Source organism: Calliphora vicina, chromosome 4 (assembly GCF_958450345.1).
Source record: "Calliphora vicina chromosome 4, idCalVici1.1, whole genome shotgun sequence".
Classification (NCBI taxonomy): Eukaryota; Metazoa; Arthropoda; class Insecta; order Diptera; family Calliphoridae; genus Calliphora; species Calliphora vicina.
The window spans coordinates 24,524,124-24,668,302 of record NC_088783.1 but is presented as its reverse complement, the minus strand read 5'-3'; positions in this window follow the sequence as shown (position 1 = coordinate 24,668,302).

Below are 144,179 nucleotides of genomic sequence, written 5' to 3'. Positions count from 1 at the left end.
TAATGATTTGTAAACAAATATCTCATTGAAATGAGAATAAACCAAAACAAATAAATGGGAAAAAAATCACAAACAGTTATTTTGAAAATCACTTTAACGTTAATGGTTACAGTAACTGGAGTCCGTCTGTCCGTATGTAAAGTAGATTGCGATTAATAAATATGTACTTATTTTAATTTATCTTCCAATATGCCCCACTGTATGCCATCACAATAGATTCCGTAAGCTGTTCTTTTTGATAATTTATATACTTGCTTTAGAAGCATTATAATTAAAAATAAACTTTATGAATATTGCAAAAGGTCTTATGAAATTGTAAATTAAATTTTATATACAATTCCCTTTACATCTTTAAGCTGAATACGTTTAATATTTGATCACGAATTTATTTTAATTTATGTTTGTGCTTTAATTTGTTTTAAATTAAAATTTGCACTTGTTACCGGTGTTTTCTCACCTTTAATGAGGACAAGCTTCTTACGCTGTTCTTATGCTCAGCACAAATGCCTTCATTTCTTAACGAACTAAACAGCATTACACCTTGGCAAATGTTTGTACAAATGTATGTATGGTTGTATGTTCGTTCTATAATGCAGCATTGGCAACTGAGCTGCTAGAGCAACACTATGAGTACAATGAATGAATGCAACTCTTAAGTACTTGTCTTACTTTCTGAAGTACCAGTGTTGCTACTGTGTGCTGACTGCTTTTGCCTGCCAATGACATGCATGTTCTGTAAATGTACGTGTATTGTTATGTTTGCTTTAGTTACGTTCTTTTTTCGTTTAATTTTATTTTGTCGTTTTCATTTTAATTTTAAATTTTTTGTTTATTCAAAGAAAAGATGGAGGAATCGAGAGCATTTAATTAGCACTTTTCAGTTTAAAACATGCACAATCACACATACTGCATGGTAGTATGTGGATACGTGCATGCTTTACCGACAACACTACGATATAAGATTTTAAGCTGCAACAACACGATGTTATTGCTGGCTGCTTAGTTACTCATTGGTAATGACACTTCCTTAAAGCTTTTGTAATGCGTACTTGAACTTAAAACCTGCATACTTGTACTTACATATTTCTAAGGTGTTTGTTACTTTTACCAATTTACACACATTTTTACATGTATGGATACTGCTGTATGTGTGATATGCATGCTCTTGTATGATGAGCTCCAACTTAGTCGAAGTTTTTGTGCATGTGTGTGTTCTCATTGTGTTAACGTTACATCGTCACTAGCTGCTTAGAGAATTAATTGCATGTCGCCCAGCCACCAATGCAAACTTAACAAAATACATGCACTTCGACTTTGTGTAACAGCGCACTATGGGATTGAATTTCTACAAAAAAAAAAAAAATAAGAGAAGTAACATTATATTTTTAAAATTATGTTATACTACATAATCAGACTTGTTTTGAAATACTAATTGAATTAGTAACAATTTCTTATTCTATCTAACGATCGCGATAACATGAAAGAAATCTTAATTTATTAAAGAAAACAAAATAGAAATAAGTAATTCAAGATTCTAAAGCAGTGGTTGGCAATAATAATGGTGATTTTTGTTAATTTTTCTGAACTTTGCTGACATTTGTATTGTCTACAGTTAAATCACCGATCAACTTTTCTGAATGCCGACCAGTGTTTCTTGATTGGGTCATTGATTTTTGTTAATTTTTCTGAACTTCGCTGACATTTGTATTGTCTACAGGAAAATCACCGATCAATTTTTCTGAATGCCGACCAGTGTTTCTTGATTGGGTCATTGTGTAATAAACAAATTATTGTTTATGATTTAAGCACGATGTTTCCTTATTTTTCATATTAGCAGTCGATCGAAGCATAGCTTACTTTGGTTCTACATGGATCACTTTGTGATACCGGACAGTGACAGAGGAAATTTTCAGTAATCTGATCTTCTTCCTTGTCAATTACTGTTTTTGCAGAAATCATTATAAACTATTTTGCGCTACAAAGCATATATATATTATACTATATATAAACTACAATTCAAGTAGATATATCTACTTGAATTGTAGTTCATATATAGTTGAATGTCAAAGCTATTATATTGCAGTCAGCCATATTAACTAGATATATCTACTTGAATTGTAGTTTATATATAGTTGAATGTCAAAGCTATTATATTGCAGTCAGCCATATTAACTCATTGAATTGGTAACTTATCCCTAGTAGCCGAGGCATTTATTTTGCCGGATTTTATTCATTACACCCAGTCTCTCGGCAGCATAAGGGAAGTTTATTTCGAACCTTAAATAAATAGTCATATTCGTAGGGGGTCTAGAGACAAATGTTGCTCGATTTTCGCCATACTTTGCAGTATCACTTCAGAACTAGTTTCTGTAAAATTGTATCAGGATTTCCGCATAATCAACATATTTATGACTGCTCAAACAGTATTCCGGCAGGACATTTGTATGGGGGCTAGGTGAAATCATTGACCGATATTTCAATACCAAACAAACCTTATCAACAGAGAGTATTTCTCCTTTTGTTCGCACGCTATCGTGTATTCAACAGAGGAACGGACATAGCTAAATCGTCTTAGAATCTTATGGGGACCCAGAAGATATATACTTTTTGGATCTACGACCAATATTTGAATAGGTTACAAACGGAATGACAAAATCAATATACCTACCCCCTGTCTTTTTGGGTATAAAAAAGAAAATTTAACAGTTTATGTTGAACATTATTTCATTTGTTGCGAATTATTTCTATTTCTAATCTGCAAATAAATGTTTCGGCGGTACACAAGTGAACATATGTATATTGTTGGCAATAGAAATTGACAGTTGAGTACATAATTATTAACAGAAAAATTCCAGATTGGAGCCTTTCATATTGAGGTCTTCTTAATTTAATTTTGTTGAAGTGACAATTATCAAAGCAAAGTGGTCAACGACAGGGCTGATGCACAGCTAAAAGCGTTAAAATTATTGTTCTTCAATAGTACGCTATTAATACGCTATTCCGTCTATAGTGTCCTCATTTAGGTCTGGTTGTGACTAGTTAACATATTGTTACCTTTTAAAAACCGGGGGTTTTATTTCCTTTAAATAAACTGGATACTTCTGATTGCAAATAATAGTGGTTTAGCAGTTTAAAATTTGTAACAACTATTTATTTATTTAAATGTACAACAACAATAGAATTACATAGCCACTCAGTGTTTTTATACACGTTTATGAATTCGCAGAAATATACACACTTTATAATATACAAGAATACACTGGCAATGCAGTCGATGTCTTTACTTAACGAGGCTTCAATTTAGACTCATTCACTACTGCAACTGCACTCACTATTAATACACACTGCCATCTGCACCTGAATAGCCTAGTTCTTAACGGTCAAAACTAGTATATTCGAATTCTATAGCTTTCGATGTTAATGTAAGCAACATAAACATTTAGTGTTGCCATACATATAAACATAAACTAATTAACCGCATGCTATCAACATTGCTGATATGTATAACCTTCTACTGATGGAAATGTTTATAAACATGATGAATGTTGCAGGCAGTCGTTTCAGACTGTTAAATTCAAATCGCTATTGCAAATTCGTAACAATATATTCAAAACTTCAAAACTATAAGTCTTAACCAAATAACTGTAATTTTCCAATTTAGAACTGAAGAATTCCTATCGCCGAATTGTCTCTAGTCGCTTATAGTTTAAGTTCAAGAGACGAATAAATGTATTCAAAACACTTCTCACATTTCAAATAAAACGTGCAGAACTAATGCCCAAGCATCTATAAATAAAGCATCGATGTAATTTAACAAAACATGTTTGGATTGGTGTTATATCTCCGAAAGTCGATGCAAAAAAAGACACACTACTGCTGATGAAAACTTTATGTTTCTGGTGTCAGATTTGTTGTAGATATGTCAGTATTGTATTCGTGGCTTCTTTTTTAACTTTATCAGGCTTTAAACTACATTTTAGTTCATATTTCTAACATTCTTCCCCATAGTGCCCTCAGAATATTCATGCAGCTCCGTGATAAAACAGTTTTTTGTTTTATTTTTTCGGAGTTTGAGATGTTCTTCTTTTGTATGTTGCACTTATAATTATTGTTTGGATAAATTTGTTGTTAAAGCTAAAATCACACTTTTTCCATTGCTTTCGTTCTCGTTCTACCTGTTAACATTGCATGCATGCAAAGAAGGACTTAAATGATTTTAATGATTTGTAAACAAAAATCTCATTGAAACGAGAATACATGGAAAAAAATTAACAAACTGTTATTTTGCTCTGGTCTCCTAGACCGTGGCATGTGCTCCTAGACCTGGCTATTGCTACTTGCTAACTCTGATTCTACAGACTGCTTTCACATCCACACATACAATACTTTCAGCTAGTGTGTAATAATCATAAATAACTTATATTCATTACAAACTATTTCTTTTTCATTTAAAGTTTATTTTATTTGTTAACATTGTTTTGCTAAAGTCATAGTCGTTTTTTATTGTAAATTAACAACCCAAAGGATCTATAAATTTATGCAACTTTTTCTCCAAATGCATTTTCTATAACAATTTCATATCCAAACACATACCAAGTGTTACGGGTGTTAAATAAGTATTTATGTATTGCTCTGCGTCTACCAGCCAGAAGTAATATTTTAATGTAAAGTTAAAAATTTAATTGTGCCCATAATTATTTCTGTTTCCTTTTCTCTATCCCCTGTATTAATGTTGGTTGGCAATTTTGAAAATAGTTAAACGTTAACGAAAACGTTATTGAAAGCGAATGCCAGCAATAAATAGTAATATAGTTAGTAGTTTGTATTTTATTAAAAGTAAATTTATGCCTCTAAGGATTTTTTAACATAAAATAGCTATTTTAGTGAACGGCTTGACTGCAAAATCCATCCCAGTTGGAATTTTGTTATAGAAGACATGTATCCGGAAATAATCCTGATAAAATCAATTGACTTATACTGTTTAACATTGTCGTTTATTTAATACGATTTTGGTATCTCTAACTTCGTTTGAAGTAACTTTAGATCCTGATCAACGTTTTAAAATCAAATTTTGTATGGAAATTTTGCTTTAAAATATTCTTTAAATTTAAAATTTGTTTATGAATATGGGGATAAATCTATAATGTATCAATAATAGCCCTTCAATAATACTTCGCTTTACTAATAGATACCATTTATAAGCCTATCTCATTACTCTTAACTGGTTAACGTTTTTTTAGAATAAAAATAAATCGTTGCCGTAATCGTTTCAGCAATAACGTTCTAAACCACTTACTAACAATAAATGCATTACAATAATTTCATTTCGGATGACAGTTTTTTTCCACTGCCTTACAAATATGTATAATAATGGTATAATTCAAACAACTTTTATGCACTAAAAGCAAAAACTTTTGCATTAATTAAGACCATAAATACTCATAGTTTTCTTTTTACTTTTTCCTCATTCTAGCACGCTCTCTCATGGTGCTGGCTGGCTGGTTGTGTCCTTTTAATGTCCTTTCATTCTACTAACCAAACATATAATGCATGAATATAAACTATAAGTAATACTAATACTAGCGTTAGACATACATTTATACGTTGTACAAATGCTTGCTACCATTCAGTTTTGTTCTAAATCATGTCATTTGAAAATTATTGGCAAAATATTATTTTATACTCTTTGAATTTTTGTTGCAATGTAATATTACTTGCACATTCATTTACTTCTATGTATGTCTGTTCTATATATAGGAATAGATTCCCTTTTTACTCTATAATAATTGAATGGCTTTTATAATACATATTTTATTAATACTCTCTAGCTGGTAAACAACAAAAACAAAAAAACAACTACAAATATTTCATTTGGCTTTTTGATAAACTTTTGGCAAATGACTTAAAAATTTCTTTTGTGCAAAAGCAGCATGATTTCAAAAATTTCATTTGTAAAATCGACAAGTGGGACAAATTATTTCTATACGGCATGAACGAATTTGTTATACTCTAATATAATTTTTTTTAAAAATGACAAAAAGTCATGTGCAATCGGAAGTTCTAATCATTCAACCCTTATGGTCATTAAATTGTTGAAAATTTTAGAAATAAGCTTTTAAACTTAAAAGAGTAATTTATTATTTTGATATATTCATATAACAGTTTATAACTTATATATTAAATCCAAAATACATATATTTGAGTCACTAGATTTTGATAATTTTTATAATTACTAGCTGTCCCGCCAAACGTTGTTTTGTGAAGCTAAACCATCCAGAGACCCACTCAAAAACACAAAACAAATTTCATCGAAATCGGCCCAGTCGTTAAGGAGGAGTTTAGTTACAACACACGTACAGAAGAATTATACATATAAAGAATAATTACACTCAATTACAAAATGACACTTTTTGTCAGAACTTGAAAAGCGACCTAATGGGGGTTGTAGGCCTAGGTGTGGACATACTAAAACCGTTTTCAAAGATTTTGAAACACCCTCAAAATTTTGAGATATTTTGAAAAAACTGTTTTAGGGTAGGTTGTAGTACTTTAGTACCTCTAACTCACAAATTTTTAGACCGACTTCGAAATTTTAAACAATTATGTATAGTCAAAGAATTAAGCTTTCAGAAAATGTATGCACAAAATGTACTATATCAAAAAAAATTGCGTAAGTTTTAATAGACTTTATTTTTTATTTTTTTCGAAATTTTTCAAATTCAGCAATAGTTAATTTAATTTTTTTCTATGAAAACCTATTATTTTTTGCACAATGTTTAAAAAACAACTTTATATGGGAAAAAAGGAGATATTACTTGTTAAAATCGGTTTATATTTGCAAAAGTTATTAAACTTTTTTGAAAAAAGTTCGAAAAAAATGACCTTGTAAATTAAAAATTTTACAATTTTTTTTTTTTTCTACAGTTTTTTTTTATTTATATGTGCTGGGGGGAAAATACTAAAAATTAAAAGTTTTTACAATTTTCATCCGATTTGAAAAATTAAAACCATATTTTGTTAAGAACTAAATTTCCTATATATGTTGGTATAAAGTTTTACAAGCTTTCATATCAAAATAAGCGTAATCAGTTTTCTTTCCAAACCCGTTAAAAAATTTTAAGTCGGACAAAAACTAACTAAGGTACAGGTCGATAAGTCGACGAACATCACTGAAAACGGTTTTTTAGAATAACATCTGAATTTGAGAGCGTTTCTGAAATTTTTAGAGACAATTTGTAGTGTACTCAGCAGTTGCATTTATATTACATATAGGTTAATCCATAATAATCGGTACTATTCATTTTACAAATTTGGAAATAAATCTGAAGGGATCTGATGCCTTAATTTATCCAATTTGTATTTATCACACATATAAGTTAAGTTTTTTATTAGAAATATATATAAAATGTTTAAGAGAAATACCTTCTTATTGTTTCTCTTATATAAACAAAATTTATTCCAGCTTTTCGGGAACAAAAATTCTACATGTTCCTATAAATTTGTAAATTTTTATATGGACCAGGAAACTGTATTAAACATCTCTCCATTTTATTTAATATATTACCAGAAATATAAAAGAGAATTTAAAAAAAAAATCGGACCCTAGTTCCGTCACATCAAAAAAGCTATTTTAAATAACATGTCATGTCATTTTAAACCTCCGTTAGTCGTAACTGATCTGGTTGATACAAGCAAACATTTTTTTATTGTAAATTTTTTTTATATATTTTTACTGCAATTTTATTTGTATTACTCTTTTAAAAACTTTAAATTCAATATTGTTTTCATGTTTACGAAATAAAAAGTGAAGAAATTATTTTCAAACGCGGCTTTATCTTTTTGATATCAATTTGCGACTAGTCTCAATTGAAAATGATTGCGACTAACGGAGGGTTAAAGGGTAGCTATCTGTCATTTAGTGTAAACAACAAAGTTATTTTTGTAAACAACAAAGAGTCACAAGTGGGAAGTTTTTCTTTACTTATTAAATTTAAAAAAGTACCGCTAAAGCACACCGATTGCTCACCGAAGCTTTCCATCGGTTTCAATATGCTAGAGATGTTGTTTTCGGCTCATAAGTGATGATTTTGGGAGCTACTCAATTAGCAATTTCAAAACGTTTGCAAGCGGTAGGATTTATCCAAAAGCAGAGAAATTGGGTACCACACGAATTGAAGCTGAGAGATCTTGAAACATGACTTTTGCATGTCAGAAATGCTGCTTGAACGCAATAAAAGAAAATAATTTTTGCAACGAATCATTACATGCAATCACTGCAACCATTACTATAACCCGAAGCGTAAGAGATCGTATGTGAAGCCCGGCCAACCAAAGCAAATGATTCGTTTGACGCGCGTATTGGCCGAAAAACTTCCAAAATATGCGGCCAGACATGAAACCATAATATTCCGTTATGACAACTCTCGGCCACAGGTTGCAATACCTAAACTGGTTGGGAAGTTTTGCATCGACTAAATATATGAAAATATCCCGCACTTTTAAGTCATACTCCCAATATATTAATGTAAATTTCATGACATTGGGATAATTAGTTTTTGGAAATTTTTATAAAATTAAATAGACACGAGGAGACCATTTTTGTGGGAAAATATTTTTTTTTATTGTAATATTGTTGTTGTCATAAAGTGCAGAATACGGGAGTTAAAATAAGTTCTAAAGTTTAGAATCTAAACTAATACGAATTTTTGAACTACATACATATGTTTATTGTTTTGTCATAAAATAACACTTTTTTGTTGAAAGCACAACAACAATTTTTTTAAACTATAATAGTATAAGGAGTGAGATCGAAAAATTCTTAACATACATATATGTTTATAAAAAAGAAACCACTAAACTTACAGCTTTAATTTTTTTTATTTGATTGAAATTATTATTACAATTTACAAAAAAAATTATTTTTATAGTTTTAATCACTAGTGATGAAATTTTGAACCTTTTTCGGAAACCCTTCCATTAACGTTTTTATAGTGCTTTCTGTCACTTTGCTCGAACATGTAGTCCATCTCCGTTTAAAATCTACCACACTTTTGGACACCTTTTTTGTACTCTTCAATTCTCTTTTAACAAGAGCCCAATATCTCTCCACTGGCCTTAGCTCCGGGCAGTTTGGAGGATTTGCCTCTCTTGGTACAAATACCACATTATTGTTCTTGTACCACTCAAGGGCTTGTTTGCCATAGTGACAGGATGCCAAGTCAGGCCAAAAATAAGTGGACACATTATGAAGTCTTATGAATGGAAGCAGCCTTTTTTGTAAACATTCCTTGATGTAAATTTCGGTATTTATAGAGCCCGTTGTAACAAATGAGTGGCTTCTTTTGCCGCAACTGCATATTGCTTGCCATACCAAGAACTTTCTGGGAAATTTTGTCTGCTTTTGGGTCCTAAACTTTTCTTCAACATTCCCTCGAGCATCAGCAACATAAAATTTTTGACCTGGAAGTTGCGAAAAATCTGCCAGAACATACGTTTCGTCATCCATTATGCAGCAAGAATATTTTTTTATAAAACTTGACTTCAATTTCCGTGCTCTGTTTTTGGCCTCTAAATTTTTAGTAGCGTTCCTGTCAGGAACTTTTTGAGCCTTGTATGTTTTTAAACCTGCATTAGCTTTAACTTTTCGTACCAAATAGTCCGAGCACTGAGCTAACCGGGCTGCTTTCCTACCGGATGTGTTGGGAGCTCTTTTGAAAATGCGTTCTATTTTTTTGGCTTTAGAAACATCATGTGGACCATTCCTTCTACCTGAACCAGGTTTTCTATCAACTGACAAGTTCTCCCGGTACTGTTTAATAACATTGGAAACAGTTTGACGGCAGACCTTTGTATGCTTGGCCAACTTTTTGTAAGACCAAGTTGGGTTTTGTTGAAAATATTTAATAATTTCAGTACGCACTTTTTTCTGGTCACTCATTTTAATCATATTAACAAAAAAATTAATATAATTGACATTACACATAATAACTGACATGTTTTTCAAAGGTAACTTGATCAAAAAAAAATTCAAATAATACTTGGGTTAAAAAATGTAATGAAAAACGTGTGTTAAGAATTTTTCGATCTCACTCCTTATTAGGATATTATGACGATATGACTTAATAGAAGAGCGTTTGAATCCCCCAATTATATATTTTATGCACATAAGTATTTTTTAATGTAATTGAGCTGACAAAAAACATCGTTTAAATTTATAAATAAACTAGTGTATAAGCCTGTTAATGCCAGCGAGACCTGCAGCTCCATGATTGAAATTTAGAGATTGTTAGAAATGTGAAGCACGATTAGTATTATAATTACTCCTAATATTAGCTATCTATGTATTTAAAGCTCCCTAAATATCTCTAATTCCGGAATTACAAGGGATTCATACAAATCCCTAACTGAAAAAGTTCGATAAAAGTTGAAAAATGTTTGTTAATCAGTTTTCTTAAATCGAAATTTGTAACATACATTTTTTCGGCCCAATGGAAACTGGCTGAATCGGTCCATTATTTCAGCTAGTCCCCATACAAATTTCTTCCCGAAATTGGACGTTATCGGTCGTAAATGTTTAATAACCTATTTTTATGATGATCGGTCCATAATTGGTTATAGCTCCCATATAAGGCCTTCTTCCGAAAATCACTTTAACAAGCATAAATCTTAATAATAAATTTTAAGTAGAAATTTATAACCAGGTATGGTCAGTAGCCTAGGTTGTTGAAAATAAATAAAAAAATCTCTTAAAAATGTTGGTATACACATACAAGTCAAGAGATATAATTTTAATATACACATAAATCGCACGACCTAATTTCGCCCATTCCGAAAATTACTCACGAATTTAAATTATTGAAATTTTAAAAGAAAAATGTTTTGCTCATTTAAGTACTCTGTTCATATTTGCGAAAAATTATGGTTGTTTCATACGAAACATTTTATATACAGAAACATGATCAGCTGTTGGTTTTAATTTCCTGCGAAAGAAGTGCTGCTTATGTTATTTCGTATGAAAAAATAAGGTTGCAGATGTATTTCACATGTTTTTAACAAAAAGAACAGAGTACTGCTTTTGCGAAATTATTTCGCATATATTTCATTCCAGCATTTCGCACGAAATTTTGAACAGAGTGCCTAGCCTTACTTAGTGTAGGGCATTATATGGCCGGGATTGACCGATCATACTTTCTTACTTGTTTTTTAATTGCATAATTCAAAAGAAACCTAAATGACCTGCATTTTACATGTTTACACAAAATTATTTCAAATTTCGTAACACCACACTCTTTAAAATCTGATTACTTAAAATTTTTATTTAGGACACAAAATTACAATATGTTACACATCACACGACAAAATCGGTACAGTCCTTTCATTTTTAAAGTAAAAGTTTAAAAATAAAAAAATACCATCATATGAATATATGCAAATTTAATTGAAGTGATTTTCCTTTCATTTCTTTTGTCTCTTCTCAGAAAATTGCGAATAAAAAAAAAAGAAAAATTAAAAAATCATATATTTCAGTTACAAATATTTAAAGCATTAGGAGACGCAAAAATATAGATGCAGGCATTTGTTTGTCAACTTGATTTTTGTTTAAGTAAGACAAACAAATGCTTTATTTTTGGTTTTGGTTTTAAGAGTATGTTTATGTGTATGCCATAAGTATTCATACAAACACATGCAAACAATAAATATATTTTACCTGTAAGTATATGTCAAATACACTCACTAACTGAACTGTAAGTGAATATCTTACTAACGCCCACTAATAACATCATACCGATGGAGAGATGCTGAGATGCTACTGATACGATACTAACACACTAACAATTGCGTACTTTAACGTAATGTGTGTGTGTGTAATGTTTGCCCTTAATGCTTTTTTGGGGAGTTTACAATGATCTGTTCCTATTTAGGAGGAAATCTTTTATGCGAAATTTACGTTTGTACTTTAAGTTAAATTTCGTACTTGTGGAATACTTACATACATCTTCTACATAGTATGTACGAGTGTAATAGATTTGTGCTCCTTAATGTTTGTGTGAGTGTGTTTGTGCAAAAGTGTTCCAAAAGTAATCGTATGCATACAGACAACAAAAAAATGTTGTGAATGTTTATGTATTTGTTTGTATTAAATGGAAATAAGTAAAGGTACTTATGTTTAGGTGAACAGTAGCGTTGTCAGTTATACTAGGGGGGATTTGTTTTTAAATTATGAAAATAAAGTAGATATTGTATCCTTTAAATACTTAATTTCAACCAAAAGCTTTACAAATGTTGTAGACTGAATTATGCTCGTGGGTGCAACAAATGCATTTTTTATTTTTATTGTTTTATATAGAATCAAATCATTAGAAGGGTCGCAAAGCTTGTTTACGTATTCCACGGTGGCCCTTATTATGCCATTTTGTCCGTCATCTGAAAACCAAGTGTTGAAACTTTTAACAAAATCAGATAACGGTTAGATGTTGCACATTTTAGTTGAATTTGAAGTTTTGGGTCAATTAAGTGCCGCTAAAGCACACGATTGCTCACCGAAGCTTATGGTAAATCTGTTCCATCAGTTTCAACGTGCAAGGAAAAGTTTGAAGACCAAGAATTGGAGGCAATACTCCATGAAGATTGTTGTATAACTCAACAAGAGCTAGCAAAATCATTGGGAGCTACTCAAGCAGCAATTTCAAAACGTATGAAGTGAAGCCGAGAGACCTTGAACGACGATTCAGCATATCCGAAATGATGTTTGAACGCTATAAAATAAATTATTTTAGTATCATTACTTGCGATGAAAAATTGATCTATTACGATAACTCGAAGTATAAGAGATCGTATGTGAAGCCCAGCCAACCAGCCGAATAAACACCAAACCCAAATATCCATGGCTCTTAGGTAATGTTCAATGGTTGAACCAAAAGGGTCATACTTATCTAAGGCCATCAAAGGTAAACAGTGATTCAGAGTGTTCGTATTTATATTCACCGGAAATAAATTATATCGATAGAAGTGATATTAATCAAATAAACCTAAATTTATCAAACGATTCAGATGCAATACCAGTGAACACTCAGATGGCAGAGACAGCAATATTGAAGGAAGTGAAAGAGAAGGAGAAAAGCAAGAATAGAAAAATGGAAGAATCAGCAGTAGAAGATGTTAAGAAGATAATGAAATTAGATGTGGATCAGAAAATGAAGAAGACGAGTATAATGAAAGAAGAAATGACTTACATGTCTCTAGTCTTGTTAATTTGGACGAAGGATTTTCTCCTTCATATCAATACGACTTTAGAGACTTTGATTTGACTCTCTCTTTGAAGCGAACAGATTTTTACACATATTGATTTCCCGTTAGAAAGAGTTAGGAAAGTGTTAATTGAAAGTTTTAGTGACGTTTCTCTCAAAATAGTCCCTTATATATTTGGAACAGGAGATGACTATAGAGACATCAACGTGGATCAACTGGAACAACTATGCAGAGAATTTTACGGAGCCCTCCTCATCATCGTTTAACACGGCAATCACATCCACGTTGTCCACGATTGTACCTATTCAAACAATTCCTGTAGATGTGCCTTCATGCAACATCTCCCAAAACAAATCAATAGAATTTATTCTAGAAGAGTCTTTCCAAGTTGAAAATTCACGATCCAGCACTGGATCAATCTCAAAGTCTATTTACAGGAGGATTGCAGGAAGTATATATACTTTAGATGTTAGGTTAGGTTACGTGGGTTGCTCGCAATTTAGCGAGTTCACTCGGAGGCCGTGTGGCCCATTGTGGTACCCTTAGAAATACTATACCCTTATGCTGAAATTTTGTACATAAAGTGAGAATAGTTTCCCTCCCTAATTTCGTTGACTATGTGATTCCTGTAGTCCCCGTGGGAACCAACCGGTACTTCTAATAAATCTGATCATATTTACTAGTGACACATCTCTGAGACAGTCCAGATCATAAAAAAGAGATCTACCAAGATGTAGTAGTCTATGCTCTTGTAAGGCTGGGCATTCACATAGAAGGTGATGTACCGATTCCTCCTACTCTTCATCTAAACAACTTCTACAATAGCTATAACGTGGATAGCCCATACGTTCCGACATATGTCCAGTCATACAGTGCCCAGTAATTATACCCGTAAGAAGCCTAATCGAATTCCTGCTAAGAGACAAAAGAGTCCTAGTTCTATCCTCTGTCAGATTGGGCCAGAGCATTCTGGATATTCTACAAGTGATGATATTTGACCACCTCACTCAAAGCCCATTCATCTATCAATTTCGATACTGTCACCTGGGGAGTGTGAATATCCCTTTACGCTAGAGATACGTCCAGGGACGAACCGTTGGTTGCGCACTCATCAGATACTTCATTTCCCCGGATGCCCTCGTGTCCTGGAACCCAAATCAACTCGACGTGATGTTGTGTCAGTTATGCCAGTGATTTGTTACAATTGAGAAGACATTTCGACCTGATCATGTTGGAGTTAAGAGCCTTGATTGATGCAAGGCTGTCCAAGTAGAATTTTCGAGATTGAGTTTCCGGATTCTTCTCGCGGCTGTATCGATGGCATAAATCTCTGCCTGGAAAACCGTGCAGGTATCGGGTAATCGAATAGACATCAAAAGATCCAGCTCATCTGAGAAGATTCCCGAGCCCGTGCCTCTTTCTGTCTTTGAACCATCAGTATATACTTTAGATGTTAGATGTTTACGATTTTTTAAGGATATCGAAGAAACCGAAAACGGAATGGTGGAAGGAAGGAATTATTGCTCAACTTTTATAACCCAATCACCTTTGAATCCCAATCAACATCACTGCTTTCAGCAACGATCAGATTAAAAAAATGGCGGGAATAAGAAGATATTAAAGGAAGACAAAACAATTGCTTTCTTCAAATAACATCCAACAGCTCCAACACTTTATTTATTAAATATGTGGTTTATTGGATTTCCAAATTCAGAGCCTTTGCAAATATTCGAGTGTTAAAAAGCAATTATCGATAAGTATTTACATATTAACGAATATAGAACATCTAATAACGAGGGGCCATATTGTTCGTAATACATTTTCTGTAAATCATTTTTAAAAAATCCCATCAATTGGCAAAATGTCAATACCTGTTGATTCGATACAATAGCATATAGCTATGTGTATATTAAGTTCAAGATCCCATTCAATATGTTTGGGGAATTCATAAATTATTTTCATTGTAAGAACAATCTTAGACATTTTAAGATCAAATATTGAATTCACAAAGAATTATTTAATTTAAATTGCTTGTATCAATTGATATGAATTCGAAAGTATAAAGTTTATGTTTCTGAAACAAATGCTTATCAAAGTCTTTACAATTTAGGATTCAGTTTCTAAACCAATTGGTTAACGGAAACTGCCCCTACATTTAAATTTCCTTTTTATGAATTCTATCTAAAAACGCCTCTATTTTGTATTCTACACCCAAAATTGTACAAATAAGTTCTATTAATTTTAAGCAATATTTACCAAACACATACAAACTTACATACACACTCGTACATCCAGAAACAAATAAACAGCATCATCGTCAGCAGCAGTAGCACTTACGCCCCCTACTTACGGCAACACATTCCCAACACTCGCAAACACAAATACAAACACAAACACATAAATATAAAAACACACATAAACCCATACACCGACATAACGATATAACGATAATGTAGGTGAAGGCATTTCCATTATAACAAATATGCTTTTACAAAACATTAAATTGAGATTAAAAGCCAGGATAAGCTCAAGCACCTTAGACATTTCAATTCCATTCCATTTATGCGAAGGGTGAGATTTCTGAGGCAGAAGGTGAAATCAACCTCGCATAAACTTTCATTTGTTTTGAAAACGAATGGAATGTACGGCTGAAGTGCGAGACAGAGAGAGAAAGACCTCCCCATTAAAAAAAGGATCCCTTTTACATGGCCTGGTAGAAGATGTTGTTTTCTTTTCTTTTTTTTACGAGCGAGCAAATGAATGAGGCACAAAAAAAAGGGAAAATTTGAAAATGAAAACGTATTGTAGTCAAACATCAACAGAGGCTGTAGGTTAGTAATACATTTTCCTACTGACTTTCTTTTCTTATTTTTTTTAAATTTCTTTTTCATTTTCTATTTTAAAATATAAGAAATGCTGAGACGAATAGCTAAAAAAGCTGGGTTTTTCTCATTTTTAAAGAAAAGCAAAAAATATAATTTTTATGGGGTTACCGTCTTAAATACTTGTCAAGCCAAACAAGATACTTCCTTGCCGATAAGCAATTCATTTCATTTCACTTGTTATTTTGTTTTTTCATCTTTTTGTCTCTTATCTGCATCTACTTTCTTATTGCCTTGCTTTTATTTTTTGTTCTTGTAAGAGAAATTTAAGCAAAAGGCTTTTTCTTCTTCGTTAGTTCTGGGGTTGAATAATGGAATTGTGTCTTCAAACGCTAACCAAAACACTTTAAATTAAAAATTAAGGCTAGAAGGAAAAATGTGGAACAACGCACTTAAACTGAGTTTAAGAGAATACATTTAAAATAGTTCAAAAAGGAATATAACATTTAAAATGACAAGTGAAAAACTGTTGTAAATACCCTACAATGCAGTTTAGTTGATTAGTTGTATATAATTTTCGACTGTCAGGATTTATTGAAAGTTTAAACTTTGCTGTATTTTACATCTTTTTCTCATTGCGAATTAATTTCGAAATAAATCTACCATTTCTAACTGTCCGGTTAACATAACATTTCACATAGAAGTAGAGGAGGAGTATTCGAGGTTATTTTTTGAAGATATATCCTAACGATTCTTGTTAGAACTCAAAGTAGGACACCTCAGACATATAAATTTTGTAAACGCTTCCACCAATCGCAATACTTTTTTCGTAATATCGGATTGTTTAAATTTTAAATAAACAATAAATCATATGAAAAAGATTCAAAGGTACCGTGAAATAGCTCCCAAATGAAATAAATCCCAATGAAATAACTCCCAATGAAATAATTCCCAGCAAAAACGAAATAATTCCCAAACTTGAAAAATGAAATAACTGCCAAAGGGTGAAATGAAATTACTCCCAATAATCGGCGGTTTCATAATTTTAAAAATATTAGTCTCAACAAAGCGAAATAACTCCCAATGAAATAAATCCCAATAGAAATGAAATAATTCCCAATACGAAGCAATTTATTAGTGTAATCTAACTTCCAATGAAATAAAGAACTACAAAAGTGAAATAATTCTTCAAAGTTTTCCTCCTCTGGTGTGTATCAAAAACTGGCTTCGCATAGAAATATTTTTGGCATTTCTCCTCTAGGGTGTATCAAAAACTGGCTTCGCTCAGAAAAGATTTCTTTCATTGCAGAAAGGTTTTAAAATATTTCAGAAAGCCGAGTTTCTTTTCGCACCAGATTAAGATATCGTTACGACCTGACAAAGGCCGACAATGTAAAAAGAATCTTTTCTGAGCGAAGCCGGTTTTTGATACACCTCAGAGGAGAAAACCTTTGCGCCCGGCCGAAGGCCGGCAATGCAAAAAACTTTTTTGAGCGAAGCCAGTTTTTGATACACCCCAGAGGAGAAAACATTTGCTTCCAGCCAAAAGCCGGCAATGCAAAACAAATTTTCTGAGCAAAGCCAGTTTTTAATATTTTACTTTTGCAAAGTAGAACCTAAAAAAATGAAACTCCCTATACAGTTATAAACTCCTAATTATCATAATAAAATGAAATAAAACCCAACAAAAATTTCATTGGGAGTTGTTTCATTGGCAGTTATTGCATTATGAAATAACTCCCAGATAAAAATTATGAAATAACTCCCTATGCGTTAGGAGTTATTTCATAATGAAATAATTCCCAAGTTGTATGAAAAATCTGTTGGGTGTTATTTCATTTTTTCGTGGGGAGTTATTTCATTTGGGAGTTATTTCACGGTACCAGATTCAAAGCCAAGGTAAAATCGATTTAAAATTTAGAAAATCTTGAATTTTCATATTTTTTGGCCTAGAAACTATTATTACTCTTCTAGGTTCTATATTTTTTGACAATTTATCTAAAATTTGCTAAAGGCCGTTTCTAATCAAAATTTTAAATTTATTCAATTCATGATGTATTTCAAATCATTCAAAGTATTATTTTACCAGTATTATTTTACAACATTTGGGAATTGCGTTTGGCTTTCCTGAATTGTATATTTGTTTCCACCTTTATATTTGCTATCAAATGGAGTATCGATTTCATTGCGGTACGGTAATGAAGAGGGCAAGGATTTCTATGCAAATGCATGTTTGTAGTTAATAACTTAAAATCACTTTTGACAATTTATCTTTCCGAATCAAAGAATTTGCAACAAAATGGCATCGATTTATCGTTGCATATTTTGCATATTTTTCTTTTAAATGCATATATTTAGCATATTTTTCCATTTTATTGCATATTTAATTTTCTTTTGATATAGTTTTGTAGCAGCACTTAGTCTAAATGTATTTTATTCAAAACTTATTCATGTAACATGTTTAGCACATGGTTTACATCGAGTAGCCGAAGAAATTAGGTCTCAATTTCAATATATAGATTTATTAATTTCGAATGGAAAATGTGTTTTAAAGGGTTAATTTAAAGAAAAGTAACTTGTATAATTACGTACACATTTTGATTCTTTTGAATTCAATTGCAAAAGTATTTAGTTAGTAGCAAAAATTTTACAAAAACCGAAAAATTTGCATTTTTTCCGAATTTTAGCGATAATACAGTTTTTGGGTTATTTTGACCCAAAGGAGATACAGGATTAATCTCCAACAAATTTATTTTAATGTTATTTTCATTAATATATATCTACATATTTCTGGAAAACAATTTAACAAGTTTCATCTATTTATTTCATATAAATAGTAAAATTTAGCATAAATGTATCTGAACTTTGACCTAGATGCGTGTCTCGATGCGTCTCTTAGGCCTAGAGTCACAATATTCCACCCGGCACTCTTTGAAATCTAAAAAAAATCGGCTGTCACCGTAATGTATTTATATATATTGAAACTGTGACCAGAAATTTATATTTTTCTTGTATTAATAAATATTTTTCAAATAAAAAACTTGTTTTTATTGCATAATTTTGTCATTTTTAGTGCATAATTTCTCTCTTTATAGTGCAAATTATAAGCGCATATTTTTAATTGTTTAGTGCATGAAATCATTGCCTTGGTAATGAACAAACGCTTTCCTAAATATTTTTTTTTTGAGAATTCTACAAATTTTCATCTCGTCTTGTTGAAAACACATGTCATACACATTACTATTATCCAATTTAGGCAAAAGGAACTCTGTTATAGAGCAACAGTTACACTCACTGCTTTACCATCATAATTTTCAAAGAATTATGGTGCAACGATGCCTCTTGCATAAAATCTTTGGTACGCATTGGATTCATTTGAATTTCGATAATTTCATGCAGGTTCTATTAAACCTAAACCAGCAATTTTGATGATTAATATAATCATCTAGGTGAAAATGTGCTCATCGCCTGATTTTGCTCGAAAAACTTTTGTTATTGGGTGTATGATTTAAAAATGCGTAATTTTTTTAAAATTTTTAGCTTTTATTTTTAAGCATTTGTACAATATAAATTTATTTGCATATTCTGGTCGTTTTTCGGCCAATGTTCGCTTCAAACGAATCAGTTACGTTCGATACAGGCTTCCTGTGCTGGTCTGGCCAGATTTCAACAGCTCATAATCGATAGGACCCTTTTGCTCTCACCAAATACAGAGAAATGCCTTAGAGTAATGTATGTTTGGCTTTGGTGGTTTCGGCTGGTTGGCCGAGCTTCACAAACGATCTTTTAAGCTTCGGGTTTTCGTAATGAAACCATTCTTCATCGCAAGTAATGATTCGGTGCCAAAGTGAGTTTCTTTTAAAGCGTTCAAGCAGAATTTCAGACATACGAAATCGTTTTTCAGGGTCTCTCGGCTTCAATTCGTATTGTACCCAATTTTGGATGAATCATGCATGCTGCTCTCAAAAGTTTTGAAATTGCTGCTTGAATAGCGATTTTGCAATTTCTTGTTGAGTTTGGCAACAATCTTCATGGAATAATACCTCCAATTCTTGGTCTTCAAAATTGTTTGGCGGGCCTGTTCGATCTATATCTTCCGTGTCAAAATTGCTACTTCTGAACCGCATAAACCATCTCTCGCACGTTGAAAATTCAAAATTTTTGAAGCAAACTAATTCTTTGTGGTTTACATAGAAGCCATTAAAAACAAAAACGCTTTCAAAAGATACTCCATATATTATAAATCACGCATTTTGGACAATATTGTTTACTCGTGTAATGCACAATTTTTTTTAACGCTGAACTATGAGCTGTCACACTGTTGGCAACACTAATTGGAAAACAGTCCGCAAATTCAAAATTGCGTGTAGAGAAGAACAGGTGGGTTCAGCATAAAGATCTATAGGATCCTAAAAGAAACATAGACCTTTTTTAGACATTTTAACTGAACTCATAAAATTTTAATTATAGTTCACTCTATGTTCAATCACACCGACATGATTGAGCATGATTTAAAAATAACATTACTGGGTGATCGGAAGTGATCATGAAATGCCGGAAGCAATGTATACTGTTACTGTTATGACATCTACCTCATTCATATTTTCATTACAATATCTTTTAAAATTTATTCAACAAATTTGTCAGAAATCCATAAAAATGTTGACTTTTATATCGCACTCATACATCTAAGAAAAATGTTACTTTTCCATACCGCTGATCTTCGCTCACCTTTGACGTACACAACGTGACTATGTAGCGTAACATTTAGTCACTTCACTCACTCAAAGCGACTAATAGAAAAACTTTGTTTTTCTTTTTGTTGTCTGCCTTTATTTTGTGTAACAAATTTAACGTACATACATGACTCGAACAAAACGAACGATATCTGTACATATGACATCGTCATCTTGAGATTTTAAACAATTCCATTTCTTTCGCTTTTATTTATTTATTTCTAACTGCACACATTACCACAGTAGCTAAGATGGGTGACGCGTTTTTTAAAGGAAAGTTTGTCTTATTTTTCTATGTATATTTTATATATGAAAATGATACAGAAGAAACCTTTTAAGGTATGCACTCTACTTACAAAATTACAGTATGAGGTCGGATAATTAGAAAGGTGTTGCTAAGAACAGTTTAAATGAAAATCATCAATTATTTTGTGAACCTATTTAGTTTTAGTTTCTGAAACTTGTGGCCTTTATATTTAATTGGTTCAATATAGCTCAGGGATACTATTAACATGTATACGGATCAATGTTTGACATTATAAATTGATGAATTATAACTAAATTTTTCTTAGAACTGATCCTTTACTGTATGAACTCAACGACATTGTACAACAAGTACATGTACGGTTACATAGAAAATACCAACTTGTAGCAAGTATCAGAAGCAGAAGAAAGATGAAGTAGCATAGTAGCAGTAGTAGGCAAGCAACATCAGTGGCAGCAGAGCAAGAAAGTGTTCTGAATGTGAACCTCTTCTTCTTTTGTATAAAATTTTCATACAGAGCATGTGAAAATAGATCTCATTATAGATAACAAGACACTCATTCTGTACAAAATAGCAAACAGGCAACATCTTGTCAACATTAAGGATGTAAAACTTTTAATTTTGTTTATATGTAGAAAATTTAACTTTTTTGTCGAAAGAAAAAAATAAAAAAAATAAAGATGGAAAGAATATAACTGAACTGAACTAAAAGCAGAAAGAAAATATATATAAAGATGTTTCATCATCATTGCAATACATTGTACTGAGTACTCATACCACATTTGATTTTTTGTTTTGCTTTTTTCCATACCCAAGTATGTATTCAGTATAATGTTTAAATGTTTAAGCTTTGCAAACAGCATAAAGAGTTTTCTTTCTTTTTTTTTAAGTAAAAAACTTTTTAATTTAAATAATTCTTCCTTCTACGCGCTCATTTTCGTATTATATACTACAACATACTGTCATTTTCCAGTCTTTTTTTTCTGTTTGCCTCTGCATTTGACCTCAATTATTGTGGTCTTTTAATGCGAGAGAAAAATATACTTTTATTTAAAAATTATTTTCTATTTGGCCGTTTTTATTTCGTTGGTTCAAGTTTATCTCTCAATCATTGTTAAAAAACATTAATTTTCCGCTTATTGAACTGATAAGTGAAAATATTTTGTACAAAAAAAAATATGTGTCTCTACGGTTTATTTTGTGCAGGCGAATACAAAATGCACAGTGTGTAGGAAAAAGTTGGATTAAGTTTTTGATTTAAAGAAAAGTTTTTAAAAATGTCCCCTTTGGCAGAAGAGTTTTCAATCTAAATGATGTTAAATATTATTCTCGAGCCTAACGACAAGTCTAATTTATGAACATATTTATATAACTTTAATATTTAAAAAGAAAACAAAAAAATTTAATAATAAATACCTTCATCGCTTAAACATTTTCGATAAAACGTACTGAATACCAAAGTACTTTGCAAACTTAAATCCATACTGAATATTCATACATCTGTAAATAAGGTTTGAGAACAATTTGAGAATTAAGATATTTCTCAAATTGAGAATAAATATACTTTTTTTGAGAATTCTATTCTCAACCTTTCGACATTATGTTGGTAGCTTACTATACAGAAGCTATCAGGTAGAATCTTTATGATTCCGTTTTTATAAGACTTTTCGTATTCCATATCAAAATTTAGAAATATTGTATTAGAAAATCTATGGCAGGTAGCTGTAAACTTTCGAAATAATCCAATTTGTCAACTTTAATTTAATTTTCTGTAGTTAACCTTTTGTGCAATAATAAAAATAAAAAAATAATTAATCTAAACCGAACTTTCGAATTTAAGTTTTATTTTTATATCTAAATAACAAACTTTTGTATTTGTTATGTGATTAACCCCCAGTAACACGAAGACTGGTTATGTTTTAACTAATAGTTATAATGACAGTTTTCATACAAATTTAATTTTAGCCGACTGTATAATAGTTAAGGCATAACCAGACTTTGAGTTAATGGGGGTGTTGAACTCGTAAATAGACGGGTTTTGCGTTGAACAAAATGCTTTATAAAAGTATTAATGTTTATTTCTAAAAAAAGGTTAAAGTTAATTTAATATTATGTTATAGAGACAAACGGCTTACCGCAGTTTTGCAACCGTCTTTGGCAAAGTTCAATTCTATTTAAATCCGATGTTCTTACTTATGAAATACGAAACATAGAATATGAGCGAAAGAAGAATGCAAAATGCGGCACAAATAAATTGACAAATGACATTCATTATGAATTGCTAACTGCAATATACAAAAGTCAGACTATGAAATACATTCGGGGTCATTATGGAACAGGGGTAAGCTAAATTAATTAAGTCCTAAGGACTTAAAATCTTAAATAAACTAAATAAAAACTAGATGCTACTGAAAGGAGTACTTGATCCAACCGGTCGCGTTCAGGCATCCCATTAAATCAGACAGTCTGGTATCAGATGTCTTGAATATAGCATTCAGTACATAATGGGTATATCACATAAAAATGCTTGATTTACAATAGATAGCGATATTTTGAACGCGGTTTTTATTTTTAATAACTTGTATGTAATTTTGAATGGTAATACGTGTCATTTATTCTAACTTAGTTATTGAACAATATAGTGAAAACAACAACGCTTTTTATTGCTTCTATAATGTCGAATATTGTGCCAACAAAGCGTCATTATTTGAATAAAAGTGCCGCTGAAGCACACCGAATACTCACCAAAATTTATGGTAAATGTGTTTCATCGATTTCAATTTGCGAGATAAGAACGCCAAGACCAGCCAAAAAAACTTCGAAGACCATTAATTGCAAGATTGTTTTCAAAGTTTGCGAAAAGCAGTATTCATCCAAAAGCAGGAAAATTTTGTCCCATACGAATTGAAGCCGAGAGACCTAATACCTTTTATAACCTATTTAGAATGAAGTGGTTGGGTATTTTTGCCTGACCCACCTTATAGTCCAGACCTTGCCCTGTCCGACTACTATTTGTTTCGATCGATGAAGAACGCTATCTTTAGGATAGGCTTCTTTGCAGAACAGAGTATCCTACTCGATTCGTTCTTGGCTTCAAGAGCTTCAAGAGGAAAATAGCTGAGTTATGGCATTTAAAATTCAGAATACTCTCAAAATAAAGCTAAATTCTATAATTTGTATGAAAAAACAAATGATAGAATTTTATTATTACAAAAATTATTGATTTTTTTAATTGATTTTTATTTGTTTAAGTGTTTTAGAAAGATACTCTAACATGTTTTTCACTAAAATATCAAAAACGATCATCTGAAAGCGTGAAGATGAAATTTTTTAAAAAAGTGCGTTTTTATCTTAAAGTACCGTAACGCCACTATTTTCCATCCGATTTTCAAAACGTCTCCTTCGTTTGATAGGCAAAATGTATTTATTTTAAATAAAAGAAACAATTTTAAAATAAATTTCAACGCAACATATTTATGATTTTTTGAAGTGGTAACTTTAAGAATATTTACTAATAAGAAAGTACTAAACGAAGTGATCTAGAAAACTATAAGAAAAATCCAAATTCGGAAAATGATGAAAAAAATACAGATTTCTCAAGGTTACTTAAATATGATAGATTTCTCAAGGTTAATTAATAGGATATAAGTGTATAAAGTTACGAAAACTCAAGATTTGGAGGTGTTTGGCAAATTTCAAAAACAGATTCTTGTTATACTCAATAACACCTACCAGATAAATGGTATCACTTCCCAGATATTTTTTGTCGCATATTTTTGTCTTTATTAATTTCAAAACAGAAAGTATTTTATTTAAAAACCTAACATTTGAACTTTAAATTGTTTTCGTTTTATTAATACAACTAATTATAACCTAAAATTAATATTTAATTACCTACTATTTAAAAAAATATTAAAGCAAAACAAAAAACAAATCACAACGTTATACTGTGTCGTCATAGTCAATGCCATAGAAATTTCTGTTGAAAACTATTCGCGCGTAAGCAATTAAAATCGTTGAATTGTGCAAATAATGTGTACAATACTTTTTTTTTGCTGGTTGAATTTTTAGTATGAGAAGTTTGTTCAAAGGATGAGAAAACCGTTAAACTACTGCCACTGCTGCTAGTGGTGGCCAAGCACATCAAACTTTAAATGTCACACAGAGGAATATTCAATATGAAACAAATAGTGCAGAAACAGACAGCAAGGGAATAAAAAAACAGGCAGGCAGGAGTAAACGGTTGTTGGTCTTTTCAACCATTGAAATTAACGGCAGAAACGCATTGAAAACAAAACAACACAAAACTTTCAACTGGAAAAAAGAACCTCTGAATTGTAAAGGATTGCGGAAATAATTTCCTCTTCTTACACATTTGTGTTTTTTTTTTCTCTCTCGCTTTTTTGCCATTGCAATCCATAGCAAATTGTTAGTTTGACCAACCACACTCACAATCCATAAACTATTCTTTTGAAAAAAAAGAGCAAACTAAAATAAAGAGTTGAATGCAAAATACAAAACTGGATAAAAGGTTCAATAAAATACATACAAACACATTCTACATAAATGTACATTTAAATAATGAGTTTGCATTTTATCGTTTATTTTTATGTTTTTGATTTTTTTCCTTTTTTGTATTGTAGTTTCTGTTGTTAAACACAAAAGTGCGTTAAATTATTTAAATCTCTTTAAATATAAAAATTTACTGCTTGATATTTATTCATCTTTATCTTTTCAACAATTACATAACGAAGAGTTGGAAAAAAAATATTTTTCCTTCTCGCTTACAGCGGCTTCAAGTGTAGAAATCTTTTCAAGTGTTTTCTTTAAGATTTTTTTTTTTGGAAATTTTTCATTTCAGATTTGTTGTTTATTTTTAACATGTGTCGAAAATTGTTTATTTAATGTTACCTAATATTTAAATTGCACTTCAGTAATACGAGTACAAGTATATTTATTGTAGATTTGCTGGTCTGAAATTGGTTAAGGTTTTTTTTTATCCAACGGCACTCCACTCAGTCTAACACGCTCTACGAGTAGAAGCATAGTTTATTTGAGTTGAATACTGCAAGATTTACGAATAAGATCGCGATCAATGAGAATTTGCATTGGGTGGTATTGGATGTCCAGGCTGGTTCTTGAGATTTTTTTCACTGTCGCCAAAAATATCCAATTTTTAATTTTTGAAATTGTTGCTGTAAAAATCGACCAAACAGGGTTTGACTTCTCTAAATACCTCAACGTAAAGACTTTTCCAACTACATATTGACTTTAAAATTTATTTTTGCATATTCAAATCATATTATTTATTTAGGAATCATTTTATTTATTATAAAAATAAATCATTTGAATTTTCCGTTTGTATTTATACCCTACACCACCATAGTGGGGAGGGTATTATGCGTTTGTGCAGTTGTTTGTAACGCCCACCTTAAAGTATATCGATCGACTTAGAATAACTTTCTGAGTCGATTAAACGATGTCCGTCCGTCCGTCTGGTTGGCTGGCTGTTCATGTAACCTTGTGCGCAGAGTACAGGTCGCAATTTTGAAGATATTTCGATCAAATTTGGTACATGGCCCAAGGACCCAGCCTATTGAAAATGTCTGAAATCGGTCCATTATTTTACCTAGCCCCAATACAAATGTCCTCCCGAAATTGGACTTTATCGGTCATAAATGTTTAATTTATAAATGTATCTCCACAAATTGCACTCGAAATAAGTTTTATATACACAAAATGCATGTCACCAAATTTTGTTACGATGGGTCCATAACCCATATAGACCCGCTTCCGAAAATCACTTTAACGTGCATAAATCTCTTAAAAATGTTTGTATACTCACAAAATTCAACATAGTAAACTTTCATAGAGACATAAGCACACGAACTAATTCCATGGTGATCGGTCCATAATTGGTCATAGCCCCCATATAAGGCCCATTTCCGAAAATCACTCAAAAATATAAATTATTGAAATTTTAAAAGAAAAATGTTTTTGCTCTTTTACTTAGTGTAGGGTATTATATGGTCGGGCTTGATCGACCATAATTTCTTACTTGTTTTATTTTCTTCTTCTGCGGCCCCATAAATTTCATTGATTGTTATACATAAATAGCGAAATTAATCTTCCGAAACACTCAGATATCATCGAAATTTATTTTTTTGAAAGGTCTTTGAATTACATTATGTATGGAATATAATATCGTGCAAATGTCCGCCGCGGCGCAGCTAAGGTGATTGGCGCGCATCCGAAATGTCAAATTTTCCATGACTCTGACTGAATTTGATTGATGGCATGGATTATGTTGGCTTTGAGGGCCGTTGTGGTTTGTGGCTCATTCACATATATCTTCGGCTTAAGATAATGTCGAACGGGGTCAAATTGCGCGATGTCGGTTGTCAGTCCACAACACCTACTATCGCTCTTGAAAAACAGAATCATCCCTATCGTGAAAAACATGTGAAATTTATGTTCCCATGAAATATCCATTTCCCTCGAAGGGAAAATTGCTATCGTGATATTCTCCTGAACTTTTCATTTACAATAGTTACTTTTGTTCGTAACAGCTGAATATTGTTTACAAAATTCCATCCAAAATTTTCACAACATGGGGAATTTTTTCACGCGAACAAAGTTTATGAACGAAAAATGGGAAAAGGGAACATATTTCATGTGAAATATTGTATTCCATACGATAGCGAATAGGGAGACGTGTTCCCGAAGGCTCTCCAGCAATTTCATTCTTGTACCATATGTCGGATTTGACGCCACGTTAGTCCTCGTTGTTGATGCTCTTCTTATAAAGATCTTCTCAATGTTGTTCGTTGATGTGGATTTCATTGTAAACTGGTCTCTTTGTTAAGTTGAGGATGTCTTTACGCAGCTTGTGGCCAATCCAAGACCATTTACGGTAGGGGCTTTGGTTTGCGATGGGAGTTTGGTTGCTATTTGACAGCAATCGGAGCTTGTGTTCCGGTTTTACCAAAATATTTTGTTTATTTTACAAACACTTTTGTTGTTAAGGACTCAGTAACTTTCCACGTTTTGCACCCATAGAGAAGGACCGACTTTACTCTAGAGTTGAAGATCTTGATTTCGTGCCGCTTTGAAGTTTGGGAAGAATTCCAAACTTAACTCAGAGATGTATATGCACAACGCTTGATTTATTCTGTTTGCTGCATCTTTAGCAGCTTCTCCATCTCTACTTATGACGCTGCCAAAATAGGTAAATTTATTTACGTTTCCCATCTGTCGAGTTTTTGTTGAATGCCGTCCTATGTATTTGACATAAGGCATATGTCGTCTGCATAGTCAAGGTCATGTATTTAGGCATTGGTTCAGGTGCCATTCGATTCCATGTGGTGGCTCAATGTTTATCTAACGGAGAACTGTGACTGAACTGGTGACAGCGTACATCCATGTCTCATATCAATAGCCTTGCTTTTTTGGCCTTTGAAACGCTCTTTACATGGAGCGTTTTGGTCTAGCATCTTTAGATGTCTCTTCTTGAATTTCTTCTAAAGGTTTGTTGCCAAAGGTGGAGACTCTAAGAATTCTTTCCATCGTCCCAGCTGATCTTCGATGTTTGTGAGGATGTTGCCATATCTGGCCCTTATATTCAGTGTGGTCGCCAGTTTGCATGTGCTTAACTGCTAAAAAGAGTTGGTAATAATCGACCTATTATTATTACAATACTATTATTAACAATGGAAATAAATTTTTCGGCATGCATTGGACGCTCTTGAATCTCATTTGGATTGGTATCGTCCAAAATACAATAATTTTGCTTGTTGACGTACAGATTCATCCAAAAATGTTAACACCCATTAAATATAATATTAAAAAAAATTAAATAAAAATTTATAATTTAAAGCATTTTAGAAATCATTTTCCATGCGTATAGTTTTTTAACCAAATTGACTTCAAAAATATATTTTTATTATCAAAACAATATTGCCCATAAGGTGATGTAAGGCCTTTAGAAGCACAACAAATTTATTTTCCTACTGGGCGGTGTATGAGAAATATATTGACATTTTAAATCGGGAAAGAACCTCAAATTTTTCAAGTGCTGTAACAAATGTAACAATGATTTGATTCGCTGTAGTGGGTTGGGAACTGCCACGAAGTAATTTCGCAATTGGTTCTTCCAGTGTAAGGACCATTTCTAGTTCGAACAACTTATAGGATAAGGACCTGTCTTTTTAAAATGGCGATGTCCTAGTAGGGTATAAATTAACTGCTTTTAGACGCAACGTCATAATATACTAATTTCAATTAAAATTTAAGATTTCAACATTCGAAAAAGATGTTGGTTGCCACATAACTTGGAGATTAGGTTCAAAATCATATTCGAAAAATGCGGAGTGTTATGCTTATGTGTGTGTTCCCATTGTATCCATCACTACAAAGTATTGCTTTGTACAAATCCACACTATTTACTTTTATACAATTTGTAGTTTTTTTCTATCTTTCTTTTTGGGTGCAGAAGTGTTGTCTTTTAATGGCACTTGACTTTACATTTATTATGAATAGTTACACTATTTTCAAGAGCCACTTGGTGGTTCTCTTTTCATTATAAATTGTTGTCACTTGGAAATGTCAAAATATTTTAAATACTTAGCATTGAAAGAAGATTTAAGAAGGGGAGATTAAAAGATTTACAACTAAAATTAAAACTATTTTAGAGAATGGCAAAAGTCAAATAAAAATAAGTTTATAAGTATTTTTATAATTAAAATAAGTTTAGCCTGTGCTGTTAAGAACATTTTTAAATAAAATATCAGCTTTTGTTTTAATTTGACAATAAAAATTAATACATACTTTACAGTTTTGTAAATAATTGGTGCAAAATTTTAATAATCATCATCATTTAAAATTTCTGATATGTTTTTATACTATATTCGCTTCAGCCATCAGCTTTGTGACCTGTAAACTACCAATTGCTCTTGTTTAATCCTGTTAACATTTTTTATGGGAAAAAATTTAAATAATTTCACTGAAACATGATCGATCAATTAAAACATACACATGCAAACATACATTAATACATATGTATGTACGTGTTTACAAACACATACATTGTACATAGGCAATGACAACAACAAAAAATTTACAATGTTTACCAAAAGAATAACAACACAGCTTAAACGATTAATAATAAATTCAAATAAATTTAATTAGCTGTAAAATGTAATTTAATTAAAACATTTACACAATTGTGTATAAAATAAATTGCATAAAAATGAAGATTAAACGGCAACAAAAAAAAATACAACGCAATGAAAAAAACTTTTTTTTTTTTTTGAAACTACAAACAAACCCCAAACCAACAAACTTATTTTATTCGCATACACACTGCAAAAACAAAGAGAGAAAAAATATATTAATAAAATACTAGTAACATTATGAAAAATTTACAATTTAAAATTGTTTTTTATGTACTTAAGCCTGTAACTATTTAACAAACAATTCAACGCTCCCACATATACAAAAAAAACGTAAACACACACTTCCACATAAAAAGGATATTAAACCCAAAAAACGCACAAACATATTGCTCACTCACAAAACGTACACATGTACAAACAAACAAGTGAATAGGGGAATTTACAACGAAGTTAAAATTTACTATAGTAAATAATTTATCTTGTAAAAAAAAATTACGAAAAAATAAATTTGCTGATAATATTTTGCGTTGCCTTTTCGAATTTCAAAACGATCAATTTGATAAGCTGTGATGAATTTCAATCGATTTGAAGAATATTGGTTTAACCCTTTCAGCCACGAATTTTTACTTTAATTAAGATTATTTTATTATAAAAATAATAAAAAATTTAAAAATCTGCTAATGGTTTTTATGGAATGCGGTGGTTAGTTTATTAACCACCATGGCGGTTGGCATTAAAAATAATTGTGATACTAATTTTCGTAGCGTATAAATTTGTTTGAATGCTAATCATTATATCATTTGGTATACCCTTACCTTCTGTGTAATAACCCGGCTCTTCCAATCGAAAATTTTTTCACCATTTTGGTTCCACCACTGTAATTTGGGTATGTCATCATTAAAATCACCATCAAAATTTGATGGAGCCCCTAAGGTATGTCAGCGAGCACCATCAGATCAGTTTGCTCCCAATTCTCATAATTCTCTTCTTCGTGGGATTCAAGAATGCAGACACTTTCACCATCCGAAGGTATATGTTCCAACAAAATATATTCCATATCACGTTCATCGAGTACACGAGTCATCCTTACAAAGTAACATAAAATTATGTAGATAAACACATTATTAATCTAACTACTATTACTTATGATTTTTATCAAAGATCATAGTATAAAATATTACTTTGTTAGCACACACAGAAAAAACTATATCTTAAACCGTTTCAATTCAAACATTTATCACATATTGAACTGGTTTCAATTATTTCATAATTGAATCAAGTATTCATGTGCTCAAAAACAAAAATTTCTAATATTTTCTATTGAATTTTGAGTTTTGAATTTGATAATTTTGATATTTGAATATAAAACGTTCGTTATTGGTTGAACTTTAAATACAAAAATTATTGAATAGATAATTTTCGTAATTGAAAACACATTTTTGTTATTTTTTGTTTTTTCAATTACGAAAATTATCTATTCAATAATTTTTGTATTTAAAGTTCAACCAATAACGAAAATTGTATATTCAAATATCAAAATTATCAAATTCAAAACTCAAAATTCAATAGAAAATATTAGAAAATTTTGTTTTTGAGCACATGTTTAGTTGATTCCATAGTAGAAAAATAGAAGGTAGTTTCATTCTCTCTTTATTTTTGAAAATTCTACGTCTGACATGCTTAAGGATTTTGACGTTTTCGTTAGAATAGTAATACCATATTAATTAAAAATTTTCCCATATATTCTTTGAAGTTTGTGAAAAAATTAATACATAATTTTCATTAATTTGAAAAATGTTTACCCCAATTAATCAAATACCAATAGATGATGAAGAACAAATTGAGGCAAATAACTTTTGATCGTATTTTATACTTATGTATGTATATTTATATGATTATTTTTATAGATTACAGAATATCAATAAACTGACCAGTTTTTGGACAGTATTTATAAATTAAATGATATAGAATTTGACGGTTTGGAAAATTTTGCCGGTTACATTATTTCAAAAATGGGTCTTACCGAATTTGGATTCAGAACATCGGAAGGAAAAGATGAAAATTATACATATACAAATTTATTGTCAGAGGGTGGATTATACAAACCAAACACTAGTTGTTTAAGCCTTTTGGAACGTTTAAATTCAATTTTTTTTTAAATTTACCGAAAATTCTTTGTCAGGTAGCCCAAATTATATGTTAAATTTTTTTAATTCAACTAATGTAAATTTGGATAAAAAAATTTTTAAAAGGTTTTATCTTGGGAGAACATATTTTCGAATTCGGTTTTTAAACCGCCATTTAAAAGATACAAAATATGTTCATAGTAATAAAAAAATGAAAAAAATTCTTACTTAATATACCTATAAAAATAGTCAACGGGTTTTAATTATAAGTAAGCGAATGTTAGGAATTGAATCATTAACTTCCAACACAACATACTTAATACATTTTTATTTAAATACTAAATTATAAATTACACATTTTTCTAAAATAAAAATAATTTTTAGGAATGTGGCAACGCTTTTTATAATGCTCACAAAATAAGGAAACTTCAAAAAACCTTATTTGAAAAAAAAAAATTTTGATTGAAACTACCTTCTATATTTTTATCATGGTTGATTCAATTATGAAATAATTGAAACCAGTTCACTATGTGATAAATGTTTGAATTGAAATATAGTTTTTTCTGTACAAGAAAACCAAACAATAAAAGACTAAATAACAAAGTAGCATTGAATTCGATGAATAATAAACACTCTGAACTGCGTTTTCAAATATTTTCAAATCAATATATAAGTTTGATGAAAAATTTCGCAAAAATACAATGACGTTCACTTCAAAAAATTCAATTGAAAGTATGATCGGTCATACACTAAGTAAATGTGCAAACAAAATTTTCTTTTAAAATATCAATAATTATAGTTAATTATATGGGAGTTATGACCAATTATGGACCGGTCACCATGAAATTATGTCGTGATTTATGTCTATATGGAAGTTATTTGTGTTGAATTTTGTGTGTATACCAAAATTTTTAAGAGATTTATGCACGTTTAAGTGATTTTCGGAAGAGGGTCTATATGAGAGCTATGACTAATTATGGACCGATCGTAACAAAATTTGGTGACATGAATTTCGTATATACAAAACTTATTTGGAGCCAAATTTGTGGAGATACATATATAAATTAATCATTTATGACCGATAAAGTCCAATTTCCGGAGGACATTTGTGTGGGTTCTATGTGAAATAATGGACCGTTTCAATAGCTTGTACTTTGCGCACAAGGTTTACATGGACAGACAACCAGCCAGCCAGATGGATGGACATCGTTTAATCGACTCAGAAAGTGATTATAAGCCGATCGGAATACTTTAAGGTGGGTGTTAGACTAATATTTTTGGGCTTTAGAAACATCTGCAAACGCATTATACACTCCCCACTATGCACATAGGTCTGGCGACCCACTTTTTTTGGCCAAAACATAAATATTCACTTATATACATAAATTCATACAAATGATACAATTAATAACAAAAAACATAATTTTTTTTAAGTTTTTAATAATTTAATTTTTTTTTTGTTTATTACTTCCACTCTGCCAAATTCTGAGTAAATCACAATTTTTGAAGTAAAAGTATCCTGAAACAAAAATTGATTTCTTAAAAATAAGCAAAAACTAGCAGAAAGTTATGGATGATTCCTAAGCACAAAATATCACTGTAATTTTGTGCGTTTTTGGTTCGTTGAAATCGGTTGAAATTATGTATGTTATATACATTATATAATTATGAGTAAATCACAATTTTTGAAGTAAAAGTATCCTGAAACAAAAATTGATTTCTTCAGAATAAGCAAAAACTAGCAGAAAGTTATTGATGATTCGTAAGCACAAAATATCACTGTAATTTTGTGCGTTTTTGGTTGGTTGAAATCGGTTGAAATTATATAAGTTATATACTATTTTTTTTTATAAAAAGTTAAAATCACTGATTTTTAGGTTATGAAAGTTTTTTATGTAATTTCTTATTACCATAATTTTTATTGAATATTTCACTATTAAAAATTTAACTACTTTCCATCGTCATTAACATCCATAACTAACTGACTTAAAAAGTTTATTTATTTTCGTGTAATATGTGACTCAAAGAAAACAAAAAATTACACCACGTGTTTCAGTTTACCATTGCACTTAAAACATTGAACTTTCTCCCTTCATAGAATAACGGTTAATTGAAGTTTGTAAAAACAAAACATTTTTTTTGTTTATCTGAAGTGTTTGCTACTACATCCTAACAACAAATATAGGAAAAAGAGTTTTGAGTTTTGGCCAAAAAATGTGGTTCGCCAGACCTATGTGCTATGGTGGTGTAAGGTGTAAAAATGGATGTTTGTATGAATGTGGGTATGTATGTTCCGAATGAACTCAAAAACAGCTGGACCGATTTTGATAAAATTTTCAGTGTATCTTCAGAATAGCCTGCGGGTAACACTGTCTAGTTATATTTTTGATATTCGCTCTCGATTTTCAGTCTGTGGGCGGAGGGGTGTGGCAAAATCAAATTTTTACATTATGTAGCTAAATGATATAAAAAACGGCTGGACGGATTTTGATTAAATTTTCAGGGAATCTTCACAATAGCCCAGCGGGTAACACTGTGTAGTTATATTTTTGATATTCGCTCTGTGGGCGGAGGGGTGTGTAAAAATTAAATTTCTACATTATACCGCTAATGCAGTATATTTCATAAAAATGGATGTGTGTATGTACAGTTCCGTATGGATTCAAAAATGGCTCGGTCCAGCCATGATGAAGTTTTCAAAGAATCTTCAGAAAGGCCTTTTGGGTAACATTGTAAAGTCAGATTTTTGATTTCGGTCTGTGATAAACAATTTTGTTTACTCTTGCATATTAGGAAATTTCCATACTGAATTTTTGAATTCATTGGAACCAGCCGAAATGCCACTACATGTAAAATGAAAAAAACAAAAACTGTAAATTCATTACATAGAACCTTTTCGTTTTCAAATCGTTATATTATATCCCACGCCTCTTTAGTGGGTGGTAAAGAGTATCAATTGGCTCATAACCTGTTTCTGAATTGATTTATCGATATCCGGCTGTTCCTTCATTTAAATATCCATGTAAATATCCATGTAAACACGTGCTCTTTAGAGTCAATTGAACATTTTTAATTTTTTTAAGTTTCGAAAAACTCGCGATTTTATTCTACATTTTAATTTTTGGAACAATTTAAATGATAATAATATTCGCTCGGCTACATTAAACTGCATTCATGATGCAAATGCAATATTTAGAATTACTTTCGAACTAAAAATAAAATTTCCATTGAAAATATAATTATATTCTTTCGACTACATAAAAATGCACTTTCGAAAATGTTCTCCACGTAAAATTTTTAACATAATCTTAATAGCTGTTAAATTAATTAAACAACTAAATTAAAATTTTTGTGACGAAAAGTCCTACTTTTTTAATATTTCTTTATATTCCAAACTAAAATTGTTCTCAAAAACCAAATTACACTGTCCAACAAATTGAGACTTTTTGATTGGAACAGAACAGCGACCCTATAATTCTGAAAGGGCATGTTGAGTATATCATTTATGTAGAATAAACTTATAGTCTAGCAGGTTTTTCTAAAGTGGGTCAAAATTTTAATTTTTTGATCGAAGGTAGCATTATAATAACTGAAAAAAATGTTGTAAGTTAATATCTGAGAGACTTCTTATTGTCAGAGTTATATTGTGGAATTTTATGTGGATAATTTTTGTGGAAGGTCTTAACCCCCTATCTCCTATCTTTAGGGGTCAAATTTACCCCTTTTTCGAGAAAATCGAAAAAAGTCCTTTCAAAAAAGAACAAAATTTGCGGCAAAATTTTATTTCATAAAAGTTTGCATAATTAATGATGTAGGGTGCATAAAGAGCACAAAATCTCTTTTTCAAACAAAAAAAAAAAAGTTTACAAAGGCATACCTCTGTTGGTGATGATGTTCGTTCAGGATGTGTTATTTGTGTTTGGTTGGAAGAAGGCTTAAGCAAAAAAATCGTTTGTTAGTACAACGAGTATGTTTATGGTGTTGAAGTTTTTTTGTTGATGTTGATGCTTTTGCAACATTGTGTCAAACATACAAAATTAAAATTCCACAAATAGTTAACGTGCGTAACTTTTACAAAAGCGCTTAAAATATGGCAATTTCGTGGTAAACTGTGTGGTTGTTGTTTATTTTGTTGAAATATCTATGTAGTATTTCTGTTGAACCCAACAACTGACTGAATGTTTACCACTGCCATTTATTATTAAATTTTTATTACACATACAAATTTTAGCTAAGATGGAAGTACCTAGGAATATTAAACAAGAACATAGGTATTGAAATGAAGGTGCGTAACGTTGAGAAATGTTTGTTTAAAAATAATTTTCCCAAATCCTGTCAAAATTAACAAATTTAGTATGTTTTAAGAATTTGCGATGTGTAATTTTTGCAATTGAGATAACCTAGGGGAAAGTTTATTTAAATATAATTTTTGATAACAAATATTGAATTTAATACCTGTTTAAGAAAGTGATATTTTAATTTTTTGTGGTGACCCTCGTATTCTCTGTGTAAGCAATTAAATATTTGTTGGTTTCTTTTGCAGTATGAGTGAGTAGTTATATTAAAAGGAAATTGCGATTATTCATTTGCAAAATGCTAAAATAAATTAAATTAATTTAAAATTTAGAACCTTTTTTATAGATTTACTCGTGTTATTATTTATACTAGTACGCCTACATGTAAAAGAGGTATGAGTTGTTGTGTAGGTAGATTATAATGTTTATCACATTTAACTTACTCACACAATTAGTCGTATAAGGATTGAAATCAGTTACACTAGTGCACTCTTTTCATTCGAAAATTTGTTAACTTATAGAACAGTAAACATAATATAGGCTCCATTATATTAGCCAAGTTTTTAGAATGGCACCTTGCAAAAAAAATGATGGGTTTTACAACAGTTTTATTGATACCCTTCGAACAAATACCCCAATTAGTAGGGTGGTTACTGATACTATTCCTGGTACTGTTTATTAAACGAAAAACCGGGTTTTTTTCGAAATATCGGTTTTTTGCGAACCGGTTAATTTAAAATGTTGATTTTCGGTTAACCGATTTATCCAGTTTTTATCACTCATGGTTTTGTACATTTTTTATATTCATTGTACATACATTATTGGTCTGATTTGAAACCTAAACTGCTGATTTACAATACAAACCGATTTAGATTTAAGAATTGCAATGATTCTAAATAGTAGAGGATGATGAATTTACCTAAAAACTTTTTTCAGAATAAATAACACTTAATGAAACTATTAAAAATTAAATTCCGCATAATTAAGTTAATCTAAATCTTAAAAATGATTAATGATAGATTTAGTGATAATTTTACCAAACGTTAAATTGAATTTGATGTACATATCTTCTTTCAATAAAGTTGACTTCATTAGTGTAGAGACAAAAAACGTTCTAAAATCCATGATTTGAAATATTTCTGAAATCTGATAATGGAGTTTTATTACTTACATATTTGGTATGATTTATGATGACAAATAATCACAGCTAAGACGAAGTGCATTTGCATCTTATATGTAATTTTTTGGGACTTGTAACATTTTCTGTTTTATATCAGAAAATCGAGGTGGTAATAAATTTAAAAATTATCAAATATTTAATTAAAAATTGATTTACATTTTTTGACAATCAGTTCTGATATTGCATCCAGTTTTAATCGTTCTGTTTCTCAGCAGGGTACTCATAGCCAGATTCTGTAACTGGATAGATAATACTTCTCCTACTATCAAGTAGTTTTTCTACAAATTACTGCACAGAAAATATTAGAATTCGTATTCAATCACAAAATTTATAAAACCAAACAAATTTTTTACTGAAATAGGACCTATCACAAAAATTGTAAAATCAAACACAACAAATCGTAATTTATTTATTGAAAAAAAAAAATTTTTTTCTTTATTAAATTATTTGTACTATTATTGAAAGAGAGTATTTGAAAATAATTAAAATTTCAAACAATTAATTTTATAAAAACACTGAACAAAATGTTTGGTTTTAAATTTTTTTTCCATTAAAAAATTATTTTTATTTTTTATTTTGGTTTCTTTCTTTAAACAAATAAAAAACAACAATTATTTATAAATGACATGTTTTTTTAATGACTCATAATTTCTTACAATACATTTATCATGTTACAAAACAAAAATATCATTCGCAGATTCCTAACAGATTGTCTTCCAACATTATTGTCTGTCCAACATTAGTCCAAATCTAAATTGCGAAAGTTTTTATTAGAAATTTGGATAAAATTCAATTTATTAATAAAAAAATACTCACATTGTGTCCCAGTTGTTTTTGGTTGTCTAATTTCTGCCAGAGATTCCGGTTTGTTATGTTGGAACGGCCATGCCTTTAAATAAAATTAAAATGTATGTAGTTTATATTGCAACAATAATTTACACAACTTACCTCCAGAAAAACGACTAAAACTCTTAAAATCTTTGAAGAATCACAAAATATGTTGACAATATGAGAAAACCGAAATTTTATTTTCATTTTACAAAATTTGTAAATTTCTGTAGTTATTTTCTTTTTAGCTGTCAAAAATTTTTTTTTATTGTTTTATGTACTATAGGAAAAACAATGAAAAATGTTTATTGAATCAAATAAAATTGTTTATGAAATACAATTTAAAACCAAATAAAGTTTTGTTTGGAGAAAAAATAGTAATAATTATTTCTGTGTGTGTACAAGATATAATCCCCAGGCCCTTAATTGCAGAAAAGATGACTATAAACAAAAAGGCAATAAGAGATAACTCTGTATGCGGTAACGGCTTTTCAATAGATCCCACACACAAATGAAGAGATGTTTTGTATTCCCAGAAAAAATTTGTTAATGACTTGAACAATTTACTTCTAAATTATTTTTTCATAATGTCTACTTTGAATGATTACATTTTTGTTAATTCAAATCTAATCCATATTGATTTAAGATATTTGTTCTTCATTCAATTTGGTTTTTTTAATCTCTTTGAAAATAATTTGTAATAGATTTAATGGTAATAACTTATTAAAGAACACATTAAGAAGTCTTATGAATGAAAGCATCCTCTTTTGTAAACATTCCTTGATATAAATTTCGGTATTTATTTTTGGCTTATTTTGCCGCAACTTTTTGGGAAAATGTTTTGCTTTTGGGTCCTAAACTTTTCTACAACATTTCCTCGAGCATCAACAACATACAAATGTTGATTCGGAAGCTGCGAAACCATTATGCAACAGGTATATTTTTTTTATAAAATTTGACTAATAAAATTTATAATAAGAAGAGGATAGACAGGACTGAAATAATTAAAACTAAAGTATTTGAAACAAGAACAAATTAAAGAACATGTATAAAAAAGGAGGCCCTTCTAACCTATATGTATGTAATTATTTTGACTGATCTCAGTCCTTATTCATCTATGTCTGCATATGTAATCGTACCATTATTATACAAACGCACATTTCAGTCATTTGCACACGTTCGAATAAATAAGTGATTGTGAAAATATGAGTGTGTTGATATTTCGCAATGTATGTATGTGTATATTCCGACTTAATGAAATTACCATAAATTTTACCATAAATGCACCAACCAATGTCCCCTCATCCATGTCAACCCATCTCTTACGTTCTAGCGATCTTAATGTCGTCATATTATTTCAGTTCATATCTCCGGTGTGTAGTAGTGTAACAGCCGTTACATTGGTTCATTTACACAAACTTACTCACATCTGGGCCCCTATCTGTATTTACATATAGAATATTCCTCCACACGGGCTGGCAATCATTTGGTTATATGACTTTTTTCTCCATGTGCGTGTGCGAATATTTAATTAAAAAACACCACAAATTTTATTTTTACGTGCGAATTAAAACAAAACAAAAATTCATTTTTATTTTATTTCATTTTATTTTATTTCTGTTCGTTTGTCACCAAAAAACCAAGTTAAACGTAAATGTTGCATATAGTATGTATGTATGTATATTTATTTATTTATATTGCAAATTAAAAAAAATATATGTATAGAGATGTATATTAATAAAAAATAAAAGTGAGGGAGATACAACACATTCATACACGTACAATTGCAACTGCTGCAAAAAATAGCTTTCATTGACTTGACATTATGGCAACATAAAGCTGCAACTGCGGCAGCAACAATAAAATCAACTTTACATCAGTAACGCGTGACACTGCAAAACTATATACCCTGAACATTATACAAACATATATTTTTTTGTTCTGCTGTTCATTGTTTTTTGCAATTGCTGCCGCTGTTGTTTGGTAGATGCAACCAAGTGTGCAACAATGTTGGTTCATATACACATACATACATACATATGTATGTTGTATGTGTTGACTGACTTGACTATAGGCAGGAAACGCTTGAGTAGCAACATGTAGCATAAATATTCGTTTACTTAGGTGTATGTGTTTTTTTTTTGTACGACTATGTGGGCATCTCACGCAATCATACACCCTGTGTATATCGCACCTGCAGGGGTCTATTTGGCAACTAGTGTTACTACTGAATGTAAGTACTTGCAGTAACGTAACCTGTCAAGGGTAACACTCTACAGTGACAAACCCAGAAAACAATGGGCTATGGGGATACAAAAAATAATAATATTTGCATCGTTAGCTAGGTCGACTTTTATTAGCCGCTCCTGTAAACTTCAAAGATTTTTTGGAGTTATGCTAAATTTTTGATAATTTGAAGCTAATTTGCAGACTTTGAACTTTTCTCTTCGCTAAAAATATTCACTTCCAGAATGTTCACTTCGAATATGGTTGAAATATTCACATATGATTTTTGAGAATTTGAGATAAATATAAAAAAAAAATATATTTTTTTTCTCAATATAAATTTTATCTCTGACGACGATTTTTTACAGAAATTTTACGATGTTCTTATATCACGACTATTATTTTAAAAAATAAGAAAAAAATTTTAAAATTTGTCATTTATAAAGAAATTGTATTTAGGCGATATGATAGCCAAGTGCCAAGATATCTGTGAATGACAGTCGCGAAAAACACACATTTTCTTAAATTTTGCTGCAATTCTTTAAAAGTTTGAAAAGGTCGTATTATGTTTCTGTTGATCAGTCATCAATAAGATATAGCTTAAATTTTAAAAATCAGTAAATTTTGGTTTCACTATTTCTGCTCTCGGTCGGCTAACGACTAATTATTGGTGAATACAGCTTATAGATGCAATCCTAGGAGAAAAATTCTTCAGCTCTCGTCGGCTAACTACAACTCATTGACTATGATTAGCTAATGAGTAAAATCCGACGATATAAATGCTTTGGCTCTTGGTCGGCTAACTAGTAATTATTTGTTATGGATGCAATGCCGAGGAGATAATTTCTTCAACTTTCGTCTTCTAACTACAACTTATTGACTGTGACTAGCTAATGAGTACAATCCGGCGAGATAAATGCTTCGATTTTAACTACTGTATTAGTATGAATTAAGAATTTAGGCCTCGTCAATTATGCTTTGTTACCAGGGAGAAAAGTATAAGTAGATCGGGATTTCGATTCTAGCCTCCCCTTGTTCATGTTTTTCTTAGATGTCTTATATTAAAATTGACATAAGCTATTTTGGGAATTATTAACAACAATAAACTAATATATATATTTGGTCAATTCACAAGGTCTCTTATCACTCATATTGTCATAATGTCCTAATATATCACCTCTGTGTAGCTCGGCTTAACCGACTCTTACGCATTCGGCACAGGTCACTGCTGCTTGGTTACGATAACACAATAAACACAGCATACAGAGTAGTATTATTTTAGGACATTTTTTGCTTGAAAAACAATAAAAACCATTGTGAAATATTAGGACATTATGACAATATGACATGCTAAGAGACCTTGTGAATTGACCGATTATATTTGTATTAATTATGTTAAGCTGATGTATTGACTTTTGTAACTGCAAGTTACAACTGATTCAAGTCTCCATTTATTATTTTTTTTTTTTGATTTTCAAATATGGTTAACGATACAATGAATTTAGTACACTCAAAAATCTATTATAGCTCCACAACAAAGGAAATACTAGTATGGAATTGTAAATAAATAATAAATAAATGCATTATTTAATTTGTTAATATGGTTGTAGAAATGAGTCATATTATTTAAAATCTCCCACACAAACTTAAGTTTACTGCCGACCATTTAATTTTTGGCAGCATTTGTTCTAAAAAAAATTAATTAATACCCTTTTTAAGTTGATTAAAAGTCCAGATTGTTTATTTGTCAATATAATCGCCTAGAATGCCTTAAGAAAACAAAAATGTTTAAATATCTATATTTAAGTAAAACTTCATCCAATTTATCCAATTAATTTTCCATCTATCATAATATGACATTACCTTTATGTACAAAGTTTGAACCATATAAAAGACACATAGAAAGGAAGGAGAGAGAAATATCAATGGAAAAAATTGCTCACACATACCACTATGTGTCCAAAAGCCGAAATTGCGGCAAAATCATAAAACTTTGCGTAGAGACCCCTGTTGCTAAAATAAGTATTTTAAGAAAATTGGCAATAACTCCCCTTTTTCTGATAACTCCCCCCACCAACTCACCAAACATTTTCAAAAAAGATTTCAATCTTCATTCTCATAGCACTTTCCACAAATACCATTTCAAAAAAGTTGTCATTAACCCTCCCCCTAACTTGACTTATAACCCCACTTCAATTCGCCAACAATTTTCAAAAAAAAATTCAATTTATATTCTCATAGCACTATCTACAAATAGTATTTCTTCGTTTGTTTGGCGTTTTCGTGGGGCTCCGCTATAAGCAAATTTTGGGTAACTAATTGTATATGTCTTTGAAAAGTTATATCGTTATAAAATTGCTACATTTAGCTCTAATTCTGCGTTAAAGTAGTTACAAACAATTTTAGTATGTTTCTAGAAAAAAGTTAATTATTTGCTTCGGTGCAAGTAGTTGCAAACAATTTTATTATGGCATGAAGCCTGACCTTCCCACAAATAACCACATATGAGGTTCTATACTACAGAAGACAAACAATTTTTTCGAAATTTCACAAAAAACATGTCTAATAAAATCACATAATTTTACTAATATAAACATTTATTAAAATATTTTAAGTTTTTTTTAAGTACACACTTCCGGTATTGCAATCCATTTTGGTAAAATCTTAGTTATAACTATTTCTTTTAAAAAAATCACTTTTTCCTTAATGCAATTTTTTTTTACTTTTTGCAGCTTGTAAAATTTATTTAAAAAATGTAAACTTTCACAGCTGTTTATATATAAACTGAGTGGCCAGTTGGCATTTACGTCGTCGAAGTGTTAGGAATTGAACCGTAAATTTTTTTTTCAAAAAGCGAAAGTTGAACATTTAAATTTTTGCCGCAAAAATTGGAAATGGGCACATAGTGCATACGGGTGATACAATAACAAAATACATGGCAATACATTCTTACGAATTAGATTTTTGACAACAGACATAGGTTTTTGTTAATCAGTTACCTATATAGTTGTCATCTATGGTTTGAGCATCTCGGAAAACTCTTAATAATTATTTTTCAAGTTAGTTTTTTTTTTTTTTAAATTTTTAAATATAAAATATATGAAATATAATGTTTCCTTGTTAACATATCGAAATGAAATATTCTACATACCCATCAAAAACTTACATTGCAAAGTAATGAGTTAAAATGTTAATATATCTACTCTTCACTATTTTGTTCGCGTACAAATAAGGACATAAATAAGTAATTTTGATGGGTAATTATTAATTCTAATGAATGGTGTAGGGTATACAAATGGTTGTTGGTTTATCATCATATTATTGCTAATATGTTGCGTCATAAACAGTGCTGAGTTTTTCATGCACTAAAAATATAGTGCATGATTTCAAACGAAGTCAAAAAATATGCATTATAAACATAATATTATGGTTGAGCCCAAACATATTATGACTCCAGCTCTATATAAGATGAAATGGAGTATTAGTGATCTTGTCATGATTATAAATGTAGCAATCATAGAAATATTGCATTGAATTTTTTTTAACTACTATTTATTGATAGCTTTATTGTTTAACTAAAACGTGTCCGATATTTGGACAGCTAGTTGAAACAGTTGAAAGGTTAATATTTTGAGCATGAGTTATCCTCTTCTATCTACTGAAAACAATTATTCGCCAATATTTGTAATCAATTTATCCACACAAAAAATGTACTAAAGTAATGTAATTAAAAAAGGTCAAAGAGTTAATATTTCAGCTGAATTGAGCTTTATTTTACCTACACAAATAACTCGTTACCAGTTATAAGTTAACCTTAATAAAATTCTCATTTAACTCTTTAAAAGTTAAATAATGAATTTAAGTAATTTTTGTCCAACTACTTACAATATAACTGCTTAAAAACAAAACGAATGAAATCGTATAGTTTCTTTTGTGGTCATACTCGTATTATTTAAACATTTTCCACCTTTTCATACCCATATAACACAGCAAGTCAAACCCAGTGCAGCTTATGCATGATCTAAAGGAATTCATGTGGTTTTTTTTTTTATTTAAACTTTTGGAAATATTTTATTCAAATATTTAATTTAATGTTAAAAGATGCAGCCCAAAAAGTAAATTCCATACAAAGCGCACACAGAGCAAAGTAAACTAAAAGTGGGTAGTGTAAAACAAGAGCAACAGCATGCTTGCTTCCTTCTCAACTTGTATCATTAAAAACATATTTAAAATTTTGTGCACTCAACTTTGTGCCCCCACCATAATGTGGTGACATGATGCTGAAAATGAAATTAATTATAAAACAAATGATGGCCTCGTAAAGCTCCTGCGGTCACATGGCCCGCTTATTATTGGCAAAATCACGCATACATTGCGTGTGAGAATTTATTATTTAAACGGAAGAAAAAGTAACGATGTTGCTAACAATAACAGTAGCAGCAAGTAATAACAACAACAAGAACATTTTAGCGTTATTTATGTGAGTTTGTAAAAAGGACGACTTATTGAAGAAACATTAAAAATGTGGAAAAATATTGTAGATGCAACAACCCAGCAACAATTTGGTAATGACTTGCAAATACTTAACAACAAAATTTGTCAATGACTACTATATACCGCCAGCATTACATAGAAGTAGTCTTAAGATGACTTATTTGTACTTACTAATATCCATGAACACATTCATGCACTATTCTTTGTATGGTTGCAATAGTAAGAATCATTATAAGAACATTTTAAGCATGATGTGTTGCAAAGTTCTTCCCATCATCATACACTGACTTATTAGGGCGATAATATTTGTAAACGTTTCTTGAAAGTTTTTGCTTCCAATGACATCACCCACCTTATGCTAAAATGCCAAACGTAGAGAAGACTAAATATATTATCATTTTAACCCACTGCTTTGTAATGAAAGTTTTTGCTGGGAATGTTTGTACTTATTCACTAGTGAAATCTGTTTATATTTTATATGAAAAATTCAATTTTAAACAAGCCTGTGAATTAAGGAATAATATTCAAAGCAAAAGGAAAATGGATATAAATGATGGAAATCCGTAACAGAGATGTTTACGTGAAATGAGTTTCATGTACATGTGATAAAAATGTAGATGGTTGAAAATTGTATAAGTAGTTAAATTCCCGATTTTTTAAAATTTTGAAATTCGTCTAAAAATGTGTGAGTTAGAGATACTAAAGTACTACGACTTACCCTAAAACAGTTTTTTCAAAATAACTCAAAAGTTTCAAAATCTTTGAAAACGGTTTTATTATGTCCTCACCTAGGCCTATAACCCCCCCCATTAGGTCGCTTTTCAAGTTCTGACAAAAAGTGTCATAAACAGTTCAATATAAAAATTCTCAATAATACGTACATACATAAATTTATTAAAATATTGTACAAATTCATTAAACATTAAAATATTGACATATTACTCGGTATTTATATATTTATCCACTTCTTCCGGAAATCCTCCCATTCAAGTTTTTATAGTTGCTTCCGTTATCTTTTTGGAGCAGGTGGTCCACTTACGCCGAAAGTCGGATATGTCCTGGGAAATCTTTCCAGTGTTCTTTAATTATTTTTTACAAGAGCCAATACCTTTCCAAAGGCCGAAGTTCTGGACTGTTGAATGGATTTGCCTCCCGTGGTACAAAAGTAACATTATTGTTTGAATACCACTTAAGGGCCTTTTTTCATAGTGGCATGATGCCAAATCGGCCAGAAATATGAAGGCACTCTGCGCAGTTTTGTGAAAGGTAAAATCCGTTTTTGTAGACACTCCGTAATATATATGGAGGATTTCATGTCAAGTGAATAACTTTTGAAATCGATATCTTCCGATCGGGATGAAGGTTAGTCCTATTGGGTAGTAATTCAGACACAATTTTTTTTTTTGAAACCAAACAAAAATTTGTTTAAACTAAAAAAATATTTTATGACATTATGACAATACGACCTAATAGGAGACCGTTTGAATCCCCCAATTGTTTTTAGCATAATTTGTCCCAAGTAAAATTTTTTTTTAATTTTTTTCCGAAATGGGCCTCTTTCTATCTCAATAGAATGCTTAGATCTTTAGCTTAAAGACCTTTTGGGTCGCTTAGTGGGATGCGATTTGGATAGATATCTAAATAAATAGTTTGTATTTCAAAACATACAATTTTTGATTTTTTTGCAAAATCAAAAATTTGTTTTTTTGAAAATGGACCCTTTTTTATTATTTTTTTTTTTTTGCTCAATAGAAAACTTAGGTCTTTTCCTTGAATACCTTTTTGGTCGTGTAGTAGGATGTGAGTGGGATATCTATCAAAATAAATGTTTTGTAACTCAAGACCAGAGCTGTAAATGAATCATAATTTTTTGATTTTAATTCGATACGAATAGTTAAATTTTGAATTATTCTTTTCACAACAAAAAAGAAATGAATGAAATTTGAATCAAGGCAGAAATGAATTTCAATTCAATTGCAATACAAATGAATTTGTAAAAATGAGTTGCAATTCGTTTTCAATTCAAATGAATCTGTAAATTGAAATGAATTCAAAATCAATTCAAATGAAATGAAAATGAACTGCATTTCATTCTACAAATTCATTCGAATTGGAAACGAATTGCAATTCATGTTTACCAAATTCATTTTAATTGATTCAAATTTCATTCAATTCAATTTTTTGTATGAATGATTCAATAATGAATTAATAATTAAAAACGAATTAATTCAAAAATGAATGATTTATTTAAAGCTCTGCTCAAGATATACAATTTAGTTTTGCAACATCTACCTTTTTTGTTCAAAATAGACCCTTTTTATTTGTTTGTTTAAAAGAACGTTTAGTTCTTTTGTTTCTAAGTTCTTTACCGCAATGCGATCTGGAACTGTATACGACTTCAATCTATCATTAGCTTTGGCTCTGAGCACAAAAAAATCAGACCATTTAACTTTACGAGCTGCTTTTCTGATAGAAGTGTTCGGTGCTCTTCGAAAGATTTCTTCGTCTTTTTTGCCTTACCAATATCGGTTAGATAGGGTTTCCTTCCTGATCCAGGTTTACTTTCAATGTTCAAGTTTTCCTTATACTGTTTGAATTTTTTTGAAAAGTTTTAATTATTTTTTCGACTACTTTTTTTCGCTGTCCATTTTGACCGAAATAACAATTGAAAATTAACACTAATAGTAGTGTTCGCGTACTTGATAACTGGAACTGGAAGTTACGGGATTTCGTTCGTTTACTTTTAAAAACTTGTAACGAGAGAGCAAGAGAGTGTTAAAAGAGACAGTTCGTAGATAGAGAAGATGATATTCTTTACTGGACATTTTTTGTCCAGTAAAAAATATAAACATAAAAAATATGTTTTAAACATATGGTTGCAAATATAAACAAAACTAAAAAGTTGAAAATTAATACAATTTAAAAGTTTGCAAAGAAAAGATGAAAAATAATTCAAAACAATAATTTTGAATTGATTTATAATAAAATACAACTTATTTTTACAAATTGTTGTTCGCGTACTTTTTTGTAATTTTTCAGATTGAGAGTAATTTATTTTTACTCTCTCAAATAAAGTTACTGGAAAGTACGCGAACACACCTAATATCTGACTTATTTTTAAAAGCTAATGCGATTAAAAAAAATAATAATTTGTTGGGCCAAGGATAAATTTTGGCTGGAATTGTGTGTATACGTTTTTTTTTTTTAACTCACTCTTTATGGTCATGTGGATGCAACCATAATATGGTCATATCACCTATCATTATTTTACATAACAGTATAATGGTTGAGCTGAAATCATAATATTGCTTGGTGCAACCATAATATATGAATATGCTACTAATTTTGCATTTAAGCTTTAATTCAATTCTTTTTTGGATGAAACGAATGCAAATGTTAGATTTTCTTCATATTGGACACACATTTAGAAGTTATATATTTATTTCCAATTATTTTGCTATCAGTGTAATCTTGATTATTTTTCTTTGCTTTGTAAATTTTCTAAGATATGTTTTCTCCTCGGATATTCTCCACTTGTGGTCTTTTCAAAATAACTAATTAGGAAAAAAATTGGATTACAAAGTAACATTTGCAGTAAAAGCTAATAAAATAGTGCAACATTGTAGCATTCTGCAAAGCTATCGATCATTATAGAACTTAATTTGTTGACCTATAAATTTTCTATAATTCTGTAAAACTTTTCTTACGCACTCACTCATCACTGTTACTGACATACATAGACACACAATCTCACTGAGAAGCTCAACATGTTAAAGCCAAAGTTGTCATTTAATTGCACTCTTGCTGTGGGCAGATATAAACCAATGCTATGCCATATAGTTAAAAAAGAGAGTAGAGAAAAAAAATATTTAAAAAAAATGAATGAATTTGTATGAGAAACAAAAAAAAAAGAGTTAAAAAGTAGTGCAAAAGAAAAGTTCGTTATTTTTCCGTTATAATGATTCCCGCAGTGCAATTAAGTAACGAATAATACAACGAGAATAACAGCAGCAACATCATGGCAATAAAGGACATCATGTCCTTTTCCTGTCCTGTTGCTACGAACAAATACTGTGGTTCTTCTTTACTGCAGCTGATATGCATATTGTTTATATGTATTTGTGTGTGTGTGTAAGCAAAAGTGCATAAGTATACAATATACAAGTGTGTTTGTGTGGTGAGAGTGTATATGTATTTGTGTCGTAATAAATGTCATTTAAAATTAATAACTTTAATATTAAAATGTAAAAATAACAAACTTGGTAGAAATAAAAAAAGTAAAATATACAAAAATAATAATAATAATTAAACAAACACTTACACACACACACAGTAAGGCAACAAACAGTACAGCAAAAATCCGCAAGTAGTAACCCTGTTTTCTTGTTGTTTCATCTTCGGGCTCATATCCTTGCTGCATGTTGCAGAGTTTGTATGCAAATTGGGACCTTGGCCTCAAACATACAAACATAAAAATATGAAAAAATTACAATAAAAAGGCTTGCAAAAATGCACCAAAAAGAATATGAAAAATGTTACAAGGAAAAAAAGAACATTTCTGACAGAGAGTGGATGGAGCTGGGACAGACAAAACTTACACTTTGCTGTGGGCTTACGCATAAATATTTAACAAAAACATAATAAAAAAAGTTGCATATTTAATATGGTTATTAGGGTGGTTTAGCACTTTTTGGATTTTCGTTGCCCTTCAGTTCTAAAATCGGATAACGTTTAGAGGTTGCATATTTTATTAGATATTTTTTGTGTCTGCCCATGGATGTTTAAATATTAAAATGTTCTGACATCGATCACTTATTATTTGGTCATACCAAAATAATCTTAAAATTCGAAGTTTTACCTTTTCAAACTGTTTTTAAACTAAATTTCAAAATACATATTAAAAAATATCTCATTCAATAATTTGATTCCAAAAAAAAAACATAAAATATTTTTTTTAACGAAATTTTTTTCAAAAAAATAGTTTTCAGTTCTAACAATCGGGTTAGATTGAGGACCGATTTTAATATGACCGATCATTTTAAAAAATTTGTGATCCAAAACAAAATTTCCTCGAAATCCGCCAATTTCAAAATTTACGAAATTGTACTTCAATTTAAAAATTTTAACGACTGGTTTAAAGTTGTGTTATAATGCCTCTCAAACTGTAACATATCTGTGTGTGTTAGTCCCGGTCCACACTGTGAAACATTTGCTGCAAAACATTTGAGTTTGTTGATGAAAGGGGAAAGAGGAATGAAAAAGGGAACTTTGTTTCATGTACATGAAGTTTTTGTTGAGTATGTCATCCACATTTATTCGTTCGTATTCGTACTGTACAGAAATGTCAAAAACTGAAAAGCAAAAACTTCACTGTGTGGACACGAATGCAGTTTCAAAAGAGAATTTAAAAATGTTTTGCAGCAAATATTTCACAGTGTGGACCGGGACTTATTAACATTGCTGTGGAACATATAACATTGAATAAAAGCTTTAGTTGAGTACTGCTTGTAAGTATGGCAACACTAAATGATTAATGATTAACATCGAAAACTCTAGATTTCGAATATTCTAGTTTGAAGATCAATGTGGAAATACAGCTTTCGAAATGATAATACCGCGTATATAAACTGGCAGTGAGAAACCAAACGATTGAGTCTAATTTGAAACATAGTTAATTACAATGCAGCCACACGATCAAGTTTTTCTTGATGGTCTTTTACATTACTGTTTATCAAAATTTATAAAAAAACTTGAAAACAATTTTAGTACAAATTGTGCAAAAAAATGTAATCAGTTTTTTTCTTGATTGAAAATTAAAACATCAATTTGCATGATAAATTGAATGCAAGATCGTTTCAATTCTTAAAAGTGTGACTATTTAATTCTGTGGTTGTTGTACATTTGAATAAATAAAGAGTTGTTACAAATTTTAAACTGCTTAACCGCTTTTATTTGCAATCAAAAGTATCCGGTTTATTTGAAAAGTGTCTATAATGCTCATTTGTTGTTAATCTGATTAAAATGAGAGACGAGAAAAAAGTGCGTACTGAAATTATTAAATATTTTCAATAAAACCCAACTTGGTCCTACTTGGTCCAAATAATCAAAGGTCTGCCGTCAAACTGTTTCCAATGTTATTAAACAGTATCGGGAGAACTTGTCCGTTGATAGAAAACTTGGTACAGGTAGAAGGAATAGTCCATACGATGTTTCTAAAGCCAGTAAATAGAAATCATTTTCAAAAGAGCTCCCAACACATCCGAAAGCAGCCCGGTTAGCTCAGTACTAGGACTATTTGGTACGAAGAGTTAAAGCCAATGCAGGATTAAAGGCTCAAAAAGTTCCTGACAGGAACTCTGTAAAAAATTTAGAGGCCAAAGACAGAGAACGGAAATTGAAGTCAAGTTTTATAAAAAATATACATGCTGCATTTTCTGGAAAATTTGTTGCAGCTTCCGGGTCAATATTTTTATGTTGCTGATGCTCGAGGGAATGTTGTAGAAAAGTAGGGTCCAAAAGCAGAAAATGTTCCCAAAAAGTTGTTGGTATGTCAAGCAATATGCTGTTGCGGCAAAATAAGCCAAACATTTGTTACAAATGCCTCCATAAATACCGAAATTTACATCAAGCAATGTTGGTGTATTAGTTTTGTTGAAACAGCTTTGGACTCCAGTGAGTTCTAAATTGCGGAGTGGTTCAAGGAATCAAAAGCTTTTTAAAAGTCTAGGAAATCGAGATACATGGGTGTTCTCCATTCAACTGACTGTTCCACAATAATTCAAAGGCTGTTGACATGATCTAAACATAATTTACCAGAACAGAAGTTTGCCTGTTCCCTCCGCAGAGTTAGGAGAAAGTATGTTTATAGCATATTAAGTATTATGAGTGCGATTACATTGTCTATCATGCTCCAATTCTTTAACAATAACCTTTTCTGTAAGATCATTCGGGAGAATCGCACTATCCCAAAATCACATAGTCGAATACTTAACATGAAATGTGCAGCCTCTAAACTGTATGTGATTTTGCTAAAATGTTCAGCATTTGGGAGCATTGAAAATCCCAAAAGTTGCAAATAAGGGCCACCCTAATGGGAATCCATAAGAACGTAGAAAAAAACTGAAATTTTAAATTTGTTTGTTGCTTTTCTTTTCATTGCTCTTCATTTTGTTAACCCTTTTCAAGTTAAATGTACCGCTAAAAGGCATTATTAAATATGTATGTATGTGTTTATGTATTCGTAGGAAATGTATGTCATTTAGGAAAAAACTGACTTAACATGTTGGTACATATTTTTGAGGGTCATCTTAAAGTTTTTGAGATTTGATTTGATAAACATAATTTTCATCATGAATACTTCATATTGTATCATGTCATAATGTTGCAATATTTCACTACTCGGCTTTATCGACTCTTAGGCGTTCGGCGTCTAAGAGCTTGAAAGCAATAACAACATTTTCAAACCTTGTGAATCGATCAATTATATATGTGATCATGTTCTCATAATGTTCTATTATTTATAATATTGTCGCGGCGGCTCGGCTTATCCGGTTCTTAGGCGTTCGGCGCAAATCATTGCTGAATTCGAAAAAGTTATACTAGAACTCTACAATCATTTCTTACAGTCATAATCAATGTGTTTTATCACTAATAGCATAATTTGTCAACAATATTTTAATCCTTTTTGATTTTTCAATATAACTGAAGGTGCCTTATAAACGATCTACTAACACTATGGAGGGTTAAACAACACATACACTAAGTATTTTATATGTTCACATAAAAAAGTAAATACAAACTGCAATTACGAAAAATAAACTTGGTATTTTTTTCATGTCTTCTTCTTTTTTTGCGCCATTAAGAGGCGTTCTTTTGAAACTCATAGAAATGAACACTTGTGAAGTGTTCATATTAAAACTATCACTACATCTATCTAAACTCTCACTTTTCGTGGAAAATTCATTATTTTACTTTATGTTACTCTGTATGTTTTTCTTTTTTCCCTTTTTTTCATTTGCCTATTCATTTCATTAAACGTCACACTACATTTAATGACTGAAATGAGAAAAAAAAGACTTAAACTCTTAAGTGTGTTGCACACACTAAATAAAAAATGTTTTTTTTTCTAAATGTTTCACTAACAGCAGCACAAAGCGCATCAACCTAAAATACACAAAATCTTGACTAATCTGTTGTACGGTAAGTGCTCTTAAAGTGATGCTGTAGCTGCAGTTGCAACAGCAGCAACTGTGTAGAGCAAAACAAATATAAAATCGTACTCATTGTCGCCACCAAATGTCAAATTTGACAGTTTTGTAGAAATGTGTACTTGTGCGCTTACGGATATGTGTCTGAGTTGTTCTTTTATGGCATGATTTTTTAAATTTATTGTTGTAGTGCCTCTCTTAGTGATGAATTTGATGTGCTCTTCTTAGAAAGCGCCGGTAATCCAAATCTGTACAAACATACATTAATGGAAATCTTTTTTCAAGAGTTTTGGGAAGTTGTATTTCTTTCATATGGTGAATTTTTGTTTTGTTTTTTCATTTGATTTTCGGAAATTAAATACGAGTAGATATGTATTAAAAATAGGAAATGTTTTGTAAATTGTTTTAAATTAAAAATTGTAAATAAATACATATGTACTTATATTTAAATTCGTATATTGTTTATTATGCATATTTTTTTAAATTAGTTTTTTTTCTATATCCATGCTAAAATTTTCTTTGTCAACTTTCCTGATATTGATGTTTTATTTTATTATACGCTAGATATTTTCATAGAAACGCCTCTTAGAATTTGCCATTTTCATTTGAAATTCTTTGAACACTAGAAAATATCACTTAAAAATCTTTTTGTTGTCTATTGTCATTAAAATTTAAAGAATTTTTATTTACTTTTACATAAAAATAAACATTAGGGTGGGTCGATTTTTTCACGAAAAATCGTATAGCAGAAACGTATTTTACGGAATATACCATGAAATTTTCCCCGAGAAACCATAGGTGTAAAATCAAATCCTACCTTGCGCATTTCGTATTTTATCCACTGATATTTCAGTATATATTTTTTTTAATAGTTTTTTTTTATTGGATAAAAGACGAAATGCGCAAGATAGGATTTGATTTTACACCTATGGTTTCTTGAGGAAACTTTCTTAGAATTTTCCGTAGATTTCGTTTCAGCTATATTCAATGTAAGGAAATATGTATTTTATTATTCCTATCAAAATTAAAAAATATATATTTATATTACAAGTAAGAGTGGTTGTGGTTTTCCGTTGGTTTTGATAGGAAAATGATAAACGCACAAGTTATTACCTTAGTGTCACCTTCTGAACCAATTTACAATAATTGGGACTACATGATGACTTTAGTGGTCCCGCTGAGAACCAACCATTACTTCTGACAAATTAAACAAGATCCATCATTAAGACCAATTTGGGACATTCCACTTCATGAAAGAGGCCTGTACCAAAATATTGTGGTCTGTACTCTTGTAGACTAATGTATTAATTATTCTTTCTCTTAATCGCACAAAATAGTTCATGCCAGTTCCGTCTCTTTAAAGCCCCTTAATCTTATTCGGGGCTTTTCGCCAAAGTTTCATCCAATTATTGTGCATTAGTCAGACATTTAATTTAATGAAGCTGTTACTGTGCTATCAATATAATTGATTACTGATTGATTAGACCTTATTGCGTTGGAGTTGAGGACCTGGATTGATGTAAAGATATCAAGATTGATACCAATGGTTGATGTCGTGATTTAATTTTCGGATTCTTCTCGCGGCTGTATCAATTGTGTAAATTCCTAAAACTTTACAGGTATCAGAAAATCCGGGACATCTATGTGATGGTATTGTAAGAATATCATATGACATAAATTCAAGGCATTTAGCCATAACTGAAAATTCACTTTAAAATAGTCTCGTGTCGATGTGTTCATATCCTATATTCATATGACTTTCAGATTTAAAGAAATCAATTACCTGTAATGTTCAATCTAGGCCACAAAGCCCTTGAAATTCTGCAGTCCATATGACCATCCAACAATATTTTGTGCAATTATACCCAATAACAGTGGCTACATTGAGTTTCACTTATTATTCACTGACTTTATAGTGTTGAATACTTGAACTAAAGATTTTCTAGACCCATCAATTCCGCCTAACCATTAACATAAATCGTCTTACTATCCCAGGTGAAATTTCCCAAAACATGATCTGAATCCTTCAAGATTGACATAATTTCTGCTTAGAAGGTACTACATTGATCCGGAAGTATAAAAGGAAATATAATATACATCTTCACTATAAAGACCAGGATCTGGTCTCCGTATAGCCATTGTCAGTTTATCGGCAATTCTCCAGATATAACTATCCTGGATTTCCATTGATAATGCCCTCCCGTTGCCATGAAATCCAATCCACTGATCCACGTATGGTCCATTTTCCTTGGCTTTAGAAGAGCTGTCTGAGTAAGTCCAATTCCCACTGCATACTTCTCAATGAGTAGGAGATGTATAATGATATTTATGGCTGCAAGTTCTGATACACATCTTAAACTTTGGCCAGTAAAAGCCTGAAAATTTTTCAGAAAAGTTCAATACCGATTGTTTGTCAGAAGTTTAGGGAGATATAGAGAAAAGGAAACGCAAAATATGTGACTTTTTCACGACACAAAACACTAAATCAACTATTTATTTTTGTTTCTAAACATATAAAATATATTACTAGTCTAATGTTTTAACCTAATCTAGTTACCTCATTCGGAGTGTTTAAAAATTCAAAAGGAAGCAAAGATCAAAACTATTCATTCCATTATTATAACCATCATCAAAATGTGTGGAAGTAATGTTTTGCGATTATTTGTGTTAAGTCCTCAAATAAATAAAAATCTCGCCTTTCTTGTAACACAAGAAAGAAAAATGTCATAAAAGTATGGTAAAAAATAACAGCAAAAAAGTTCAATTATTGGCCAGTCCTATTGCAATTAAGGATGGTTTAATTTTTTTTTATTTGTTTTTGGCTTTTCTTAACAAATATTTCTTTACACTTTTCCAAAAACGACTAAACTAAGCTGTAAATGTCCTTTAATTACCCACCAACAACAGCAGCAAGATACCCAAAAACGTTGCTGATGTTTTGCCACATAAAGAAATTCCATAAAAAAACTATTGGCCAACGAATAAAAGCAAACCTTTTAAGGGATATTGTCACCTTTACACCGTTTGAAGTTTAACTAGCGCAATGGAAACGAAACAAAGAAATACTTTTTTGTGTGATTAGCAAAGTATTGTTTTACCTTTAACTAGTCAAATGTTTTTTTGTTTTTTTTTTCACTAAGTTTTCTAACCAAAACAAGACAAACGAAGAAATTTAAAACCCAACAAAAAGACATAAAAGGACTTGTATGATGTATGTGGCATGCAACAGCGACAACATTACACTTACTTTGTCATCTTTACGAGTTTCACACATTCACATATATTGCAAGTAAGTATGTACTACTTGCTGAGTTTACTGCAGAAAAGTTGAAGAAGAAATTAAATAAAATGAAAAAACTAAATCTGCACATTTTACAGTTTATTTGAGTTGGCTGAATGTTTAGTTGGTAGGTTGGTTAGTTAGTTTGGTTAATTGTAATCAACACAACATGACAATGACATGCCATAACATTAAACCGAGGTTTGCAACATTTATTATCTCACAAAAATACTCTCATACTAAATGCTTGTTTGTAACCGTGTACTAATGCACTCACTCTTCAGTGCTACAGCCACTAAACTATTCATTACTCAAACTTAACGAATAGTTCAAATGTATAGACTTTAAAAATGGATAATAAAAATTAAAATCGGTCAATGGTTTTTTTTTAAACAAAACCTACTTGTATGCTAGCTATGCGTTGTATTTATTTGGTGACAATAGAGTGGGGTAATTTGAAAGTTTAAAAATTGAAAGTTAAAAAAGTAATAAATTTTTTTAAAAAAATTCTTTCCATAAAAGTGTTTTTAAATTAGCTTGAAAAACAACAACAACTTGTTTATGCACATCTAAATACACGTGAATTTGTACACAATCGTGAAAAATATTTTTGCGTATACTCAAAAGTAACTGTATAATTTTGTTATTAGTGGTCGAATTTTGAACACCAGGCGATCCTAGTATAAATAAATCTTTCACTTCAATCAGTTACAGACCAAGTCTGTCGGAGATTGAGGCAATGAGGGAAAACATGAATAATTCCCTTAATCGGGACCTTCTGACAATCTCTGAATGGAGTCGTGCGAATAGGGCCGCTTTCAATGCTCGCAAGACTTAACATGTTGACACAAAACCGAACGACAGACCATGTCGCTTCATCTGTATTTATGGGTGGTGTATATATTGTGATGTTCTGAGCATGAGAATACAATGTGATGTCCGCTGGTCTAAATGCATTTTTCAATTGTCGAAAGAAGATTTCAAGTGTCCCGAATTTCTGAAACGGTGTAGAAGTTACTTCACTCCATCTGATCTCATCACTATTTACACCACCTATATCCGACCGAAAATGAAATACACCCGGTTCTTCAATGTTTTTGGAGCTTCACGACCGCGTACATGAGAGAGGGGGAGGACAATATTGGTGACAGTACTTTGTCCAACTCTATCGATACTACAATGGAATGTGTTCTGATAAAATAAGGGAACTTGTTCCTGATACCCGTAGATTTCTACGTAATAATTGGCCAGTGTGCGGCACAACACACTACAGGGAAAATTCGTTCTTTAGTCGTACTGTACGTATGTGGAACAAACTTCTCGCTGAAGTGGTTCCTGTCATTTTCAATATAGGAAAGTTCAAATCGAATGTCCACAAACACTACTTACTCCCTATTTCCTCCCCCCATTACCTATTTTCCAAGTTTCAACACGCTACGCCAATATAGAATTTTATGATAATTGGATCAGCGAGTCAGAAATGGCAGATTTATTTCCAAAATACAGTGTAATACTCTATTTGAATAAAAATAGCTACTCAACCTTTGGGGATAGCAGTGTCATATGCATTAAAGGATTATTACTAAAAAGTAATGCAGTTGAAATTGGAAATAAAATTTAGTTTTTATATTAATTTAGCTAATAGATTTAGAATTATAATTTCTCATCAATAATGCCTCGTGTCAATGCATTAACTTCTGATCAATTTATATAGCCAACAAAAGTACAAATACCTGCATACTGCTCAATGCTCTATGTGTCTGTGTGTTTGTGAACATAATTTTACTACTTCGACGATTACAAATAATGTACGAATGTTGAACTATCTGTCCGTCCGTCCACCGGTGTGTCTGTCTGTCTGCCTGTTAACTTTGCTAGCACTCGTAACTTTGGCACCAACTCCAATTAAAGCATTTGTCGCTTGTTGTTTACTTAAGCAACTTTGTTCTAAAGGAAAATAAACTAAAAACAGCAACAACTGCAAAAAAAAAGCATGAACCTAATGAAAATCCGCAGAAAAGTTTTCATTACTCACTGGCATACAACAAGCACACAAACTTATTGAACATTGTAGTATCCCATCTGACCAGAGTATAAATATTCGAGAACGATTTCTCAAACGATTCGAAAAATTTGCATGTGCCGCACAATTATTGGAAGCAAAACCTTCATTCTCGAAGGTCCGAGGAAACAAAAATTCTCCATAATTGTATTAGTTCGGAACTATTGGTTTATGTAAAAGTTGTCAATTGTTTGGTCGGGTGGGATGTATGTGTGTATGTATTTATCATAGAGAGCGTGTGTGTGTTTTAGCGGATACAAATGTACACATTAGCACGGGTATGAGTGGATGTGTGGTGTACGAGTATTTAAGAGATGTATTGTGTATTGTTGGTATGTATGTTTTGTTGCCATGTTATTTTTGCTGCTATTGCTCTGTTGTCATCGCTATTGCTATTTGTTGCTGCTGCTGTTGTCGTTGTTTATTCGCACCTTTGTAAAGCTCTAACTAATTAAAGGTAGTCGTGTTCAATTCCACTGGCTTTTAGTTCTTCTTATTGTGAATTACCCCCTTCCAGCGCTTTTGTCCTCACATCCCCTGGAGTATTGTTACTGTTGCTTTTGCTGTTGTGTGTGTGAGTGTGTTGTAAACTCAAGTGCTTAAATCTTGTTCATGTTCATTTAAGAAAATTTGCATTCTTTATTTGCTCATTTTTGTTGTTGTTGTTGTTCCTTCTTTAGCTCATTTTAACTAAAAGGTTTTTTTATTTTAAGTTTGAAACCGTGTCGATAACAAATCCTTAATGTTTTGAGGTCTATGAACAATGTGTTGTTTCATTTTCGAAATTGAATCAACACTTTAATTTTTGAACGAACACCTTAAATGGTTGCATGCAACGTTTTAAAGTTTTTTTTGTCTTGGTGTTTTCAAATGTATGGAAATCGAGATAATTTGTATGTGTGATGTTGGGAAAACAATTTAATGTATTGGTTGATAAATTGTGTGACTTCGACCTAAAATCCTATTATTTATATTGATGGAAAAAATGTTTTATTATGCAGCAATTTCTATATTTAAGAAATACATTTTTAATTTAGAATTATCTTTCTTTTCAGGGAAGTGGCCGACAATTTTTATACGACTCGAGAAATATTGTAGGTAATTTTCGTAATTTACTAATAAAAAACTTCAGTTAAAATCTTTCGATTAAGAGGACATTTTTCGTTATTCGCAATTTCTATAACGTACTTTTCTTGTCAAATCACAAAGTACATACATACATAATGGATCGCAGCTGAGTCATACGAAACTTGTTGCCAGGAGTTTGTTTGAAAGAGTAGCTTGGATTTAAAATTTTTAATTTATCTGCAAAGGATACATTTACAAAATATTCTATTTACGAATTTATGAAAAACCTTACAAATGTTTTTGGAATTGGGAAATGAAACTTTGCAAATACCGAAACTTTTATTGTATATATATACAGCAAACGAAAAACTAGTTGTGGTTTTTGAAACTCGAATTTCAAAAAGGATACATTCCACAACAAAGTTTTTTTTTGTCTCGAAAATATCTAATTTTGTGTCAACAATGCGGGAAGTTTTGCTTTACTTCTTTAATTTGAAAAAAATGCTGCTGAAGCACACCGACGCTTATGTTGAATGTGTTTCGTCGGTCTGAACGTGCGAGAGATGGTGTGATCGGTTCTGAAGTGCTGATTTTGACACGGAAAACAAATATCGTCCAGGATAGCCAAACAAGTTTGATGACCAAGTATTGGAGGCATTACTCCATGAAGATTGTTGTCAAACTCAACATGAGCTTGCAAAATCATTGGGAGCTACTCAATCAGCATTTTCAAAATGCTAGCAAGCAGCAGGATTCATCCAAACTGTGGAAATTTGGTACCATACAAAATTGAAGCTGAGATCTTCATGGACGATTTGGTTTATCTGAAATGCTCCTTGAACCCGAAGCGTAAGAGATCCTATGTGGCGAATCGACACCGAAGCCATGGCGCTAAGGTAATGCTATATGTTGGTGGAACCAGAAGGGTCGTATATATTATCAGCAGCTGAAATCTGGCCCAGACCATCCACTTGCAACGAACGCAACAGCATTTGCCGAAAAATGCCAAGAATATGCGACCAGACATGAAACCGTAATATTCCATCATAACAGCGCTCGGCCACATTATGTAATACCTGTTAAAAACTATTTAGAATGAAGTTGTGGCGAACTTTTGCCTCAACCGCTTTTTTAGTCTAGACCTTGCCCCGTTCGAATATTATTTGTTTCACTTTGGACAGAGTATCCGATATTGGCTTGATTCGTTCTTAGCCTCAAAAGATGAGTTCTTTTGGCTCGGAATACATATCGAGCCCTTTGCGCCAAATTATCGTAAGCGACAAAACACAAATTTTACAGGAGAAGGTTTTTTCGATTATTTTGAAATTTATACATAGAATTAAAAATTTTATGATGCGATATATTATAATTTCCTTCAAGCTATTTGTCTATTTTTCAAAAATATTTATAACTTTTGAAAATTAAAAATTCATGGAATACTTTATTGAAAAATATGACAAAAAATATTTTTTATTGAATTTTTGCGTAGATAAAAATTTTTCGAATTGAAATAAAATATTTATTTATGAAGAGTTTTTAATGAAATTTCACAGTTATGTAAAATTTTCTATTTATAATTGAAAAATAAAAACGAATTTTGAAATTCATTATCAGAAACCCCGAAATTCCCAAAAAAGTGTTGAAAAATTCCAAAAATGGTAATTTTTAGTTTTTTGGCTATAATATCCATACCAGGGTCGGGGTTATCGGGACCCTTTTCAAAATAATTAGAAACATATTGAGCCACCTAAAATCGGTTACTATATTTTGATATCGGATACGCGATTTGAGAATTTTTGCCCTAAAGTTTAATTTTACATAAAAAATAGGTGTTACTGGTCCCCTCGGTAACAACAATTTTGAAATTGGTTTTCCTTTCAAATATTTTATGAAAACTAAGCTTTCAGAAAGTAGAAATTCTTATACACCCTCTTAGAAATTTTTTGCGATAACTTAAAAAGAAAAAAAGTTAATTTTTCCCAAAAAATAGCGAAAAATCGCTTTTTAAAATTCATATAACTTTGGAAATATTTGAAATTCAAAATATTGAAAATTTAATTTTCAAATGCGAATATCTCCTAAGCTATAAGAGGTAATTGATAGCTACGATGAAAAGATTTTATATGTGTAATTTTTTTTGTGTTCCGATACAAACGAAGAAATAGGATAGTTTTAAAAATGTAACATACCCGAGGTGTCCTACTTTGAGGGCCCTTGGTCGCGCCCCTGGTGGGCCCATGAGGTCAACGTTCAAAACTTAAACTCGACAACACTTCTTCTTTGCGCATGTGAAATTTCATTCAAACCGATCTAACCATTTAGAAGTTACAGATTTATTTCCCTCTTTTTTTTCTATACCACTATGTGTCGCTTACGATAAAATTTGTTTACTGTAAAATGTAAACATTGACTTACCATAAAATCTTACCCCCTATATTTTTGATGTTATTAACAATTTTTATATTCCGAGAACGCTAAAACATCAGTCGGTCCATAAAATTTTAATTTCTGCAATAAAACAAAAATTTAAAAAATGTCGCTTACGATAATTTGGCGCTAAGGGCTCGATATGTTGCCAGAAAGTTGGGAAAAGGTCTTAGCTAACAATAACCAGTACTTTGAGTAAATTTGTATTGAACAAGTATTTCAAAATAAAAGCTAAAAATTTTAAAAACTCCCGAATTTTTTAGTCATACTCCCAATATCTGATATTCCATGGAATTATCTACCCAGCCAATTAACCCTATGCTCCACATTTTTTTAATTCTCTTCGTTCAATATCATTCTAGAATAGTGCCATTGTGTAGTCTCATCTACTAGTCTTAGCCCGAATAGGGCAGTGACCCGTAATCATGCCAATATACTTCCATACATTTTAAGTTGCACACAGTGTTGCCGTTTTGGTTATTTATAACCAAAATTGGTTATTTTTTTCCTGATGTGTAGATGTGTATTTATTTTTCATTTTGGTTACTTTTTTCAAAACATTTTGTTATACACAGATTTTTCAATATTTCAAAATACGATCCTAAATATCGTATATTTAAAACTAATGGTGGTGTACACTAAAAAAACGGTTTGTGTTAATCCTTGTTGTAGGTGTATAATTTTACATGAGAGTTTTCATAAACAAATTATTTACATATATCAGGGATGTAAATGAGTTCCAAATATTGGTTTAATTACACCAGCGGAACATACTTTTTGGTGCCGGAAATTTCAACTATATTTTGTACGAGTTGATGAACTCTCAGTACTATGTTAAACTTGTTTTTGCAATCAGCTCGCGTTTTCGAAATATCGCTGTTTTTATACCCTTCACCATCGTGAGAAAGTATAAGTTTGTCATTGCGTTTGTAACTTCTACAATATAATCTGTTCGTCAGCAATTAAATGTAAAATTTTTAAAAGTTTTCTTGGTATATTTAGGATGCTATACGCTGGAAATTGGCAATATCCATCCACAACAATGGTGAAGGGTATATAAGATTCGGCATGGCCGAATATAGCACTCTTACTTGTTTTATATCCATATTACCTATTTTTGGTGTTTTTCTTCTAAATTTTGGATAATACAGCATAGAACATGCACTTTTTTACAATTAAACTGGTCTACGTAAACATATGATTCTTTTGAGTATAATAATTCTGGTGGATGTTTCTTTAGCTTTATTGAGGATAAATAAAATGTTGTATTCCGAAAATTCTAAACAAGAAAGTTTATTTTTAATATTTAGCTAGGTTCAACCTTTGCTATTGGTTTATATTTTATAAAAAACTCTAATAAAAACTACCAATATCGTATGCATAAAGACATCTGTCTGTATAAAACTGTATTTACATGAGACAATGATATTTTAATTCAATTCGTTTTATTTATTAAAAATTCCAATAATAAAAAAATATTTAAAAAAGAATTTATTAAAAATTATTTCTGTCGATTTTTCGGAATATTTTGCAATTAAGAATTTATTTTCATAATATTCTAAGTGTTGAAATCTTGACATAAAATTTATCTTGAAGTGTAAAATGTATTAACCAAAAAATTAGATTTCATACTTCTTTTCATATTTTAAAAAAAAACATGAAGTTTGCAATAAATTTTTTTTGGTTACTTTTTTAGCATTTTGGTTATTTTTTTAATGAAACTTGGTTACAAATATTTTCAGGTTGTGGCAACACTGGTTGCACATGAATAAATTAAACTGGTGTTTTAAAAATTACTCCCGAACTTAAAAGCATCATTAGCAATTCTATATCACATTGTCCAGGTATCCAACAGCCGGTCTTATATCGTTACATCCATGCGCCTGGGGCATGTAACAGCTTGTGTTTGGCTTTGTGATCAAGAACGTCTTTCTATAGACATATAAAGTGTAGATCACAACAGAAGTGTAGATCTTAATCACTACGGATCATTAATTTGTATTAATATTAGTTATTAAGTCCTGTAACAATACACGTTTCCATTATAGTTTGCTGTCCAAAAATACTCTTAAACATTTTGCATCGCCAAATAGTGTAGCTTAATTCTTCAGAGTTTAGTTAGTGTGAGAGAACAAATTCATCCATTTCAGGATTGATACCCAATTCTTTGGGTTTCAATAATCGGCGTGAACAGCAGATATGTCATTAGTTAAAATTATTTGATAATATGTATTTTTCACTATATTTGTTTAAATTTCACTAAGAAATCTTCTACTTTTTAAAACAAATTGTTCAAGTTAAGTGAAATGCTTTCTTTTCATATATAACGTGTGGGATAAATGCTAGTCTAAACATTTTTTCTATTTTACAGTATTGATGATTTTGTTAGAAAATCAAAAGTTATTGTTCTGATACATCTCAACTACAGATTAAACAACAAATTTTCACTGGTCACAATTCTGTGTCAACTGCATTCCCAGAAACTGTTCACTATTACTATAAAATTAGCTAACATTGCAAATTTTTTTATTTAAAAATTAATTGGATACAAGTGTTCAATTTTCTCACCGTATTTTTTTTTTGTTGCTTTCCAAAAACAATTAATATGGATTAAACTAAATGCCTGAATAACTATAAAATTTAGAGCTACTTTAAAAATTACCCATACGAAAAAAAAAACATTTGTATTTTTAATTATTTTTTGTGTAATCTGTATTACGAATTTAAATAATTAAATAAAATTAATGATTAAGTTTAATCTATGACATAAATTCTGAAATTAATATACTAGACAATAAATTGCATAAAATATAAATTAAATAAATAAAACTCCAACTCCACGAATTTAAAATTCTGCCATGCAGCTGACCATAAAATACATTTTATGGATTTAGTATTAAAATGATTCTATCCAATAACCGCAATATTCCAACCCACTACAATAAAGGAGAGAAAAAAATTCATACAATGTTGTAGAAAAAAAGGTCAATTCTCTTATTAGTAAATTAACTAAAAATTATAAAATGAAACGGAAAAATGTTTAGATTCCCACACAAACGTACACACTCAGGCAAACAAACACTTAAATACTTAGTTCGTAATTATTGTTATTTGAGCTCATTTAAATTGTATTTATGTGGCATGTGTATTTATTATTACCCAGCAACAATTTGGTAATGACATGTCATTACTAACTAACATACTTTGTAATGGCCACTATATACTTATATATCTTACTTAGAGGTAATTTAGAAATGTTAGACTTTTAAAACTGACATACAAAAACATAGCAACCTTTTCAGTTTGGCTTGTTTGCGAAGGACCAATTTATGATTTGCCCTGTATTTTCCTGTTGCCTGTCTAAAGTACTAAATTGGCATCAATGGTTTAATATATAGTAAGTTGTAACCCATAACATGGTAATACCCTCGTTTGCTGGGTAATACATTTGACTAAATATTATTTGTTTGTATATTTGATCTGAAATGCATTCTACTTAATAAATAATTACAATTATTGCCAAATAAAACTCCACAAAATGTTTGTTTTTCAAATTCACTTTAACCAGGGACGCCCAAAATTGCAAATATTTCAATAATTTGTATTATTTTTGTTTAAATAAATACAATATACAAAACGCCTCTGCTAATTTATTGTAAAATATTTAATTTTCATTATTATTACTGTGGTAACCAACAACTAATCCTTTTTCAATTATTATTTTCTATTTATTTATACAATGCAATGAGATGGGAAGATGTTGCAGTATATTCGCATGTTCACGCAAAATAATATTTCGATAATATTTATTAATGTATTTAATTTATTCATTTGTTAAAAATTAACATTTAATAATGTATACAATTTCTATTATGTTAATTTTAAATTATAAACGAACAAAAAAAAATGAAGTAAACCAAACTGCATGCAACTATTGTAAAACAATGACCATTTTGGTTAGGGCATAAATATTAATAAATTGTTAAAATAACAATATTAACAGTAACTAGATATAATAATATTAAGGCACAAACTGTGTTAGAGGAAAGGGAACTGGTCATACTGCCATTTCAAAATGTTCAAAAGTTTTTAACAATATTAATGTCACTGTAATTATTTATACGATAAAAATTACAATTAACATGATTGTAGCAATCATATATATGACTTAGTTAATTAATAAATATGAATCATGCTATCATAATATCTATGGACTTTTGACAAAACAACTTAAGTGGATTTTTAAAATTTTTCATTAAAGATTTAAATTTCAGCTCATTCGGATCGTACTTGGATTTTTGGTGATTTTTTAAAAAATGTATCTTTGGTATCTTTGGTGACCCCCACTGAAATTTTCCGGCAAAAATGTTCGTAGAATATTTTAACCCTTAAATGTCATTTTTGGAAGGATTTTTTTTTGATGTACTCGAAAAAAGGGTGTAATTGACCCCTAAAGACAAGAGCTAGAGAGTTACGATCTTTCACAAAAATTATCCTCATAAAATTCCACAATATAACTCTGACAATAAGAATTCTGTCAGACATTAACTTACTACATTTTTTTCATTCAGTATAATTTTTCTTTCGACCAAAAAATTAAAACTTTGACCCACTGAATTTCAGAATTTTAATATCGCTATTCGGTGCCAACAATTTCTCAATTTGTTGCACACTGTTTCGAAAAATTCAACAGTTTTTACGCTCTCCTGATTTGAAAAATCCACTTAAGTTGTTTTGTCAAAAGTCCACAGATAGGTTGTCTTCAGATTATGATTATCATAATTATAATCATAAATGGATACCGCACCAAAAAACTGTTCATTTTTTGAGGCCAAGTACAAATTAATTCAATTTCGAATACTCTGTTTTGATGTGAAGCGTATCCCAGAGACTTTCCAACCACTTCTTTCTAAATAGTTTTCAACAGGTGTCCGAAAATTGTCATGATTGAATATTTCGGTTTCATTTCAGGCCGCATATTCTGGGAATTTTTCGGCCAATGCTCTCTTCAAACGAATTAGTTGCGTTCGGTACAAATTCACTGTTATGGTCGGGTGCCCTGATAGACCAGTCGATAGTGTGCTGGACTATTAATCTGAGGGTTGCGGGTTCGATTCCTGTCAGCGACTCTGGCAAAACGCTTAGCTGTTTGTGTTTATTTTTAAAAAAAAATATTTCAGCATCTTATAATAATTGGACCACTTTGCTTCCACTAAATACAGAGCATTACCTTAGCGCAATGTATATTTGGCTTCGGTTTCAATTCGGCTGGTTGGCCGGGCTTTATCGCAATATATCCATTTTTCAATTCGGTGCTAAACTCATTTTCTTTTATAACGTTCAAACATCATTTCGGAGATGCAAACAAGGTCTTTCATGTTCCATACGAATTCGTAAGGTTCCCAATTTCCCTGCTTTTGATCCTGCTGCTCTTCTAAATTGCTGTTTGTGTAGCTCTCAATGATTTTACAAGCAAGAAATTGACAACAATCTTCATGGAGTAATGCCTCCAATTCTTGGTCTCAAAACTTTTTGGCGGGCCTAGGCGATCTTTGTCTTCCGTGTCAAAATCATCACTTCTAAACCGATCACACCATCTCTCGCACGTTGAAACCGATGGTTAGCAATCGGTATGCTTCACCGGCACTGTTTATCAAATTAAAGAAGTAAAGTTTTCATTTCTATTAAAATTAATTTTCTTGTCATAATTGTGATATGTTGTCCGCTTTTCACAACTCAAGGGACTGGTATGTTTAATTGATACAAATTTGTTACAAGAAGATAAAACAAAATTCAATATCTATTTAGCCAGTAATCATGTTTCCAAAAAAAAAGGATCTGCTTGATTTTCAAGTTTTACTTTCTATATAGATCACATGAAAAACTTTCGAATTTAAATTTATTTAAAAAAATTATTAAACATTGTTGCAAAACAGTGAATTTGAGCCGGAAATATCAAATTCAATTTAAAATAAATCTATATCTTAAGCGCCTATCTCTATTTTTATTGTTTTTCTAAAGAGAATACCTAAATAATAACAAGACAATGTACAACATGTTGTAATACATTTTCAATATAATTTTATAAGTTACATGTTCCTTAATAATCCTAATCCCGGCTTATACATGTCAGTTTAGTGTCAAATTTTATAACATCTTCTTCGTTGTGGCAAGGACAACAAAATCTTCTGTGTGAACCAAAAATACTTACTTACATGTTGCATTTAACTACGCAATGTTTTATAACTAGGACTGCTAGTACGTACAACACTAATACTAAATCTGACATAGAAAGGTGTCAAATTCTTCAATTCCTATAATTGGAGAAGTACAATAATAGAAATCAAAGTAAAAAAAAAACATTGAAAAAATTCTTAATACAAAAAGTGTGTAATATGAAATATAAGCTGAAAGCCAATATATTTAGGTTTTTTTTTGCAATTGCTCCTAAAATCTCAAGCATCAAAAAAACTGTGTGTGTGAATGTGTTTTATAGGTGTTAAAGGAATATTTAATCTGGTTTCATACGTTTTACCAAAAGAGGATAGAGCAATAATTCTACTCCTTGTGCATAACATTGTGTTTTATGGTAACGTGCTTCATAGGTAAGATGACACCTTCATAAGAAAATGTAAAAAAAAACTCCGCTTAATTGTGCGCAATAATAATGAATACTTAGATTTTGCAAACAACACCTTTACATTTTGTTTCCACAAAAAAAAATGAAAAGTCTTTTGCGACAATAAATTCCCTAAAAAGTGAAACTAAATTACATTGCTTGGAATCAGAGTTGTAAAAGAGTTTAATCTTTATTTTTTATCCAAAATGTAATACAGCAGTTTTGACTTACCTGCCTTTCACTTAAGAGCATTTTGCATATATGTGCACAAAACTTGTGCTTTGTATATTTATTTACCAAACTCCATATAAATTCGTTAATTTAAGTGCATTGTTCATATCTGCACATTTAAGATAATTGCATAATTGGAAGCTATAACTGGTTTTCATGAAAAAAATATTAGGGGGTTCAGTATAAATATAATTTACGAGTTCAAAAAATAATAGGTTTTACATTTGAAAATGGGAAAAAATGAATTTTCGTATTTTTTTGTCAGAAAAACATTTATTTTCTGGAAAAACATTTTCTTAAGAAACTTGTAATATTTTTTGAAAGGTATCTTAAAAGGAATAATTTTAAAATAGATAACACCTAAAATTTACTAACAGTGTTTTCCCTTTGTCCTACCGAATTTAAGATATTTTGTACCGAAATTTTAAATTTGGCTAAGTGTTGTAAAATCCTTATCGTGAGGCAGCTTTAAATATTTTTACTTTTTTAATGTAAATAAAATTAAAACTCACTTATAAAAATAAAGCAGAGCAGAAAGTATCGCCGCAACACTTTAACAATAACTTGTCAGCAATTCACGTTGAGATGCGCCGGAGAATAATTTAACAACATTGCGTTATCGATTCGTACCTGTTTGTTTATAAATTGTTTATATAAATTGTTTTATGGTGTCAAAATGACTCCAACCGTTGTCGATTTTGCAACGGGATATTTCCCTCAGTGTAGAAATACTTTGGTAACTTGATTTGACCTTGAGTTTGAGCATGAGTTTGACCTTGATTTTGACCTTGAGATTGACGTTGAGTTTGACCTTGAGTTTGACCTTGAGTTTGACCTTGAATTTGACCTTGAGTTTGACCTTGTTCATAATTGAATTTGACCTTGACTTTGACCTTGAGTTTGAGTTTGAATTTCAAAAATTTCCAATTATATTTCAGAATTGTCTAATTGTATTTAAGAATATTCCAATTATATTTCAGAAGTTTCCATTTGTATTTCAGAACTTTCTAATTGTATTTCAGAATTTTCTAATTGTTTTGCCGAATTTTCCAATTGTTTTTCAGAAATTACCATTTGAATTTCAGAAGTTTTAATTTATAATTAAAAAGTTTCTAGTTGTATTTCAGAATTTTCCAATTGTCAGAATTTTGTATTTGTATTTCGACTTTTCTGAAATACAAATGGAAATTTCTGATTCCATTTTATTAAGCGATTTAGCTTTTTCTGGCTTTTTTCAAAGCTCCGCTTTTTTGATAGCTCCTGGCAACACTGGTAATAAGTTACATGGATGAGAAAAAAACTGCTTGGCCAAAATGTCAAATTTTGCCACCCTCTTACTCAGAGAGACGTCGATTTCAAAAGTTAGTTCACTAGACATGAAATGCCCCATATATTTATATATGTTACTTGGTAAGTTAAAAGTTTTCGAGAAAAACGTTCTCAAAGATAACAATTCCATATTCATACTCTTGCAAGTTGATATGACTCGGATTTTTGGAGTCGCTTGTTGGATTTGTCTGAAATTCATTACTCGGGGGGTTTTTGGGGATATCAAACTCAAAGTCAAACTCAAGGTCAAACGCAAGGTCAAGCCAAGTTAAGTCACATTATCAAGTATTTATCTGGTATATTTAAACTTTTTAAATGTTAATAACTATTTTAAAGCAAACATTTGAAATTTGCACCAAGGTTAAGACATACAATTTTTGTGCTAAAACATTTATTTTGATATATGTCCCGCTCGCATCCCACTATGCGAGTTGTTTTTTTTAAATTTAATTTTTTTTTTGTAATTTAAATTTTGTTTTTGTTTTTTATTTTTTTTTTAATATATAGTAAAAAAAAACTTTTGGTAAAAAATTCGAGTTAAAAAATATTTTAACTCGAAAATATTAACTTTCAGTAGATATCCATACTGTCTATATTAATGGCTTAGTAATCCAGATATAGGTAAAAAAATATGTCAAAAATCCAGGTTGTCCTGGTTTCTGGGCTGGGCTCTAAAGATGAATACAATGTCTAATAACAATTCTGTCTTATGGGAACATTTACAAGCCAATCATACCTTTCAGATATTAGATATTTCATTCTGAAGCATTTGATATTGGCAATTGTTATTTGTTCTTTTAATACTCCACAATTATCATTTTCTTAATTATGTTCCCATGAAAAGCTAAATGAAAAACCGTAATGAATTAAAATGAAAATGTTTCAAAAATATAAATTTAGCCTTTGAAAAGCTATTTTGCATTTATGCATTTCCTGATTGATTTTTTGATGCGCAATCTCCACATTGTTTTTTTTTGTTTGGATAATTTTAACGAGTTTTACTTAAATTTGTGGGATGTACATCAATCGATTACGTTTGATTCTTGATGATCCAAAGAAGTTAAACCGTTCCTGCAATTCTTATTATCGAAACTACATTATCAATTAGGTAGTTCATGAATTAATTAAAACGTTTACAATATTTGGGGGTTTCTCTCAGCAGATAATGTATCAAACATTATGCATGTTGAAACATTGCTTTGCCAATTTTGTAGTTAGTGCCTTCAAAATTAAATGTCTACTTCTAAATCAAATCATTCCTTTAAACAATTTCAACAACTCTGCAAAAAATATTTTCTACGATTTATGTCTTCTTCCGAAGAGTATTAGGGAAAACAATAAGGAAAAAATGTATAGAAAAGAGTACAGAACATAAAACAAAATCCTCAATAAATTTGTTGAAATTTAAAACTACACGTCCACCAGTCCAATAAACAATATTTTGTATGCCAGTGCAAGGTTTTTCCAATTTTTTTTTTATTGTTCATTCTCTTTCAGTTTCTTATTTATTTTTCTGCTTGTTTGCATTCTATTGCTTACAATTTTTTTCATTTTTTTACACTTTTTGTAAATGTTTTGTTCTCTTTGTTGTAATGATGAAGTTTAAGGTGCGATTACACTTTCCATGCGATTTGTTTTATTTCTTTCCATTTATTTTTTTTTTTGCACCAGCCAGCTCTTGTTGTATGTTTTGCGCTGCAGCAGCAGTGTGTGCTATAACTTTTCAAGCAGAAACAAATTTTGAATGAAAAAAAAAAAATAAGTGAAAAAAAATATATGGTATATCTGTGGGGTACATGCAAAAGTCAGCGGTTCTTAAATGTTACGGATTATTAAAAGAGCGTGGGAAATTATGTATGTGATGTCAAAAATCTGAAAAACTTGAGGTTTTTGGTTTATTATGAGCACTTTCAATCGGCCACAAACGCAATCGAGTGATATCTTCGCAGGAGTGTTTAGCTTTGTTCAGCCTCAATATGGGCGAGTCTTTACGACTTTCGTAACCGTGCAAGAGATGTGGACCCTCCACAACACACCAGAGGCAATACCGCATTCAAAACAGTTGCTTTCTCGGGGTCAATCGTCGCCAAAGAAGGCCAAGGTGGGTTTGTCAGCCAATAAAGTCATGGCGACTGTTTTTTTGGATGCACGTGGTATAATCAACATTTACTACCTTCAAAAGTGTAAAACAACTTATTTAATCGATTTAATGATTATTTGAAAAAAAGCGATCGCATTTGGTAAAAAAAATTTTATTTTTCTGCAGGACAATACAAGTGTGCACACATGTATAGTTTCCATGGCAAAAATCTATGAATTTGTCTACGAATTGCTCCTCATCAACCATATTCTCCGGATTTAGCCCCCAGTGATTATTTCTTGTTTTCTAACCTGAAGAGATGACTCGACAAATCTTAATTTTTGGATAAATTCCTATGCCTTCATATGAGCATTTCATTGGTTGCTTAGGCCAGATCATCAATAAACCTTTTTCCAAATACTTTAGGTAAACTAAAGTTATACAAATATAGAGCGAATGGGAATTATATACTCTCAAGATTTACTTGTAAAAATGTCCATACTGAAAGGACTTTTCTTTGATTTTCTCGTAAAATGAAACAAATTGACCCGGAAAGAGTGGAACTAGGGGTTTAAGATCTTCCACAAAAATGATCCCCATAAAATTCCACAATATAAGTCTGACAATAAGAATTCTCTCAGACATTAACTTACAAAATTTTTTTCAGTTCCCTTCGATCAAAAATTTAAAACTTTGACCCAGTGTAAAAAACTCAGACCAGCAAAAATTATCTACTCAACATGTCCATGCAGAATTATAGGGTCGCTATTCTGTTCCAAACAAAGTCTTAATTTGTTGGATAAATTCTGTGAAATTTATTGTTGGGGGATAAGCTAGTTCCTATGTGCATTTCACTTCAATTTTAGAGTATTGAGTATCGAATAGTCAATTCTAATCTTTAAGAGCACCTGTTAATAACTATTACGAATAGGTTAGCTTTTTCTTGTTTTCTTTTTTCAAACATCCTTGTTAACTTTGACTCAGTGCTTGTTAGCAGCATTTACATTTCAAATATTTCACTGTTGTTTGCAGTTGTGCGCTTCTGTCAACCATTTGGCCAACTGTGAGTTGGGGTTTTTGCGGTATTTTTGCCCTTTTAAATGAAACAAATGAGAAGGAAAAGCAAAGAAATTTGAAGAAATAAGTACAAACTCCAACATGTTTTTTTCTTTCGTTTTCTGTAGTTATTTTGTTAGAATGAAATGAAGAGACGACACTGGTCGTTCGTTCGTCACAAGAAAAAGAAAGTCTTCTTAAATTTATTTATTTCATTTCAGTACTTTCTGTCCTCTTTAATGTTTATTTAAGCAGCATTAAATCAGCCGACATTGGCAAAAAGGTGTTGGCGTTGAAGTTGACATAAGAATATTCTACTTATTTCGTATTTGTCATGTTTTTTTTTCTTCATATTTTTTGGCGTCCCATTTTATTTATTTTACTTGTATTTGTATTTGCTTTGAGTGCTAGTAATAAATTCAACGCTTCATTTGCGTTATCAGCGAACTAGAAGAATTTAATAGAAATATATATTTTTTTTATAAATATTTTTTTCTTGGTAATTTTTTATATATATTTCTGGGAATTCAGTGAATGGCATGAAGTTGTGTTTAATTTTTTGTTCATATTTTGTTACTGTTTCTATTACGAGGGACAGTTTGAAATTTTCATTCTTTTTTCTATTTAAGTTTAAAAGATACTATTTTGAACATAGGAAACAACTTGCTGTTAAATAATGCTAAAAAATTTCTACTGGATGGTTGTCCACAATTTTTCCCTTGACTTTTACTGAAGTATTCCAATTTTTTTTTTTTGGAATAATAATAAAGTTCATCCCAGATTTCAATTAAGTTCTGATTAATAAAGTCTGTGCAAAGAAATATTTTTCCATAAATTACCAAAAAACTTAACAACGATCCTCGTATTGCAAGTCATTTAAATATAAACCTATTTCGTTTTTTGTTTGGCTTATTCCTTGAAATGCTATAAAAAGCTAATGAAAACAATTTTATTGTGTTAAGCGTAATAAAATTTAAAGAGTTCATATTTAGTAGTTAACTGTACAAAATTAAAAAATCTTTAACACCTTTAATATTAAAATTATGCTTAAAAAACTGTTTTAACTAAATTTAAGCCAGGAAAACTATTAATAAATTTTACATTAATTTTGCAACATTTAAGAAATTTATTACAATCTTAAAACAAGCTGTATAATGAGTATACCAACAGTTTTTGTTTTTGAAAATCTCAAATTCATTTTTACTCCTTTTACCATAAACATTTTTGTAGTTTCTTTTTAATAAAAAAAATATTCTTTTTTTTTTTTTGCAACAAACTGTTTGTTGTATTTAATGACTACATGTAAAATAAAAAAGTAAAATCAGCAATATGAACAACAACTATTTTAGTAGCAGTGAGCAATAACCAACCTAAGATAACAACATTTTTATGACCTCCAACATATTAAACAAGTTGTAGCTGTTGTACAAAACTAAAGTAACTCGATGTCTAAGTATCCTTTAGTTTAACTGGCAAAGGTTTTCGCAGGCAACTTGTAAACAAAACTCCTGCTGTTATTTTTGGCAAATTTAACATACTCACACCAAAACCAGAAGCTAAAGTTTACATACAATTTACCAACAAAATTTAAGTGTTTAAATGCTCTTCTTTTTCTTTTTTTCTTTTTGTTTGTCTAATTTAAAACTCTTCATAAAGTTGCCTGTACTTGTACTAGGAGTATTAACAAAATCAGCTACCAATAGAGTTTACTTCTTAGTTTTAGTTGTTTTTGGCCAGCAATTGTGTTAAAACCCTTAAAGAAAATATGCACATCTTCGAGAGAGTGTATATTTAGCCCCCACTTTTTGTTATTTTTCTTATGCATGCAACATAAACTGTCAAGTTATTTACACATTGCAAGACCCCCATCTGCCCTTTATGTTTAAATGTTTTGGCCATAGTTTAACTTGGGTAGTTTTTCCGTGAATGCAGAGAGAGAAGGAGAGGAAACAAATAACAGCCTAGTTTGTATGAATTAACAAGCGAGGATTGTGTAAAATGTTCTTTTAAATTTATAACCCAACAAGTAGCACAAAGTACTTAACTTCACTACTTGCTACTACTACAGTAGTTGAATAAAGAGTACAATAGATATCTTGGTTTTAGGTTTCGTTTTGTTCACACTGCATGCAAATTTCAATTATATGAAACTTTGGTGCTTATTGACCAAACTCTAGTTCCAAAAATACTGTTTTCATATTTTCTTTTTATGATGTATAAAGCAACCCACAATGGTTTTGAAAAGTTTTTTTTAAATAATTCGATATCTCGGGAACTATTGGAACTATCAGAGATATTGTTACTAAATTTTACATTTTTGGAGCTGAGGTGTTTTCGAGTTGATTTACGTTTGTTCAGCTTCCTAGCGCTAATGAGGGCTAATGCCTCTCAAAGTTGGTCACTTCGGTTATCAATTTTTTTTTTAAAAAATCGACAAGAATCCATTTATGATTCGAATTAGCTAAAATATCACCATATTGGCGATAAAATTCTAAATAAAATAAAAAACTCCCTATAAAAGTTCCACGCATCCAAAGTTGGAACATGTAAAAACAGGTTTTACGATTTTTCCCAAAACATATATATTTTTTCTATTGTATAAAAAAATTTTCTTCGGTACTATATCCAATTTTTATATGATCCGAAAAGAGAACTTAATGCAAAAGCGTGTAAAATTTTGCTCACTTAAACAGACACAACACCCCCAGACCTATCCAAACTTGGCCAATTTAAATTAAAAAAAATTGGTTTGAATAAAAAATTCTATAAAGATAAAGCAGGGATTCTCGAAAAAGCTAAATATTTCTACAACCTTGTATGTTTTTTAAATACTTGCAGAGCTCTTTTACTTTCACACGGTAAATAACATCACAGTATGCACTTTTCTAACAAAACTCAGTTTTTGAAAAACATTTTCCCCGTTTTAGGAATTTCGGTATTTGGGAATAAAAAATTTTAAAAATTAAAATGCCATTGATTTAAGGAATTCTTTGTTCATACTCTGTGGAGTTTGATCAACAGTACGAATTTAGTTTTAATATCAGGCATTGGAAACAGGTTGAAATTGGTTATCGTAGTAAATGATTACTCCGGAAGCCGGGCCCTCCAGTTGACATGTCTGATGACAGGAACATCACACGATAACTCCCAACGAGATGTCTTAGCAGTGCAGCTTCTGCAGGTACAACCAGTCAGAACCTAAGAATTGGATAAACTAACTGTTAAACTAAGCTTTTTATTATTTTAAAAATTAAAGATTTTTCATTTAAACAATTAAAATTATGGATTTAGAGAATTGTTTAGTTAATTTTGAACACAAAAAACATCATAGTGTAAACAGTTTGTTCGCTACCTTTATACCATCACATGCTGCTTTGCCACACTTAAGGTATTTGTTTTCTTAAGACTCTTTTTCCTTTTGTAATAGGGGAAAAAATTACTGCATAAAGGTTATTGCAGCAATTTCCACTAGAGCACCTTATTTATTACACTTAAAGAAATTTTAAAAATTGTAAAATATTATTTATTTCTTTCTTTCAAGTATGTTCCCATTGCTTAAATATCTTACAAATAATATATCCCGACAATGTTTATCTGTTTTTAGAAAACTTCTGTATGATAATCAAACAATTTACTACAGCAAAGCTTGTTTAATTAATTAAATATTTTTTGAAATTAAAGTAAATTATCGGTTTACTTTATGATAGAGTTGTAGTTGCTACAATATTTTACATAACATTTAAAAACAATTAAAGTTTTAGTGATTAATTTGTGAAAAAATTAAAAAAAAAAAATTTTTTTTTAGTGATTAATTTTTTTTTTAATTAGTTTGTGAAAAAAATGTTATGATAAAAGAATTTTTTGGTGAAAAATATCCCCGTTATATAAGTCTTTGAAATATCTGTCATTAGATATGGACATTAGGGTGGAGCGATTTTGATTTTTTTTCGTAATCGCTTAGGAATACCTGTTAAAAGTTTCCTTTTTAACTCCTAAATATACACACAAAAATTTCATTTGGTGGATCGTATATATAGAGGTGCCCCCACATCATTATAATATTACAGTAATAAATGTCTCTAGAAAATGTCCTTCTTATGTCTACTAGCCTTGGATGTCCTCGATCAGTAAAAAAAATAACCAAGTGATTAGGCCCACTTTCCTAAGCTGCAAGTACGATTTTGTGGATTGGGTATAAAAATACCCACTTCGGCATATGTGGTCTGTAAAACGTATGAAATGTGAATTTAGTTTTTCAAGTAAAAATTTGTTTTTTTTAATTATTGGATATAATTATATTGGCCTAACAATACATAAAAATATTTATATTCAATAAAAACTAAAGTTTATAAAGTATAAGGTTGTTTAATGACCATATGAAAAGTAGGCAATTTTTGGATTTTCAATTGTGTTGGGGCACATCAAAACATCAAAATAGGTCAGTAATATTTCGTACGTTTAACTTACTCATTAAAAGGCAACTTTATATCGCTATTCCATTGAAAAAAACAAAAAAAAAATTTCATACATTATCGCTCCACCTTAATGGACATTTCCACAGAAAAGTCACTCCAAATAAATTTTATATATACGGAAGTCATGTCACGTAATTTAAGATGATCGGTACATAATTAGTCATAGCTCCCATATAAGTCCCGCTTCCGAAAATCATTTTAACGAGCATAAATCTCTTAAAAATTCATATTTTATAATTTGGAAAATCAACTTATATTATTCCAAATCCTACTACAAAAGGTTTTATTCAAAAAGTCTTACCCAAATCGCAGAGTTATGCAGTTTTGTAATGCAAGTCAAACAGCACTTCTGTTTTTGGCAACTTGTGAAGGGTATATAAGATTCGGCACAGCCGAATTTAGCACTTATAATTTTTTTTATTACAAATTGGGATAATATTTCACAGTCTATACCCTGCGGAAAATTTTGTGTCAGTTGTTTTAAATGTACTAGTGTGGCCTGGCCTGTGAAGAAAATACACTTGTCCAGTTGTGGAAAACAATTTATATATGATCAATTCATTTTATCCAAATTTAATGACCAAAATAGAACAGTTCTGTGACCTATCAGAGGCTGCCTAAAAGGTGTCAAATTAAACCCTCCTAGAACACTGTCATTTTAAAGTGACAGGTCCCCTTCATATTAAGTCTCAGATCTAGAACCGGTCTTTATAACTTTGGAACTAATCATGTGACAAGTTTTGTGTTAATTCATATATTTATTAATCCTATAACAACACCATGGCAGATCTCTTCAGATATTGATTTATTTAAGCAACATTATGCTATCAGTGTCAGCAGGTGAAGTTGAAATCGCATAAAGAACTTTACATTTTTTTGCTCGAGGCTTTTGTAATTGGTTTTTTATTTAACAACTTGTGGCAAATTTTTCCTTAGTGTAGTTATTTAAAAAAAAAAAACACATCTCCTTCTTCGTCATTTTCTTCAACAAGCTGCTTATTTTACTTTAAACAATGTTTATTTTTATAGTTGCTTTTAAGTTTTGGTTTTTTTTTTTTTGGTTTGTATTTATATTTGCAACTGTGCAACTAAATATTGTAGTAGACGTACTCTGTAGTAGTACGTACGAGTAGTTGTTGTAGTAGTGGTATTATTGGCTAATTTATATTAACAACAAATTGCAAAACTATTTAGCCACTTGTGTTTGGTGTTTTAGTCACGTTCTTTCCATGCATTGGCCCATAATTGTTGGTTTTATTGGGAGACACAATACAACAATGTCCGTCAATTGTTATTGTTGCTGTTAACGTACGAATGTTTTAACAATTGATTTTATTTCGTATCGTTTCGTACCATTATAAAATCTCTTAATTGTTTTGTTCCTATTTACTTTATGATTGTTCTTTTTGTATTTTCAGTTTTTATTTTTTTAGTTTTTCCAGTTGCCATTTCAGTTTCAATGGATCTAGTTGGTTAGATATGAATTTTTGGTTTATAATTTGGTCTAAATTTGCACGAATATTGTTATTAATGTTGTATTGTTGTTCTTGTTTGCGTTTTGTTTGCCATTATTTTGATTGACACAATTTAACGCTAACGTTCTTATTTACACCTTTGAATCAAATTTGTTTTACGTGTTTAGTTTAATGGCCTTACTAGAGGAGCAGTGTGCGGAATTTAAATAGGGGTGGAAGTTATTCTTTGTTTTCTGGAAGAATTTTCCTTTTTACATTAAGATTGTTACGTAATTTCACATGGTTGCAGCTGATGTGTTTTCGAGTTGATTTACATTTGTTCTGCTTCCTAGACACGCACTGGCCCCTCAAATTTGGTAACCTCGGGTCTCAATTTTTTTAAAAAATCGCCAAAAAACCGAATGACCTGAAATATAAAACATAAATAGTCCTCGAGAAGATCTACAAAAAAAATATAAATGCTTAAATATGTAGCTATCCGAAAAGAGAATTAAATGCAAAAGCGAGTAAAGTTAAATTTGGCTCCCTTAAGTGGACCTATCCAAACTTGGACAATTTTAAATAAAAATTTTAAGTAACCCCATATCTTATTTAAATACGCACAAAGTGTTTTTACTATCACACCGTAAATAACGTCACATTAGGCATTTTTTCTAAAAAAACTCAGTTTTTGAAACACATTTTCCCCGTTATAGGAATTTCACTATTTGTAAATAAAAAATGTAAAAAATTATAATGTCACTGATTTAAGGACACTTGGATCTACATTAGTTCCGAATTATCTAATGATATCTTAAACCATAGAATAAACACATAGAACGGAAGGAGAGAGTAATATATATGGAAAAATTACTCTCTTTTCACACATACGGGTGATACAATAACAAAATACATGCAATACATTCTCACGAATTAGGTTTTTGACAACAGACTTAGGTTTTGGCTCTCAGTTACCTATCTAGTTGTTGTCTATGTCTTAAACCGTTGAAATTTTACAGTAATTCAATTTTTTTATTTTTCTTCATTGAAAATCACCACATTATAATTTATTTAGTCTTTAATAGGGTTTTTACATTTTGGCGAAACGTATGGTAGATGTTGAAAACTTGAAAGATTTGTTCACACTTGCAACATCTAACATCTACCATCAGTAAAATTGCAAAAATATTAAAAATCATATTGTTTTTATGAAAACAAAATGAATTGAGACTGGTTTTCTTTTTTATACTATCAAATTAAATAAGAAAATAATTTCACAAGCAAATTTCAAACAAATAAAATGTCCCCTCATTATTATATTATATTTGTTTACATTTTTTCTTAATATAAATGCCATTTTATTAGTGGTGACACTAAAATAATCGAAAGATGTTAGGTGGAACGAAATGAGATAGGAACATTTTTTAAAGATGTAGAAAGATGTTGGCACTCAGCGCTGTGTAATTCTTATGGGAAGATGTTAACATCTTTGCAAATTGATGGTAGATGTTAGATGTGCGCTAGTGTAAAAACCCTATAAGGCAAATGACGTCCGAAAAATTCATACAATTTTTTCATTTCACTAAAATATCATTCTTCAAGTCCTAAGGCTTTCACCACTACCAAATACTTATATAAAAAGCTTGTACTTGATCTTCAGAAGCTTCACAAACCTTGCAACTTTTAAAAAATGTTAACGTTTTTTCATATATTTAATGAACAAATCGTTTTTTTAACATTTATTCACAGGTATTTCAGACTTCTTATATGATATGCAAAACTTTATTTATTTACATAAAACTCATAGCAGTTACGGTATCTGGAATCATTATCATAATTTTTAATTTTATTTTCAGTATTTACTTCTTTAAAAAATAACTCAAGGTTTGATGTCCAGGATTTTTTTGGGCATTTTTCTCGAAGTTAGGTTATTTCCAGAAGATTAATAATATTTTATAAATACCTGTGTAGATGTTTAAAAACATTAGATTAAATATTGAAAAAATTGCCTGTACTCAAATAATCCTTACTGTTTTGTAAATATATTTTAGCTCTGCCGATATTTGCCATATATGTACGAGTATATACATAATGTTCATCTGAACACACACCGGCAAATGCTTATATACAAACATACATATGCAAATACATCAACACCATAGAATTATTTGTATCTTATTGTAAATATTCGTGTAAATGCAAATTCCTCACGCGATTTTCTCATCAAACATTTGGCTGACTAGCTGGCTGTCGGTTGTATTTGCCCATTAACAAGATTCTTGTTTGCCACCTCAACTAAAGCATTTGTATGCCTTTTCGTATTAGCTGTTGGTAATAGTTGATAGTTTAAACATAGATACTCGTACATATTTGTATTATCGTCGTTGTCGTAGTTGTTGGCCATTAAAGCATTTAATTACTAATTAGTGTAGACCGAATATAAATGATTTTACTTACTTCTTCTGTGGGTTTTATATTTATTTATTCCGTTTTTATTGTATATTTTTTTTTGCAAACGAACTAATATGCGAATATAATAACAAATGATCATTTTTATTTTTTTTACTAGCAACTTTTTTCAGTTTCAATTAGTGCATTTATTGCTGACTGTATGACATTAAACGCTAATGAGAAATAAAATAGATTGTGTTTAATTTTTTATTTCAGTTTTAATAGGAAAATAGAAAAACCCCCAAATAATAACAATAATGGTGCTGGGGACTTTTTTTTGTTGTTATTCAGTGTCGTGAGTTACATTCGATTTAAATGAAAAATTGCAAATTGCTAGCTGAAAAGAATGTGCCTTATTAGATAAATATAACCCTACGTGGGTAGTGTTTGTTTGTTTTTAAGAATATGAGATGATTGAATTTGTTGTGAATTGTGGAGCATTTTATTTAATTGTATAATGTATGTGGACTTAAAGTAAATTTTATTATTTATACAGTTTTTTTTTTTTAAAAAAAAGCTTAGGTGAACATTTTGTATACAATATATAGGTTGAATTCTATATTGGAAATGATTGTGATCACTTTTGTCTTCATACCCTTCACCACTTTTGTTTTTATACCCTTCACCACTTTTGTTTTTATACCCTTCACCATGAGTGGCAAGGATATATACAAATTTGTCACTCCGTTTGCGACCCCAAAAAGAATATATGTTGAAATCAATTTTCCGTAGCCCCCAAATAACTTACAAACATGATTGATACATCAATATATCGGGAATTGTCCCGGCTCGAGAAAATCAGTCCATAAATGACTGAGATATATGGAAAAAATCGGGCCTATTTTTTAATCTATATCTGGATTACATTAATATATACAATGTTTACGCCAAAAACAACACTCAGCGGTTTTCCTTATTTCCATGCAATTCCTATTTTGTCCTCAATATATATAAAGAGAGTCAACTAAAAATTTTTAAATTTTCACTTTTTGCAAGAAATAGATGTACTCACTGTAAAAATCTGCTATCATTTTCTCTACTCTTTCGCTAAAAAAAATACAGTTGTATCCGGCTTCAAATTTCATTGTAATGTATTAAAAAAAAGTTGTTTGCTTCTACTGAAAATTTCTAAATTTTCAGTTGACTCTCTTTAGAGGAATCAGTGCGATATATTAATGCAGAATGCTATGTGTTGCAGTATTCTTCCACTTGACATTAAGTTCTAAATAAATTGTAGAGTATTAAATACTTCATTTCGGCTATATATCAATCTAACTTACAATTGTGTACTACTCCCATTGCTCCAGCCTTTTCCAACTTCACTCAGCTGTCAGCTTAACAGAAAATAGTAAATTGGTCAATGGTTTAAAATCTGAGGGAAATTAGTTTTTAACACGATTTTTTTTTTCACCAAAAAAAAATTTTATTTTAAATTTCTTTTTCACTAATAAATTTAAAAAAATAAATTAAAAATTAAAAAAAAAATAAAAATTCTGTTGACCTCAAAATATTTAAAATTTGTATTTTAAAGTATAATTTGGTGAAGGGTATATAAGATTCAGCACAGCCGAACTTACTTGTTTTAATTTAATTGTGTTGAAATGGCAAACCAGTGTCTTATGATTTAGCCAGGGTCATTCGATAAAAAATATACTTTTTATTCGTTGCAATTTATAAAAGAAGAATATTCGATTAATAATTATCGATTAAATGAATAGTCGAATAAATTTATTTTCCAGTTAAAAAAAAATAAAACAATTTTTTAAGCAAAAGTTCGGAGAAAAAGGTATTTCAACCAACAGTTAATAATGCCTGGCTGCATATTCGGTGCATTTTTCGGCCAATGCTCGCTTCAAACGAATCAGTTGCAGTTCGGTCTGGCAGCAGCTCGTAATACATAGCGCCTTGGATATTTGGCTTGTGTGCCGCTTCGGCTGGTTGACGGTTTTCACATACGATATCCTACGCTTCGGGTTATCGTAATTGATCCATTTTTCATAGCAAATAATACTTCGGTGCAAAAATGATTTTCTTTTATAGCGTTCAAGCCTCCTATTTCAAGGTCTCTCATCACCAATTTATATGGTACTCAATTTCCTCGCTGTTACTCATAAACATTTATAAATGATTTTGCAAGCTTTTCTTGAGTTTGATAACAATCTTCATGGAGTAATGCCTCTAATTCTTGGTCTTGAACCTTTTCTGGCTTGCCTGGGCGATCTTTGTATCCCGTGTCCAAATCACCATTTCTGAACCGCACAACTCCTCTCTCGTACGATGAAACCCATAGACATCATTAATGCCAGAAAAGAAAACGCCATAATACTTAAATGCAAAATATTGTCTTTGGTTTGCATTAATTCGTTAGCATAATTCCAGATATTCATATTTGAGCTTTAATGAAATCTTGTAAATGCTTATAGTAGTTACTTACCGCCCTTTGTAGGGTGTTTTAAGTACAAACAATTACTTAAATATATTTTAAAACAAACAACAGAAATCCACAAAAAAAAGTATTCAAACATGATGATGGTGTGTGTTCTTATGATGTTATTTGAGGATTAATTAAAAATGAAAAGAGCCATAATTTGCATTTAAATTGATTTGCACTTTTTTGTGTGTTGCCTTCATGCAGGCGAACTCCTTGACTCGTTTGATAAAATTGAAATATAATAAAATAAAAAAAAAACAAGAAAAGACCAAGCCCTTCTTTGAAAAATATATATTTTTTTTATTTAAATTTTAAGTTCATTTTTCTGTAGTTCAATGTGGTATAGAGAGCAGCAGAGAGTTTAGTGTGGTAGTAAGTAAGTGTGCTTGCTTGTTGCATATGGATGAATGGATGCATGAATGGCTGATTGTATTTTGTTGGTTAATGGTTATAGGTATCATATGCATCCTCCGCACATTTGACTCTTTTTTCACTCTGTGTAATTTCAATATTGTTATTTTTCTCAGGTGTATGTGGCAATACACATACATACTTACAAATATGCATATGTATAATTGGTTCGTTTGAGTATGTGTGTACAGCATTCAACTACAACTTTTGTATCTTATTAAGGCTTAAGCATTTATTTATTTATTTCTCTCCGAGATAATCATTAAATTGGATCTTGGAATCGCAGCTTGATTGTTTAATCGGCGACTAATCTGCATCGCTTATGTTTTGTCGCGTTGATTGCACAGTATAAATTAAATTAAATTGTGCCTTAATACAATTTTCACAACCCGCGCAAATGCAACTTTTAGCCATGTCCTCTTTTTTGATTGCAGTTTCTTGTCTTTCTTTTTTTTATTTCATTGTCTTCAGTTTGAAAATTTCAATTGGTTTTTTCTGCTGTTTTTTTTTTATTTTTATTTTGGAACTTTTTGAACCTTTGGCTGGATGTGGCGGCTGGCAGCTGGTTTGTCGTTGGTGTGTAGTTAAAAAGAATTATGGGTTCTCTGGCTGGAATGAGTCAACTTGGTCAAAAGGTGTTTAGACTATGTGTCGTCATCTCTTTTAATCTTAATCATTGTGTCTGTGCGGTTTTGTTTAACTTCAATTCATTGCTGTTGTGGAAAATGAGAAAAAATCAACTAAAAATTTGCATATTTTGCTTAGACATAAAATTACCTAAAATAATGTGTGGTAAATTGTGATTACATTTGAATTGTTGGCGGAAATTTTCTTTTTAAATTTGTTCTTAAATAAGTACGTAGTTTGTGTAAAAACATTTGCATTTTTCAATTAGAAATAATGAATGCGTGGGGTTGCTTAATTTCAAATTAAAGTCTTTTCAACAATGTATCTTTTTGTTGACTAGAAATAGTCTATATGTTACAATGCATCAGACCTTACCCATACCAGGTTTGTTAAAACGTTTCCAGGTTATACACTGGTTTACTGAGAAACGGAGAAAAAAACATTAAAATCGATGAAATCAAAAATGATATAATCTGACCAACAGTTCAAAAGTTACACAGGTCAACAGCAACAAAAAGCTTCAATAACCACTATATAGATTTCATTTATCAGGGCTACCTAAGTACCAAAATACTAAAATTTTTCAATTCTATGGAGAGATTTTTTTTAAAAATTTTTAAGTAAAATTATAAATTTTGTTTGAAGTTTCCACATAATTAATCAAACTAAAACTAACATTTTGTGAAAATGATCAAATTCACTGAATTTTGAATAAATTCGATAAGAATCCAACGATTTTTATGAACGATATCTCATTTTGTTTCTATTACTTGTGGTTTTTAAATCAAGTAATAAATCTGAACAATTTCTGCCGTTTTCGATTTTTCATGATTTTTTTAAAACAAAAAAATTAGATATATTCACCTAAAAAATATATTTTTTGTTTCAATTTATTATTATAACACCGAAACAACTTAGCCAATTGAAACGCAATATATACATGAAAAGTTGTACATAGCATGGGGAAAATGTTTTCAATATTCAGTTAATCGAAAGAAGGACTAACTAATAAATTTTATGTATAACAAGAAAAAACCAAAAAATTGGTGAAAATGAGCGAATTCACGTAATTGTGAATAAATTCGAAAAGAATCCAACGAGTTTTACGACTGGTATCTCATTTTGTTCCCAATACATGTGGCTTTGCGATAAAGCAATAAATATGAAAAACTTTAGACGCTTTCGATTTTTCATGATTTTTTTAAAACAAAAAAATTTTCTACTTTCACCTAAAAAATATATTTTTTGCTTCAATTTGTTATTATAACTCCGAAACTACTGAGCCGATTGAAACGCAAAATATATATGAAAATTTTTGCATAGCATGGGGAAAATGTTTTCAAAATTCAATCAATCGAAAGATGGACATTAACTTCTCAATTTTATGTATATCAAGAAAAAAACAAAAAAATTGTGAAAATGAGCGAATTCTCTTAACTGTGAATAAATTCGAAAAGAATTAATTGATATTTATGATCGATATCTCATTTTGTTCCTATTATATATTGATTGGCGATAAAGCAATAAATATGAACAATTTTAGCCGCTTTCGATTTTTCATGATTTTTTTAAAACCAAAACAATTAGCAATTTTCACCTAAAAAATATATTGTTTGCTTCAATTTGTTATTATAACTCCGAAACTAGTGAGCCGATTGAAACGCAATATATATGTAGTATACGAAAATTTCCACATAGCATTGGGAAAATGTTTTCAAAAATCAAAAACATTACCTACTCAATTTTATGTATATCAAACAAAAATCTAAAATTTTGTGAAAACGAGCGAATTCACTTAATTGTTAATAAATTCGAAAAGAATCCAATGATTTTTATGAACGATATCTCATTTTATTCCTATTACACGTGGCTTTGCGACAAAGTAAATCTGAAAATTTTTTCCCGTTTTCGATTTTTCATGATTTTTTTAAAACAAATAACTTTGCAATTTTCACCTAAAAAATATATTTTTTGCTACAATTTGTCATTATAACTCCGAAACTACTTACTCGATTGAAACGCAATATATAAACGGATTAAAGGCCATGTATTTTTTTTTAAATTTTTTTAAGTTTATTCTAATAGTATCGGACTAACCCTTTATGAGATAGTATTAATTATGTGGAGAAACATCTATCAAAATTTATAATTTAACTTAAAAATTAAAAAAAAACCTTTCCATAGAATTTAAAATTTCGACCATATTTGTACTACTGGAACCACAATACATCAAAATTGTGTAGTGGTTTAAAAAGTCTTTAAAATTTTTTCGATTTGCTTTGTTATTAACAGTTTTACTCTGGACATTTTGCACGCATCTATAAAAAATTTGAACTTTGAACTTATATAAAAACCAAATTAAAGCGAATTTGGAAATTCTGGAAATTATGTATTTCAAATATTATCGATTTCAGAATTATTTTTTTTATCGCAACTCTTCGTTTCTTTTCGGTGTAAGTCTTTTATATTGCATCCTGTATTACATAACAACTAAAAAAAGAACCTAATTACACGATATAATTTCATTTCTTGAAAACATAAACAATAAATTTAAGTTTTTTTGCTAAAAATTTGAAATGTGAACCAACCATAATCATAGGACTCCTTACTGTTTTATGAGTTAAACGTTTTTTTTTTGGTTCATTGTGCCTTCAATTCCCATCAATTTTGCCACAAACATAAATACTTGCAGTAATACATCGATCAATTTTAATTAGTATTTAGCTAAATTTATTGGTTGTTGTCGCAACTGAAAATGGAACCAATAATTTGACAGAGAAAAATGTCTGCTGGGAAAATTATGATCGTTATTGTGACACAAACTAAATTGAAAAGAAACTACTTTCTGAGCTAAACACAAAAATCATGAAACTTTAAATGTTTTTTAGTCTTTTGGTTTTTCTTTCTTCGATTTTGCAACAAATAAATAGAAATATGTAGTTGGTTGTTTTTTTTTTCATTAAATTCATAGTTTGCTACTGTTGTTATTGAAAATATCTGTACGTTTAGTTGTGGCAGTGTTTTGTGCCGCTAATGTTTTGCTGCTGATAAATGATAATGGTTATGAGCATAAATCTCTAGCCTAATTTCCTACTATTTTACGGGTTAAATATGTTCACTAGCGTTCAAGTTAATAACTACTTTATTTTACAATACAGCAACATGACCAAGAGTTGCAACCAAGAGTAGAATTCTTTTTGTAGGCAATAAAAGACAAGCTTTTTGTTTTCCTTTGGTGATGTCTGCTTGACTTACTACTGCCAGCTAGTCATCCAAACAGCCAGCATGACTGCCTGCCTGCTGATGATGCTGGCTTTATTGGTCTCGTACGTTGTTGTTGTGTGCACGTTGCACATGTCAATCACGATTGTTGTTGATGTATTTTTATTGTTATTGCTACAAAAGACTTGAATAGCTGAGCTAAAACCAAAACTTAAACTATTTACTATGGCTACTGTATGTTTGATTTTTTTTTCATCCAAAAATGATTTTCTTTGATTTTAGGTTTTGCAGTTTTAGTTTTTTTCGGGTGTAATTGTGGTTGTTGTATTTTTAAATGTTTCTTAACCACATCATCATCAGCAATATCATCATTATCATTGTCTTTGTAGTCCGCATCATAGTAAGGTAGAAAAAAATCAACAAACTTCAGAGTTGAGCTACTGATTATCTTGTGATTTATTTGATTTTCTACCAAATTTAGGGATTTGGTGCTGAAAACTAACAAGCATTTTCGTCGCTTATTGTTTTTTTGTTCTCCGTTTTAATTTTTTGCTACAACCAACAATTGTTATTAATGTTGCTGCTACTTGCATCAGCAACACAGATGTTTATGATGTTTTTCGTTTCGAAAAAAACACAACAAAAGAAAAACAAAATTAAAAATTTATTACATTTATATTAACGGCAAATTACATAGCATTTCTACCAGAGCTGTAAATGAATCACTCATTTTTGAATTAATTCGCGAATCATTCACACAAAAAAATGAATTGAATGAAATTTGAGTCAATTCAAATGAATTTGGTAAAGATGAATTGCAATTCGTTTCCAATTCAAATGAATTGAATGAAATTTGAGTCAATTCAAATGAATTTTGTAAAAATGAATTGCAATTCGTTTCCAATTCAAATGAATTGAATTGATTTTGAATTAATTCAAATGAATTTGGTAAAAATGAATTGCAATTCGTTTCCAATTCAAATGAATTGAATTGATTTTGAATTAATTCAATTCATATAATGCGCCGTTACCATCGTCAGCTGGTGTTGAAAGATTATTTTCGTACGCCTCTATTCTAAACATCCCTAAACGTGGATTTCTTTCAGATGATAATTTTGAAAAGCTATTGTTGTTTAAGGTGAATGATGCATTCTAATTAAATCTAATAAAGTTTGTTGTTGGGTGGTCGTGGGTCACAAAATTTCAAAAACTATTAATTGCTTCTTGAATATTAAATGTGTTTTGTCGTTCAGCGTATTTCAAAATAAAAATCAGTTCTTCTTGAAGAAATAAACTCCAAAGACCATGTTTTCATTGATCAGGCGCGTATACAGGACAAGGCTTTTCAATTTTTGTACTGGATATTTTCATTTTGGTAGGAGAAATCTTTCATTCCCCCTAGAGATCGGCTCTTGAATTTGATTGATTGCAACTCATTTTTGAATCATTCATTTGAATTGCTAATTCTTTTTTCTAATTCATTTGAATTAATTCAAAATCAATTCAATTCAAATGAATTGTAAATGAATTGCAACTCATTTTTACAAATTCATTTGAATTGGAAATGAATTGAAATTCATTTCTGCCTAATTCGTTTGAATTGATTCAAATTTCATTCAATTCATTTTTTCAATTCAATGAATTAATTCAAAATTTAGCTAATTCATAATGAATTAAAATCAAAAAAGAATGATTCATTTACAGCTCTGATTTCTACCAAAGCGTGTAATTAAAGTTTAAGCTACGTTAACAAAATGAATGGTCCAATAACGATTAAAATTATTCAAGTTTTTTGCGAATTCTTAAGACAGATACACTGCAGAAAAAGTTAACTTTATTACGTTTAAAAGATTAAAATTAAGATCTTAAATTATACAAATTATTGTCTAAATTATCAGCAGCTGTAGAAAAAAAAATTTATTGAAAAAAATATTGATCAGTTATCCGGTTAATTAATAATTTTGAATTTTAAACTTTCATATAAAGAAAGAAAACATCTAGTCCCAATAAGCATTCTTACTGGAATTCAAGTTGAAAGCAAGTGTAATTCAAGCCTTGAATTATAGTCAAGCAATTGAATTACAGTTATATTACACTTTATTTCAATTCTCCAGTAAAAAGGAAACATAAATTCAAGCCATATGTTTTTTGTTTGAAAAATAAATACATTTTCAAATATTTTACATTTGCATTCAAGTCAAATTCCAACAAAATGTTCAAGTGCTTTAATTTTTGGGGCTTTGGTGCTTACTGGGGTATAAGTAAAACTAGAGTTTCCATAAAACAGAAAATTTCAAAACTGCTGTTTAGGATTTGAAAAATTGAAAACCGATCGGTTTCGATTTTATTCTTTTTTTCGGTTTTGTGATAATTTATTTAATATTTTGTGTTATAGAAACAAAATCAATTGATAATATAGGAAATGCTATAAAAATTTAAAATTCAAACTAGACGGGTGTTCAAGAGTGTAAAGGAAAATTTTTACTTTTTCTGTTAATGGTACTTTTTTCATATATTAAATTAGTTATCTTATATTTATTAAAGTTGGCTAAAATGCTTCTCAGTAAAGAAATAACCAAGAATAGGGGGCTCAAGGGTACTATTATACCAAAAAAGGAGAACTAAACGAAACTAAGGACTACGTTTTCGTTCATAGAATGGTGCTTTTTGAATTTTCTATAATATTGAACATTGAATACTTATGGTATATAGTATATATACTATATCTATATATAATAGTGGCGTTCTCCAAATGGTATTGCTTGAAATTTCTATAATAATTAACCTATAATCAGGAAATTAAACACACATGACCCGAGTTAGAATATAAAAAGGGACTTATGGGTACTTTTTTCCAAATAATAGTACTTTTGGAATATTTTATAACGATAAAGATAGAAACACGAAATTAAGCATTTATGGTTTAGTGAATGGTAATTCAATAGGGATAATTAGTAGTACTATTTCTTTATTTTAATGGTACTTTTTGAATATTTTATAATAAAAAAGCTAAAAATTTTAAATTAGGCACACATGATTCTGAATGTGTTAGAATTAACAGAAGGATACTTCAGTGATACCTTTCTTTTGGATTTTGTATAATAATGGACCCAAAAATATGAAATTAAGTATTCATGATGCTGAGTGGGAATACCAAATGAGGGTCTTTATGGTACGTTTTTTATCCTAATAACACGTTTCGAATGAGCTAGAATTCACATTAAAATGAACCAATAAACATGCAACTAGAGGCATGTTACGCTTAATAGTACTTTTTCTTTCTTTTAGTTGTGGTGGCGAAGTTTTATTACACCCTACTCCACCATAGTGGGGAGGGTATAATGCGTTTGTGCAGATGTTTGTAACGCCCAAAAATATTGGTCTAACACCCACCTTAAAGTATACCGATCGACTTAGAATCACTTTCTGAGTCGATTAAACGATGTCCGTCCGTCTGACTGGTTGGCTGGCTGTCCATGTAAACCTTGTGCGCAGAGTACAGGTCGCAATTTTGAAGATATTTCAATAAAATTTGGTACATATAATATTTTTGGCCCAAGGACGAAGTCTATTGAAACTGGCTGAAATCAGTCCATTATTTCACCTAGCCCCCATACAAATGTCCTCTCGAAATTGGACTTTATCGGTCATAATTGTTTAATTTATATATGTATCTACACAAATTTCGCTCCAAATAAGTTTTATATATAGTTTCATGGTGATCGGTCCAAAATTGGTCATAGCTCCCATATAAGGCTCACTTCCGAAATTCACTCACGAATATAAATTATTGATATTTTAAAAGAAAAATATTTTTACTCATTTACTTGGTGTAGGGTATTATATGGTCGGGCTTGACCGACCATATTTTCTTACTTGTTTTATTTGATGCTGTTTCATCTTACAAAACACTTGTAAGAGTAAACACGTCAAACAAATTTGTGCTAAAAAAGTGCTTACGCTTTTTTGAGCAAATATTTGCCATGTGTGACCCTACCTTAACTCTTTGTTACATTTTGTATTATTTGTTTAAAAATTAAATAACTAAACAGTTATTTGCAGTTGACAGGAAATACTCGTATGATCTCGAAGCATAAGAGATCGTACGTGAAGCGCCGTCAACCAGCCGAATCGACATCAAAGAAAAATATCCATGGCGCTAAGGTACTGCTCTGTATTTGGTGTGAGCAAAATAGGATTATCTATTATGAGTTCCTGAAATCTGATCAGACCATCATAGGGAACCTGTACCGAATGCAATATATTCGTTTGAAGCGAGCATTGGTCGAAAAACACCCAGAATATGCGGCCAGACATGAAACCGTAATATTACATACTCACAACACACAGCCACATGTTGCAGTAGCTATTAAAGCCCGTTTGGGAAGTTTCGCCTTATAGTTCAGAACTTGCCCCGTCCGACTACTATTTGATTCGATCGATGCAGAACGCTTACTCTGGGATACGCTTCACTTTGGAACAGAGTATCCGAAATTGGCTTGATTCGTTTATTAAAAGATGAGCAGTTCTATTTGCTCGGTATCCATATGTTACCAGAAAGATGAGAAAAGTTCATAACTAGCAATGGCCAATACTTTGAAAAATTTTAAATTGTACAAATGTTTCAAAAAAAAAAACTTAAAAATTTAAAAACTTTTCATTGCATTTTCAAAAAATATTTTTTTTATGAAAAAAATAAGTGATCATAGATTTTAATCCATTATAAAAATCAATTTTAAAGGGAAGAATACGTGATCACATATTATAGTAACTTTCACTCTGGTTTATTAATTAAATAGAATTTTAGATTTTTCATATAAAAATAAATTTTTATGTAAAAAATATTCACAGATTTTAGTCCTTGAAACCTAAATTCTATAAAATTTAAGCTGGAAAAAATAAGTATTCACACAGTTTACTCCTTTTCTGAATAAATTTTGGATTTTTCCTTTTCAACATAAATAGATTTCTGACGTGATAACAAATTTATGTCGTTTTCGCTCTAATTAAAAATTTTAGTTAAGACCGCATTATATTAAATTTTAGTTTTTTCATAAATGAGTTAAACTGTTCTCCCTTAATTTGTTTCTGTCACACAATTCTAATTTGAATGCTTTAGTTATGAGAGTTGACAATAGATGTCGCAAGTAAACAATGAATGTAGTGAGTTCAATTACTAACTGATTATTGTCGTAACGGTCATAGTATTCAAGTGTCTTAGCAAGAAAATATTACAATACTATGAAGGCTCTGGGTTATTGTGGTTTACACAAAAAGTTATTAATAAATACCAAGTTATGACTTCCTATTAATAATGTTTCTATTTTCCAGAATAAAATTACTTTTTTTTTTCTAGGTTTGCAAGAATATTTCATTGGACATTACTGTCATGTGCCAATACAACCAACAATGGCAACAACAGCAGAACAAAAAAAATAATAATCACCTGTCGGAAACTTTGTTTCTGTGGGCTTGTCCGTCCGTTTATATGTTTATTTGTTTTAATGCTGAAATGCCTCAAGCCTTGAATAATTAGTTTTAAATACATTTAACGAAAAAATAAATTACAAACAATAACGACAGTAAGAACAACGACAAGTAAAGCTCGCAAATAACAACCACATTATTAGCAAGCCGCATCACGAGTTGTATCTTTGTTTTGACAACATTTACAAGGACATTATTAAATGAAAAAGACAAAAGTTGTACATGAAAAAAAAGTAAAGAACACACAAATGCCATCCTCCAAACAAGCCACAAACAATTGTATCTTCTCTACTGCTCTCCTCCCACATACGCCCTCAGCCAGATCTAACAACAATTACAAATTAAACAAACTTTTATTTATAAATGTGTTTTTGTGTTTTGTTGATTTTGTTATTTTACTGTTTTTCATTTTATTTTGCCGTACACCACCGGAACTCATCTAAACATAAACCGATTTCCGTTTATTTTCATCAAAGCGAAAGACAAAATGCACATAAAATTCTAATTTGTGGACAACAATGTGTTTTAACTTAAAGTTGAGATGTTTTTTGCTCTTTTTTTTATTATTTTTTTTTTTGTTTTTAACAAAATGTAAACGTTGCTCGTAATAATAATCCAACCGCATAATGTATTCAAACTAAATAAGCTTCTTGCCTTAAATAATGAGATTGCGGCCATTTCATGAAATGACAACAACAACAATAATATTTCTGTCCTTCTTCTTTATGATTTTCGAATCCTTGAAGCAAAATTGTCAACTAACAAATTATAAGTATTGTTGAATGTTTTGTTTTTTTCTCTCTTCGGTATTGTTTTGTCATTGTCACAAGGACAATACAAAACGCGCAAAAGTTATTTTCTCTGCTTATTATTTATATTTCATGAATTGCGTCTGACAGAAGATGAAAAAAAAAATAAATAAAATAAAGTAAGAGGAATCACAAACTGCACCATGATTTAAAATGGAAAAATCCTTAAATATTGTTTAAGATGTTGTTTTTTGATTATTATGATTACCACGATGATATTGATATTAATTAAGAATTTATGAATAGAATTCTTTGGTAATGATTGCAAAGAAAATAAGTTTTTAATTACAGATTTTAAGAGATTAGTACAAATTAGAAGCTGTTTGCAGTTTTATTATATAGGCAAGTTATTATTTTTTAAGCTAATCTTATGGCCGTACATGCACGAAAGATGCCGAAAGTTCTGGGCGACTAGTTGAGGTCTCTGCACCCGTAACAATTGAACAAATTCACGAAATGGTGTTGGCCGATCGAATATTGAAAATTCTGGAGATTGTAGAAGCCATAGGTATCTCACATGGCTCAGTGCTTTTAATTTTGAATGATCACTTGGCTATGAGAATGATTTCCGCATGATGGGCCCCCTTTGCTCACAATCGACCACAAACACTATCGTGTGCATCTTCACAGGAGTGTTTGGCCTTGTTCAAGTACAACACATCAGAGACAAAACAGCAATCAAAAAATTGGGTTTCTTGGGATGAATCGGCATCAAAAATGCCAAGGTGATTTTGTCAACCAATAAAGTCATGGCGACCGTTTTTAAGGATCAGTCGGAGACCAGACGACTCATTAATGGCTTCCAAATACATAACTCAGAGTAGTTAACTTCATCTTGTAGGGTTCTCCGATTTTTGGTAATGCAGTAGTCGGCAATGCAGTGCACAAAAATGTATTGCACAACGACAAGATTCTGTACATTTTCTGTTTGTTGATTTTTAATCCAAAAATAATCCAAGTGCTGTCATGATGGAATATTACAGTTTCATGTCTGGTCGCATATTCTGGGAGTTTTTCGGCCAACGCTCGAATCAAACGAATCAGTTGTGTTCGGTAAAGGTTCCATGGGCAGATTGCTGCAGCTCATAATAGATAGGACTGGTTGGTTGATCAATGGATCCATTTTTCATCTCAAATAATGACTCGGTGCAAAAATTTTAGCGTTGAAGCAGAATTTCAGATATACAAAATCATCTTTCAAGGTCTCTCAATTCGTATGGTATGCAATTTCCCTGCTTTTAGATGAATCCTGCTGCCTGCAAATGTTTTGAAATTGCAAATTGTGTAGCTCCCAATGATTTTGTAAGCTTTTGTTGAGTTTGACAACAATCTTCATGGAGTAATGCCTCCAATTCTTGGTCTTTTTTGGCTGGCCAGGGCGATTTTTTTCTTCCGTTTCAAAATCACCACCTCTGAACCTAAAAAACCATCTCTCTCACGTTGAATAGATTTTTGGTAATGCAGTAGTCGGCAATGCAGTGCACAAAAATGTATTGCACAACGACAAGATTCTGTAAATTTTCTGTTTGTTGTTGATTTTTAATCCAAAAGTAATCCACAAAAAAAGTATTGAGAGAGATGTGTCACAAAACCAGGTAGGTGTATAACGTATTACCTCATCTTGCTTAAAATTATAGAATTCTAGCGTACTCTGGTTAAAGATTGGTGAACAATTTGGCTTCCATATAATTAATACCTTTTCAATATTTCTGTAGTCAAACATTACATAAACATTATTACTGTATAATACATAAAATTTCAGTAAAAATTGTGAATTCAGACGTATTCTAATTTGTGACAAAACGTTGGCACTAATCTTTTCACGCCCTTTTTAAGAAAAAACAAACGATTTTTTTTTTCAAATTCCAACCAACTTTTATAAATTTTGAATTTAAAAAATATTTTTTTGAGCAATAAAAAATATTTTTATTCGAAATGTTTAATAAAAATTTTACTCCACTGCCAAATTTTCAAAATACTAAAGAACTCAAAAAACCAAAATTTAAACTCATTTAAAAAAATAATTTTTAGAATTATGTGCTGTTTTTCTATAGCGAACGAGTATTTTGAGTGGAAATTTAACATGTGTTTTGTTATTGTAACAAAAACAAAATACATGTAAAACGTCCACTCAAAACGTTCATTCGCTATAGAAAAACAGCACATTAATTTCTTGAAGAAATTCAATTATGTGCTGTTTTTCAATAGCAAACGAGTGCTTTGAGTGGAAATTTAACATGTGTTTTGTTATTGTAACAAAAACAAAATACATGTAAAACGTCCACTCAAAACGCTCATTCGCTATAGAAAAACAGCACATTAATTTTTTTATTCATAGATAAATTCTTTCATAAATTTGACTGACTTTAGCGACCTCTGGTGAAGTCTAGGAGAGTCAAATAAAACCAATTTCTAAAAATTTATTTTAGTTTTGTTGATAGCTATCGATGGATATATATTTTACCATATTTTGAAAAACTTGTTTTTGATTTTGTCTATGAGACAAAGCACCATGCTGCGTGCCAGGTTTTAACAAATTCGGAACGATTAAGGTCCGTGTAGAAAATATTTGTTTCTTCTCTGCGAAAATATTTAATCAAGAAAAATATAAAAAAATCACTGCAACTAAATATCTTGCATTTCAGCAGCTGTTTTTTTGTTAAAAACGCGGAATATTTACATACAATTTTTAATTTTAATTCATAATTTCCATCATAAGCATCAACATTTAATTATTTTCCACATTTGTTTTTAATCCCTCTCATTAAGTCGGCCAAATGAAAACAGTTTTTAGGATGATGATGTTGATGATTGATCAAACAAACTATAAATCCCAAACAGCTGGCTAAAGAGATTTTGTATAAAGGACAACAATGTACCACCGCATACAGCAATTTTTATTGTTGTAGCAATTTGTCGAAAATCCGAAATGTAATCAAATGAAACAATAGGAATTAGAATGAAAATTTCAACAAAAATGTTAGTTTTGTTGCAAGAACAAACAAACAAACAAATCGACTGACTGACAGCTAAACGGACTGACAAACACACACAACCCAGAAAACATAAATAACAAATCAAACCAAACAAAATGAAATTTAAGCCAGAGTTGATGAAAATACCATTGAACTGGGATCAAAGTTCACTATAACAGATCGATCATTTTTAATCTTTTGCTGTTTTCTATTAGAATACAGAATGTCATATTCCCATATAGAGTTTAACAATAATTTGTCCAAAAATTGCATTTGTTTGTGTGTAGTATTGGTGTTGTGCGGAGTTTAGAAATGTGTCCTTACCTGAAAATCCTTTCAATCTTTGTAATGACATGTATTTGTGGCTTGTTTCTTTTGTATGTGTTTTATTGTAGTTTGTAAAGATGCAAACGAATACCAAAACCCAGCTGGATATTTTAAAAACAATGCTAAAATATATGCAATTAATGTAGACAATTGAACAGTTAAATTTTCTTTAGCCAAAAATTGATTTTGTGACATCAATTTAGTCGAAACAATAACTACCCGAGATACCAAACGGAGATAACAAAAAATTTTGACAAAAATCTGTTTTCTAATTTTTCACATACACATAAAAGAAAATTTGGAAATTGTAGGCGTTCACAAGGCAATTTGTCATCATATATTTTGGAATAATTGTAAATCTGAACAAATGCTAAGTTCCTAATCGATATGCTATAACAAAATATTACACAAAATCAGAAAAAAAACTGACATTTTAAATAATAGCTTGTGTAATTTTGAAGCAAACTCTGGTTCATAAATTTTTTATTTTGAAATATTTGTTCAATATAAATTTATTCAAAGTTTTAGCCATTGTTAGCCCATCTATTTCCATCTTTCTGGCTCATCTTTTGAGGCCAGAACGAATTAAGCCAATATCGGATACTCTGTTCCAAAGTAAAGCGTATCCCAGAGAGATCGTTCTGCTCGATCGAAACAAATAGTAGCCAATCAACATGTGTCAAGTGCTGTTTCATGTCTGGTCGCATATTCTGTGAGTTTTTCGGCCAATGCTCGAATCAAATGAATCAGTTGTGTTCGGTACAGGTTCCATTGGGAAATTACTGCAGCTCATAATAGATAGGACTGGTTGGTTGATCAATGGATCCATTTTTCATTTCAAATAATGACTCGGTGCAAAAATTATAGCGTTGAAGCAGAATTTCATATATACAAAATCATCTTTCAAGGTCTCTCAATTCGTATGGTACGCAATTTCCCTGCTTTTGGATGAATCCTGCTGCTTGCAAAAGTGTTGAAATTGCTAATTGAGTAGCTCCCAATGATTTTGTAAGCTTTTGTTGAGTTTGCCAACAATCTTCGTGGAGTAATGTCTCCAATTCTTGGTCTTCAAAAGATACGCCGTCTATTTTATTTTGTTGTTACGATAGTTAGGTTTTTGGCAAACAGATCTAGGTTGTGGACAACTACGACTCGTTTCTAAGTTTATGAACAAATCTTAACTAATTTTAGTTCCTAAACAAAAAAACAGTTAGTCTCTAAATATTGTAGCTTTTTCTTCGATCCTGTTTCTTAAGATTTCATTCTATAAATTTGTCATTTTAGTTGTGAATTTTATAAATCTAACCTTTACATTTATTTCCATAATTAAACTGATAAAATCTCTTTATTTAAAAATCTCTCTTGGCTCAAGCATTCTATTTATATAGCTCTTTATTACCCTGTAAACATGATTTTAAATTTAAATAGAAGACAAATGTTAATGACTTGACAGAGAATGTTCACAAGCCATTTACATCGTTTATTTATTTAAATAAAACAAAATTAATTTACCCTCATTTAACTACCACAAGAAAAAAAGCGAAAAAAAACTTCTGCTGCCGTTTGTCGTTAAGAAACCCGCTAAATTTGAAAATTACAAAACTTTTTCTTTTAAAATATTTACTCCAGCTGACTATGAGTTCAACTACATGTAAACAACGAACATACTTATTTTACTTTGCTGAAATTCAATTAAATTTTATTTATTTTTACATGTTTACACATTTATATGTACGAGTAAATGTTGTCTCTTTTTTTATATAATTTTCTTTCATTGTAATTTTATTTTTTTTTTTTTTTAAATTTTAATAAACCCGCATCATTTTGTGTCTTTTAAACAGCACAAAAATGGTTTAAATCTCAGTTTTAACTGGTTGCAATTAAGATTGACAGTGTTGAACCATTAAATTAAGCATATAGGAATTCTCATAGATTCACTTTGTTCGCTGGGAAGTCAATGAATATTAAAATATTATTTTTTAAATTGCCTTTTATGGGTGTCGAGTACCAAAACAAAATCTAATGGTGGGTGAATAATGATTTTGTTTAATAAACTTTAATTAGTTGAGTGAACACATGTAACACGGTTGTGAAACATACAGAAAATTTATAATTAAACATACTCGTAAATATTCAAATGATACATGTAGTTAAGAAATCTTTGTATTTCCATAAAGCACAGTGTTTAATTAAGGAAATGGAAAATATATAATTAAATTTAAAAATATAATGTGGAAAATTTTGTAATAAAATTACTTCTAGCGGAAAATATTGATAGATATTAGATAATTGTTTACAAAGCTGAAAATAAACTTTAGGAAATAAGTCTTGGCAATAAGTATTGTGGATCTTTAGTAGCTAAAACTAACTGATGTCAAATTTGTGGAGGCTCCTTACTCTGGTTCTACTTAACGAATTTTTCCTATTTTCAATACCAATCATTCGTGATCAACAAGGAATATTTGGGGCAATTTTCATGCAGCTCTGTCGCTCCCTCAAGGACCTATCGTGCCAAAGAACGGACATAGCTAGATCATCTTAAACTTGTATAGGGACCCCATTTTACGACAAACATTTCGTTACGTTGCAAACAGAAGGACAAATGTATAAAATGTTCATAGAAATTTTACTTTTTGTTAAAAAAAACTTAAATAAACTATTTAAATTGTGTCTGTATATTTTTATTCCTAACTCGGGAACTAATTCAAGGATCGAAATTTCAATTGGTCAATCATATAAGATAATGATTTTTCTGGGTACTTTACAAAATTTACATCGAGTTAATTCAATTTATTCCATTGTTTAAATCTGGTAATAATTCTAAATTCTCCAATTACAGAGGTATTGCTAAGCTCACTGATTACATATACCAGCAATCATCGTCTATTCTCTCATCAGTCAACACGAATTTAGTAAAGGTTGTTCTTCCACAACAGATTTCCTTCATCTTACAACACACGTAAACCAAGGCTTTCTACAAAGAAAACAAACTGATTCCGTATATACCGATTTTAGTAAAGCTTTCCCAATAAGAATTTTTACTGGAATGCAAGTTGAAAGCAAGTGTAATTCGAGCTTTGAATTATAGTCAAGCAATTGAGTAACAGTTGTATTACACTTTATTTCAATGGCATTCTCCAGTAAAGCTACGTTTCCGCATACACCGTAATCGGCACCGAAAACGAAATTCCATACATTTGCACCGAAAAAATGTTCTAAAACGAACTTTTTTCGATTTCGGTGCCGATTATGGTGTATGCGGAAACGTAGCTTAAATAGGAAACATAAATTATAACCCTATGTTTTTTGTCTGAAAAATAGTTAATTTTTTCAAATATTTTTCAAGCTTAAAACATAATTGCATTCAAGTCAAATTTCAACAAAATGTTCAAGTGCTTGAATTGTTGGGTTGAATTGTAAGTACCAATATTGCATTTTGATAAACTAAATCACAAACTTATTTTTATTAAGCTGGACCTTCTAGGTTTTACATCTCGCAGACTAAACTGGATAAAATCGTATCTTTTGGATAGAACTCAATGTGTTAAATTTAATAACAAAATACTCCCAAAAAATATTTTGGTTACTTCTGGTGCACCTCATTGTAGCCTTCTTGATTCAATTCCCTTCTTCCTGTTCATCAATGACCTTCCGGAAGTTTTATATTTTCGAATGTATGGGGGTGATGTTAAAATCTTTTTGAGCTTCTCCCAATATTTGGATCATTTAATCTCCAATCCGATCTCAATCATTTATTTTCCTGGAGCAGTCAAAACTTTAAATTTAAACTTATGCGATTTTCAAGAATTAATTATATTCCTGTCAACTATACCTTGGGTAATTACCAGCTTGAATCAGTTGAAAATGTCCTTCACTTAAACTTTTATATTTGAACTCCCTTATGTTTGTCAAATACAGTTGGACATCGGTATTAAATTGAGGTGGCTTTTTTAAGATTGGTTCTAGTCTTCGAAATGAAGAGCAGTCGAACTGAGTTGTTTTTATTGTTTGAAACCTCTTTCATGGTTTTAAGGGCATGGTGCCAATATATGAAGATTTGGATATTGTAATGAAATAGGTGACCATTTGTTTTGAAGTTTTTAACCCGAGTCGATTGACGATATTCATGAAATTCGTAGAATTAAGAGTTGAATACCCACCAGTTATTTTAAATTTATTTTTTTTTACTTTTTATTACACATGTGTTCAAATTTGTTTCTTTCTAGTTTTAGTAAATATGAAAAATTTATTTATGTATATTTCCTTGCAATCATTTTTAAAATTTTATATCCCTTAAACCTTCAACGATTGTTATGCCCGCCCTTATTAAGGCGTTTAAATTTACATATAATCCACCTTAACAAATGTATCCTCAATTCTTGCTATCATCAGCTTAACGAGTTTTGTTTTTCAAGCGATTTTCGAAAAACACTGTAGATTAATGTGAAAATAAATGGAAGGATTATCTTGTTAAATACACGCCCGCATCACAAATAATTTGCATAAAGTACAATTTTCTGCTAAAAACAAAAGAGAAAACAAAACATCCAAACACATGCAGTATACAGTATACACTCACCTACATAGACAGACACATAATGGTAATTAAAGGATAAGAAGAAATTCACCTGCTTGATGTTAAATCCTTTTCTTTTTTTTATTTGCGCTGCTTCTATACAAAGACACAATTTAATGGAAAAAAGCGAAAAACAAATTACAATACGTCTGACTAACTTGTCTACGAAATGAACGAAAGAAAAAGAGGCAGCATTGTTAAACCTAATTAAAACAAATTGCAATTAATTTAATCCCTATGAAAATGTGCCAGCATATACCCTCATTAGCATAAATCCAGTAAAAGAAAAATTTAAAGCAGCACAAAATAGAGAGGAAAAAACGTGTGAAATTTTCTATGCGTCAAACATTTCCGGTAGGGTCAAAGTGTGCGTTTATGTGTGATAGAGTAGGGATATTCCCTAACATTTAGAGATGTGCAGCTTTATGTTGGCCATTGTTTGAAACGGCCACACATTAGTTGAACTCAAACAATGACAATTGTTACCAAAATATCTTTTAAATGAGTTTTAAATCCTCAATAAAACAATTTTCTTGGTAAATGACAAAAGAATTGAAATTGTCGTCTCCTAGGTAGTTTTTGTGGAAAATGTGCGAAAACTCACGCACTTATCAATGGGCGGGCAATAGAAAACCTCTACTACAAATAATAAAACTATAAAAGGCAGCATGTCTGTGCCTCCTGGAAAACAAAAATACAAATAAAACGGAAATCAATTTTATAACAGAATTATATGATGCTTTCTTTCTTTGCTCACACCTTAGAAATGCGTGCCTTTGTTGTCGTGAATGCAGGACATTTTACACAATACATAATGGCAGACAAATTGCAACATCCGGTTAATATTGTCAAACTGTGAGAGCATCTATTAAACTCATTTTTTGAACATTTCAAATTTGAGGATGTTTTAAACTAATATTAAGGTGTTTTTATATTCCTTGTGGAGTCTTTGTTTAAGAAACTAAACGTAGTATCTTCTTTTGAAATATTAAGACTAACAAAGTTGTATAATGTTGAAATGTAAAAATCAGTTTTATAACAAAAGCAAATTACATTTTAATTAATTAAAATTGTTTAATGAATTTAAACTGTGGTTTATAATTTTTGTTGGGGTTTTTCAACATACGAGTACTTACAGCTAAAGCCTCGCCTAACAAAATGTCTTTCACGAATGTATTCTTCCTGTTGTTTTAATGCACCCAAAACACACACACCACAAAACAAAGAAAACATTATGATTTATGAGTTGTGCAACTAACGGTGTATCGCCCCAGCCATGAAGACCTAGCCAGCCATCCAGTCAGTCACTCATTCATTCACTAAGTCAGTCAGCCATTCATGCAGTTGTTCATATTCCTTAAGTTATATAAAGAAAATCTTGATAGTTTTTGGTTTTTTTTTTTGGTAAAAATGCATTCCATATTTAACACTAGCACGAGTTTTACCAATGTGAGCATGATTCCTATTTTGTTCCTACCTTAAAAACCGAAAATATTGATACAATCACCCACAATTGCTACCATATATCTTGAGAGTGCCTTATCAGTGTCACCAATCAACCATAACCGCCATAAATTAAATATTTTGAAGCCATAAAACATTAGCCACTGTCACTGATACCGCCACAGTCACCATCATATACGATCAGATATACAGACAGAAAACAACAACCAAATAAATACAAAAACATTGAGACAACGATGACACTTTCCATCAAAAATCCATTGTGTCATATTTAAATTCCATAAATGCAATAATAAATCCATAAAGGAGTGTATTCACTAAAGTATTAAGAAGACGAACGTTGATATGAACTATTTTTTATATTACGTTACGTTAAATTGTATCTCCAATTTAAATTTGTATATACATCTCACAGAAATCCGAAACTCATAGGGCACATAACAAGTTAGACAGTTGTATTCGACTGTGCCGAATCATATATTCTTCACCAAATTATTTCAAATTTAAAAAAAAAAAATTAATTTGTTAGGGAAACAAATTTTTTTATATCTTATTACAAATTTTATAAAAAAAATATTTTTTTAATGAAAAAAATTCGAGGTAAAAAAATGTTGCCGATTTTGACCCATTGTAGGTCCGACCTTTTTTTGGTGAAAAAAATTTGGGGTAAAATTTTTTTTCCCGATTTTGAACCATTTAGGTCCGACTTACTTTGGTCTTATACACACCATTTCAAAGGTCTTTGAAATATCTATTATTGGATATCCATATTGTCTATACTAATGACGTAATCCAGATATAGGTAAAACAATCACAGTTGTACTGGTTTTTTCTTTATATGTCAGCTATTTGTGGGCCAATTGTCTCGATTTTAAATAGCAACAGAGGCGGGAGAATTCCCGATATATTGATATATGAATCATGTAAGTTATTTGAGGGCTACGAAAAGTTGATTTCAACATGCAGACGGTCAGACGGACATGGCTATATGGATAGATCTAAATCAGTGGTCGGAACTCGTAATGGGCAATTATCAAAAAATTGGTGATATGTATATTAGAGTATATGTTTTATTCAACATTACATTTACTAATGTGGCGAATAATTAAAGCGAGTTTTGATTGTTGAAATACTCTATATCAAAAATCATAAGTGTATGTACATTTTTTTTAAAACAAACACAAAGTTTTTGCTTGTCTGCAGATATACCCACAGGTGGGAATCGAACCCGAAATCATCAGATTGATTATCCAGCACGCTATCGTCTAGTCTATCGGAGCACTCAAGTAGTAGACAATGTGTGAGAAAATTTTAAAATTTTATAAATTTATTTGGCGAGGACCAATAAACCTTTAACGGTGGTCAAATTTGAGGTTGGGAAGTAAATTTATTTTTAACAAATTCAGTTTTATTGATGCCGAGCAAATATCTACCTCCAGGACTTTGGCTGACATCCATTCTCTTCACACAAAAACGCTTGTATTTTTCAAATGATCACAGAGAAAGTAGTCCAGCGTCGTTAAATAAGAGGAACGAGGCGGTCTTCCATTGACAATTGAAATCGGAAAATTGCTCATGCAAAAACTGAATTGTTTGCACGGCTGTATGGCTCGCAGTGCAGTATCACTAAAACCAAAGTTCACTGATGACAACATTGTTGAAAAATTCACAAAAATTCACATTTCAAAAAACCAATTCACAAAAACTTCGTGCGTAAAAAGCGTTCAATAGTTATACCCTACAACACCATAGTGGTTAGCGTATATCGGGTTAGTGCTGATGTTTGTAACGTATTGTAGAAATATTAGTATACCTGAAATTATAAAAATCTGCTCAGGATCCCTCTCTGAGTCGATTAAGCTATGTCCGACCATGTATACCTTGTAATCAAACTACAGGTCGCAATTTCAAAGATAAATTCGACTAAATTGCCCTAAGGACGAAGCCTATTGAATTTGGTTAGAATCGGTCCATTATTTCTCCTAGCCCCTATACGATTGACATATTTGAAAATAGTTAAGCTCTCATAAATATCTTAATTACATAGATATCCAAACCATTGTGATGATCGGCCCTCAATTAGTCATAGCTGCCATATAGACCCACTTTCGAAAATCACTTTAACTATAATTAATCTCTTAACCCTCCGTTAGTCGCAATCATTTTCAATCAAGACTAGTCGCAATGCATCAAATTGATATCAATAAAAAAAACGCCGCGTTTGAAAATAATCTCTTCACTTTTTATTCCGAAAATATAAAAACAATATTAAATTCAAAGTATTTAAAAGAGTAATAAAAATAATATTGCAGTAAAAATATATTTTTATCAAAAAATAGCTTAAAAATTAGGGTGTTTAAACAAATTCACAATAAAAAAAATTTTGCCTGTATCAACCAGATCAGTTGCGACTAACTGAGGATTAACAATTATGGTATTCCAAAAGTCATGTCACTAAATTTTATAACGATCGGTTCATAATTAGTCATAGCTCCCATATAATGCCCACTTCCGAAAATAATTTTGATGATTATAGATTTCTTAAAAATGTTGGTATTCAAATAGGTTTCATATATACAGAAGTCAGCCACCTAATTTTATGGCGATTGGTTCATGATTAGATTGGTATAGGGTATCATATGGTCAGGCTTGACCGACTATACTTTCTTACTTGTTCAAATTTGCGAACTTTGAACAAAATAAATATCAAAGAATGACAGCTCAACTATTGGCATTTTATCATTTGACAGTCAATGTACTTCCTAGCCTCAAAGTTTTTCTCCCTTTTACATAATCGTTCTGTGCGACTGACATGAATATCAGTGCATTGTAAATATGTAATTGATTATATTTATATCATTATGAAGATGCAAAATTTTGTTTCGACACAAGATATTCTCAGTTTGACCTCAAAACTTGTATAAGAAATAAGAACTGTTTTAAGAATGAATTCTTTTCAATTTCTGTTATGAACATTTAGAACTATTAATTTATATATATTCAATAAATTTTTATGATTTTCATCATCATTAAGCTTTCATGCAGGTAAAGTTGCCACTTTTTTCAATTTCAATATAAACAGCTGAAAGGTAAACTAAAAACATATATAAATATATTTGGTCAATTCACAAGGTCCCTTATCATGTCATAATGTCCTAATATTTCACAGTGGTTTTTATTGTTTTTAAGAAAAAAATTTCCTAAAATAATACTACTCTGTATGCTATGTTTATTGTGTTAGCGTAACCAACCAGCAGAGACCTGCGCCGAATGCATAAGAGTCGGTTAACCCGAGCTGCCGAGTCGTGACATGTTAGGACATTATGACAATATGACTGATAAGAGATCTTGTGAATTGACCAATTGTATCAAATGAAAGGTGCATACACTCAGGTCTCGTTTTATGCGGATTCTAATTTATGCGATTTTTAAACAAAATTTTTTTTAGAATTTTAAAAGATTTTGAAATTTTAGATGGATATTAAAGCTTTTTTTTAATTCTTCATTTACATAACCAAGCCCTTAAGGGCCATACCTTTTTACCATTTTTAAATTAAACCAATTTTGGATCACTGATATAATGGTTATAGTTTGTTTTTTACAAAATCAAATTCTTAATATAGATTCAGATACGGAAAGAGAATGAACGATTCATCGCGGACTGACTGATCTGTTTTCCGGATATCAAGAGTTGCATAAGCAACTTAAAAATTCAAAATCGCAAAGTTTAATGACAAATTATTTTGCAAGAAAAGAAGCAATTGAAGCTCCTAAAAATTCTTCGATTTCGTCCCCTATTCACTAGATTAATTCTAGTGATGAAACTGATATTCTAGTGATGAAAGTGACGTTGAACCAATTCCAAACCGATGCAGACGATTATTCAGTGATTCATTAACCAAGCATATTTACAGAATTTCCTTAAAAAATGTGTTAGCTCTTTTTTTTTGATAATTTTCACTTTTTCTGTAATTATGAATGTTTTTGTTGATTTTTTTTATGCGATTTTGTTCTGATTTTTTAATTAAGATCTGAATTTATGCGGTTTTTCAGAATTTTGGAACTAATCATTTGGAACGCATCTATTGCATAAAACGAGACCTGAGTGTATTTAAAAATTTGGATCGACAGTGGGCCGATTTTAGAAAAAATATTAACCCAATTTTTTTAAGTTTGTTCGACTCTGACTTGTTTCAATAGCATTTTCGTGACAAAAGTCGAATAAATCTTACTTGTATGTATATGAAATCATTTATAGGATTTAAATTTCAGAATTGCTTTATCCCTATACAATATTGTTCCCTTCTTAATAATCCGGCAACCAACAAAATAAACCCCTCTAACACAACTGTCTCTTCAGCCAATTAAATAAAAAAAAACACAAACTACTGGCAATATTTCGTATGTGAGTGTGAGTACTCGTGGTGCAACAATGACATAAAATTGGCTACGCACCTCTGGCAACATGAACAATTAGAATTCATAACTCATGGACGACAACATAGAGTTGTTGCTGGCATTTCATGTTGTGTTGCAGACAAAAAAAAATCCAAAACTCTTGCACTAGACTGAATTTGAGGTCGTTGTTGCTGCTCACAGCAACAGAACATAACCAGCCAGACAAACACATACGCATCTGTTGTCGTTAAATTTTTACGAGCGATTTGCTTTTCGTGATGAGCATAATTGACTTTTATGATTGTTCAAGTTAATTGTCAATCTGTATGATGAGTTTATTTTCGGTGCATGTTGCTGTTGTTGGCGTTGTAGCTGTTACTTGTTAAAAATTCACCACGCCTTGTGGGCAAACACCACAAATGCAATTATTCAATCATAATTTTTTTATGACTCGAATTTTTTTACTACTACATCGTACATATTTACTACATACATTCTATGCAAATTAGAATATAAAATTTATATTTAGAAATTTAATTTGTATAGAATACAAAAAATTTTGTTGTCATGTAGTTTTTGTACAATAGTTTTTATTGCCATCATTGACATTTAGGAGATGTGGCGCTTTAAATTTTAGTACCGTTAATGCAAACGTTTCTGAAGGGCTTGAATAATTAGTGTTATGAATTATTTATAACATTTTGATTTATCGGATCTGAATAAACAAAGCTAAAGGTAACTGTAAATTATTTTAGGATATTTTCGATATTTCTTGTTGTACTTTATTTGAAATATAATTGTAACTGATATAGCTTCCACTATATGGTATTATATGACCTTAATCACTACTCTCACTAGTCTGTAGTGACATATTTTATCAAAAAATACAGTAATGTGTTATACGTTTCGACTCAGATTGGATTTTTACCACCTTTGATTTCTTCGATAGTCTAAAGCTACGTATACACGCTTGTCAGATTGTCAGAAAAATGCTCAGAAAATGGTTAACACAACCATGAGAACTTATGTTGAAACATATGGGTGTTAACCATTTATTGAAAATTTTCTGACAACTTTGTAAGAATATGACAACCGTGTATTAGAGGCTTAAGAATACATTTTACTCATAAGGTGGGTCGATTTGTAAGGCCAACCTTGTTTGATATTGTGCTATCGATTTTTCATTAGCTTTTGGCATGAGGAAAAAAATTTCCATGACATTTCCATTACGACATATCAAAAAAATAATTTTCAAGGAGCCCAAATTTCAGAAAAAGTCAAAGAATTTACTTTTATTTTTAAGATTTTTTAGTAGGTAATAAAAAAACATTTAAAATAAAAATGTTGTTATCTCACCTCGAAATGAGATGCATTTCCATTATGACGTGACGTGCCATTTGCACCAGAAAATGTTAAAAACAAAATAATTTTCATTTGTAAAATTATGACCCTAAGGAGTTGAAGATATTAGCAAAAATATGCGATTGAATGACGTTACCAAAAACAGAAGAGCGGTTTGACTTGCATTACAAAATTTCATAACTCTGCGAATTGGGCAAGACTTTTTGTATAAAGCCTTTTGTAGTAGAATTTGGAATAATATAAATTTATTTTCCAAATTTTAAAATTTAAAAATCTTTCCTCGGTCAAGCCCGACCATAATTAATTTCAATAATTTATTTTCTTAAATGATTTTTGGAAGTTGGCATATATGGGATCTATGGTCTAATTATGGACCGATCGTTGCATTTTTTGTGGATACCAACATGCTCGTTAAAATGATTTTCATAAGCGGGGCTTAAACTTTGTAGCCCGGTATCTAAGCTCATCGCAACTAAGAAAAGCCTTGAACTCTTTAATTTAATTAATTTTGCATATTTGTCTTAAATAATACAAGAAAGAAAAATTTTAAATTGTTTCAGATGAAACCCCATTTCTTAGGATCGGTTTCAAAATTAGCATCGAGAACATTTTTCTCAAAAATAACAAAGTTGTTTAAATTTAGAGGTACATATATAAAATATGAACCATGTAAGATATGGTTCTAAGAAGTTTAACAATATCGAAAAATATACAAATTTAAAACTCTATTATGGGTTGAACACAAGAAAGCAAGACTGAATATAGATTTTAAAATTCCATTAGATCAATTAATGTGACGACATATTTTTAGCTTTTTCTATGATCAATCTTGGCTGCCTACTAGTATTTCTACAATTGATTTTTATTTATTTTTTAATTTTAAGTTTTAAGCTTTCAATTTAAATAATCTTTTTAAATGCTGCTCCAATTTTCTTTGATATTCACTTAAGTTTTATTGTGTTTTTTTGTTCGTTAAATTCATTGATAAAAAATTTGGCTACCATATTTAATGTATTTATGTATGTCTGAATGTCTGAATGTACGTATAAATGTTTTAACAATTATTTTATTGAAAATAAAATCTGTTGTTGTCCATTTTTAAAACTGATTGTCAGTACTTAAGATAAACAGATTAAGTTCTTTTTTATTCGAATATAAAACTCTTTATTGAATAAGAACAGCAACAACAACAACAAACAGCTACTGGGTATTGAAAATATTGTTTTACAATAAAATCGTGGTGTTGTGACATTTATTTTTTATTTCCAGTCATATAAAAGAAAAATATAAAGCATTATTTCGTTGTTGTTCTTTTTTTGGTGTGTTTGAAATGGAAAACGAAAAATTCCAACAAAATATATTCAGTAGGATTCTATTTAACATTTTTTTTTTCCAAAAAAAGTAACTCGTTCTTTTACGAAACAAAAAAATTTGTAACAAAAAGAAAAATATAAAAAATGAATTCAATTCAATCCCGGATTAAATTTTTGTTGCTGCTGTATTTTTTGTTGGTTTTATTGTCACACTTATGTGTGACAGTCGTACGACTACCGCTGCCCCCATACCCTGCTGCATTCACGAAGTAATACAAAAAATATAGATTTTAAGTTGTCTCCACATTTAACATTTATCTTTAACTATGAACCAATTTTTTTTTAATATGAAAAAGGTTGTTGGTGGGCTTGCTTTTCCATTGTATTGCTAGATAGCTGCTTTTGTTCGTGTGTCTGACTGAGTTTTCTAAAGCTTTGCTTAGTGAAATGAAAATTTCATTTTATACCAGCTAGATTGCCTTTTGTGTCATGTATGCAGCTCTTAGAGCTACTGGTAGAGCAGTAGTCTTATAAAGTGACATTGGTTATTTTTCATCATCATCTTCATACATGTTGTATTACCGTGTTAGTTTTTTTTTGTTGTATTCAGTTTTTGTTATTAATATTTATTGATTTTTTATTCTTATTCATTTGTTTTGCTGGACCAGTTGAACACTACACTACGCTGGCTTAACATGTTAGTTGTCATATTTGTAACATTTGACAATAGAGAGCTAGGTGAAAATTAATGGCCGTGATAATCAATTGTTAATGAATTTTAGATTTATTTCTACGATTAACTAGGCGAGATACTAGTTTCATGAATATGTTCTTATTTTTAAGATGTCATTAGTATTAAGGGCATTAATACACGTTCTTATATTTGTGAACTAATTGAATACAAAACACTGTCTGCTTAAAAAATTTATACTATTATTGAATTTTTTCTCGTTGTTATACATATGTATGTTTAGAAATATTAAAACAAAAGCTCATTTTTACTTAAAATATATCCATATTTACTTGTGTATGAGTTTTTGGCTTCGTGATTTTAAAAGTTGAGTGTCATTTAAACCCCAAGTGCCATTAAGGGCAGTTTTGATCTATTTTTATAAATACTAGACTTCATGTTACATTTTTTTTAAGTTTCATAAAAATCAGCCCAAAAAATATAACATTTTGCTATCTTTCCATTAGAAATTAAAAATATTAAATAATTTGACATTTGACCTTCACTATTTAAGTTTTAACGTTTTCCAATTTTAGTGAAACTTTCAGAGTATATTTAGAATTATCGCGACTATAATATTCTGACTAGGTTCTACTTTAAACTCATAACAGTAAGGAAATTGAGCTCATTCACCAAAATATGGCCAAATAACACTATGCAACAAATGGAGACTTTTGGAAAAACACAAGATCATGACAGTATAGGTTCGACTCTACTACCAAAGGGTAGTACAACCCTATACTCAGTTTGCCCATTTTGGTGACCGATTTTTTTTTATGGGCCCCCAAAGTTTCTGAAAATCAGTGGGGCCTCTAAAAAAGGTGTCATCAGGTTTTGATTAACAGCTAATTCAGACTTTGTGCTACGGCTTAACTTTATATGGCAATAATATAGCTAAGAGTCCGCCAAATAAATTTTGTTAAAATTTGTTTCCAAAAAATAGCTTTTTCGTGCACTTTTGTTGAAAAAATATAGGAAGAAAATTTTTTTTTTTTTACTTTTTTTAGAATAACTTCCAGGGACTCCTAATTTTTCAATAACAATATCTCGCAAAGTTGTAGCTACGGTAAATTTGAATAACTCTTGTGAACATATCAATGCATTCTGAATGTGTCTAGTCACTCTACATAGCACATAAAGATCACTTTGTACCTTAACAATTTTCGTTTTTCCTATTTTTTGACGCTAAAACAAAGATTTTTTTGTAAAAATAGTATTATCAAGTCCACACTTCTATGTTGTGCTGTATTATTTACTCGGCTGAGGTGTTCGGAATGGGGATCAGTGGGTGGACCTTCAATGTCACACATTTATAAAAAAATTACCAAAAAGTCATTTATGATCCGAATGAGCTGCAATTTCAAATATAGATAGACCTTGAGAAGGTCTACAAAAAATATGATTTTATCTGTAGTTATCTCTTTTAGTTCAAGAGATATTTGGGTTTAATATTTTTTTAAATTTTGCCCGATCTTTTTTTCGTATTTTAAATTTGATGGGCCTACGAAAGGTCGAAATTTGTTTTTTTATATATGACGTATATTTGCGATAAAATTCTAAAGAAAATAAAACAAATCTGATAACAATTATTTCGTCCCTATAAAAAGTTACACGCATCCAAAGTTGAAGCATCTTTTTATATATTTCAACTTTGTATGCGTGTGTTTTTTAAGTTTTTTCCCAAAAAAGTCCCCATATTTTTTCTTTTATAAAAAACTAATTTTCTTCGGGACTATATAAATTTTTTTATGATCTGGAAAGAGAACTTAATGCAAAAACATATAAGGTAAAATTTGACTAACTTAAGCGGACATTGTACCCCCCAGCCCTATCCAAACTTGGGCAATTTTGAAAAAAAAAAATTAGGTTTGAGTAAAAAATTCTAAAAACGCAAAACACCGACCCTCAAAAGCTCATCACATTTGTATAGCCCCATATGTTGTTTATATACATACAGAACGTTTTTACTATCATGCTGTAAATAACGTCAAAGTGGGCTATTTTCTAAAAAAAACTTCGTTTTTGGAACAAATTTTCGCCGTTTCAGGAATTTCGGTGTTTAAAAACAAAGAATGGCAACATTAGTGATGCCATTGACTTACGAATATTTAGGTCTATATTACTTCCAAATTTTATTGTGATGTCTGTAACTGTTCAAATTTTACATTAATTCAAAGTTTTTATTTTTCTTGATGGAAAATCACCATTTTAAAATATTATTAGTTTTTAAGGTAAATGACGTCACAAAATTATTCATTTCACTAAAATGTCAATCTTTAAGTCATAAGGTTTCCACCGATATCAAAAACTTATATAAAAAGCTTATATTTACACTTCAGAAGTTCCACAAACCTTGCCCACTTTCAAAAATTTTAAAGTTTTTTCATATCTTGCATCAAGCCGGTCTTGCATGATCAAGATTGGATAAAGTTATGCGCCCGGATCATACCGATAATGATTTGCCCATTCTTCGTTATTCCAGCACAATAGAGAAGTATACACTCGAACATACATTTTTAACAAAAAATTATTGTTTTAGAGTCAAAAATTAGTAAAAAACTACAAATTTTAAGCTACAAAGTGATTTTTGACAGCTATTTAGAATACCTAGGTATGTTCGGATTGCATTGATATGTTCACGAGAGTTATTCAAATTTACCGTAGCTACAACTTTGCGGGATATTGTTATTGAAAAATTAGGAGTCCCTGGAAGTTATTCTAAAAAAAGTAAAAAAAAAAAATTTTCTTCCTATATTTTTTCAACAAAAGTGCACGAAAAAGCTATTTTTTGGAAACAGATTTTAACAAAATTTATTTGGCGGACTCTTAGCTATATTATTGCCATATAAAGTTAAGCCGTAGCACAAAGTCTGAATTAGCTGTTAACCAAAACCTGATGACACCTTTTTTAGAGGCCCCACTGATTTTCAGAAACTTTGGGGGCCCATAAAAAAAAATCGGTCACCAAAATGGGCAAACTGAGTATAGGGTTTTACTACCCTTTGGTAGTAGAGTCGAATCTATACTGTCATGATCGTGTGTTTTTTTCACTGTTGCACTGTGTAATTAGTTTTTCTCGAAAATTTAAAAATTTAAGTACGGAAAAACAATAGGAGCTATTTTCATAATTTTTTCATATTTTTATTCCCTATGATATTCTCAATAAATTCCAATGTGATAATAAAAAAAAATCTGAAATTTGTTTAAAAAAAATTTTTTAAATTAGAAAATGGAGTTTTGAAACTGCCGTTAAAAAAATATTTCTTTTTTGTCATACCTACAAATAAGTTAACGGTATCCTACGAAGCCAAAAACTCATATACAAGTAAATGTTAAGTAAAAATGTGCTTTTATTTTAATATTTCTCAAAATATGTTAATTTTGTTCCTAAATTTCTTGTTCTAGTGGCCTGAGGAATTTTTCATAACTTTAACAGTTTTTAACCCATTTGTGTCTTTTGTATCTCATTAGAACGACAATTACGTGCATTACGTAATTTTATTACGTATTATTTTACATTAAATTGCAAAAGTAATTTTTAAATGGTCAAATTTTTACAAAAACTAAAAAAGTTGCATTTTTGCCCCTTGTAAATTCATCTCAAAACTTCAGAGGGCTTGCGGTACGTCTTAACCCATCGATTTACCTAAAAATTTTCAGGATGATTTTTTTAACAATCTTCACCAAAATGCGGGTTATACTGGCAGAATCATAATTTTTTGGAAATAAATCTGCCTTTTCTAAACGACTGATCCGATAAGTTATTAAAATGGGCCCTACAAATGCTCCAGGGGAGGTGACATTTTTAATCACGTGCCTTTTTTTTGTTTCTCATCCGTTTTCAAAGATTTTTTTTATTTTTGGCACGCTTTTTAAAAAAATATATGGCATACATTTGTTAGATAGACAACTAAATTACCAATAATATACAAAAGATTTCAGAGCAATATCAATTATGGATCCAAAAGTAATCGATTTTGAATTAAAAAAATAGTAGAATTTTGTTTTTTTTGGCGAAAAGGTGACTTAACTCTTTTTTATTAAAAAAAACTTTCTTTAAGAACATATAACATTTTTACATTTCTATGTAAGTTATCGTTATCTGGTTAGTATAAAAACCATTTCCTATTTTTCAAATATACAACCTTCGGAATTTGACCTATTTTTTTATCAAAATTTCAGATCCCAAAGCCGGGATCAGAAAACATTGATGTGTTCCATATTTATCCAGAAAGTATCTTACCAGTTCCGAAGGAAATGTGGACCCTATGGGCAAAATTGTAAAATCGTTAAAATTATTACTTTTGACCTTTTGACAACAATTTTTTGCACTTTGTAATTTAGAATGACAAATTGAAAGAACGTTGAAAATTTTGTTGGGTTTTGTTAATAAATGAAGATTTTAATACATATTTATTGAGTTTGTAAAACTAAAATTTGTATCAAAATTTTAATAGGATTGCAAATTTTAGGAACATTTTGCTCCACATTTATTCCGAACTAATTTTGTTTGTTTAGATAAATTAATGTTTGTTTAAAATTTGTTGTCTAACTAACTAATTTGAGTCCATTTGGTCCAAAAGTACGCCCTATACTTTTAAAAAAGCGGACCAAGGTATGACAAAATTTTAATTTTTAAATGCCTGGTTGGATTCTAATCAGTTTCAATTTCGCATTTGGCCAAATAAAACTTATTTGACACAATTGTTAAAGCTTCTTCTAAATTGTGAACTATATGTGCTATTGAACGTAATTTCGAATCGATTGGCATACACAAAGATAGGCGAGGGAAAATTTTATATTCCATAATTAAATTTAAATATTTGTATTCAAAATAACTATAATATGATTAAATAGATGACTAATGACTATAATTACATTGAAACGGATACTGTATCTATCTATTCACAATTAATTTAAATGATTAAAGCTATTATGGAACATGAAATATGCACGAACAAGTATTATTCTAGACATACAAATTTCAAAACAAAATATTTATAATACTTAATCTTATAACCACTCTGCGAAAATAGCGTTTTTCAGAATTTATTAAAAGCACTTAAAAACACGCTTATTGCTTTTTAACCTGGTCATTTATTTTAATTGTTAGCTATAAGGTGTATTATGGTCGTTATTCATTTAAACATAATTCGTTGTTCTTTCTGCCACCAATTCTTGCCTATTGATAAATGATAATTCTTTTATTATTTGTCAATTTTGTCAATATTGAAAGAAATATTAAATATACTATAATAAGAAGAAAAAAAAACTATACAAAAGCACAGGCTGAAACCATTGTTCATATGGAAGTATAAAAGAGTAACAAGAACTGAAATTGTAGCAACGCTCGCTGTGTTTGCTGTTTAAATATTTGTTGTAGGGGTTTAAAACTTTATTTTTTTCAAGCGACTTATTACAGATTATCTTTCATCATTCCAATGAACCCGTGTCAGGTTGTTTTTGGTTAATGTTTGTTCTGCATGGTAAAAAAAAGATTTTAAATTCGACTCCACCATTCTACGAATGGAGTGCTACAACTGTACACACACCCATCATCCATCCATTGGTCCCATTATTAGTTTAATGAGATTAAGTGTGTGGCGAATTGTGGCAAAAGAATAATGGTGGCATTGTATTTATTTTATGTATTGTCATGTTACCAATGACTGCTGGACTGCCTGACTAGTAGTGGTGGACCTCTGGAAAAAAGGCAGGGAAAAAATATTAACTTTTTTTTCATATTTTTTTACTTCACATACGTCGTTTTTGTATTTTGAGGGACTTCACAGCGACTTATAACACAAATGGTGGTCGTTATTAATGTTCATATGATGATTGTTGTTGGTTTCAGAGTAAAAAACTATCAGATTATTTATGAATAAAAAATTGTATGTTTCCTTGGGGCGTAATTTTTTCTTCTTTAGGATTTCTTTTTTTAAGCTGATCAATTGAGAGCAATATAACAAGTTTGTTAATACCACGAATATTGCTTTTAAATTTGAAGTGCTTACAAAGAAAAAAAAGCTGAACTGAACTGTCAGTAAATATTATAAATACCAATTGGATATTTCATTGCATGTGTCAAATGTTTAATAACTGAAAAAGAAAGTAACTTTGCGTAAATAAGTAAGTGCGAGAGTATTATGTTTTTAAGAATGACATGTTTAATTTATAGAAACTGAGTGCGGTTCACCACAGCTTTAAGGTGAACGGAGTTGGAGATGTCATCAATTATTGAAAGGATTTGTCAGGAAATTATAAACTTAATAGATGTGAGGCAAATTGATTAGTGTGTTTGAGTTGGAAAAGCAAGAAAAATAAACTTGAGTTTGTTATAATAAGAATATATACAAATATAGTATCCTTAGATCCTATAAAACTTTCATCACTTATAAGATCCACTGACATCATTCGAATCCGGTCCAGCACCTCACGGTTGGATCTTGCTGCTCCATATGGAAATTTCATTCCATTTTTGGTCTAATGTAGGAAGAAGTAGGTTGGAAGGGGAGAAGTAAGTCCGGCAACGTCTCATGAAATCAATAATATGAGTATTCCAAAGAAATTCACATTGCATTTCGACCAATAATAAAAGAGTATCTGAACCTTCAACAACTCCATTGCGTGTATCAATAAGTCTTAATTGTGTTAAAATTAACCCAGTGCATTTCACTCCATCTGGATGTTATCGATTGAAGTTATTACAATTAAATCTTTTTTATTTCGAAATAAAACATGAAATTAAGTTTCTAAACAAGGTGATATTTTATATATAAATTTCGAAAGCGATTGCACAGTGGAGAGGAAATAAGATTTTTTGAAAATAAATCTGGCATTTCAAAACCGCTGGTCCTGAAGTGATATAAGAGAGATAAGGAGTATTCGAGTTTAAGTTAATAAAATGAACCATACAAATACTCCAGGGGCGGCGCACTGGTAGCTTAAATTAGGGTACCTTCGACATGTAAAATGTTTAAACACGTGCCATTTTTTTATTTCCCATCCGATTTCAAAGATTTTTGAAAAACATCCTTGCCTCTGCTATTTATCTCTTATAATTTCCGAGTTATAGGCATTTCAAAATTTAAATTTTAAAGTTCTGCCATACCTTGGTCCACTTTTTTAAAAATATAGGGTGTACTTTTGGACCAAATAGACATGATTTTTTTAGCAATAATATACAAAAGATTTCAGAGCAATATCTATTATGGATCCAAAAATAAACGATATTCAATTTAAAAATGCAGAAAATAGTAGATTTTTGCTGTGAAAAAGTGACTCAACTCTTTTTTCATTAAAAAAATCTTTCTTTATGAATATTTTGGTATAAAAAAGATGTTTTATTTTTCGAATATGTCGCCCTTACGCCCTTCGGAATTTGTTCTAAAATCCCAAAGCAGGGATCAGAAAACGGAAAGCAGCTTTGAAAACCTTGATGTGTTCCCTATTTATCCTCAAATTATTTTCCCAGCCCCGAAGGAAATTTGGACCCTATGGGCAAAATTGTAAAAAATACCATTATTGAGATTTTCGCTCCAATTTTTAGGAATTGCGGGATTACATTTTACCTTTTGACAAGTTTTTTCCACTTTATTATTTAGAATGGCAAATTTAAAAAAGTTTAAAATTTCATTGCGTTTTATTAATAAATAAAGATTTCATTACATTTTTATTGAGTTTCTAAAACTAAAATTTGTATCAAAATTTTAATAGGATTGCAAATACTAGGAACAATTTGATCCATATTTATTCCGTACTATTTATATTTTGTTTCGTTAAGTTAATTTTTGGTCTTACAAAAAAAAATTAAGTCAATATCTCAATAAGATTCAAAAATATGTCACTTTAAAACTCCGTCTTTCAAAAGTATTTAAAATTTTATCCCGATCGGACTAGCCGTTTAGAAATTCCAGATTTATTTCCACAAAATTTTGATTTTGCCCCACTGTGACTTGGTTAGTACTTACTTGAGTTCGGACCTTCCTTGTCTATTCATATATGGAAGAAAATGCTAAACATAGCCTTAAGAAAACTATGTATCGTATGCACTGCTTGATTGATATCTTGATTGTAATTTTATGAAAAATTGTCCACCAAAGATTGACATTTACAGCAGGAACTCTTGCTGTAGTTTAGGCATTTTATAGATATGTATTTCGCTATGCCTACCTATAATATAGCAAAAACTGCAATCTACTCCTCATTTATGAAATGACTTATTATTTTCATCTGATTACCTACAAGTTTTGTTAATCCAATATATATCCCTCGGTTTGCTGGAAATGAAGATTATGAAGAGTTTCATTATCATTAAAATTGTCTTGAAAGGTTTTAAACGATCACCCTTCGGAATATGCCCTTAATATTCATAAATGTCTTATGACAAAATTCATTTAATTCTTAAAATACTTTATTCAGAACTAACACTATTAAGACCCAAAAATTATCTTAATACATAAATTGGCCACAGGTGAATTTAAATTGCCTACTAATCGCCTTAAAGTTTTAAAATAACAAAAATCCAATTTTGCCATTAAAAAAATCTCTAAACATAATCGCTTTTATCCTTAAAATCGTCTTATATTAAATACACGTTTTAGTCAATATCTAACTATCTATGACTCCAATCACCCACTGTTCCTAATGATAGGGGTTTGTGAAAAATGATTAAAAACACACAGCACCTGTAACATTACAATACCCAAATACACTTGTATGTTTTATCAGCAAACTTCGAGATAAGTCTTTGAGAATAATAATTATCTTAAGTGCAAATAATACCTGCTCAGCCGGGACATAATATGTGTGGTGCAAACAACTTGTACCATCATCAGATACAATTTCCAAATAATTAAATAAAACACACAGCACTCACTTGGATACGAATGCACACAGTACATGTTGGATATGACGCTTCTGCTTTTCTTTCATGCTGTTTAATTATCAATTTCATAGGATTTAGTTATTTAGAGAATGCAGTTAAATATGCTAGTATGCAACGTGTATCCTTTAATATATATGTACATACATATATTTAACTCTCTTATCGCTCAGTCCAAAACAAACAGCTGCCTGTGAAAAACAATTTTAAGAAACAAATCACTAAAAAGATAAAATTCTAAAACAAAAAAATACTAAATAAACACACTGCACTTGTTTAGCAATTATAGTATTTATTTATTTTAAAGTCCTTTTTTCAAATTGTACGAGCGTAGATATCATTTTTAAAAAGATTTGCATCACTACGTGTGCATTTGTAAAATATTGTTGTTGTTGTTTGTTCATATACATATGTATATGTAGGTCCTTTTTTAATAGTTGCAACACGTTTTTGTGTATTTTCATACTATATATTTTTTTCATTTATAAGATAAGCTTATTATTTGTTCTATCTGCATGTGCATGACTCACGTTGCACATGTTTAAATGTATGAGATTTTTTAATTTTCTGCCCATTTCTCTGTGACCTTATTTGTTTGTAATTTTTCTACAATGACCACAAAGTAAATATAAAGTCCATCTGGTACGAGTGTATTCAAATATAAATTTACAATTTCGTATGCAGACTCACGCATAACGATTATTCTTGTTTTTTTTTTTTTTTTGGTATTGCAGAAAAGCATGAACAAAAAAATGTTTTATTTTTTATTTGCATTGCAAAAAAAAATAAAAAAAAAAAAATATTTACAAAATTAATTCCAAGTTTTTAATTGACATATAAAATTGATTTATTATTTACTTATTTCTCTAAATTTTTAATAACCTAAAGTTATTACAAAAAGGCACTTAATTTATATTCAATACAAACATTTGAATAAACCAATAATAATTCAGTATTTTGTTTTGTTACAATATATTGCACCAATATTGGGCCAAATAAAGGTAGCCAATATTTTATTTTCGAAACGTTTTCATATAAGTATGTATTAGTTATTGTGTACTTTTATTAGTACAATATTTTTGAACAACGAAGTTTTAAAATGGTATATTATTGAATCTACACGCAGAGGAAAAATATACTTGTGCATGTTTACTGTAACCATTTCAACAATGTTACAAGTTTTTTAACAATATTATAGTTACAGTAACTATTTATATGAGTGCGGTAACCATAATATGATTAATTTACGATTCACATGATTGTATCAGCCATATATATGGTTACAGTAAACAAGTATATGTTTGTGACAACCATATTTATGATGAATAATTTTATCATAACATGTTGTTCTCAGATTATGATATCCATAAGCCGAGAGCAACATAATATGGTAAGTCCTTCATCATAAATATGGTTGCCACAAACATATATTTTTTTTCTGTAACCATATATATGGTTGATACAATCATGTGAATCTTAAATTAAACATATTATAGTTACCACAATCATGTAAATAGTTACAGTGACTACAACTATATTTTTTCTCTGCGTGTAATTGAGATATTGATCTGAAGTTTTTTTGTAAGATCAAACATTATCTTAACAAAAAAACTAGTTCGGAATAAATGTGGATCAAATTGTTCCCAATATTTGCAATCCTATTAAAATATTGATACAAATTTTAGTTTTAGAAACTCAATAAAAATGTAATCTGTAATAAAATTTTTATTTATTAACAAAGCTCAAAGAAATTTTCATAGTTTTTTTAGTTTGTCATTCTAAATAACAAAGTGTAAAAAAACTTGTCAAAAGGTCATAGGGAATCCCGAAATTCCTAAAAATTGCAGTGAAAATCCCAAAAATAGTATTTTTATAATTTTGCTCATAAGGTCCACATTTTTATCGGGGCTAGAAAAATAATTTGGGGATATATAAGGAACACATATGTTTTCCAAAGCTGCTTTCAGTTTTATGATACCAGCTTTGGAATTTTAGAACATGTAGTCCAAAGTTGAAAATTTGATATACAATTGAGCACATTCCGAAGGGCGTAGGGGCGACATATTCAAAAATTTGACATGTTTTTTATTCCACAATGTTCTACGTAAAGATACCTTACAGAAAAATAGAATATTGTTATATGTTCTTAAAGAAAGTTTCTTTTAAATAAAAAAAGCAAAAATTTATTTGGATCAACAATCGATATTGCTCTGAAATCTTTTGTATGTTACTCATAATTTAGTTTTCTAACTAACAAAAAAATTCGAGTCCATTCGGTCCAAAAGTATGACCTATATTTTTAAAAAAGCGGACCAAGGTATGGCAAAATTTAAAAATTTCGATTTTGAAATGCCTATAACTCTGAAATTATAAGAGATAAATGGCACACGCAAACCGAGCGCTTTCCAAAATTAAAAAAATCTTTAAAAATTTTACATGGCGCAGATACCCTAGAGCATTTGTAGGGTCCATATTAATAACTTGAACTCTAATAATCCTTGTCTACGCTCAAGTCAAATTTTATCCCGATCGGACCAGCCGTTTAGAAATGCCACATTTATTTCCAAAAAAAAATTGTTTTTGCCCCACTGTGCATTTGTTGATGTTCAATAATCCGTTTAACAAGCTATCTTCGCTGATTAGGTTTCATTTTAAAAATTAATCAATCACTCGAATAATAAAAAAATATAAATTTTTATTGAATTAAAAAAAACTTGAATAAATGACAACCCTAGAGAAACCCACTCCCGTTTCGGTGATCAGAATTGAGGAGCCGCAGCACAAAAGGTACTTTTTCGAATTTTTTTACAAATTGAATAATATTTGGGTTAAAATCTTCTAGAAAGAAACAATTTCCCAAAATGTTTAAATTTTCAAAAAAGTACATTTTGTTCTGCGGCTCCTCAATTGTCCCCATATATCATATTTAATACCATTGGTTTGCTAAAAAAAACTGATCAAGTGAAAAATCTGCTTAGTTGCTAATGAAAATTTTGCTCGAAAAATGTAAATTGTAGCCTCTATATTTCACAGGATTTAAAATTTTCTTCAACAATAGAAACGTATGGTTTCCATGTGTAATACTTCCCATTGAGTAACTCTAAACTGTGAATTGTGGGACACGCTTTAAACTAGTTTAAATCAATTTTATACTGACAGTAGCCTATACTTATTTCAATAATCAAATAATTAAAAATTAATGAGTTAAATTAAAGTATAGTGTTCAGCAATTCCTTACAAGGCCGCTGTTTAGTGACCTTGTTCCCATTTTTTCATTAATTTCGATTTCCCAAGTGAATATTATTCACTAAATAACTAGTTTCTAAATAAACTAAATAATCATATAAACGCGATATTCTCACACTTACACTTTTTCCCACCAAAAAACTAAAATAAGGATAACAAGCCATAAAAACACATACTCACTAACTCGCACATTTATCATAAAAATTTCACGTACAAATGCGATATTTTTCCTTTTTTTCTCAACAAACACACATTTGTTTGCATTTATTTACTGCTGGTGTATGAGTTTGTGTGTGTGTGGTAGGTGTAATAAAATATATATTCATTCATGTACAAATACAAACGCATTTATTATTGCATTCGCGTGCTTACATCCTTTTTTTCTTTATGGCATTTAATTTCTTTGTGTTGTTATTTCTGTTTGTGTGTTTAAAGTTTATTTATTGTGCATTTGTCCTTCAAAGTATACAAACACAAAAAAAAAAATATTATATTTATGAATGTATTTGCTCAACCAATACAAATATAAACAACTCAAATACACACATTTATACATACATGCACCATAAAGTAAATAAATAAAATAAAAATTGTATGATGTTTTTGTTTATTATTTATTTTTATTTTATTTTTTTTACTATAAAAACACCTTTTTGTTTTCATTTTATCCTCTTATCAGAATTTTAAATACAATAAAAGGAAACTATTGAGATATAAATTTAATACAATGAAAAATTAAACATTTTGTTATAATTTACCAAATGTCTGTAAATTACTACCAAATTTAATTTTTAAATTATCGATAAAATTAGGGCAAAAATATCAAATCCACAATTTCAGATTTATGGCACCAAAAATAGTAAAACTTATCTTACGGAAATTGATTATAAATCATAAATCACTTTAACGTGATTTATGCACGTTAAAGTAATTTTCGGAAGCGGATCTGTATGGGAGCTATGACTAATTATGGACCGATCGTAACAAAATTTGGTGACATGAATTTTGTGTATATAAAACTTATTTGAAGCGGATTTTGTGGAGATACATATATAAATTAAACATTTATGGGGGCTAGGTGAAATAATGGGCCGATTTCAGCCAGTTTCAATAAGCTTGGTCCTTGAGGCGAAAAAATAATACCTACCAAATTTCATCGAAATATCTTAAAAATTGCGACCTGTACTCTGTATATAAAATAACTGGATTATTTTATATAACAAAAGTGATTATTTTATATAGTAAGAGGTTCAGTTAAATCCTTAAATAGTTTTCGTAATTAAAAAATGTGCAGATACATTCTTTTTACATTAAGTCCATGACATGCTATAAATACCAGTGTATTACAATTCCCTTCCTGTTTCAATTCCTTCCTTAGAATTCAGTTCATTATTGAAAGAGTACGATAATGTGTGGTCGTCGCTCACTGCTGCGTTATTGTGTATGTGTAATGGTTTGCCATGCAGGAGCCTGAAGCTAATCCTCAATGATAAATATTATGACGTTTTTATTTCACATTTTTTTATAATTTTAATTATTATTTATGTTTCATAAAGTATATACAGATTAATTGTTTCTATTGCCATTTATCTAAAAATTCTATTAAATCTTTATAAGGGAGCGTGCGTGTGTGTAGTTTTAATTTTCTAAACAGGTACAACAACCTGGTAGGTTAAAAATAGGAACTTGCAACAACAACAAATTGTATCCTCTTACGAATGCCACACAACTATTTACGCTGACACTAACTGACAGGACCCCACGTTGTGTATGTGTACGAATGTTTTCATTCTTTCACAAAGTGTCAGTCAGTTGAACAAGTACAGAAGTATGTATGTTTGTACCTGTGTGTGTTTGTGGATATGTGTCGCTGCTGTGGATGTTTTAAATGCCGCTAGTGATGGTGATGATGACGATGACGGACGTTTACGTTTAATATTAGGGTTTTGTACGTGATTTTTTCAAAACCAACATGATTTATTATAATTTTATTATTATTTATTTCTACCTTTTGTACGAGTACTCACTCACTCGTGTGTACATAGATTTCCCCTCTGATATACAATAAAATAAATGCATCTGAGGTTTTTTTTACTATCTAATTTACAACTGCATACTTGTACATTTAAGCACAACAAGTGATTTTTATCTCTGTCATATATTTTTTTTTTTTTTTTAAATATTTCTATATTTTTTCTATTTTTTTTTTTTGCTTCTTCCTATATTTACATTTATTTGTTTTTTTGATCCTAAGATAATATTATTTAGAGAGCAAGAGGTGTAAACTTCAAATAAAGATTTCGAATTAAAGACACTGTTAAGGTGCGCATAAAATATGTGTTGTATTTGAACAATGATTTCATGGTAAAAACACTTTGTTTCGGTACTTTATCGAGGTGTTAAATGCAAATATTTATATAGAATCAAATCTTGATAATTAGTTTTTTTCTTTCATTCATGGTTTTAAAAAAAACCTCAGATGTGCTAATGGTAATAAAAATTCTTTAATCTTTGTTAATATTTATATGATTAGAGTACTTAAATACTACAGTAAAACCACATTTGGATACAAAAAACAAGTAAGAAAGTATGGTCGGTCAAGCCCGAACATATAATACCCTACAATAATAATTTTTCTCTTAAAATTTCAATAATTTATTTTCGTGAATGATTTTCAGAAGCCTTATATGAGAGCTATGGCTAACTATGGACCGATCGCCCTGAAATCAGTTCATGTGATTTAAGACTAAATGAAAGTTATTTCTGTTGAATTTTATGTGTATACCAACATTTTTAAGAGATTTATGCTCGTTAGAGTGATTTTCGGAAGCAGGCGTTATATGGAAACTATGACTAATTAGTAGGGTATTCGAATTATTCGATTTTTCTCTTGTTCGAATAAAACGAATAATTCGAATAAGAGATTTTAACTTGTTCGACTAATTCGATCACACGTTTAAAATTAATAGAATTATTCGAATAATTTATTTTTTTTTTTAAAAGTAAAGACTGAAGTTTTGAATTCGGTTTGTTAATAAGGGTCCTCATGTAAACGCTTAAAAGCCTCGCAAACTGTGCAATCTGTGCATTTTTACACTCTCGCAAATGAAATGTCAAAAAATGTATTGAAATTCGTTTGCACAACTCCGATAAGTTTGCGCGACAATTTAGACTCGCAAACTTGAATTTATTCTGCATTTGATGAATCAGCTGCTTTTGTTTACTTTTATTTATAAGAAATAAAAATCAAATAAAATATAAAAATTTTGTGCATGTGAAAATTATGTAACTTTGGAACAGAATGATTGTATTAAATAACATTGTGTATGAAAACATTAACCAACAGCTAGAACATAAACAAAGTCCTCCAAACTATGAATACCACCGTTTGTTCCAAAGATTTAACTTTCATTCAACATTTTAAAATTAAAATTTATATAATTTGAAAAAAATTATTAAAGCTTTTGTTGAATTTATGTATTTTTATTTGACAAATATAAATTTTTTGTATAAACTTGCAAAAAATTGAAAAGGTGGGTTCATGAAACATGTCGCGCAAATTTGCCCATTTGCACAAATGGGAAACTTAAGCGTTTAAATGAGTACCCTTAATATGTTATTGTTAAAGAATAACAAAAAATTACGTTGAAGTTAACAACTCAAGTATTGATAATGTTAAAAAACATTCGAAAACAAAGTCCATCATTAAATTTTCAACAGAAATATTCTAATCAGATTAACTACCGAACAATCTACAAAACAATTGACAAGCAAACCCTTTAGTTTCCATTTTGGAGCTATGCTTTAAAAAATTTGAGCTAGTTGGACATGATCCCGAATTCAAATACAATATAAACATATTAAGAACTTTGTTATGTCGTTCATTAATTCGGGTTTTAAATTGAGTAACTAATTCTTTAGTAAATTAATTATTCAATGTTTCTAAATTATTTATAACATCGATTCTATCATCGTTGCCGAATCTTTGCTTAATAAAGTGGTCTTGGGGAATTACATGATAAAGGGAATCTGTCCATAGTTTGATATCATTGTCAGTGAACGTGGCTAATTTGAAGTCAGGCAGTGCATGGTTGACTCATTTACAAATAATCAACAAGTTTATTACCATGTTAGGCAAAAATGTTCAACTATAAGACGAACTCCATGCTTTTCTTGCAACAAAACTTTAGTTTGCAATATTGTGGTTATCATTCGATTTATTAAATATTTTGAAACACTTACGTACGCGGTTAATAACATCACTTATATACATATATTTTAAGATCATGGCCTTCATCTATTTCAATGTAATCATTATAAATGTCATCCTCAATATCACTTTCGACGACCGTTTCAAAGTCACATTCTCCATCACATTCAAATCCACATTAATCTAAGCTAATATTTTGATTATTAATTGCGATTTTTCAAATATTTCGCCAGCTAAATAACAAATATTTTATTCCGTACCTTTTATTTTCATTGGTTCAAGTCCTAAGTTAAAAATTTTGAAATATTTGTTTTTAGAATTGTAACTTCTTGCAGTAATATTTATATATTTATAGAAGGAGCTATCGGAACACTCATCTACAGTGACCGAAAGTCCCTTTGTCTTTAGTTATTTGTTGAATTTCAGAAACAATATAATTTTTGTGAGTCATTATTACTTATTTAAATTTGGAATTTAACATTTATTCGTTTTATTCGATTATTCTACCTAAAATTGTTCGCATTATTCGTTATTCGAAAATGGCCATTTTTAAATTGTTCGAATAATTCGTAAGAAATTATTCGATTAATCGAACGATCATTAGTCGAATGAATACGCTACTAATTAGGGACCGATCATTATAAATTTAGGTGACCTTATTTGGAGCGAAATTTGTGAATTATGAATTAAACATTTATTACCGATAAAGTCCAATTTCGGGTGGATATTTGTATGGCGACTAGGTGCAATAATGATCCGATTACAGCCAGTTTCAATAGACTTTGTCTTTGGTTCGAAAAAACTATATGTACAAAATTTTATCGAATTATCTTTAAAATTGCGACATGTACTTTGCGCAAGCTTAATATGGACAGCCAGACGGACGGACATTATTTAATCGACTCAAAAAGTGATTCTGAGACGATCGGTATCCTTTACGGTGGGTGTTAGACTAATATTTTTGGGCGTTACAAACATCTGCACAAACGCATAATACTTTCCCCACTATGGTGATGTAGGGTACAAAAAAACTTTGAAATTATTTGTTATTTGAGAGCCAGTAAATTTAAAGATCAGTGGGGAGATTTTACGGGTTTATGTCATGATCTCTATAAAAAAATATTATAAATTTGTATTCATTTCATATTTTTTTTAAACAACTTTGACACTAAATTTTTGAAAGTGCATAAATTAGAATTGCTATTATCCTAAAACTCAAAATGAAAATATATTAAAAAAATACATAATTTTTTTATAGCCCCTCTTGAGAGCAAACAAACGTTATGGACAAAAATTAATATTTTACGATTATTTTATTTTATTCATTTGTTTGAAAAGTCTATAAAACAAATAGCCATTGTTACATTTCATTCTTAGACCGTTTTAGTATTTGACACTTGTTTTAATATTTAAAGAAATATATTCATGCTTTAATTCATTCATTCGCCTAGCCAATGCACAGTTAGTAAAAGTCTATTAAAGGAAAATATTTATGCAGACAATAATCTACATACATACGTACTAGCGAACGGAACCGCAGCCAAGTGGTAAAGATTTTTTTATGGCCCAAAACACCTTCCAAATATAGAAAAATATTTATACTTAAAATACAAAGGGACAATTTAAAAGCTATAAATTATCAAGATATCATAAAATAAAATGGAAATAAATATCTGTATAAATAACTGCATATAGTACAATACATATACAGAAATCTATATATTTTATTTTATTATTGTTTTAAGCTTTAAAAAAATAGAAAGAAAACAAAATAAAATATTAAAATAAAAATATTGTATTCAAACAACGAGGAGTCAGTCAGTGTTCTACGATGTCACCACATTTGCTTGCAGTCAATATTTATGACCCCACTGAGGTAATAAATTTTTAACGATTTTTTCTATTCAAATGGTAAAAAACAACTCCAAATAGAAAAACAATAAAAATCTGTAAATTTAAATGTAATAAAATGAAATCAAACGCCAAACAAATGTGTGTTGTGTTGGTTGCATGGTTTATGAAAAGTGAAAATAACTAAGATATCCTTTTTATAAATTAAAAAAAAACAAAAACAAAAACAAAAAATAATAATAAAATCAAAAAAAAACTTTAACAATAGATATGGTAATACTGATATTGTGTAAGAAATCTTTGATTTCTTTTATTTTGTTAATTTTTTACGAGTCTATTTTTTAAATAGGATTTTATGGGTTTATGAAATCTTTATCTAAGTCTTAGTTATAAAAAACAATAAATAAAAAGCTGAAGAAACCAGTAGCGGATTATCTTTGTAATACATTTTATGATGTATTGTAATAATTGTTGGATAAAAACAATTGATTTATTTATTTGGTTTGTTAATAATAATATTTCTATAATCACTAAATCTGGTTCTCAGCAATTCATATAATTTTCATTGTTGTTAGTAAACATTTTTATTGAGTGATTATAGCTGATATGTAAAAGCAAAAGTTTAAAGTTCTAAAATCGAATATTAGTTTTTTATACAAAAGGTAACATTTAAATATACATAGATCAAGTCTAGCGACAGAGATATCAATATTATTGGATTAAGTGATTGTTGACTTTTGAAAAAGTGTCCCAATTTTATGCAGGTGAATAGTATCAACAAAACCACCATCAGCAAATCTTTAAATATTCTTGTAACTAAAGGAAAGCTTGACTATGACTAACATATTCATCATCGTACAGCGTACACTGAGTTAATGAGCAAAAGCATTTTTCTTTTTAACAAAAAAAAATAGAAAAAGGGCCCATTTTAAAAAAAAAGTCAAAAATGTTTTTGATTTTGAAGAAAAAAATCACGAATTGTATTCTTGAGTTTCAAAACATTTATTATCTTAAAAAAAAACCTAAGCTTTCTATTGAGTAAAAAAACAAAATAAAACAGGATCCATTTTGAAAACAAAGTTTTTGATTTTGTAAAAAAAGTCAAAAATTGTATGGTTGTGTCACAAACTCGCATCCCAATAAGCGACCAAAAAGCTCTTCAAGAAAATGACCTAATCTTTCTTTTGAGGAAAACACCTGCTTGGCCAAAATGCCGAATTTTGATCCACTCTAACGCAGAGAGTTCTTGACCGATCTTGTTGAAAAATCCCCCATATATGAAACTTATTTTTGTTAAATAATATTTCGATTCCAAAATTTTTAAGAGATTTATGATCGTTAAAGTGATTTGAAGAAGTGGGCCATATATCGAAGCTATGAATAATTATAGACCAACATCATAAAATTAGGTAGCATGACTTCCGTATATAAAAAACTTATTTGGAGGGTTTTTGTGTATGAATTAAACATTTGTTATCCAAAATGGACCGTTAATCGAAATATTTTAAAAATTGCGGTTTACATGGACAGCCAGCCAACCAGTCTGTCAAGCAGCTAGTCAGTCAGCCAGAAAGTAACTCTGAGTCGATAGGTACACTTTAAGGTGGGTGTTAGACTAGGGTGGCACTTATTTAACGAAAGTGGGATTTTCACCCCCCAGTTTGGTGAACATTAGTAAAAAAAATCATCCTGAAAAAATTTTAGATAAATCGGTTGGGTTAAGAAGCAAGCCCTCCGAAATTTTGAGATGCATTTACAAGGGGAAAAAAATAATTTTTTTCAGTTTTTTTAAAAAAAAATTTTACTTAAAATAAGTATATCCATATTTACTTTTATATGAGTTTTTGTCTTCGTAGAATACCGTTAAAATTAGGATACGTTTAAAAATCAAACTTAACAGGTGATCGAGGGAAATACAGAAAATTAGTACTCTTTTCATCTATTGGTAATTTTGAAATATTTTTTTAATGAAATTTAGGAGGTATGCTTCTGCGTAAAGTGAGATTCAGGAAAAAAGGAAATTAATTTAAAGTTTTTTTCTTTCTAATGATAAAAAATGGTGACCTTATTTTTAATTATAAATGATTGTTCGTAGGAATATAAAATTAAGCACATATTATCACGAGTACAATAAGAATCTGAAAAGTGCCTAATAAACATAAGTGGAAGGTTCCGTTACATATCGCAGTGCTTGAACTGGAGAGGAATAACTCTTATCAACAATAGGCTGTCAGACTGTCTAGTACCTAACCTAAGGCAAGAGCAAGCATGCTTTAGAGCTAGAAGTTCAACACCCTGTGCATTATCGTTGAGCAATTAGTGGAGTGGAGGACTGCTTTGTACATGTGCTTTATTGATTTCGAAAAATACTTCGATACACTAAATAATATACATAGCTGTTACTGTGTACGTTAAAGGTTAAAGAGAATTTGGATTATTCCATAAAAAATCCATTTCCGAAATTCTCTTTAACCTTTAACGTACACAGTAACAGCTGGGTTTGACACACAATACTTTCTTACTTGTTAAAAATAATAAAAATTTACATCAGTTTATGCTGAAAAAACTGTACAATTTAAGCAGCACATTTTTCGTAAACTCTATTTAAAATATTTTCTTTTCAATTCCTTTAGGCTGTCATGCAAAAGTATTACAAACATTTTTATCCTAAATTACACATAAATTAAAATTTGAAATTTAAGTTAATTGCTAAACATTAATTTAGTATTGTAACAAAAATTTTTGTCAAATAGTCAACACAACCAAAAATATGTAGTCTAGTGGGAAGTTTGTTATGACAGCAATTTAGCATGAATGTGATGATAAATACAAAAAAACTGCTTTTAAAAATTAATACTAGACAGACAGACATACAGACTAAGTTGGTGATGAAGCCGCCGAAGAGGAGGAGATATTTTAACAGCCAATTTGAATATTTACAAAGAAGGAAGAAGACGAAAAAAACTTGTTGAATTCTTGTGCACAACCACGCTTTTAAAGCAAAGACAGACGGACACAATGTAGAAAAGAAAACGCCGAAAAAAGCATTACTAACGCCCATTTTTACCACATTGTAAATTAATTTATCTTCTTCTTCGTATTGCTGCCACGGCTACTCCACTCCAATCCATTCCATGCCCAATCACAACAACTATACAGATAAATAAATGAATGAATGAACAGAGGGACGGACAGACATACGAATGAATGAATAAATGACTGAGTGACTGACGACTTGTGCTTTTTTCGTATGGATGGATGTAACTATAGTATTAATTTGATTGTGTATTTAAGTGAGCATTTGTGTATGTGTGTTAATGAATTTATTTGAAATTGTTAAATTAGGCAAAAGTTCCACACTAATCAATTAATCAAAATACAAATAATTTGAGAAAACAATCAAATAAAAGCACAAATAATCAAACATACAAAAAGAAAAATACATACATACATCCACATACAAAGGCAAATAAATAAACAAATGAATAGACTGACTGACAGACACACCAATTATTTTACAAATAAACTGTTTTTTTATACAATTTTATTGTGTCAATACTTGTAGTTTTTTTTTGGCTTTTTTATCACTTTTATTAAAATAAAATTCAAAATCGTGTTTTCATTTGTTGCTTGGTTGTGTGTAAGAGGGGGAACTCAGTTTTATTATTAGTTTATTTTAATGGGCAGTCAGCTTGTCAGAGTGGGTCCCACGCATTATATCCACTACATCATCACATTAACAAAGATGGAACGTTAGGTCATCCCAGGAGGTCAGTTTTGGTTACATGCTTAACTACAAGGGAAAGAGAGAGTGTTTCATGTTCAATTAATGACTTAAACAAAAGTGGCAAATTAAAAACAACACATTTTTTCTTATTTGTTTTGTATTAATTTTTTTATATAGAAATTGAATTAGTATGTGTTTGCATTACATGCACAATGTTAGTTTTACAATGAGAGTTTTTCTAATAATTTTTTTATATAAATCATAAACCAGCCAACATTTTAGGTAGGTTGTTGGTTATATTGGATCTAAGAAAAATAATTTAATTCAAGCTATGTTCGCGTGTTAGTTAAAATTAAAAAAAATTTACCTGTTAAATTCAAAATATTACAAATATTTTTTTTCTACAGTTTTTTGTTTATTTATATTTATATGCGCTGGGGGAGAAAATACTAAAAATGGTGTTAATTAAAAGTGTAATAACTTTTAGAATTTTCATCCCATTTGAATAACTAAAACCATGTTTTGTTCAGAACTAAATTTTCTATATATGTTAGTATAAATTTTTATAAACTTTCATATCAAAATAAGCAATGAAAAGCGACTAAAATCAAAAAGTTGATACATTTTGATTTTCTTTTAGATATTCTTAACAAAAACAATATTTATAACTTAAAAATATATCAAAAAATGCACGTCATTTTAAAGCGTATTCAGTTTTCTTTCCAAACCCGTTAAAAAATTTAAAGTCGAACAAAAACTGACTAAGCTGCAGGTCGATAAGTCGACGAACATCACTGAAAACGGTTTTTTCAGAATAACTTCTGAATTTGAGGGTGTTTCTGAAATTTTTAGAGACAATTTGTAGTGTACTTAGCAAGACCTATAACCCACGCTAGGCCGTTTTCAAAGTTTTTTTCCATCGTAGCACCGTGTTGTTATTGCTATTTAAACGGAAAAGTATTTTCTTATTATTAACAAAATTAAAATTTAATAAATTTTTTAAATATATTTTTAAATTATTTACCATTTCCTTTTGATTATATTTTAATTTTATCTAATTCAAAGAATAATCATTATTTAAATGTAAGATCGAATGATTAGTTTCAAACTTCATTAATAAAATTTCAATGTAAACAAAAAACTTGTTCATAATTTTATTATTTCCCGTTGTCTTTTCAAACTAACTTAAAAACAAATATCATTTTATTTAACCACTTTTATTTAAATATTAATGTTTTAATCGATTTCGAAAAAACTACTTAGAGTTTAAGGTTGAGTTTCCGGTCAAGAATACTCAAATTCTTATGCTTATCATTGATATGTAAATTCAGTGTTTTACACGTTATAAAAGGGAAATTCAAAATGAATTAAGAAATATCAAATAGAATCAGATTCTGTTACACACTTATTTAAATAAATTTCACAATTTCCTTTAAAATTAAAGCATTTTCTTTACATAGATTTTGATGCCAAAAAAGTTTGCAAACCAAATCGCCTTATAATGTTATATCACTTTATTTAAATAACTTATATTAAGCAAATTCCATGTCATAATAACTTTTAGTATTGTTATTTTATCCCATAAAAAGTAACATTTACACAATTTAAAAGTATTACAACATAATACGTATTCAAAATACAATTTCACAATGAAGAAGAACCCATAAGTTATCATCCTCCTTTACACTACCAATAAATACAACAATATGAACAATGGCCATTCTCTTGCTTAAATGCTGGTAAACTTTTTGGAAAATGGAAACCTTAATTTACTAAAATCCAACAATTAAAGCCTTTAGAAAATCCTCAAACAATGTGAAATGGTTTTCAGCAAAATGCAAAAGGACTCAAGAACATGTTTGTGCGTACGTATGAACAACTAAATGTTACACCTTTCCTAGGATGGATTAACAAATGTAAACATAAATCACCTTAAAACTTCAATTAAATTTAAGCCTGACCACCCATACACATGTGTATTTTTGTATTTAGATGAATGTATGTATATTTATTCACACATTAGAGTTTAGGTTTTGTATCTTTTTTTTGTTTTAGTCTTTACAGCAATCAACTTATGAAAATCTTATGGCTCTTTGAGTATTGTACTTGCAAAAACATTTACACATACTATGTTTGTAGGTTTTCTTTTTATATGTATTTATGTTTTGGAGAAAAGCCTGCTTTTAGAGAAAAACTCTTCTTTTTGTTTTCATGATGATCCTTTTGGTTACCCTTGATATTTTGTTTACAAATCTACGATGTATGTGTTCGAAAATGGAAAGTGAGACTGAAATGATGTTAAAGTTACAAAACCAAATTATTTTAACATAAAAGGCGATTATTGTGTTAAGAAAAAGGTAACTTCGAAATTTGATTGCTAACGCTAGACATGTTTCCACAGTAAAATCTTGACATATGCAAGCAATTCAAAGTTTTCACCGATTTCTAAGTTGGTTATATAAATATTTTTGAAATGTTTTGAAAATAACTCCAAAATCTTGATTAAGGACTTGGTGCTCCTAACAAATTATAAATATTTAGGTTAGTAATTTCTCAACTTTAATTTAAAAAAAATATTTTCACTCAGGTCTAATTAAAGTTATACATAAATGTTGCCCTTATTTTGCATTTTTTGCAAGGTCTAAAATTGTTCTCCATCGTCTAAAAACCAATTGCTGAAAATTTTACCAAAATCCGATAACGTTTACCAGTTGTACATTTTACATGAAGTTTCGTGTTTTGGATATTTTCAATATTTAGTTTTAAAAAAATTTTAAAAATAAATTGTTTAAAAAATCCAATTAAAAATAGTTTTTGTCTCATTTACCCATTGATGTTTAAATATAAAATCTAAACAAGTAAGAAAGTATGGTCGGTCAAGCCCGACCATATAATACCCTACACTAAGTAAAAGAGCAAAAACATTTATCTTTTAAAATTTCAATAATTTATATTTTTGAGTGATTTTCGGAAGTGGGCCTTACATATATGACCAATTATGGACCGATCACCATGAAATTAGGTCCTGTGATTTATGTCTATATGAAAGTTTACTATGTTGAATTTTGTGAGTATACCAACATTTTTAAGCGATTTATGCACGTTAAAGTGATTTTCGGAAGCGGGTCTATATGGGAGCTATGACTAATTATGGACCGATCGTAACAAAATTTGGTGACATGAATTTCATATATATAAAAGTTATTTGGAGCGGAAGTTGTGGAGATACATATATAAATTAAACATTTATGACCTATAAAGTCCAATTTCGGAAGGACATTTGTATGGGGGCTAGGTGAAATAATGGAACGATTTCAGCCAGTTTCAATAGGCGAAAATGAGCAAATGCACTTAATTGTAAATAAATTCAAAAGGAATTAATCGATATTTTTGGTCGATATTTTATTCCTATTACATGTGGCTTTGTGATAAAGTAATAAATCTGAACAATTTTCGATTTTTCATGAGTTTTTTAAAACAAAAAAATTAGCTATTTTCAAGTAAAAAATATATTTTTTGCTTCAATTTGATATTGTAACTCCGAAACTACTGATCCGATTGTAACGTAAAGTATAAACGGATTAAAGGTTATGTAAATCTGAATTTTTCTAAGTTTACTTCAATAACATAGGACTAACGCTTTTTGAGTTATTATTAATTATGTGGAGAAACATCTAAAAAATTTTATAATTTTACTTCAAAATTTTTTTAAAACAAAACCTCTCTATAGAATTTTTACCATATTTGTACTACTGGAACCACAATACATCAAAATTGTGTAGTAGTTAAAAAAGCCGCTGAAATTTTTTCGATTTTGTTGCCTTGTGGTATTATGACTCTATTTCGGGAGGACATTTGTATGGTGGCTAGGTGAAATAATGGACCGATTTTTAGCAGTTTCAATAGAGTTTTTCTTTGAGCCGAAGATAATGCATGTGCGAAATTTTATCAGAAAATATTCTGAGCCGATCGGTATAGTAACATGTTGGTTTTATACTAAGATAACAGAGAACTATTTTAGATTTTGTAAGCATCGAAAATAGCACAAGTGCAAACTAAGGGCCACTCTAATATAAACATATACTGGCACAAATACCTTCAAGAATTTCTTGTTAATCTATAACACTTGTATTCAACTTAAAAGATTACATTTTGGGTTATTGAACAAATGTATAACTACTCGAATGAGTACAAAGTACAAGTATTCCCTTAGCAAATGAAGGGCTTAAGAAGGTACTGAATAACCCAATAAGAAAAGCAATATAGCATTAAAGAAAATTAGATGAAAGATTTTATAATAAACAATCGTAGTGCACATGTACAAGCAAATAAATTATTTTTGTCTTTTGTTGTTGGTTTTTTCATTGGATTTTGTTTTAGCTTAAAAATTGATGTCAACATTGATAATACAGTTGAAGATTAATCGCAGGGCTGGCATTTTTTGGCATTTTAATAGGTTATCGCTTATTGCAGGCGTTAACATTACTGTCACACCCAAGAACGACGACAACAACAACAAAAACAACAGTAATAACAATTATATCCAAATGTATCTTTGATAAACCATGTAAACGAAAAAGTTTTGTCCGACTAACTGACGTCTTTTGTACTCATACACACACACACATCGCATACATTTTTCAGATTCAGACAAAGTTTAAAAACACATACACACATTCATATATTGATACTTATTTGGAGACCTGAACTGTTTATGTTTGTTAATCTATAACAGGACATCGACATCCATCCAGCCATAACGACTTAAATAAAATCAACAACACAAAAAGGAAAGAAATTTTTTGATAAAAATCTTGCCAGTCCAATAATCGTATCGCAATGTATTTCATCGTCTTGTACAGTGGGCTGGAGAATAAACATGTTTTAAAAATAACAAATAAATAAATAAAATAATATCATGACCATGAATAGAAGGCATTACGCCATGAAACAGCAGTAGGATTCATCCAAAAGCAAGGGCATCATACGAATTAAAGCCGAGAGACCTTTAAAGACGATTTTGCATGTTCGAAATGATGCCTAAACACTATAAAAGAAAATCATTTTTCCACTGCATCATTATTTGCGATGAAGCTATTGATATCTGACCATACCATCACAAGATAACTGTACCGAACGCAACTGATTCGTTTGAAGCATTTGCCGTAAAACGCCAAGAATATGCGCCCAGACATGACAACGCTCGGCCACAATATGCAATACCTGTTAAAAACAATTTAGAATGAAGTATGTAGTTGGAACGTTTTACCGGTCCACAAATGGCTGAGATATGAGGAAAAAAACAGGACAACCTCGGTTTTTGACCTATATCTGGATTACTATGTCATTAATATAGACAATATGGATATCTAATAATAGATATTTTAGAGACCTTTTCAACGACGTATATTAGACCATAGTAAGTTGGACATACAAAGGGTCAAAATCGGAAAAAATATTTTTTTTCCTAATTTTTTTTTCACCAAAAAATTTAAAAAATAAAAACATTTTTTTTTTTAAACAAAAAAAAAAATTTTAAATTTAAAAAAAAATTTAATATAACAATTCGAAAACATTTTTTTCCAAAAAATGAAAAAAAACAACTTTGGAAAAAAAAATTTTTTTGTTTACATAAAAATATTTAAATTTTTTTTCCAAAAAATTAAAAAAAAACAAGTAAAAAAGTATGGTCGGTCAAGCCCGACCATATAATACCCTACACTAAGAAAATATCAAAAACATTTTTCTTTTAAAATTTCAAAAATTTATATTTTTGAGTGATTTTCGGAAGTGGGCCTTATATGGGAGCTATGACTAATAATGGATCGATCACCATGAAATTAGGTCGTGTGATTTATGTCTATATGAAAGTTAACTATGTTGAATTTTGTGTGTATACCAACACGATTTATGCACGTTAAAGTGATTTTCAGAAGCGTGTCTATATGGGAGCTATGACTAATTATGGACCGATCGTAACAAAATTTAGTAACATGAATTTTGTATGTATATAAAACTTATTTGGAGCGAAATTTGTGTAGATACATATATAAATTAAACATTTATGACCGATAATGTCCAATTTTGAGAGGACATTTGTGGGGGCTATGTGAAATAATCGACCAATTTTAGCCAGTACTTCAAAATTGTCGATCGGTATACTTTAAGGTGGGTGTTAGACAAATATTTTTGGGCGTTACAAACATCTGCACAAACGCATTATACCCTCCGACTAAACGATGTCCGTCCGCCTGGCTGGCTTTCCATGTAAACCTAGTGCGCAGAGTACAGATCGCAATTTTGAAGATATTTCGATCAAATTTTGTACATATTATTTCGGCCCAAGGACCAAGCCTATAAACTGGCTGAAATCGGTCCATTATTTCACCTAGCCCCCATACAAATGTCCTTCCGAAATTGGACTTTATCGGTCATAAATGTTTAATTTATATGTGTATATCCACAAATTCCGCTCCAAATAAGTTTTATATATACAAAATTCATGCCACCAAACTTTGTTACGATCGGTCCATAATTAGTCATAGCTCCCATATAGACCCGCTCTGAAAATCACTTTAGCGTGCATAAATCGTGTTGGTATACACACAAAATTCAACATAGTTAACTTTCATATAGACATAAATCACACGACCTAATTTCATGGTGATCGGTCCCACTTCCGAAAATCACTCAAAAATATAAATAACTGAAATTTTAAAAGAAAAATGTTGTTGATCATTTCTTAGTGTAGGCTATTATATGGTCGGGCTTGACCGACCATACTTTCTTACTTGTTTTATTTCTTTACATTTGTTTATATTTTTTAAGAGTAGCTGAGTGCTGAGTTTGAGAGAATTTTTGAAGACTTTGCTAGATTTATTTTAAGTTAGCTATTATGGTTACATAATAATAAAAAAAGTTCTAGCTATTGAAATTGGAAACTGAGATGAAAATTCAAATTTTTAATTTTTGAAAGAATTTTGGTGAGTAATTTTTCACCCAAACCGAATCATGAGAAATAATTTTATTTTATCGCTAATTAAATTCCTCAGCACACCACTGTAAACCCACTGTGTTTCATCAATTGTATCATCTGAACATGTATCAGTAAAACACAAGGGATTGTCTCTGCTGCTTGTGCTGCTACAATTGACTTTTGTTCCAGACGACGTTCATCGTTCATTGGTTTCTCATTGTAATATTTCTACGTTACGATTTATTATTTTGCTGACCTTTGCTTTAGTTGTTTCTTTTCGGCTTTCAGGGTGCCATTCCTAGATGAGAAAATAACAATTGTATGAAGAAATTGTACAAAAACAGAAACAATCGAAATTCAAAAATAAAGTTGACACATATTGGCACAAAGTTAAAGTGACACTTTTGTTTTAGGAAATTCCTCCCCACCATCATCAAAGTGAAAGTAGTAATAAATTTGCAAATAACTGAGAACTGACAAAGAATTTTGCACAAAAAAAAGTAGAATTTGACATACAAGGATAATAGTGAAAGAAGGGCAGTAAAAGTAAAATTGAAAGTTACATATATAACATTTCCATACAAAAAAAAAAGAGATAGCTAGTTTAGAAGTACCTTAAACCATTAATAAATAAGCCAGTTTCAAATTTATAACCCAAAATAGTTTTTGTTTTTCCTTATGTTTCTTTGACAATTTGATGTGTCACATCAAAAAATAAGAAAAAAACAAATCTTGTACCCGTCCAACTGTCTGTCTCACTGTTTATATTTTACAACAAAACCCTTCTCAATGTAATAAGTGTCAATACAGTTTCTTTCTGTTTTTTTTTTTATTTTTTTGTTTTTAATTTGTCTCGCATGTTTTCAGATCGTAAACTGATTTTAAGTAACAATATATAAAAAAACGACAACAAATCCGTAACTTGTTGTGTGTTTCTTAGAAAATTTCAAAATTAATTAACACTCCTTTATTACTGTATCGTGTAGTTCTTTGGAATTAAACATCATACATGAGCAAAGATCAATACTGATTCGTTACTTTTTATTTTCCTTCATCTTCTTTATCTTAAGGTTTCTTACGTATTTACTTTTTTTTGTAAATTTTGTAAACTGATGGGCTGTTACTGATATCGATTGTATATGGTCCATTATAGTTTAGTTGACGATTATCATTGATAAGTTTTTGTTTTGTTTTCCCTTCTTGCTATAAACTCAAGAGTAGAGAAAAAACAGAAAAGAATCAAAATGTTATTTATATGTTAATCATATTGTCTGTCCGTCTGTCCCCTTTTTAAAGGTCAACAATATAATGAATAGGAAGACTGCTTTTGATTATTTAAACATGTAGAATGTTTCTTGTCGAAATTCTTAAAAGAAGGGTATCATTGTCAAAATATGTCTTAGAAAAAAAATAATTAGATATTTTCGTTAAATTCTTTTTATTAAATTGATTTTTAAAATCTTGGAAATATTATCAACTAAACTGCGTGTATGTAAATGTGAACATCACCTTACATTCTTACACGATAGCCTGTTATATTTCTATGACTTGGACAGCTTCTTGGTAAGTAAAATTAGATGAAGTTGAGCATTGATTAAATTGTAGCTGTAGTTTTTTTTTAATGAATTGATTGTGAAATGCTATCACCGATAATCAAGTGCATTCATTTATGAATCATTTAATATACAGTGGGTTAGAAGAAAAAAAAACGATATATACCGTAATAATCATTGTGTAACCTTAATTTTGTGTCTATTTATTGGGTGTATGACTTAAAACTACGAAATTTTTTCAAATGTTTAGCTTTTATAAACAATATAAATTTATTCAAAGTATTGGCCATTTTTTGCTATGACATTTCCCATCTGACTAGCAACATAAGATTCAGAGCCAAAAGAACTGCAACATACGAATCAAGCCAATGTCGTATACTCTGTTTCAAAATGAAGGTTATCCCTGAGAGAGCGTTCTATGTCGATCGAAACAAATAGTAGTCGGACGGGGTACGGTCTGGACTATAAAGCGAGTGCAGAAAATCTTCTCAACCATTTAATTTTAAACACTTTTTAGCAGGTATTGCAACATGTGGCCGGGGTCATGTCTGGTTGCTTATTCTGGGCGATTTTCGGCGAATTCTCGCTTCCAACGAATCAGTTGCCTTCGGTACAGGTTCCCAGTGATGCTCTGGTCATGATGGAATATTACGATTTCATGTGTGGCCGCATATTCTGGGCATTTTTCGGCCAATTCTCGCTTCCAACAAATCAGTTGCCTTCGTTACAGGTTCCCTGTGATGGTCTGGCCAAATTTCAGCAACTCACAATATATATGACCATTTTGGTACCACCAAATACAGAGCATTACATTAGAGTCACGGATATTTGATGATATCTTACGCTTCGGGTTATTGTAATGATTCGGTGCAAAAATTATTTTCTTTTATAGCGTTCAAACATCATTTGGGACATGCAAAATCGTTTTTCAAGGTCTCTAGGTTCCAATTAGTATTGTAACCAATTTCCTTGCTATTGGATGAATCCTTCTGCTCGCAAATATTTTGAAAATGTTGATAGTAGCTCCCAATGTTTTTGCAAGCTCTTGTTGAGTTTGCAATGATCTTAATGCCTGCAATTCTTCTTCAAACTTTTTTGGCTGGCCCAGGTGATCTTTGCTCTTCCGTGTCAAAATCACCAATTTTGAATTAAACAAACCATCTCTCGCTCTTCGAAACTGATCAAACACATTCACCATAAGCTTTGGTGAGCAATAATATTCCCAACTCAAGCTAACTTCAATATTTATCTCTGCAAACAGCTTCGTGAATACCCTTACTATCTTCACATAGTTTCTAATCCCACAATTATTTCTTATCTTTGCCAGCAATGAAGAAAAAACTAGTGTCTAGATATTTATTTTAATTGTCATGTCATCATCAATGAACATTGACTGAACAACAATTCATCGACAACGTTGCCTAAACTAACCACAATAACTGCACAGACACAACAGCAACACATTGCA